Source organism: Notechis scutatus, chromosome 2 (assembly GCF_049901735.1).
Source record: "Notechis scutatus isolate UNSWTSFEM ecotype Mainland chromosome 2, rNotScu1.2, whole genome shotgun sequence".
Lineage (NCBI taxonomy): Eukaryota > Metazoa > Chordata > Lepidosauria > Squamata > Elapidae > Notechis > Notechis scutatus.
Genome location: NC_142010.1, coordinates 6912283 through 7056461, shown reverse-complemented (window position 1 = coordinate 7056461; position 144179 = coordinate 6912283). Strand labels below are relative to the sequence as shown.

At 41.7% G+C, this 144179-nt stretch overlaps 1 protein-coding gene and 1 long non-coding RNA gene across 2 annotated transcripts; one reads left to right on the top strand and one right to left on the bottom strand.

The window, feature by feature from the left end:
* The first annotated feature begins 62067 nt into the window (after positions 1 to 62067).
* LOC113426838 (serine/threonine-protein phosphatase 4 catalytic subunit-like) lies at positions 62068 to 89252 on the top strand. The gene is made up of 9 exons (XM_026689246.1): positions 62068 to 62151; positions 72474 to 72581; positions 72686 to 72737; positions 72839 to 72889; positions 73003 to 73104; positions 73243 to 73416; positions 73783 to 73909; positions 87483 to 87672; positions 87826 to 89252. The coding sequence occupies exons 2-9, from the start codon at positions 72484 to 72486 to the stop codon at positions 87953 to 87955; spliced, it is 924 nt and encodes a 307-aa protein (XP_026545031.1). The 5' UTR covers positions 62068 to 62151; positions 72474 to 72483; the 3' UTR covers positions 87956 to 89252.
* A 29378-nt stretch (positions 89253 to 118630) lies between these two features.
* Positions 118631 to 122688, bottom strand: LOC148131666 (uncharacterized). Its single transcript, XR_015747263.1, has 2 exons — positions 122559 to 122688; positions 118631 to 119120 (listed from the first exon to the last, which is right to left on the bottom strand). It is a non-coding gene; the product is annotated as an uncharacterized LOC148131666 (long non-coding RNA).
* Positions 122689 to 144179: the final 21491 nt, after the last annotated feature.

Sequence of the window (144179 nt, the reverse complement as noted above, 5' to 3'; positions counted from 1 at the left end):
GAAGAGCACCTGCAATAATACTCTCCCATGCTCTTCCCTCTATCTTATCAAATAGCAATGTCCTTGAAAAAAAAGTCTCAGTTCTTTCTTTCTCAGCTTTGTCTGGTCACAGGAGAAATAGAATATTTCCAAGCCTCTAGTTGGCAGTGTTACAAAGTTTCTTTGCTTTCACTTTCCCCCTCCTTTTCCAAGCAAAATATAATAAGAATTAATAAAAAGAAAAAGATATTTAAAAAAAAGAAATAACTAAAAAGGGAGTCTCTAGCCTAAAATGTTACAAAATCAAAAAGGAGAAAAAAAATAGATGGAAAAGAAAAAAACAGTCCAGTTTCAAAATATAAGATCATGTATAGAAAATCCAGCAATGAGAAAAAAACATTACTTTGACATTCCTGTTTAAAATCGCCGCTTAATCACTTCTGTCAAAACTTTTACAGGTTCTTTCTTTTCCTTAGGGTCTCCTTTCAGATCTTAGAATAAAGAAAAAGTTCTCACCAAACCGGCACACTCTCTTTTTCTGTTCTCTTTCGTTTTGGAGCTGTCCCAACTTCAGCAGCTTTAATGGCTGCCTCTTTGCCGCTGGCAAGAAGAGCTTCTCCTGGATCTACCAGGGACTTTGCAGTATCCCTGGGATCGACAGGATGCGCTCTTCACTTTCACCGTCTCTTCGGGACGGTTTAGATCTGATAGGACCGTCTAGGAGCAAAGATATTGGCAGCGATCTCAGACCTCCAAGATCGCATGCCATATCGTCGTGACGCCAGCTCCGCCCCCCAAGTGGCAAAAGAGAAAACATTGAAATATAAAGACAAGGAGGGACTTCCGATTTGAAGGGCTTCGGCGACAGACAGGAATCCACGATCGTGCGTGGTTTCTGCCTGGGCTCGCTGCTGGAGCGCCCTGACCTGGCTAGTTTCGGGTCTAAGCCACCCCGTAGAGGTGGTGAAGAAGGGGGAGCTGCCAGCAGGGTCAAGGAGAGCCGCATCTCTCCTCCTCAGCTGGTCAAACTCCCTTTACCGAAGGCGGTAGGAGTGGTGGTCAGAAATGGCCACCTCAAAGAAGTACTCAACCGGAAAAGAACGTGCAGGAGGAAGATAAGAAGTGAAAGTTTTGGCTGACCGGGCTAAGTTGAAAAAGCAATAACTAAGGTACCCTGGAATTTAAATTTTACAAGAAATAACATCGCTCCCAAAGAAGAGTCGGAAGCAGCGAAAGAAAGTGAAAAGGAAAGGTTTGGCTTTTTTTTTCCTTCTCTCTCCTTCCTTATATTGACAATTAAGAATAAGAAATTGGAAAAATCTGCTTTGGCATCAACAGGCAATTAAGCTGAAAATATAACTGAATGCCAAAGGGACAATAAAGATTTCTGGACATTAAAAACTTTTTCTTCTATAAGCAGGAAGGGAGAGAAAAAGAATAAGGGCAGGATCTGGAAGAGGGAGGAGACTGCCTGGACTTTAAAAGAATCTAAAGTAAAATTTCAATAAGACTTCTAAAAGATACATTTTAACTGAAACTTTGCAACTAAATAGTAACCCCAGGAAGAGAAAGTGAAAAAAAGAAAGAAAGAGCAAAAAGAAACAGTTTGTGTGTATTTGGATTACTTGGTGACTTTTGGATTTTTGGCTATTATATTTGAATGACTAAAATCAATCGGGTGGTTGTTTAAAAATTTTTACAATGGCATTATTTTTCGATGAATTGAAAATGGAACTTAAAAAGTACAAAGAAGAGGCACAAGAAGGGAAGGGTTCCTTTGGCTTCATTTTTCAATTCTTAGAAATGGAGATTTGGAACTATGAGAAACAACAAGAAAAGACTGCAAAACAAGAAGACTGGGACAAAGAAGAAGCCATCTTTAATGAACAAGTAACTCTATGTGGGGAAGAAAAAGGAAAGGGGGGAAAGAGGATGGAGAATTTAAGATTTAAAAAAACAACCAAAGAAAAGAAAAATAATTAAAAAAATAAATATAATACTGGAAAACAACAGAAAAGGGGAATACAGAAGAGGGAAGTAGAGGTAGAGAGAGACAAAGGGGTAAAAAGGGAGGGAGAAGAAGAGAGGGAAGAAGGAAAGGAAAAGAAGTCACAAAGGTCCGGAGCAAGATATAAAGAAACAGGACCTATTTAGAGATAATGGGTAAAAATTTAACTGAAAGGGGACTCTGTAAAGGTACATGAGATTGTGTTGTTATATTTGAAATAGAAATAACTTTAGAAAAATTGGAAACAACATATGATTAGAATGAGGGATAGAATGGTAAGTGTAACTTAGTGAAATGTTTGTGAATAAAGTAAATGAAATAAAATAAATGAGAAAATTGAATTAGGAAGGAATGGGAACACTTTAATTAGTCAATGTTTTATAAAATATAAGTGAAGAGGGGGAATTGATTATGGAAAGCTAATAATTGTTCCCATAGAGGTATGATATTTAATTGAAAAGCAATGTGAAAAATCTTAAGACTTTAATGAATTTTAATATTAATGATAGAATTGAATTGGAATGGAATGTTGTTTTAATTATATACATTTATAATTGTTTCTTTTTTTTAAGAATATTGTGTGTAGTTTAAGAATGTACCAAACAGAATCCGAATGGAAGCTATGTATTATATTGAGTGTTATAACTTTAGGGGAAAGATATAAAGGCGTCATACTCCAATCAGTAACTACAGGAGAAATTTTGTTTAATGAGAAAAGATAATAGACAATTGAAACAGGACAGACAAAAAATATAAATATAATGATTTGAATTGAGATGAAATAAATATAATAAAATTGAGGAAATTAAAAGAGGGGAGAAGTTATGTAGAAAATGTAAAATTGTAATAAGATATGGAATAGAAGATAAAAATGAGCATGAATCTGAAATTGTGTCTGCAACGAAGAAATGTAACCCAGGATTATGCTGCTTTCAAAAAAGATGTTTTAATTGTGTTTCTTTTCTTTTTGTGAAAACTCAAATAAAATTTACACAAAAAAAGAAAGAAATATAAAGACAAGGAGATTGTGGTCTTGAAACAAATGCCCAGAAGAGTGAGAGAGATGAGAAGAGAATACGATTCCTGACTAAAATGCTACTTAAAAAGAGGTGAATTATAGATGGCTGATTCCAGAAGGTTTAATATTCACATGGCAAGAACAGAGACATAGAATTGACTCAATTGAGAAAGCGGAATTATTTTATACAGAATTTTTTGAGGGAAAGAGGAAGAGGCAGAAAAAGAAATCTCACTAACTGAATTCCCAAGAGGACTGCCAAATGGCGATTGAAAAAGAAGAAGGTACAGTAGGTGGAAAGGTGGAAGCCAAAGAACAACGTGAACTAAGATCTACGAGCTGCTAAACTTAACTACAAAATATAACCATGGAAGAGAAAAAACTGATTACAATTAATATAAATGGACTTAACTCACCCGTTAAAAGAAGGAAAACCTTTCATAAATTAGAGAAATTAAAATTTGATATAATTTGTCTACAAGAAGTACATATTAAAAAACAATATGAACAATTGTTGATACAGCCAAAACTAGGAAAATATTTACTTCCTTGACACAATGTAAGAAAAGAGGAGTGGTTTTATATATTAAAGAGACCATATTAAAGAGACCATCCCAGCAAAATTGATTTATACCAATGATGACGGAAGAATACTAATGGTGGAAATAATGGACAATAATCTGAGAACACTCCTGATTGCAATCTATGCTCCGAATGACAAACAAGAAGAATTCTATAAAAAATTACATATCAAAATAATTGAACTGGACTATGCTAATATAGTTATGATGGGAGATTTTAATGGAATTGTAGACAATAAATTGGACTATACAGCACAGAAAACAATAAAGCAAAACAGAAAGACTCTCCCTAAATCTTTTTAAAATGGTAGATGAAATAAACTTAAAAGATACATGGAGAGAAAGAAATGCTAAAACTAAACAATACACCTTCTATTCAAATAGACACTTATCATGCTCCAGAATAGATATGATATGGATGTCAACAGAATTAATAACTAATATTCAAGAAATAAATATTGAAACAAGTACTTGGGCAGATCACAATCCAATGACAATTAAATGGAAAGGACAAAAAAGAAGATCCAGATGGACGTTAAATAATACTATTTTAAAGGAAAAAGACTTCACACAGTGGATGGAGAAAGAATTGGCTTTTTTCTTTAGAGAAAACAAAAAAGAAGATTTTATTTATTTTTATTTTTTTATTTATTTATTTATTTATTTGATTTGCCAATTGTTTACAAGATAATAAGTATAAGTGTATACATAGTTGTGAATACATGAAATGGGTACATATAAGAAAAATAAAAGAAGAATAAGAGAAACAATAGGACAGGGACGGTGGCACGTTGGTGCGCTTATGCACGCCCCCTACAGACCTCTTAGGAAAGGGGTGAGGTCAATAGTAGACAGTCTAAGGTTAAAGTTTTTGGGGTTTGGGGAAGAAACTACAGAGTCGGGTAGAGTATTCCAGACATTGACCACTCTATTGCTGAAGTCGTATTTCCTGCAATCAAGTTTGGTGCGGTTTACTTTGAGTTTGTATCTATTGTGTGCTCTTGTGTTGTTATGGTTGAAGCTGAAGTATTCATTGACAGGTAGGACATTGCAATGTATGATTTTATATACCATGCTTAAATCAGACCGAAGGCGGCGTAATTCAAGGTTTTCTAGTTCTAGAATTTCAAGTCTGGTGGCATAAGGTATTCTACGAGTAGAGGAGTGGAGAACTCTTCTTGTGAAATATTTCTGGACTTTCTCAATTGTGCTAATATCAGATACGTAATGTGGGTTCCAGACTGATGAACTGTATTCGAGTATTGGTCTAGCAAATGTTTTGTATGCTCTGGTTAGTAGTGTGATATTACCAGAGAAAAAGCTACGTAGGATTAGGTTAACAACTCTTAATGCCTTTTGGCTATGTAGTTGCAGTGGGCTCTAGCACTTAGATCATTAGAGGTGAGTATTCCAAGGTCCTTTACAGAGCTTGGGTCATCAACAAGATCTTGACTATTCAGCTTGTATTTTATTTTCTGATTTTTTTGCCAATATGTAAGACAGAGCATTTATTTGTTGAGATTTGAAGTTGCCATTTGTTTGACCATTCTGATACATAGTCAAGATCTTTTTGTAGGGTAGCAGTATTGTCTGTGGTATTGAACAGCTTTACATCATCAGCGAAAAGAACGCAATTGCTCTTAATATGATCACAGAGGTCATTTATGTAGAGTATGAAGAGAGTTGGTCCTAGAACACTGCCTTGGGGACACCACTATTGACAGGTACAGAATTTGATAGGACGCTCCCAATTTTGACCATTTGTTGTCTGTTTGCCAGGAATGCTTCTATCCAGTTATTCAGTTGTCCAGAGATACCATAGGATTTTATTTTTAGGAGTAGTTTGTCGTGTACCACTAAATCAAAGGCTTTACAGAAGTCTATGTAGATTGCGTCTATTGCTTTGCCCTGGTCGAGTTGTGTCGTCCATATGTTTTTGCAGTGTAAGAGTTGCAGATTACAGGATAGTTTTTTCTGAAACCAAATTGTTTATTGGAGAGTAGGTTGTTTGTCTCTAAGTGGAGGATGATGGATTGGTTAATAATTGATTCCATGACTTTACAGGTGGCGCAGCATAAGGAGATTGGTCTGTAATTTTCAACTAGGCTTGGGTCTCCCTTTTTGAAGATGGGGATGACTGTGGCTTGTGACCATAGGTTAGGCAAGGAGCTGGTCCTGAAAGATTTTTCAAAGATTATGCTTAGAGGTTTGGCTATGGCAGTGGATAGCTTTTTAAGAAGTAGGCACATATTCCATCCGGTCAATAGATAGAGATGGTTTTAGATTGCGTAGTGCTTTTTCAACATTGTCTTCTGTAAAATCGATATGTATTAGATCATTGTTGTTATCTGTGAGTACGGCTAGGAAATACTGGGCATGATCCATTGCTGTTTACAAATACTGAGCCGAAGAATGTGTTAAAGATGTTGGCTTTAATGGTGTAAATCGTTGCAGTCTTTACCATCAGGTCCTATCAAGGGTGGGATGGACCTTGAGTCTTTTAGTTTGTTGTTTACAAAATTGTAAAAAGCACGGGTGGAATTGGTGCTTAGAAGGTTTTCCTCTTGTTTAATGTGATAATTGGTGCATTCGGTCTTTATCTGGTGGCATAAATTTTTGTATCGGCTTTTGAAATTGGCAACGTGACCAGATTTGTTTTTCCGCCATTGAGTGATCTCTTTTTGGATTGAAGTTTCCTTATTGTTATGGGTAATCTGCTTTTTGTTTTGTTTTGGGAGTTGTTGGTACATATAGTTTGATGACTCTTTTGACTTCAAGTAAAAATATGTTGTAATGGTCTTCAACAGTATTGCATCCAGTGAATAGAGATTGCCAATCAAGGGATGAGAGATCGTTGTCTATAAGATCATAGTTGCCTTTTTTGAAGTTACAATTGGGGATTACATCATTGTGGTGATTTTTGTGTGGGCGTATGTTGAGACAAAAGTCAATCATATTGTGGTCACTGCTGGAAAAGGGTTCTTTAGTTTGTATTAGTAAGAATACAAACTAAAGTAAGAATCGAATTGTGATATTTAAGGATAGTTCACAGATGATGGTCTCAGAAAGAGCAAGCTCATAGGTAACTTGGATATTTTTTAGATGTAAGGACTTTTTATAGAAGATAGCAACACCACCTCCTCTACGAATTTCACGATCTGATCGGTAAACATGATAGTCTCTTACTGTGGTAATGGAGTCAGGGAGAGATGCATTGAGCCATGTTTCACAGACAAATATAATGTCGAATTTAGCCATATTTAGTAGGAGGAAAAATTCAGGTATTTTATTCACGAGGCTTCTTGCATTGAGTAGTTTGCATTTAAGGCCAGCAGTAGTTGGAATTGAGGTAGTTAGGGCGTGCATGCCTAGTCTTGGGTGATGGTGGATCGGTTGAGGTAGGGTTGTGGTTGAGGGTTAAAGCTGAGTTGCGGGTTGTGTGGCTTACTTTTGATACAGTCAGCATGGTAGTCAATGTACAGGTCCTTCTCTCCATTGTCTAGACATTTTTGAGTTCAGTGCGGAGTACACGGGAGCGGGCACGTTGCTGTATGGTTAGGTCAGGGCGACAACGGAGGTTCTTATGGTTGGTGTTGGTTTTGGCGAGTGAATTTATAGTGTAAATGAATTTACGTTTGCTTGATTCATTTTTGCAAATGACCCTGCACAAGCGTGGGGCCACAGAGCCGTCTCTGTTTTTTGAGCTCTCGGCCAATGCGGGAAATGTCAAGTATTTCATCAGCGGAGATGGTTGATGCTTGATAATCACTGATGATGTTTCGGACAGTTGTGATGTCATCATTGTCATTGATGTCCTCTAGACCAAATAAGATGGCGTTTGGGCGTTTCCGTTCACGCTCAACAGCTTCTCTGATGAGGATTGGGATATCAATATTTGTCTGGGTTGTGTTTTTGTGGATTGGGTTTTGGATTGGGTTGTGGTTGTTGGGTAGAGATGTGGTTTGTAGCTATTGGATGTTCAGGTTTTTGCGTTGTGTCTTTTTTTCAAGGTTGGATATTCTTTCTTTTACGGCGTCCAGGGATGCTACTATGGTGTTAAGGGATGTTTCAATGGTTTCAATGGTATCAACTCTTTCCAACAGATCCAGTTTGGGTTTGCATGATTTGCAATGATATGAAAACTCATTGGATGATTCCAGGTATTGAATAAATTGCTTGGTTAATCCCAAGCAGTCATGATGGCGTATTTTTACACAGAGAACATTTGATGGAGTTTTCAATATCCTTTAGATTTTTGTAGCATTTAAGGCATGTGCAGGAGTCTTGTGGTTCATTGGTGGGATTATCTTCTCTTTAGGTTGTGGTTTGGCATTGGATTTTCTTTTTGGCATGGTAGGTTTGTTAAGATAGTACGTTGATTGAATTAATTAAAGGAACAATTTTGGGTAATCTATATAGCCAATATCACACCAATCAATCAATTGCAGTAATCTCTCTAGTCAGATAATATTCCTGAGCAACAATCAGCCTAATCAATTAATTACTCTAATCACTAATCAATTAATTACACTAATCATTAATCACACTGTTCATTTAAATTCACTAAATCATTGATTTTACTATTCAATTAAATTACATGAATCTTGATCTTTTAAACTAGTCAGTAATCACACTATTTGCACTAAACACTCTAATCACACTAATCAATTAAAACAATAAATCAATTAAACCATTAATAAAATATTTGATAGAAATTGATTATCTAATCGTTGATATAGGTGATGAGGTAGAAAAGTTGTAAGTTTTGAGGTAATGAATTAATCAGTGTTTGATTAAAGTAATGAGGTAGTATTAAGAGTCTGCAAGGAAAGGGTTAATTGTTTTACTAGCAGCTGTAGTTGACTGAATGAGAGGAATTTATTGCTCTTTGTAACAGCAGATTGCTATTACTCTGTAAACAAAAGGTTGTAACCACGATGTTCAAAGGGTTTTTGAAATAGAGTAAGACTTGCTGAATTAAACACTTTGACTACAATCAATATGTCTCTGAATAAGATTGTTTTGCAATAGTTTCTTAAAGCTCTTCAAGTTGAGTAGTAGTAAAAATACAGTCCAGAAGTTTGGGTTAACCAATCCAATCTGTCCTTTACTTTTAACTAAATCTGACAGTAACTCCAGATCGTTAATCACAGCTATTTTCCTCCTTAGAGTCCCACTTTCCAAGGAAAATTCCACTGCAGAAATTGGAGTGATTTTTACCAAGATTAAGCACGCTGTTACAAGATCTTTCCTTTTTTTTTACTTCTGTCACAGCTTTGATTTAGCCATGCTAAGTCTCTTTTTAGTTCGGATGGAGAGGTTTTCTTCGAGTCAGTCTCAAAAGCATTCCTCTGCCGTCCAGGGTGACTTTTGGCTACTAAGAGCCTCAGGGCTTTTTCCTCCCTCATTTTTTTTCTGCCAGCTGACCGATGTGGCGGTGAAAACTGCGTGGGGGATATTAAAGGAAATGCATTGTCTGGCGTGGAAGATAACTTCTATCAGCTGTGTGAGGGATTTAAATGAAGGTAGTTTGTTAGCACTCCGCAGGCAGGCTCCGAGTGAAGGAAAGGGCTTCACTTCTCTGGGGAAGGGGAGGAGGGCTCCGGATCTGTTAGCAGGAATATTTGGGCTCCACAGCTTCAGAATCTAGCGTTTTTGGGCTTGTTTTTTGGACTCAGGTTTACTCACGGTTACTGGTGTAACAGCAGCTTTAAAAGTGGTTTCTGGTGCAGGTGATGGCTTTATAGGGAGATAGTGGTCCAGGAGCGAGAGCTTCACCTTCCTAGTTGGGCGTCGCCATTTTCAGATATATCAATTCAGAATGTATGGGATACAATGAAGATATATCAATTCAGAATATACGGGATACAATGAAGGCATATGTTAGAGGCTTGATAATAGACTATACAAGGAAAAGAAATACTATGAAAAGATTAGCTTCTAAGGCCTTAGAGGATGAGTATAAAAGACTTGAAAAAGAGCTACAGAAAATGCCACAGAAAAAGGACATCAAGCTAAAAATGGATATAGTTAAACATAAAATGGGTCAAATAGAAAAAGAAGAATTAGCACAGAAAATTAGAGGTGCTAAACAGAACTACTTTGAAGACGCAAACAAACCAGGTAGATGGTTAGCATACAAATTGAGAAAGGAGAAAGAATCAAGGAAAATATTGCAATTAATAGATGACCAAGGCCAAGTTTGCTATGGTAGTAAAGAAAAGAAGGAAATCATTCGAGACTTCTATGGGAAACTATATATGCAAGAGAATATTGATGAGGAAAGAGTTAAACAGTACTTACAGAATGCTCAGATACCTAAAGAGATTGAAATAATATTAGAAAGCAATATAACGATGATGGAGTTAACTGAAGCACTCAAGAAGCAAAATAATGGAAAGGCACCAGGCCCAGATGGACTTCTGGCAGAATTTTACAAAACATTACAAGAATCGTTGAATCTTCCATTGCTAGAAGTTATGAATGAAGTTATGTTAAAGAAGAAGATACCTAAATCATGGTCAGAAGCCTATATTACACTTATTCCAAAAGAGGAGGCCGATCCATTACAAATTAAGAACTATAGACCTATTTCTCTACTAAATGCAGATTATAAAATCTTTGCTTCAATATTGGCAGAAAGACTTAAAAAATATCTAAATAATTTTATTCATCCTGATCAAAATGGATTTCTGCCAAAGAGACAAATTAAAGATAATATGAGAGTAATCTTGGACACCTTGGAATACTACGAGGCACATCCTGAAAAACAAATGGCTCTGATATTTCTAGATGCACAGAAGGCATTTGATAATGTGAATTGGCGATTCATGTTATTACTGTTGGAACAGATGGGCTTTGCTAGAAAATTTATTCAAGCAATAGAAGCTATATACTATAAGCAAACGGCAAAGGTAATGATAGAGGAGAACTGACAGACTCTATCAATATAAGAAAAGGAACAAGACAAGGGTGCCCACTATCACCTTTGTTGTTTGTGTTAACTTTGGAAGTGCTAAACAGAAATATTAGAGATGAAAAGAATATAAAAGGAATGAAAATCAAAAAGGAAGAATTTAAGCTGCGAGCATTTGCAGATGATCTGGTTTTCATCTTAGACCCTTTAGAAACAGCACCAAAATTGATAGAAAAGATAGAGACATATGGAAAGGTGTCTGGTTTGAAAATAAATAAAGATAAGACAAAGATCTTGACAAAGAATATGCTATTAAGACAAAAGGAAGAACTGGCAGACCTATTGAAAATTCAGGTCACGAATAAGATCAAGTACTTGGGGATATATTTGACAGCAAGATGTAGTACATTAAAAGAGAACAATCATATCAAACTTAAACAGCACATAGTGCTAGATCTGGCGAAATGGGAAAATTTACAACTGTCACTAATAGGGAGAATTTCAACAATGAAGATGAATATATTACCCAGAATTTTATATTTGTTTCAAACAATTCCAATTAGGCTTGGAAAAGATTACTTTGAAGATTTAAATAAAATTGTGTTGAAATATATATGGCAAGGTAAGAAAGCGAGAATAAAGTTAAAACTTTTGCAAGATGCTAGAATTACAGGAGGATTTGGTTTGCCTAATTGGGAGTTGTATTATCAAGCTACAAATCTGATGTGGGTTAAGGAATGGATAACATTAAGAAATACTAGATTGTTGACATTAGAAGGACATGATTTGTTGTTGGGGTGGCATGCTTTTTATGGTATAAAGGAACTAAAACACAGGGGTATTTTAGAAGACATTATATACGGGAGTCTCTGTGGTTAAACTGGGAGAAGATTAAAAGACAATGTTATTTGAAAATTCCAGTCTGGCTATCGACTATTGAAGCATTTTCTTATCCTATAATATACAAAAAGGAACAAACAGTTAGATATGGTGAAATATTGAATGAAAAGGGTGAACTCAAATCTATACAAAAACTAGGGGAACAAGGTATAAAGATGAATTGGTTTTCATATCGCAAATACATTCAAGGTATGATAAAGATTCTAAAATGGAAGGTTTCTATGATAAATTGACTGATTTAGATAAGATTTTGACAGGTACTGATGAAAAGGTGATTAAAAAATTGTATGGATATTTATTAGAAATTAAACTAGAAGAAGAACAAGTTAAAAAACAATGATTGCTTGGGGGAAGAATTTTGGATATGGGATTGATTTAGAGAAATGGCAAAAATTGTGGTCTCAAAATTATAAAATGACAATGTCAACAGCATATAAAGAAAATTTGTATAAGATGTTTTACAGGTGGCATTTTCCCCGACAAGAAATAGCAAGAATGTTCAAGAATAAATCCGAAAAATGTTGGAAATGTCATCAGACACCTGGCTGATATTACCATATGTGGTGGACTTGTGCGGATGCTAAAAAATACTGGACTAAAATCCACATGTGGTTGGAAAAAATGACAAAAAAACATATAGACTTGAAACCAGAGATATTTTTATTGGGAATTTTACCTGAAATATATAGTAAAGACTTGAAATATCTGATTGTAAATGTATTAACAGCGGCTAGGATTGTATTTGCCAAAAACTGGAAAAATGAGAAAACACCATCACTGGAGGAAATCATTAAGAAAATATTCAAATGTGCTGAAATGAGTAGATTGACATTTGAAATTAGAGAACAAGAGGATAAACAATTTTATAAAATTTGGGATCTATTCTATCAATGGTTAGACAATAAAATACAGTAATGAAATATGTAGACTTTTAGAAAATAATAAATATATAAAGATGTACTTCTTTCTTATTATATGTCAGCCTCAAGATATCTTCTATAATATCTATATTCTGCATTCTAACTATTGCTTCTCTGCTGCTATTCCAATCTATTTCTTTCGGCTGTCATAGCAACGGAGGGAGGGGGGAATTTGGAGGGGAAGAAAGCTGGAGGTGTTTTGCATTCCTTTGCTGGGTTAGCAAAGGGGGGGGAGAATTCCTTTCTTTAACTTTCCATTTCTTCGCTAGTTTCTGTCCCCTTTTGCGCAACTGCGAACTTTTATCAAAATATGTCAAGGTCAACTGATAGAAGCCTCATCACCACCTGGAGATGGCCACATGATCATATTCAGAACTTTTAATTGGAAGAGTCATTTGGACTTTGGGGGGTGGGAGCATTTCCGTTCCTTTGTATATGTGATCTGCCCGCCAATTTCTCAGTTTCGGAATTGAATCTGTAGCTTTCACTTTATTTTCCAGTAAAAGGATAACTTTGCTCTAACCATGGAGTCTGAGTATTTCTTTCTTGGGATTTGAAGGGAGCACAGACTGACATTATATCTACAAAATGATTTTAGGATAGATTTGGGATGATAATATGAACTGTTATAAAACAAACTAAGTAAATTATGATTATCTTGTAAAACATGAATGAATAAAAGTATAGTCAAATGATTAATAATGATACTAAGGTATTTAATTTTTGATTGAAAATACGAGATTATATGCAATGTAATTGTGATTGAAGACTACGAAATGGAAGTGCAAAACAATTTGTAAACCAACCGGCACACTGTATGTATACATATAGAAGATGGCTTGATGTTTTTATGTTTTGTTTGTTTATGTTTGTTTTTAAAAACCAATAAAAACTAAAAAAAAAGACTTCAGTAGCCTAGCCAACCAGAGTGATCCCCAGAGGAGGGAAAGGTGGTGCTCTTCCAACCAGAGGAGGAAAGCACCATCAAAGTCCAAGAGCTTGCTTCCACTGTGGAAAGAGGAGGGACACTGAATGCCTCGTGCCACATCTGGTAAATGCTCCCCCACCTCCAAGCCAGCTGAAAAGGAAGAAACCTGTGGCAAAGCCAAAGGAGAAGACTTATATAGGGCAGCAGGTCATGAAATTTTCTCCCCCACAATCCAATGGAGAGAAGGGAACTCTGACCCCCATCGAGACGGGACCTGTCTTATATGAGAGTGACGGTGAAGAAGATGACCTGATGGTAAGTGGCACCATCGTCCCTCTGACAGCTAGGGTGGAAATTTTGGTGTCCTCTTCAGGAGTAAAAGGGATCCTTACTGCCCTATTGGACTTGGGGTGCACCCACTGCCTGGTTAGCCCCCAAGTGGTAAAGAAGTTAGGGATGAGGCTGAGAAACTTAAGACGGCCTATGGTGTTTTCCCAGTTGGACGGTTTGATAACGGGGTGCCAGTGACCTGCCTGACTGAACCTGTCAAGATCATGGCTGGGTCCCATGTAGAGACTATTAGATTTATTGTAGCCACTGTGATGATGGAAACAATGGTCCTAGGGCTAGTGTGGTTGAAAAAATGGAACCCTTCCATGGACAGACAAAAATAAGCAGCGGGAGGCTTCCAGTTGACGTTGAGACGAGACCAGAAGCAGAGAACAGAAGTCTCCATTCCTGTGCTGGCTTCTCCCTGTTTGTGGGCTCTGGAGGGAGCCAAAAACCGCCCTGGAGGGGTGCTCTGTGAGGTCCGGGGAGAGAATGCAACTCTCCTATGGAAATCCAGAGCCTTTCCCTCTACGCCATGACAGAGAGAAGAGGCTGGTCAAAATGGCCACCACAAAGTTGGGACCACCATCTAAGCACTGAGCAGGAGAGGAGAGTTGTGAACAGTGTGTGGATCAGGCAAAATATCTGGACAATAAAAGGTAACCCTGGAATTAAAGGGAAGAATTTTTATTAAAGATTGTACCAGTGGTGACTTGAGAGAGACAGAAAAATTTGAAGTTTAAGAAACTGCATTTTAGACTTTGAAAAGAATTAAATTGGATGTGGAAAAACTAAGAGAAACATTTGACAATAACAGATTTGGAAATTGAATTGGATAATCATATGGATTTTGGCACCAATTAGGCATTGTTTAAATGCTGCAATTGACTGTGTTAAAAAAGGAATAATAGCTAATAATTGGGAATTAGCAAAATTAATAAAAGCTTACAAAAGGAGAAAAAAGTGGAAAATAAAAGGTGGAAAGTGGAACTGAATTAAGAGCGCCACCTAATGGTAAAGGAAAAATTTCAGTGACTTTTTGAAAAGTGTCTGGTCTATTCAAAACAGGAAAGTGAAATGAAATAAGTGGAATTTTATTGCAGTAAAATAAAAACCCCGAAAAGTGGAATATTAAAACACTACAGTAAAGGGATACATGAAGACATTACCATGGGATTGATTGGTGATTTTGAAAAGGAGTTGAAACAAATTAAATAAAACTTGGAAATAAAGACTCATAGACTTTGACTGTTAAAAATAAAAATAAAAGAGTCTGGTTGAAATAAACTGTTGGACAATCAGATTGGATACAATATTAAAGGAGGGAAAGAAGAAGTGCACAAAATGAGTGGAATATTTATTGAAATAAAATCAGAACTACAAAGCATGAAGGAAATGATAAAAGAAAGCTTGGAACTGTGTAATGTTATGCTAGAAAAATTAGAAATGGCGGTGCAAACCAAAGAAGAACAAAGAAAACCAGAGGGGGAGGAGTTAAACAAAGAAGAAATCAGCTTTAAAGAAAAAGTGGAACAAAGAACATTAAAACAGGACAATAGAAGAGTTAAAATTAAAAAAATTAAGATTTGATTTAATAAATAAAGGGGAAATTGTCTGCAATGTTAAACAAAGGACGAGGAAACAACAGAAGAGATAAAGAAAAGATCAAAGGAGGGAGGAGGATAAAATAAATAATTGGAGTAAGAAATTGAGGGAAATAACAAGAGAAATTAAGAGAAAGGACCAAAAATGATAGAAAATAAAAAAACAAGCTAAAATGAGAAGAAATTATATAATCAGAAGAGTAAGAGACGATGACTAGAAGATTATTAAGAAGGGATTCTACATGGAAATGTATTGTGGCATTTAAGAATAAGAAATATTGTTAAATTAAATATAAACTCAATGGAAATAGATACGAGAATTAGAATTTATTATAAGAATATTAATTAACATTCAACAATGTGATGAATAAAGTAAAAAGGGAGCATGAAAATTGAAATGGAAAGATTATTATTAGTTTTTAAAATTATTTGAATGGATTAAAATCAGAAAAATAATTTTGCTATGTTAATGTTCTTAGCATAAATATAAAACTTAGAATGCAATAGAGAAAAGGGAATACCATGTGGAATCTGATTTTAAACATATATATATGCGTAAATGATATATAGTAGTTAAGGGATTATTGTTATTAATGTAGAATGTGGTAATTAAAAATGACTATATTAACATAAATTTTTGATAATGAATTAAATGGAGTAAAATGGGGAAAACATATAAGATAAAGGGGTGGCTAGCTTGAATTGACAATGAAAGGGGATAACTTTTGGATAATAAGATTTAAGATGAACTCTAAGGAACAATGAATGAAATAATAGTATGTGAAAAAATTTACAAATGTGACAGATATAAGAAAATATATGTAATGAGTATAGAAATTGAATAAGAATTTAGATAATATTGTAAAATAAGGCAAGAGAATACTTAAAGAAAAATGAAATAAGCTACAATATGAAATGAAGTTGGATGAAAGGAATGTAATGAATTTAATAATGTAGGAGAACACTTAAAGAAAAGTGGAACAAGTAATATGATGTGAAACTGAATATGAACATTGAATATGTAATTATGGTCATGTTTGTATTGAAATGTAAAACCTAGAACCACACTGCTCACCAAAAGAGATGCTTTTTAAAAGATAAAAATTAAAAAAAATATTGCAAAAACAAAAAAGCAGTGGATGCAGAGAAAAGTCACTGGCCGGCAAGAGCTAGTGAAAGTGCTGAGAGTCTGCCACACACCTGCAGTTACAGAGGTGAAAGTGGAACTCACTGATACATTGGAGGGAAGTGATGTTTTAGAGCTGCCGACTTAACTGAGGTCTTTTGCAAGAAGGAATCAGACACACTTCCACCCCATTGACCCACAGATTGGGCAATTGAGATTGTGCCAAAAGGTAAATTGCCAAAGCTGAAGATGTACTCGATGACGCCCAGGAAAATGGGGGAACTCCATGAGTTTATAGACAAAAATCTAACTAGGGTTTTCATTCAACCAGCGAAATCGAGGATGAGGGCCCCTGTGCTCTTCAAGGAAAAGAAGGCTGGGTCTCTTAGACTGTGCATGTACTATAGGGAGCTGAACTGTATCTGCGTAGAAAATATGTAACCCCTCCCATTAATGAAGGACATGCTAGGGCACCTTGCCAAAGGGAATATTTTCACCAAGTTGGACTTGAGGGAGGCATATTACCAAGTGAGGATTAGGGAAGGGGATGAATGGAAGACAATGTTTAATTGTCCCCTGGGCTGTTACCAATTCTGTGTGATGCTGTTTGGGATACAAGGAACACCTGTGATGTTCATACAATTGATAAATGAGGCCCTATGTGAGCACCTGTACAAAGGGGTCTTGGTATTAATCTATACCATCTAAACCATGGAAGAGTATGTGAAACTGGTCAGAGCAGTGCTCGAGAAATTGCGGAAGGCTCAACTTTATGCAAAGCTGTCCAAGTATAACTTGCACAAGACCAACCTAGACTACCTAGGGTATCAGATTTTGAAAGAGGGCATGGAGATGGACCCCGGTAAGGTTTGGGCGATATTAGAGTGGGAATCCCCCACAAACAAAGAGGCAATTGCAGAGTTTTCTCAGGTTTGCAAACTTCTCCTGCCAATTCATCCCCACATTTGCACAAATAGCCCTACCAATCACCAACCTGCTGAAAAAGAAGGGAAAAGCTAAGCCCATGCCCAGCCAGCCCTTGAACTGGTCACTCAAGTGCTAAGCCACAGTAGAAAAACTAAAACACCTTTTTGCTGTGGAACTCGTTCAAAAACACACTGACCCGGACGAGCCTTTGGTGATACAAGAGGATGCTAGTGATGTGGCTGTAGCAGCAGTACTACTCCAGAGGAATGCCAAGGGAGAGTTTCAGCCATTCACCTATACATCCTACAAGCTTTCCAAAACTGAGAGGCAATGGGCTATTTGGCAGAAAAAAGCCTATGCGGTTCACTGGGCTCTCCTAACCTGGAAACAATTCTTGGAAGGCAGTAAGATTCCTTTCGAAGTGTGGACAGACCACAAGAACCTAGAAATGTTGAAAGCTCCCCGAAAACTCTCCTAAACAGGTTCGGTGGGCCCACTTCAATTTCACACTTCGCTACCTATGTGTTCTGACCAAGGCTTCCTGAGACCGTAATTAAGCACACGCTTAGTCCAAACAACTCTTGTTTTATTTCAATGCTGGGAATTATGCTCATTCCCAGCCCGTAATGAGTCCCAAACAGTCCCTCAAAATAAGCACCCACCGTTATCTCCTTTGAATTGCTGCCAACAACTAAAGTGCCAAATTAACTGTAAAAAACCAACTGAAGTACAAAGTCCACACAGAGCTTCAAGGTTTAATCCGAACAGAGCAAACAACTTTGCTTCCTGCAAAGGTTTCTCTACCTTTGCACTTCCTTTATACCTTAGGGGAGGGGTAATCACCTCCAAGCCTTACTCCCAAGTTGCCCCTTTTGTCTTAGCTGCTCTTGCCTTCTAGCAGCTCTGCGCACACACGCATTGGGAACAAGCTCCCCTTGTTCCTCTGCCTTGCTGCTGCCAGATTCTGGAGGCTCCGGAGTCAGCACACAACTCCCAGATGGTCCTGGCCCCATCTCTGCATCAGATGCAGGACTCTCATCTGAGTCCCCCCCAGACTCCTGGACTGGTCCCCATTCTTCCACACTGTCTGATTTCACTGCCATCTGCACAGGCTGCCCTGCCGCAAGATTATCATGGCACTGCGACAAGATAAGTCCCTGGAGCGGCCCCACCGGTACATAGAGGCTGTCACAGTACTGCAAGAGTTCCTCAGTGAACGACCATGGAGATTTGGCTCCCACCTCTTGCTTCTGTTGATCCATCCAAGCGTCGTGCCACTGCACCTCCCTTATCTGAGCCCGTAGGTCCACTGGCTCCTGAACTGCAGAGAAAGACTCTACGGGCAGAACCATTGAGAGCGGGAGTTGGTCCTCGGTACACGAGTACTCGGGTTTCTGTGAGAGTGTGTCCTCCCGTTGGTTGCAACTACTCAGGATGTAAGTGACGTGGAAATTAAACCGGGCAAAGAAGAATGACCACTGGATCTGGCGTTGATTCAGTTTCCGGGTGATCTTCAAAAACTCCAAATTTTTGTGATCCGTCCGGACTTCAACTTGATGTTGCGCTCCCTCCAAATGATGCCTCCAGGCCTCAAACACCGCCTTAATGGCCAGTAGCTCATTCTTCCAGATGGTTTAATTGTGCTCAGAAGAATTGAGCTTCTGCGAATAGTATGCACAAGGGAAGAGGATACTGCTGGATGCGTGAACCTGGAGTAACACTGCTCCGACCGCCACATTGTATGCATCTGCTTCCACCACGAATGGACAGTGTGGATCGGCATGTTCCAAGATAGGCTCTTTCATGAAGGCCAATGTCAGCGTTCCAGCAAACCTTCACTCCAACCAATAACTCCGAGACAGACATCTCAAAAGTTCCTTTTATTTTGGATAGTAACTGGCACAACTGGGGAATCATGAATCTGAAAGTTCTGGGCTTCCTTGCAATAAGTAAAAACTATAAATCCATCCCCTGCATCCATCATCACATCACATGCCCCAATCACCATCTGTCCCAACTTAAGACTTCCCCTCACTTATGCGCAAAATAACATGACCTTGAATTAGAAAAAGAATGTTATTATGTCTAACTACATACACTCCAAGAAATTCCCCCCTCCCATTTTCCCAGGCTCAAAATGTGGCAGCGTGGGAGCATCTGGTCTCAATATGGCTTCCAAAGCTGACAGCCTGTTTCAAGGCCTGGAACGCCTGTTGCTCAGGAGCACTCCACCGGAACGGGACTTTTTTCTGGAGGAGCTGAGTGAGAGGCGCGGTCAGGGAAGCAAAGCCGGGGATGAAGGTCCAATAATAGTTGGCAAACCCGAGGAGTTGCTGGACATCCTTCACTCGCCAGGGAGGTTGCCAAATGTGCAGTGACTCAACCTTGCTTGGCTCCATTGAAATGCCATCGGGAGAGATGCAATGCCCCAGGAACTTGATGGTGGACTGGAAGAACTGGCACTTCTCCAGTTTCCTGTACAAGCGGTTCTCCCAGAGCCATTGCAGAATCAAGCAGAGGTGGTGCAGGTGACTCTCCCTCGAGTTGGAATAGATCAAAATGTTGAGGTAAACCAGAGGTCCTGGAAAATGTCATTCATAAAATGTTGGAAGACAGCAGGAGCATTGGTCAACCCAAACGACATGACCGTGTATTCAAAATGCCCGTACCTCATACCGAACGCCGTCTTCCACTCATCTCCGGGCCGGATCCGCACCAAATTATATGCTCCATGCAGGTCCAACTTGGTGAACATGGTAGCCTCTTGGAGCCACTCCATCAGTTCAGGAATCAAGGGCAGAGGATACCGATTGCGCACCGTGATGGTGTTTAATTTGCGGTAATTGCAACAAAGCCTCAAGTCGCCGGTCTACTTTTTAACAAACAGGACTGGGGCAGACAGTGGCGATGACGAGGGCCAGAAGTAGGTTGTGGTCTACTTTGTTGAATGCCTTGCTGAAGTCTAAGTATATTATGTCCACTGTATTTTGCTGGTCTACAGATGCAGATACAGATGCAGAAGTACCCTGACCACAAGCTTTGTTGGAAGGGGTTTCAGTCACCTCTCCTGCTGGCGATGGAGGACAAGACAGTACAGAAAAAAGGTTTAGCTGAGAATGAGCATTTGTTGAGGCTCAAAGAAGACAAATGGAGCAAGTTCCTGGACAAGGTACAGAACCAAAAACTCATGGTGGACTTTCTAGTGAGTAACCACCCATTTCTCCTGGCCTTCTACATCTCTATGGCTGAAGGATTGGCTGTGGAGACAAAGGTAAAATGGGGGGAATATGGTTTAGTATGCAATTACTGTTCTTATTTGAAAATATTTCATTTTTCAGTAACACAGTCCTAGAAGGGTCCAGAACTACAAAAATGAAACTGGAAGACCACAGACTGCACAGCTACAGTATGATGTCAGGATTTTTAGGCTGTTTTTCTCACTCACTCACTCACTCACTCACTGATTTTCATTCCTTCATGCTGAAAGCTTTGCCAGGGGAAAAGGAAAACACCAATAACTTATTATTATGAAATTAGTTTGAACACTGCATTAAATTAAGCTCAATAAACTACCTTGTTATAGTACAGTGTCTTCTTTTATAGGACATTTGCTTGTACTTACTGAGGGCCTGACACCCCAAACTCCAGCCTTGAAAGCACTTCATTAAAAAGGTACATATTCTTTTCAGTCTACTTTTGCTTCACCTTGTCTTGTCCGCATAGAACAGACATGTCAAACTCAAGGCCTGCAGGCCACATCTGGACCGCAATGTGGTTAGATCTGGTCTGTGGGGCCACCCTGAAGACAGCGAGTGGCCAGCCCCCACCATCTCAGCCCACCCCAGCCAAGCACGGGCACAGGAGACGGCAAGCGCACAGGTGTCATGTGATGACCACTGTCTTGCCCCACAGGCAAGTTGTAATAGAGCAGCACATAGAGCCCCAGCAGCAGCACTGTGCCCACCACCAGCACCTTCTGCCGCCTCCATGGCCCACTTGCCAGGAAGGAAGGAAGGAAGGAAGGAAGGAAGGAAGGAAGGAAGGAAGGAAGGAAGGAAGGAAGGAAGGAAGGAAGGAAGGAAGGAAGGAAGGAAGGAAGGAAGGAAGGAAGGAAGGAGAGAGATGGGAATGAGAAGGAGGAAGGGTCTGAGGGAAGTCCTGCCTTGGAACTCGGCCACCAGCAGCCCTGCTGCCCTCTCACCATCCCCTTGCCCCATCCTCCTGGTCTCTCCTGGTGATCTCCCATCCTATTGCTGAGGGTGCTTTGTGCTTACAAAGCCGGGTCTCCTTGCATGGAGAGGGAGTGGGCCTCCCTCTCAACCATGCACTTTGCTTTCTGCTGCTGCATGTCCCTTGGCTCTGCAACTAGCTCCTAAGGCCACGGATGGGCAGGAGGCCAGCATTGGGTCAGCAGCCTCGAGGAGGTAAGCATGGCTGGATGCCCCCTTGGGGAATCGGGGCTGGTCTGGGCTGCAGGGTCCCAGTGCCCTGGGAGCTTGAGGGCCAGGCTGGGCATTTGACCTCTGCTGCCCAGGGGTCCAGGCAGCCTGCGCCACTGTCCGAGGGTCCTCTACATGGCCTGAGGAGCAGTGAGGCTGCTCTGGTGGACAAGGCTTTGGCGCTTGCCCTGGTCTTGCCTTCCTCCACTGGAGACCTCCAGATTCCCCCTCCCAGTCTTGCCTGGGCCCCCACAGGAGGTGGAGGACAACACTGCTGTATGTGGAAGCGCAGAGAACATTTGCAGGATGCAGTTTGTGTATGTTTGTGCATGTGCACAGCACACCAAAGGAGGCAGTTTCCTCTGAGTCCAACTTCTGCCTTGACAGATCTCTGGAGAGGAGGATGGGGTGGTGGTGGCGGGGGGAGGATGCATGAGGGAAGGCTGCCTCAACAAGCCAGCATCCTTACCACACACAATTGGAAACGGGGATTCCCTTTCGAGAAGGGCCAGCCTTCCTCATGCAGGACTGGGGAGCACTGCTCCCCTGCTTCTTCCTCTTGCTCTCCAGAGATTTGTCAAGGCAGAAGTTGGACTCAGAGGAAATTGTCTCCTTTGGTGCGCTGTGCACATGTGCACACACACATGCACCATTCCAAGCTTGGAGACTTATCCACATTTCAGCTTGCAAACTGCCAATCATGTCTGGGCTTGTGGAGAAGGCCTTCTCCTTCCTCCATGGATAAAGGTCCACAAAATCAGAATGTGATGTCTATGTGCATGTGCATGTACTTGGCTGCCAGCAGTTTGGGGAGGCGAGGAGCTTGTGGGGCATTGAATTGTCCCCACGTTGAGTTAGCTGGTGCAATTTGTTCTGTCTCAACCCAGCTGTCCCGAGTCAGCTGCGCCCAGTGAGCGACGTAAGCCAGCCATGCCCAGCCAGCCATGCCCACCTAGTTGGGGCAACCTGGCTGTGACCACCCAGCCATGCCTACCCAGCCACGCCCACCTGGCCACTATGAGTCATCATAGTCTTACATGCTACTGGTCCTTTGAGGGCAACCATAATGCTGATGCAGCCCTCAATGAAATTGAGTTGGACACCCCTGGCATAGAAACTCAGAACAGGAAGCTGATAGCAGCTTCACTAGACCAGAACAAGGTCTACACACTTGATAAGAAATGCTGAAAGCAGACGCTACAGAGAAACTATAGCTAGATGCACAGGATGTGGTTAGGAAAGTACCTAGAATTTTGTTGCAAGATGACCAATTGCTGGAAAAGAAGTGATAGCCAAATCTGACCCTAGGTTCTGCCTTGGTTTACCTTTCCCAATAAGCAACTGAGTCAGAAGATCATTTAAAAGCAAATTATTAGAGTATTCTGATAAGTGGGATCTCCTTATGAAAGGGGAGAACCCCAAGACTCATCTTACATTACCTTTTATAGTTAAGAGCTTAAACAAAAAGAGCTGTGGTGGTGCAATGGTTAAAATGCAGTACTGCAGGCTGCCAGCAGTTCGATTCTCACTGGCTCAAGGTTGACTCAGCCTTCTATCCTTCTGAGGTTGGTAAAATGAGGACCCAGATTGTTGGTGGCAGTATACTTGACTCTGTAAACCACTTAGAGAGGGCTGTAAAGCACTGTGAAGTGGTATATAAGTCTAAGTGCTATTGCTAAGACATCAAACAAAATGCAAGAGAAAATGCAAGATTGAGGACTTCCGGTGGTGACATCGTGGTGGAGCGGAGCAAGGAGAGCAGTCTCTGCTCCTTTGTATCCGAATTTTCGTGTTCGAGAGGCCGTTAGGGCACCATGGATCTTGGAGATAAATGTGAATTAGAGGGGAAGCCCTGAGGGTAGCGAGGAGGAAAGCAACCTCCCTCTAAAACAAAGGGAAACCCCTTGAAACCAGCGTGTTAGAAACCCGGCAATTATGGTGGGTCCGAAGCCGTGACAGCCAGCTGTGATTGGAAAGCAGAAGAGTGAAGATCAACATGAAGGCATCAGAGGAGAAACAGCGGACTTTGACAGCTTGGAGAGGTGAGAGAAGAGAGTCCTGTGAAATGTGACTAGCAGAGAATGTCGCTGGTGAAATAGACTGTGACAGCGGTGAATTGGTGGTGAGAGCGGAGCGGAGATTGACAGAAAGCGGGACATGTGACTTAGCAGTTGGAAAGAGGTGGTGGCTCAGAAGAACAGAAGACGATTGAATTATATGATATTAAAATATTTAACAAACATTAAATATACGCTAAGGAGAAACACCAGATAAGAGTTCTTCTGAGGGGAGGAAATGGACAAGAGGAACCATTTTGGAATAGGACAGTGACTGTGCAAATTGATAGAGAAAGAGACTAAAGAGTTAAACACAGCTGACAAAGCAGAAGAAGTGCGGAGAGCAGTTTGACGACGAGTAAGGAAAGAAGAAGTGAGAACTGACTAAATATTTGCAAATCAATTAAATATTTAAGTAAACCACATAATTATTATATATTCTATGTCTTATATCTGATGAACTGATTAATATATTAACTACATATATTTATATCTATATATTTACTTATTTATATATTTATTCTATTTATATTACATATACTAAAATTATTAATTGCAATTTTTACTATTTATATAAGCTACTCATCCTATCTATATTAGCTATATTTTCCTGATAATTACTTGATAATTACCTACAGTTATATATATGTACCTTAGATTCTTATTTAGCCTATTCTAGAACTATATAACCAAACAAAGATAAGGCAGCATACAGTGCATAGACTGACATATTATTGATACCATTTTGGATAATATTTTATATTACTTATATTTATATAGATACTTTATATATACTTTTAATTAGTTTATATTAGAACTGTAGTGTTACATAGATAATACAACATAGACTGATGTTATTTAGATTGAGATATTTAATATAAATTGACACATTGTGGAGATTGACTGATGTAATTGATGATAGTATTGAAAGACATCTTTAGAAGCTTCAAAATGTCATTCCGGTGGTGACGTCAGGACAAAGAGAGGAGACAAAGAATGGGCTCGTTTCTTCATCCCCTTTCCTTGGTGCTGGAGCAATCCTGTGGGGAACACGAATCCTGGAGAGAATCGTGACGGTGTGGGGATACTCTAGGAGCGAAGTGGCGGAGGGCGACTGCCCTCACGACAAAGAGGAAACCTTTGAGCCCAGCACGCAAGAGACTGTCATCTGTGAATGGTGGTCCTGAGGTCCTGAAGTCCAGACAACCCAGCTGTAAGGGAGACGGAATATAGGAGACAGGCTGTTGCAGAGATCAATTTGGACGGCACAGAGAGGGAATGTGGAGAACTAGAATAGTTTGGAAGGAAGTTCCTAAATTGCAGAGGCTGAAGGAGACAAGAAAAAGGCGAATTGGAGTTCCAGAGGCAGTGAACAAGCAGAGGTGAGAGCGATTGGGGAGAAATGGAGCAACAGACTGTCCAAGAGAGGTATTAAAAAATTGTGACAAACCAAAAAGGGGCAAAGAAAAGGGAAAGTGAAGATCCGAGAAAATTTCTTTAACTTAAAAGAACAAAAGAACGTGATTGTGTTAAGTGTGGACAGTAATCATTGAACTCTGCTAAGGAAATGACGAACATAAAAGAAACGGCTGGAGTAAAAGAGACAGCAGACGTCCATTGAAAAGAATAACTACTAGTCAGCATTTTGACTCTTATCTGGTGAACTGTTGATTAACACGTTTTTTGTCTGCCTATGTTTTTCTTTTTCTCTTTTTCTGTTTTTCTTTCTTCTGATTACAAAAACTAGATTTAACCAGGAGATTTAATGAAATAAGTGTTTATATTTGTTAGGAATCTGTCAACCAATTAGTTGGGTTGGCAATATATAAACCAACAATGTATGTTTGTAGCTTTAAGACAAAAGCACCATATTGATTTATACTATATTCCGATTGGTTGATTATATTGCAAATTACCATAAGAGGGAGCTAGAGATCATAGCTTGCTCTCTCTGACATTCTGTCTCTCTGACATTCTGTTGCTATCTAAGATTCTCTGTTGTATTTATGCTGTACTTATACTTTGATATCTTTGTTTACTGTAAATGACAAAGGCAACTGGTAAGAAGACTTTGTAATTGGATATTTTTTTGACTGTTAAACGTATATGACCTGGACCGTTTATTGGACTATGCTATTTCTTAAAGTAAACTTTAACTCAATTTAGTGTATCAGTGTGTGGCTGGATAATTATTCATAACTATTCTCATAAACGTTTCCATGTGCATATCCATGTTACTGAAGGGTTATTCTGTACATATCATAACAATATTTATACAAATTGCTAGGAGAGTGGTTTTTACAAGTTATCCAAGAGAAATTAAGAGTAGATAAATTTAGTAAGATTTGATTATACTTGTATGTAAAATTCTATATTAATTTAGATTGTATTCATTTAATTGTACTTAATTGTAGCCAATATAGCAAACTTATTAATACTTAGGAGATTGTACTCCTATCTAGTAGAGCTATAATTAATACCTATTGACACATATTATTATATATATTTGAACAGATAAATTAATTTTTTACTTAATTAAAAAGGGGGGATTGTCATATATCTATTTATTATATCTATTATACTTATAGTCAATATATTATTTATGTATATTTTTATATATCTATATACTGATTCATTTAGATAGTTATATATATTTATAGGGACAAGATAAATTGTGTATTTAAGATATTAATACAGGGTTGCTGGTTGTGAAAGAACTGGAAAATCTATAATCACTCGAATAAGCATCCAAGAATTGGGAGAATTATATTGGTAACTATAAATCCTAATAATAATTTTAACAATCCATATTAGTTAATGCCAATTTGGGATAATGTGTATCATATTTTAGGAAAGCAGACTGAAATACTAAAAGAAATGACAAGCATCACTACTACAACTTTGAAGACTGGGAAAAAACCTACACCAGTGGCAACAACTTCAACAACAGTAGCTTCACCCGCGATACAAAAAACAATTAATGGCCAAAAAACAGAATACTGCTTCTAACATCAGCATACAATCCACATTATTTACATTACAGGAAACGATGCTAAAGCTTCAAGAAACAATGATGAACAATCATACAGAAATGAGAGTGGATATAAATGAAGTCAAAGAAGCAATGGGAAAACTAAAAAATGAAATGAAATTGGACATATCTAAACTTGATGAGAAAGTTGGCTCAATCCAACAAGCCCTAGAAAAGAATGAACACACAATAAAAGAAGTCGGAACAAACTGAAAAAGGATTAGAAAGGGTCGATCAACAATTGAAAATAATAAACAAAGAAATGGAAGACTCCTTGATTCATATTGAGATGGACCAGGCAGCATTGTATGTTAGATTCCAAAATGTGGTGGAAACCAAGGAAGAAGATCTGGAAATGGTGATGGCCGAAATTTTAGCAGATACATTAGGAAGAGACAAAAATGAAATACTGAATGAATTGGATTATGTGTATAGGGTAAGCACGAGTTATGCCAGGTGACATAAACTCCCAAAAGAAGTACACATAAGGTTTACAAGAAGAAAGGTACAAGACATTGTTTATAGAATATCGAGAGATGAACCTGCTGTCTATAAGGAAAAGGAGATTCAGATATTGAAACAGGTCCCAAGAAGGGTGAGGGAGCAGAGACGGGACTATAGATTTCTTGCTGCGCAATTGAACAAAAGAAACATTCTCTTTTGGTGGTTGATTCCTGAAGGGATGCTTATTATGTGGGAAGAAAAGAGAATTAAAATTGACACTCTAGAGAAGGCACAGGACTTTTATGACCAGCTAGTCAGCCCAGAAGATCAGAGCAGCAAGGAGGAGTTCGAATCAAATACCCAAGAGGAAGAATATCAGCAACAAGAGAATAAAGAGGAAGAGCAAAGAACGGGAACGACAGTCCATCAACAACAGGAACAAGAAGACCAAAAAACAACAACCAGAACACAAAAAGAGATACGGGAAACCAGAAGACAAGGAATTAGGTACAATTAAGAGAATGGGAGAAGAAATAAATCTACTATCAATGAATATAAATGGCTTAAATTCGGCAATAAAGAGGAAAAGAACATTAGCAAAATTAAGTAAACAAAAAGTAGATATATGCTTACAAGAGACACATATTCAAAAAACGGACGAAAAATATTTAGAATACCCCCAAATTAGGGAAATTATACACTGCTCCAGTAGATAAGGGAAAAAAGAAGGGAATAGCTGTATATATTAAAGAGGAAATAAAAGCGAAATTAATTTTTGAAGATTCCAATGGAAGAATTTTGATGATGGAAGTGTGGATACCTCTCAAATCAGTATTATTAGTTGTAATCTATGAACTCAATGAAAACCAATAAGAAATTTACAAAATGTTACATAAGAAAATTATTGAATTAGAACAAAGAAATATCTGTATCATAGGAGACTACAATGCAATAGTAGACCACAAAAAAGACTATAAAGGTGAAAAGAAAAAAGGAAAGAAAAGAAGAGAACTACCAAAAGCATGTTTTGAAATGTTTACAGAACTTAATTTGATAGATGTTTGGAGAAAACTAAACCAAGAAAACAAACAATTCACTTTTTATTCCAATCCTCACCAATCGTGGTCACACAATGATATGGCCTGGATGGGAGGAGAAATAGGAGAGGAAGTGGAAGACATAGAAATTTTACCAAATTGTTGGGCTGACCATAGCCCACTTAAAATAAGCTGGAGAGGTAGAAATAAAACAAGACATAGGTGTACTCTAAACACACAAATATTAAAAGAGACCGAATTTGTTCAGAAATTGGGAGAAGAACTAACATATTTCTTTAAGGAAAATAATAGACAACACACGTCGACACAGAATTTATGGGATACCATGAAAGCAGTTACTCGGGGGATCATAATATCATTTACAGCAAAAAGAAACAAAGAAAAATTTGCTCAACAAAATAAGTTGCAGGAAACAATTAAGAAATTAGAGACTAAATTACAAAACGCTCCACAAAATTTTAAATTAAAAGAACAATTGATTTTAACTAAACACAAACTTAATCTAGTAGACCAAGAAGAAATGGTGAAAAATCTAAAAATAGCTAGACAAACATTATTTGAACAAGCTAACAAACCGGAAAGGTGGCTCTCTCATAAGCTTAAGAAAGAAAGAGAAAAAAGAATCATCCACCAAGTACAAGATGAAAATGGAAAATATCATCATACAATAGAAAGAAAGAAAAAGATTGTACACCAATATTTTGAGAACTTGTATAAGAGAGAGGAGACAGACAAAGAACAGATAAGGAAATACTTGAGAGAGGAATGAGGCCCATCGATAGCAGAAGACCTGAAGGAAAATTTAACCAAAGATAAAACAATAGCAGAATTAAATCAGGCAATTAGAAACCAGAAAAACAATAAAACACCAGGGCCATTCTATAAAATGATGGAAGACTTACTAGAACTGCTGATGCTAGACCTTTATATTGAGGTTATGATAGATGCTAAGATGCCGTATACATGGAGGAATGCACTCATCTCGTTAATTCCAAAGGAGGGCATGGACACAAGACAAATCCAAAATTATAGACCAATATCGTTATTAAACGTTGTCTATAAAATATTTACAACCATCATAGTGAATAGACTGAAGAGACTTCTGAATGAATACATTCACTCAGACCAAAATGTATTTCTGCCAGGCAGACAAATCAGGAACAATTTGAGGACAGTAATAGATATTTTAGAATATTATGATGCCGACCCAGAGAAACAAGTATCACCTGTCTTTTTGGATGCTTAGAAATAATTTGATAATTTGAAGTGGCAATTCATGATACAGCAAATTTATAGTGTGAATTTAGGAACTACATTCGAGCACATAATAACAACAATATACTCCAATCAGAAGGCAAATATTATAGTGAATGGTGAAATGACCCAGAGCTTAGAAATAAGAAAAGGAGTTAGACAAGGTTGCCCACTCTCTCCTCTGCTTTTTATATTCTTTCTGTCCCTTCCTTCCATCCCCCCTTTCTTTGTCCCTTTTTCTTTCTTTCCCTTTTCTCTTCTTCCTTCTCTCTTTCTCTCTCTCTCTCTTTCCTCTCTCTTTCCCTCTCTCAGGCTCACCCCATTGACTTCGTGCACTGCTCCGTTTGGACTTGCTTGGGCAAGTGCCTCCGGTGCAAGGGGCTCAATGGGGTGGAACACGACGGCGGGAGGATGTTTGAAAAGGAGAGCTCTCCTTTCCCAATGCTGCGTTCGGGGCACCGCCCTGCTGCCCCGAACACGGCAGTGAGATTTTTGAAAAGGAGAGAGTGGCTTTGCTCTTCTTTCCCAACGCTGCGTTCGGGGCGCTGCCCCGCCGCCCTGAACATGGCGGTAGGATGTTTGAAAAGGCTTTCCTCTCCTATTCCCAATGCTGCGTTCAGGGCGCTGCCCCGCCGCCCCAAACACGGTGGCGGGATATTTGAAAAGGAGAGCAAAGCCACTCTGGCTTTGCTCTCCTTTCCCAGCGCTGCATTCGTGGGCGGAGCTCCTTGCACCAGAGCGTGCAAGTCAATGGGATGATCCTGCGGGGCCTTGCCTCAAACGCGGCAAAAGCGGCAGCGGCATTTTTTCTCACCCCTGAATTGTGCCCTGCCACTCACCTCCAGCGCCCCCCTGCCGCCTCTTAGCACCCCCTGCCGGCCCCCTTGCCTCTCAGCGCCCCCCTAAGGCATCTCACTGCCCCCCCCAGGGGGGCTACCACCCACTTTGGGAACCACTGATTTAAATAAATACTGGTGGTTTTTAAGTGAAAAGCATAAGCTTTTTGCAATTTGGTGCTGTTTGGATGGGGATTGTGAATTTTCTTGCATGCTTACAATGCATGCTTACAATGACTATGAAAACAGATTAACTGATGCATACCCAGTGGCATACGTGTTGCAATTACTAAGGCCGATGCTAGTGATTTGTTAACATTTTTATTGTTTGTGGCCCTGAAAAGGACCGTTTTGGTAACCAAACATGGTTACTAATATGAAATTGGCCAGCCCTTATTGCTTATCACCAGGTGGCATCACTTTGGCATAGACTGTATAAGCCTTTGCACGTGATTTTTGGTGACAATGTGGTGCCAGGCTGCAATAATGGATTCAGTCAGCTCCTGCTTGGTCTTCGGATGCTTCTTGCTTATTTTGTAACCAATCTTGGCCCACAAGTTCTCAATTGGGTTCAAATCCGGGCTCTGAGCTGGGCAATCCAGGAGTCAAACACCATGCTTCTTCATCCACTGCTGGATGGACTTGGCTCGATGACAAGGAGCGTTGTCATCCTGGAAGTAAAAGTCCTTCCCTACAAGTTGCTGAGCTGAAGGAAGCATGGTCTTTTCCAGGACTTCAACATACTGCTTGGAATTCATGATTCCCTGCACGATTTGTATCCGACCAATACCAGAAGCAGCGATACAGCCCCAGATCATCATGTGCAATGGATGTTTCACAGATAGATTCAGGCAGCACGGCCTAAATTCTTCAGCTGGAAATCTTCTGACATACTTATTGCACTGATTCTCAGTGAAGTAGAAATTGCTCTCGTCACTGAAGATGACCTTGGCCCCCTGTTCGTTGGTCCACTAGGCATACTTCTTGGCCCACACATGTCGACGAGAATGGTAAGTGTCTGTGAGCAAAGATTTACTTCGAGCCCTGCAGCCTTTGAGCCCTCTGGCAAGCAGTCTGTGACGCACTGTGCTTGTGCACACTTTTACATCACATGTTTCACCTCAAATTCTTGTAATCTGAGGTGAGGTGAGCTTCCTGTCAGCCATTGAAATGCATTGCAGAGCCCAATCTTGCCGTTTTGTCGACTTTCTTGGTCTTCCAGTGTGGAGCCTGTCATCAACTGAACCAGTTATTTGGTATTTTTCAACCACTCTGCTCACTGTGGTGTGATGGCATTTCACTCTCTTGGCTATTTCTGTACAGGAGTAACCCTCTTCATGAAGCACAATGATGTGATGCCGCTTCTCAGTACTGGTGAAAGCAAAGGCCTTCATCCTTGCCCGCAGCCAGAGCTAAATTAAATTTCTCAATGCTTTTCATGCCTATTTATAGTCAGAGAGTATGACACCATTGATTGGCTCATAGATTTATCCTCTGTGCATTTTGATTGGTCAGCCAAAGCTCACTGCTGATTGGCTACTTTCAATCCTAACATTCTCGAAAATGCAAGTTGTGTTTGTTTTAGCACATAAACTCACTCGAAACCTTAAAAAGACTTTGGTTATGTTAATAAAAATTATGCATCTCAATCCGACTACAGAAATTTTCATCAAAGTACTAATTTTGCGTGGTTTCTATGAGTGAAAAGTTGATTAAACATGTAAATACAGCTTAAAACTGAAAGCGTGCGGGACTTTTTCACACAGCTGTAGACTCCTTGCAGTTTTTTGTCTCCTCTCAGCAAGAGAAGGGACTTTACTTCGATAGCTAACCTCAGTTTCTGCTGTGGCTGTCCATGAGCTCAGTTAGGCAAGGAAAGTGAAGCAATGTACTATTCTGCTTTTGACCTGGGACAAGTCTTACTTCTCTCACAATGATTTTTCCTCCCTTACAGGCCAACAGCCTTGCCTGCCAAGGAAAATATGTTTCATCTGGCCAAACGGGAGCATCTGCCAACGAGTCTCTGTTTCCAACCATGCTTATTAAAAATCAGAGGCTTGGTTACATTGTCTGCTCTCTTGTTGCTATATTGTGCCTGGGCTACTGTGATGTCTGCTGACTGTTTTTCACCTGTGCCCCTCCTCCCCTCACCCTCCCCGGTCCCTTTTGCCAGCTTCTCTTGTAAGAGAAGGGTGTAAATCTTTGTCTTTCTGTGAAAAACCTAGAAGTTCTGGCGTATTCCCTTTCTCACACATCCCCAACTTTGCAAGTGAAATCCAGCTGCTTCTGGTGAATGACACTCCCGGTCTGTGGCCAAAACATCAAAATGTCTGTGGAGCAGGGACGTCTGACTCACAGACCTCTTGAAATAAAAATCTATTTAAACATTGCAAGTGCCATTTTCTTGTCCCTCTGCAGAACTTGAGCAAAGTGTCTGCTTTCTCCACTACCCCAGTGAGGAGCTGCCTTTTTCCAGTTAACAAAAAATTAGTCCCATCATCAGGTGGAAGGATGACTTAGAACCATTTGATTAATGGCAATTCAAAATTACAACAGTACTGAAAAAAAGTGAATTGCAACCTGTCCTCACGTTTACAACCATCATGTTATCCCCACAGTCACATGCTCAAAATTTGAGTGCTTGGCAACTGGCATGTATTTACCAGGTTGCAGCATCCTTGGGTCACATGATCGCCATTTGTGACCTTCCCAGCTGTCTTCCAGCACACAAAGTCAATAGGGGAATCTAGATTCGCTTAACAACTGCATGATTCAGTTAACAAGATGCAGTGATTCACATAACAACCATGGCAAAAGTCATAAAAATGGGTGCGACTTCAGGGAAATTCTGGTCCAAATTATAAGTTGAGCACTAGCTGTAGGCTCTGGTTCTCAATTTCTTCATCTCAGCTTCTAAAACAGCCTCTTGTTTAGGTTCCAAGGCACAAGACATTCTGAAGATACCATACTCTATTTCATTACTCCAATGGGGACCCTCATGCCCATGTGAAGTGGCCCTGCCAGAGTGAGTGATGGGAGGTGCTGCAGGCACAGGGTAGCATGGGAATGGTGGATCCTTCTCCTTCAGTGATTAGTCATTTTGACCATCTGCTTATAAGTCAGCTTCAAGCTTAGTAAATTGCGGCATCCTGGATTTAGACTTCTCATAGAATCATAGGGTTGGAAGGGACGTTGGAGATCTTATCCCCCCCAAAATGGCTGTCCAATCTTTTCCTGAAAACCTCCAGCAATGGAGCACCCACAACTCCTGTAGGCAAGCTGTTCATTGATTGTTCTCACTGTCAAGGAAGTCCTCATTTCTCAACCAGCAATGTGGAAATTTATAGTCCTAGCATTAAAATTAGGGGAAGTCTAATCTTAAATTCTGCCAGAGAAGAGCTCCCTTTAATTTTGGTAAATCGGTAGTTCATCTAGCTCCTTATGATCCCAAGATCTAGGTGGTTTTTCTTTTCCCTGTTGTGTGAAAGTTTCCAAGAGATGTTTTGGTATTAACAATTCTAACACTCATGAAGCAGTTCTCAGATGTGATTCAAATAACAGTTATAAGAGAACACCTATTTTGTAGACTAAAGTGGGAGGGACTGACATTTCTTTAAACTTACGATTTTCTTCTGCTCTAGCAAAAAAAACACCCAATTGAACAGAAAGACAAGGCGATTTCTTCACATTTCATTTTTGCTATTTTTTCTTTACAAATGGGAAGGTTGCAGCAAAATCTGCTCTGGTTCTTGTGAGATCATGCCGCTGCTCATGGTGTGCAGTCCTTGTCTCCTTTCATTTTGTCTGGGAAGCAAGAATTCTGACCTCTGTCCCATCGTTTCCTGCTGAGATGGGGCCAGGCAACATTTTGGCAAAAAGGGGTGGGGCAGATAAGAGACCAGAACTTTGGTTTTTAAAACTAATAGACATAGCATGGACATTAAAGAACTTAATGAGTTGTTTTTTAATTGAGAAAGACATCTACATTTCATTCACTGACTAGTTTGAGAATGCTCTGGCTCCTGTGGAAAGGGAACTTCATGAGGACAGTGGTGTCACCCAAGCAGGAAAAGCCCAAAGGGAACATCAGGCCAGCCATAAAACAAACTTGCATAGGAAAAGGAATCAAATAAAAGGTATTAAAGAAGCCCCTTAGACAAAAGCCCAAATAATTAAGAAAACTAGGGAAACAAGAAAAGAAAACCCTTACAAACACAAGACATGCCAAATCAGCAAAACAAACAGACAAAAGACACAAAATATATCACAAAGGAGACAGACAGGAGATTGCTACAAAACAAATATAAGAAACCATTAAGCTAAAAGAGATTAGGACGAAACCGATAATACAATCAAACCACCCCGCAAAGTTTGCCTTCCGCACCCCGCGGAGTTTACCCTTTGGCGGAAATCAAGACAACCCCTGACAGGATTTAAAACATTAAGAAATACAAACACAAGCACTCACACACAAAATGAGAAAAAGGGTATAAAAATCAGGGACTTACCATACGAAGCTAGCTAGCCCAGGAACGCAGCCTCCTCGCTATCTCTCGCCTTCCTGAAAAATAAAAAAGATCCGGCTTTCAAGCAGTTGTCCGTATCCTTGCACCAGAGGTCTCCCAGTGGGAAAATTCGAATCCTCGGAAGAAAGACATTTTGACAGCCTTTCAACAATTGGTGACCACGAAGATTTTCCAGCCAACCCTGCCACCGGACCGGGCCCGCGGATCCAATCCCAGCCGGCGTGGACCTTCTTTTTTTTTTAAAAAAAAAGTTTTATTGATTTTAACAACGAACAAAAGCACATAAAACATAAAACATAAAACATAAAAGCATCATCCTCCTTCATAAATTTACAGACAGTGTATCGGTTGGTTTACCACTTTTTTTTGTGCATCCATTTCATAGTCTCCATTGTAGTTATATTAAATAATAGCTCATATTATCAATCAACAATTATATAGCCTGATATCATTATTAAACAATCATTTGACTATAATTTTATTAATTCATATTTTAACGAGATAACTATAATTTACTTAATTTATTTTATAACAAATCATAAAGTCATACCAAGTCTATCTTAATAAAATTTTATAAAAATAGTATCAAAGAAAGAAAAAAAAAGAAGAAGTATATATTCATTATTTCCTAAGTTTCTAAATATTCTATTATTATATTTTATTATCTAGCCATTGATAGAAAAGGTCCTAAACTTCATAAAATTGTTTATCTTCTTGTTCTCTAATTTCAAATGTCAATCTACTCATTTCAGCACATTCCAATATTTTCTTAATAATTTCTTCCTCTGATGGTATTTTCTCACTCTTCCAATTTTTACCAAATACAATCCTAGCCGCTGTTAATACATTTACAATCAAATACTTCAAATTTTTATTATATGTATCAGGTAAGATTCCCAATACAAAAATCTCTGGTTTCAAATCTATATGTTTCTTTGTCATTTTTTCCAACCATATGCGAATTCTAGTCCAATATTTTCTAGCGTCCTCACAAGTCCACCACGTATGGTAATATGAGCCAGGTATCTGATGACATTTCCAGCACTTTTCAGATTTATTCTTGAACATTCTTGCTATTCTTGTCGGGGAAATGCCACCTGTAAAACATCTTATACAGATTTTCTTTATATGCTGTTGACATTGTCATTTTATAATTTTGAGACCACAATTTTTGCCATTTCTCTAAATCAATCCCATATCCAAAATTCTTCCCCCAAGCAATCATACTTTCTTGAACTTGTTCTTCCTCTAATTTAATTTCCAGCAAATAACTATATAATTTTTTGATCACTTTTTCATCAGTACCTGTCAAAATCCTATCTAGGTTAGTCAATTTATCATAAAATCCCTCTGTTTTAGAATCTTTAAGATACCTTGAGTGTATTTGCGCATATGAAAACCAATTCATCTTTATACCTTGTTCTTTGTCCAGGGACAACATCCACGGACCCAGCCTGGAAGGCATAAGGGTAGTAAAGGGAGTCCTTGGGCTTTTCCGCTCAACAGCTGCTTGAAAGCAGGTGAGTACCGCTTCAAATTTATAACCTTACTAGGGAGGAGAGTGGAAGCGTGAGTGGACCAGGTGTGTGAGTGTGGGTTTTCTCTGCAGAAACAGCGGGACCTCACCTCCTCCTTGATTGCCAGCCGCACCCCAGCCAGCTGCTAGCTCCAAAACGAGCCGTGACCGGCTGGATTTGGGAACGCAAGGCGTGATCACAGAGTGTGAGTCCTTCTGAAGGATGTAAGAAAAACTGAGCGGGCTGAGAAAGGAACTGGTGTTGTGAAATAAATAGAAAGCAGAAAAATAGTCCCGGTGCATCCCGCAAGCAAAGCCCTGTGCATTTAAGAAGGGGCCCGTACCAGCTGCTGGCAAACAAAATTGGAAATAGTTTGCCTAAAAAAAAAAAGCAGCAAAGGTCCTTCCAGATCCCCACCTTTAAGGGAGATCTGAAAACTGATGGCTGAGTGTAGGAAGGGGCCTGTACTGGTGCTGCTAGGGGGCAGACGGTCCTCCAAGTTCCCCATTTTTTAGGGGGGGTCTTAAAACTGACGGCGGAGTTTCCCTAAGAGAAAGGGGCCCGTACTCCGTGTGTAGGGAAACGGAGTCCTTTCCAGACCTTTTTTGTCTGAAAACTGACGGCGGTAGCCCGGCTAAACCAAAGTAATCCCCACATCAGGTAGGGAATATGGGAAGTTGTAGCTCGAGGGCAATGGAAGAGACCTCCTTGGATAAATTATTTGAGGCTTGGGACGAAAGGCAAGTGCCTGTCCTAACTGGAATGAATAAAAAAGAAGCGAAAAGAATTTGCAAAAAGTGGGCTTTATTGCGAGATGACACGGGTAGACAAATTTGGCCTGATAGCGGTACTTTAGATTATAAAACCCTGAAAGCACTTAGAACACGCATTAAGCCCAGCCAAATACCCTATTGGTACTGCTGGGCTGAAATGGCGAGGACCAAAGACCTGACCGAGGGAAAAAATGAGGAAAAGCCTGAAACCCATTTCAGGGGAGGGAATACTGAGGCACAGATTATGGCTCCCCTTTTAAGCAAGCCAGTGCCAGGCAGAAATAGGGGACAACTAGAATATGTTTTTACCCACACCCCCTTCTCTGCGTCTGACCTAGTCATCTGGAAAAAGGATACCCCAGCTTTCAGGGCTGATCCTCAAACAGTTATTAAAACCCTGAAATCTATCATAGACAGCCATAATCCATCTTGCGGTGACATGACTCAGCTGTTACAAGTCTTTCTAACGAAAGACGAACTATTAAAACTGTTTGAAAAAACAGACCAAATAGCCAAACTACCAACTATCCCTGGACAGGCAGCCCCAGCCCGCATCGCATGGCCAGTACATCGCCCTGACTGGGACTATAATGATACCAATCATTGGGACGAATACACGAGAGCAAAAGATAACTTACTAGAAGCTTTAGAGGAAATAGGAAAAAAAACCTTTAAACTGGTCCAAATTTCAAAAAACAACACAAAGGGAAAAGGAAAACCCTGATGCGTTTTGGGTCCGCCTGTCAGAAGCAGCTATTGCATATGCCCACCTAGACCTTAGCTGCCTGAAGGACCAAAGGATTTTAGCTTCAGCCTTCGTGGACCAGTCTACTATGGATATCAAAGAACATTTCCACCGCTTCATCTCTAACTGGCCAACCTTAGACATAGCAGAGTTGCACAGGATCGCTAACTTTGTCTATGATCAAAGAGACAAGCTTAAAGAGGAAGAGAAAGATAGAAAGAGATGAATAGAAAGACAGGAAGACTTTAAAATGTTTGCTGTAATGCAACATGATACCAGAGAAACGCCAGGTAGAACTCCCTATAATTCAAAGAAATGCTGGCATTGCGATAAAGCAGGATGGTCACAAGGCAAATGCCAGCATTGCTATAGATGCGGACAGGAAGGTCATTTCAGCAGGCAATGTAGGCAACACCCTTCCCGCAACCGGTATCACCCACCACCTAGAAACATGAGGCCAGGCAATAATCCAGTCCATTACACTGAGCAACAAAATTTCAGTCACCAGGCACCACCCAGCGCTCCCTTTCCTCCAATAAATAATAACAATAGACATCAATGGGAGCAAAGAAGAGAACATGATTTACCCCTTTCATGACTAGAACATGACAATGAAAGCACTGAATTCATGGCTACCTTTAACGGGCTGGCTATTCCCCTAAAAAACGGCCCAGAAGGGGAACCCATTGTCACCATTCTTATAGGAGGAAAGAAATACAATTGCTTAGTTGATACTGGGGCCACCTCCTCATTAATTACTGAACCACCATATAAAGCTTCAGTGGCTGAAGGGATAGCATAATGGGAGTGGGGGGGAAAGTAATCCCTGTAGAATTTACCCACAACGTAACAGTAGAACTAGGACCTTTCACAGTAGACCATGCATTCACTATTTGCCCCCAGTCGCCACTATCCCTACTAGGAAGGGATCTCCTATGTAAAATGGGAGCTACCACAACATGTGGCAAACAGGGGCTGCAATTGGAAATCCCGGGAAAAGGCACGCACAAAACAATCATGCTGATAACCAGCAACACGGGGCTTCATGAAGATTTAAAAAGCCTGCCACCCTCCTTATGGGGCTGGGACGCATCAGAAGTGAGACTACTTAAAGGAGCAACACCTGTTACTATCCAAGTAAAACATGGAGCATCCCCATGCGTGCCCCAATACAAAATCCCTACAGAGGCAATTCTCCCCATAAAGAAATTAATACAAGCATACCTAGAGCAAGGAGTTCTCATTAAATGTACCTCTCCCTGCAACACCCCCATTTTTCCGGTGAAGAAATCTACAGTAGACAAAGATGGAAACCCCATCTTTAGATTTGTGCACGATTTGAGGCTCATAAATAATCACGTGATACCAAGAGCCCCCATAGTACCTAACCCATCAACTATAATCACCGAGGTGCCAGCCTCAGCCACCTATTTTTCTCTCATAGAATTGTGCTCTGCCTTTTTTAGCATTCCGGTAGACCCAGCATCCCAATATCTATTTGCCTTTACCTGGCAAGACCAACAGTATACTTGGACTCAATGGCCACAAGGCTACACTGAGTCCCCCACCCTATTCTCACAAATATTAAAGGCAGACCTCTCCTCCATTTCCCTACCACAACAGTCCATTTTGATCCAATATGTTGATGATTTATTGCTGGCATCTCAAACCGAGCTAGCATGTAAAACAGACACCCTATATTTGATTGAAGCCCTGGCAGAAAGGGGGCACAAAGCCTCCCCTTCCAAATTGCAATATTTAAAACAAGAAATAACATATCTGGGCTACATTATTGCACCAGGAATTAGAAGACTGGCCCCTAACCGGGTAGAAACCATTTTAGCCATGAAACCACCTCAGACAAAATAACAGGTCAGAGCCTTGCTGGGAGTACTGGGCTTCTGCCGCCCATGGATTCCCTCCTTTGGAGAATTAGCCCGACCTCTCATTCAACTAACAGCCAAAAATATGCCTGACCCCATTGAATGGTCCAAACCTTTGGACAAAACACTTCAGACCATAAAACAAACCCTGGCATCAGCCCCAGCACTCGGGCTACCTGACTATAGGAAACTTTTTACCTTATTCATCCATGAAAAATTAGGTGTTGCTTCTGGCGTTTTGACACAACTTTTTGGACACACACATCGACCAGTCGCTTACTATTCTGTAACCCTAGATCCGGTAGCTCAAGGGGCTGTCCCCTGCTTAAGAGCCGTGGCAGCTACAGTCGAACTGGTAAAACGATCTAAGGATTTGGTACTAGGACATCCACTATTGCTAAAAGTCCCCCATGAAGTTTTTGTGATTCTCTTAAAGAGCCAGACACAAGCTTTCACTCAGCAGCGTTTGGCTCAATATGAAGCTGAACTTTTTACCTCTGATCACATTACATTTGAAAGATGTAATACTCTAAACCCAGCTACCCTGCTCCCCACAGAACAGGAGGAAGGTAATCTCCATGATTGCCTCCATTTAGTGCATGACGCTGAACTACCCCGCTCCGATTTAACAGATACCCAGCTACAAAACCCCGACATTGAACTCTTCACAGATGGTTCCTCCTACATGCATGAGAACAAAAGAGTAACAGGAGCAGCTGTAGTCTCCCTACAAGAAATCATCTGGGCTTCCCCCCTTCCTCCCTCCCACAGTGCCCAAGCAGCTGAGCTTATAGCTTTAACGAAAGCTTGCGAAGCTGCAAGGAACCGATCTACCAACATTTATACAGATTCCAAATACACTTTTGGAGTCTGCCATGTGACAGGAGCTCTATGGAAACAACTGGGTTTTTTAACTTCAGCAGGACAACAAATAGTACATGCATCATTAGTAGCCAAACTGTTAGAAGCCATCCAATTACCACAAATGCTAGCAGTCATCCATTGTAAAGCCCACCAAACAGATGACTCTACAATAATGAAAGGAAACCAATATGCAGATGCAACAGCCAAATGGGTGGCAACCAAACCTCTACCTCACACCATTATAACACCTGCCTTAACAACAAAACCAGAAATACCATATGAGCAGTTTCTAGATAAAGGGGAATCTGACCAATGAAAAAAAAATTTTCAGCAGTTTTTGAGCAAGGATTTTGGAGAGTCCCAGATGGCAGACCTATAGCCCCACGACGTCTCCTTAGGCTAATTTGCCAAAGATTACATAGAAAGGGACATTATGGCACGCAAGCTATGGTGGATGCCATCAGGAGGGTATGGTATGCATCTGGAGCCTATAGTGAGGCTACAAGAATAGCCACCACATGCCAAACCTGCCAAGCAAATAATACCTCCTCCAGGAAAACCATTCATGAAGGAGGAAGACCCTGGGCACAGAAACCATTTGAAAAGATCCAAATGGGTTATATACAATTACCTAAGGCAAATGGGTACCAATATGTTCTTGTCTGCAAGGACCAACTAACCCACTGGGTAGAGGCCTTCCCATGCCGCCATGCTACTGCCCTAGAAACAGCCAGACACCTCCTCAAGGACATAGTGCCTAGGTTTGGGGTCCCCACCATTCTGGACATGGATAGGGGAAAACATTTCATAGCACAAGTCCTCACACATATATTTCAGGCTCTAGGCATTACCCAAAACCTCCATGTGCCCTATTCTCCCACATCATCAGGAGCCGTGGAGAGATCAAACAAAGAGGTGAAGACCCTACTGGGCAAACTCTGTCAAGAGACACACCTCTCCTGGCCACAAGTGCTCCCAATTGCTCTCTTTTATATCAGGACTAGACCAAGACAGGACATAGGTATTTCCCCTTTTGAGATCCTTTTTGGTCGCCCCCCCGATACCCTACAAGGCCTCGATCCTCATTCCCTCTACCAAAATGAATGACTATAGATTTGGAGGTGAAGATGGAGGTACCAAATGCAGTAAGGATTGTACAACAACCCCAGTATGGAAGTATAAGTAAGTAGAAGAGATCCCCCTCTTATATTCAATTGTGTCCCAACTCTCAGAGACTGGACAAGTCCCTGCAGTTTTCTTGGCAAGGTTTTTCAGAAGTGGTTTGCCGTTGCCACAAGACAGGGATGTCCATTGTCCCCTCTACTATTTATATTGACCTAGGAAGTGCTAACTAGAAATATTAGACAAGATGAAGAAATAAAAGGTATGGAAATAAAAAAAGAGACATATAAGTTACAGACGTTTGCAGACAATTTGGTTTTTATATTAGAAGACCCACTAGAAACTGGACTGAAGTTAATTTAAAAAATAGGAAGAATATGGTGAAGTCGCAGGACTGAAAAGACAAAAATACATGTTAAAAATCTTACAGATACACAGAAAAGAGTGCTAATGGAAAAAAATTGATATACAGATAGTCAAGAAAGTAAAGTACTTAGGGATATGTTGTCTCCAAAAGAATGGATTAATCTGAGGCATAAAAGACTATTAATTTTAGAGGGACACGACCTTCAATTAGGTTGGCATGCTTTCTTATGGTATGGGAAGAAAAAGATACATAGCTATTTTCAAAGACACTATATTAGAAATGCACTGTTATCAGTATGGGTAAAAATTAAAGAACAACATTATCTGAAAATACCAGTCTGGCTTTCCACAATGGAAGCATTGATACATCCTAATCTTATCAATATGGAAAAAAATATAAGATATAAAGATATTTTAAATGAAAGGGGGGGATTAAAAACTAAGCAAGAACTGAGTAGTCAAGGGATGGATATAGCATGGTGGCCACAAGTGCAGATACAATCTCGATATGAGAAAGATGCTAAAATGTATGGTTTTAATAAAGAATTAACAGAATTGGACCACACATTAACTGGAATGGATGAAAAATTAATAAAGAAAATATATAGCTATTTATTAAGCATCAAATTGGAAAGTGAGCAGGAGAAGGGAACAGTTAAGGAACAAGGGTCAACTCGGGAGAAAAGGCCCCTCCCATAGGGAATAAATAGGAGCGAAAGGGGAGTGGTGTTTGCAGGAGACAATTAGTTTGTTTAATTAGTGTGAAGATTCGTGTATCTAAGTTCGTGGCTCACAGAGATGCCTTGCCAAGTATTTCCTTGGACAGCGTTGCACTTGGAAGCTATCAGCCTGGCAACTTTCCAAGTCTGATAAGGTCTGTGGTTGCAATTTACCCTTGAAAGACTGTTTGCTGGGACTTTGCTGGATGTGAATGATAGGAATTCACATTAGCCAAATAAAAAGGGGTTTTGTCCGGACAAGGAGTCTGTGTAAGGCATCCAGAAAGTATCCATGATATCAATCACTCCGAGACATCTCTCTCCAAGGTTGAATTTATTAGAAACAGATCTGGCATGTCAAAGGTAATTTCCCAAGTGAAATTATTTTCGCGCCTTACACAGAATCCACCTTCTCTCCTCCCTTCTCTCCTCCCACTTCTACACTTCATAAATCACGAGCACCAATTAACTGCCACTGGAATTACTTAATACGACATACAGAATAACCTTGAACTTTTCAACTCTCTAAAAGGAAAAAAAAATGTGGCAGCTGAATTTTAAAGCTGACAGTCTGTTTTGTGCTTTTGTGAAGCCTAGGTCAGAACAAAAGGACTGTATATTTGATTTTACATGTATTAACTGCAGCCAGAATTGTATTTGCACAACAATGGAAGAACGATGAGATCCCGACAGATGAAAGTGTAATTAAGAAAATATTAGAATGTGCAGAAATGGATAGATTAACGCTTACTACAGGTGAAACTCAAAAAGTTAGAATATCGTGCAAAAGTTCATTTATTTCAGTAATGCAACTTAAAAGGTGAACCTAATATATGAGATAGACTCATTACATGCAAAGCAAGGTAGTTCAAGCCGTGATTTGTCATAATTGCGATGATTATGGCTTACAGCTCATGAAACCCCCGAATCCACAATCTCAGAAAATTAGAATATTGTGAAAAGGTTCAATATTCTAGGCTCAAAGTGTCCCACTCTAATCAGCTAATTAAGCCATAACACCTGCAAAGGGTTCCTGAGCCTTTAAATGGTCTCTCAGTCAGGTTCAGTAGGAATCACAATCATGGGAAAGACTGCTGACCTGGCAGTTGTGCAGAAAACCATTATTGACACCCTCCATAAGGAGGGAAAGCCTCAAAAGGTAATTGCAAAAGAAGTTGGATGTTCCCAAAGTGCTGTATCAAAGCACATTAATAGAAAGTTATGTGGAAGGGAAAAGGGTGGAAGAAAAGGGTGCTAAGCAGCAGGGATGACTGCAGCCTGGAGAATTGTCAGGAAAAGGCCATTCAAAAGTGTTGGGGACTTTCACAAGGAGTGGACTGAGGCTGGAGTCAGTGCATCAAGAGCCACCACACACAGATGGATCCTGGACATGGGCTTCAAATGTCATATTCCTCTTGTCAAGCTGCTCCTGAACAACAAACGTCAGAAGCGTCTTACCTGGGCTAAAGAAACACAGAACTCGTCTGTTGCTCAGTGGTCCAAAGTCCTCTTTTCTGATGAGAGCAACTTTTGCATTTCATTTGGAAACCAAGGACCCAGAGTCTGGAGGAAGAATGGAGAGGCACACACTGTAAGATGCTTGAACTCCAGTGTGAAGTTTCCACAGTCTGTGTTGATTTGGGGAGCCATGTCATCTGCTGGTGTTAGTCCACTGTGCTTCATTAAGTCCAGGGTCAACACAGCCGTCTACCAGGAGATTTTGGAGCACTTCATGCTTCCTTCCCGCAGATGAGCTTTATGGGGATGCTGACTTCATTTTCCAGCAGGACCTGGCACCTGCCCACACTGCCAAAAGCTCCAAAACCTGGTTCAATGACCGTGGGATTACTGTCCTTGATTGGCCAGCAAACACGCCTGACCTGAACCCCATAGAGAATCTATGGGGCATTGCCAAGAGAAAGATGAGAGACATGAGACCGAACAATGCAGAAGAGCTGAAGGCTTCTATTGAAGCATCCTGGTCTTCCATAACACCTCAGCAGTGCCACAGGCTGATAGCTTCCATGCCACGCCGCATTGAGGCAATAATTGCTGCAAAAGGAGCCCAAACCAAGCACTGAGTACATATGCATGCTTATACTTTTCAAAGGTCCGATATTGTTTTATGTACAATCCTTGTTTTATTGAATGCATGTAATATTCTAATTTTCTGAGATTGTGGATTTGGGGTTTTCATGAGCTGTAAGCCATAATCATCACAATTATGACAAATCATAGCTTGAACTATCTTGCTTTGCATGTAATGAGTCTATCTCATATATTAGTTTCACCTTTTAAGTTGCATTACTGAAATAAATAAACTTTTGCACGATATTCTAATTAATTCCTGTATTAAGGAAAAAGAAGAAACTGAATATTTCTTGAAAAGGGACCTATTTTACCAATGGTTAGATAATAAAAACAGAAGTTAGAAATCTGGGGATATAAAAAGGATAAATGTTAAAACAGATATTTGTTAAAGTAGATAAGTTAAGTATTATTGTTATTGTAGTATTAATATTATTGTGATGAATACTACTATAAACATTTTGATTATGATTGCCTAAAAACAATTGTACCCAGACAACACAGTTTGATTGAAATTGAATTTTTATATGTTATATAAATAAAACAAATAAAACATTTTTAAAAAAAGCTTCCTCTCACTGTAACATGCAAGACGAGGCAAGGACTGTCTGGGAGAGGAGGGGCAAGGAGAGGCCAGGAGAGGCACTCCTCAATGTGAGTGGCATCAGGTTGGCCATGCCCACCCATTAGGGGAGAGAACTGGCTGTTAAATTATGTGAATCCCACCGTGTGCACTGTAAATTTGTGTTCCAAAAAAAAAAGGGAACACTTAATTCAGTAATGCAACATACCACTGCTGACCTACGGTTTTTCAATTTTTTTTATTTTACATGCAAATTTGTTTTGCATTTTTCTCCTCTGTAAAGCTAGTTACTGCGTTTCTATGCCCACCCACACCCATAAAAATGAGAACATGAAATAGAAATTATTACAAATCCAGCATATCAAATGCACCAATGAGCGTATTGCCAATTGTTTTGAAGGCTCATTTCTCTTAGCGGATATGGGATTTTTCATCTGCAATTTCCATTGCAGTACAAGCAGTCCTCAACTTACAACCACAATTGAGCCCAACATTTATGTTGTTAAGTGAAACATTTGTTAAGTGAGCTTTGCCCCATTTTATGACTCTTGACATGTGTTAAGTGAATCACTGAAGTTAAATTAACACGGTTAAGTGAATCTGGCTTCCCATTGACTTTGCTTGTCAGAAAGTCGCAAAAGGCGATCACATGACCCCAGGACACTGCAACCGTTATAATTATGAGTCAGTTCCCAAGCATATGAATTTTGATCATGTGCCCATGGGGTTGTGTGAAGAATGGTCATAAGTCACTTTTTTCAGTGCTGTTGTAACTTTGAATCCGGCCCGCAGAAGCTCCATTTCGGCCTGCAACAGGCTGGGGGAAGCCCGCGGAGGCCCGAACAGAGCCTCGGAGAGCCGGATTTGCCCCTCAGAAGCTCCATTTCGGCCGGCAACCCACTGGGCGAGACCTGCGGAGGCCCGAACAGAACTGCAGAGGGGCACACGTGGCTGGAGAGGAGACTGCTTACTAGATCTTCACAAGGTAAGTAACCAGGCGCAGCAGGTTGGGGGGAGGAAGCAATTATGGGGAACATGAGGTATTTCAGTGGGTCAGGGAGGCCTTAGGTGGTTTTAGGCAGGTGGCCTGTTCCATCACTAGGTCCCCCATGGCCTTTCCCACCCTGAAATACCTCATGTGCACTTAACGAGCCTTGTATTTGATTAACGAATGCGTGGGCGAAAGGAGGGAGTGATCCTGTTCAAGGTACAAGATTCACTCCCACGAATCCTCAGGTTACGAATGGAATGGGCAGGCTCCATTCCATTCATAACTCGAGGACTACCTGTACTTAAAAAGAAAATGGAAATATATATATATATATATATATATGAACTTTTTTTTCTTCCTCTCTGTCTTCCATGCAACCACGTAATATGTTTGTTAAGATTTGTGCCTTCCCTAATTTGAATTAACTGAGATTTATGATGGGAATGACCAGAGTGTGAATACCTGAGAGTTCTGTTTTCCTCTCCTTTTCTCTTTTCATTGTCTTTGTGTGTGTGTCTAAGTCTTTGTGTGTTAGGTAAATGTAACTGTTAAATGTCTCTAATCCAAAAGACAAGAATTTTAAATTGTTAGGGAAAAAATGTTAAAGCAATGAAAAGAAAAATACCTTTACACTAGTTTGCCTGGCCAGCAAAACAGGGTGAAGAGAACTGTGCTCCTTTTTTTTCTTCTTTCTTTCTTCCCTGTAACATTAAAACAGCCCAGGTTTGTCAGGAAAGAATGTTGAAGCTCATTCAGAAGAAAAAAATGGTTTGTTTTCATTTACTGTATGTCTTGTAAGGGGATTTTATCTGTCCATCCTTTTCCTGAAGCATGTGAATCCAGGTTCTTTTTTCTCATCTGTGGTGTCCCCATTTTTTTTATAAAAAGTTTATTTTTAACAACAAACATAGACAAACATAAACATAAAACAACAAAAACCTTCTTTCAATTATACAGTGTTTGGGTTGGTACATATTTCTTGTGCACAATATCTATAGTCTTTTCCTCTTAGATTTAAGTTGACATTCATGTTACATTAATCAACTTTCCATGTCACATAATATTATTACATCATCATTAGACTTTAGTTTCAAGTCTGCATTGTCCTTTAGAGCACTGGTCGCCAACCAGTGGTCCGCGGCCCACTGGTGGTTCGCAACAAAATTTTGGTGGTCTGCAGAGAAATGTTACCCCCAGAGCATCCTCCAAAGCAATTAATCCAGGCTGCGCAGGAACACAAGGCTGCGCCACCCACATGGCCCGCGGGAACCCTCCCTGTCCACTCACTCCTTACCTGGCAAACTTGCCTGCTAAGTTGTTATTTTTCCCTTTTTCTTCCCAACCATCAGCTGTTCTGCTGTGCCGGGAGATTTAGATTAGCTAGAAAGCAGGAAATAGTTGGATTTCTTGCTTTCTAGCTAATCTTTAGATCTTCGGCTCTGCTTTTAAGCAGAGCTGAACCTTCCTTAGGACTGAAGCAGTGCAGACTAAGGTAGCCGATGTCAGAAACACAGATCTCTAAGTGAATCTGTGATTCTGTGAGCAACTCAATCTGCCTGCCTGCTTTGCCTGATTTTGGGTAACAGTTGCTCTTTTTTTTTATAAAAAATACAATATTTACATACATGGTGTGTTGTGAGTTAATTTTGTGAGTTTGTTTGCAAGCAAATTTTATGTGACAGACTCAGGTAGCCAATGGCAGAAACACAGATCTCTAAGTGAATCTGTGATTCTGTGAGCAACTCAATCTGCTTGCCTGCTTTGCCTGATTTTGGGTAACAGTTGCTCTTTTTTTTATAAAAAATACAATATTTACATACATGGTGTGTTATGAGTTAATTTTGTGAGTTTGCTTGCAAGCAAATTTTATGTGACAGACTCAGGTAGCCAATGGCAGAAACATAGATCTCTGAATGAATCTGTGATTCTGTGAGCAAATCAATCTGCTTGCCTGCTTTGCCAGATTTTGGGTAAAAGTTGCTCTTTTTTTGTAAAAAAAATCAATATTTACATAAATATTTATAATATTTACATACAAGCCATGCCTAGCCAGTCACATGAGCAAGCCACACCCACAAATTAGGCCACGCCCAAGAACCGGTTGTTTGCCTCTGTGTGTTTGTGTGTGTGTATGAGAGAGAGAGAGAGAGAGAGAGAGAGGTTAGATCAGATCTCTCTCTCTCTCTCCCACCAACGTCAGCAAGCCACCGTCAGTCAAAATTCATATTAGTGGTCCCGGGTTTAAAATTATGAGTTTGGTGATCCCTGAGGTCCAAAAGGTTGGCGACCCCTGCTCTGGAGTTTTGCAGACCAGAAATGTTGGGCCTTCTGCAACCATTCAACATTCTTGACCAAAGTAAGCTATGGAATAGATTGGAATTGTAAGGTCCCAAAATGTACTTGAGTCACCTGAATGCCAAAGAGAGAGACTCAAGAAGAGGCTTGAAATGTAAGAGTTTTTATTTTGCAAAACAAAATCCTGGGTGGACAATTTCCCACCACATACAAGCAGAAAGCATGCAAGGAAAAAAGCCACACCTTGGGGAAGGCATGGCATACTTTTTATAGACATCAGCTTAGTTCCCAGTTCTGCTCCCCTGGTTTCCTTTGGCAGTACAGCAAAGAACAGCGGGGGGTTGAGTGCTTAGCAACAGAGGGGCTAGGTCAGGGGTGAAATTCAAAAATTTTCCCTACCAGCTCTGTGGGCGTGGCTTGGCATCAAATCGTCCCTACCACCTCTCCTGAGGTGGGCCAAGGTGGTTGTATTTCACCCCTGGGCTGGGTGCTTAGCAACACAAGTATCTGTCCTGTGTAAGCCTGCCAAACTATGACAGATTCCGTTCCATGCACCCAGTGATACAAAACAACAAAATAACAGACATTATATCACTGGTAGAAGCAAATAACAGAGGCAATTCCAATTCTTAGCAAAGCAATTCTTGCAGAAGCAAAACAGCAAGTCAAACCAATTCTACTGACTCTACTATTATGTCCCACTAATTCTACCCATTCTACTATTATGTCCCTACAGAATGAAAGAAACATTTCCATACTGCTGTGCCAAGAAAGTACATGAACTTTATCAATCAGAAGACAAACTCAACTGGAAGACTTTTTGACTTTGCTCTGAGCAGTATAATAATTGTATTAGTATTTCAGTGAAGAGAAGGACCAGGGGAGACATGATAGCAATCTTCCAGTACTTGAGGGGTTGTCACAGAGAAGAGGGAGTCAACCTATTTTCCAAAGCACCTGAAGGCCAGACAAGGAATAATGGATGGAAACTGAAGGAGAGATTCAACCTAGAAATTTTCTGACAGAACAATCAACCAAACTTGCCTTCTGAACTTCTGGGAACTTCATCATCATCATTTCAAGAAGAGATTGGACTGCCATTTGTCAGAAATGGTGTAGGGTCTCCTGCTTGGACGGGGAGGGGGTTGTTGGACTAGATGACCTACAAGATCCCTTCCAACACTGTTAATGTTATTTTCAGCTCGAACTGGGTAGTGGAGTATCTCACTAATAAATCACTCTACTCACAATTGGTATGGTGAAGTTTATTACAGCAGTAAAGTCAGCACTGAGACGTCTGCCTCTCAGTGCCTTTTATGCTGTGCTCTAGTCCCTCCCAGTTAACAACCTGACATCCGCTGCTGCATTATCTACTCCCGCGCCTCCTCCCCGTGCCTGTTTGTCATCGCCTAATCTTTATTTACATTCCTTTCTCTCCCCGTGCTATCTATCCCTTCTGTATCCTTACCTACCTCCCATTCCCCCCATCTATCTGAATCAGGATCATAACCCCCCACCAACTGATATCCCCAAGTCCCCACATCGTGGTTTACATCAATGCACGACCCCGAAAAAAGCCTGATGACTGATTAGTGTCCATGTGCCTCTCAGCTGTCTAGCGAGGCTAGCGTCCATGGCAACGAACACAGTTCCGGGTGGCTCCCGTGCCTCTCGTCTCCCGTCTCAACAATTCAGCGTAAACAACAGTCGTCCATACGTCCATCAGTCCCGCAGCCCCAGCGACGTGTCGGGCTCCGAGCAAGTGCCAGACGTGAGTAAATTCCCAGAGCCCAACAGTTATCTCACCGGATGATACGAGGAAGTTGAGGAAAAGGATGAGGAACAGAAAGTGCACAACAGAAGCAGCACCCGGAAGCTTTTTGTATTACACATACAATGTAAAAAATAGTACTTGTTATCTTGTACATGTTTGACAAACAAACTCTCCCCCATGCTCTTTCGTTTCTTCCGTTTCCTCATTTCCGGCACTGTGTCCCCTTTTAAAATCCTTCCTGGAAGGAAGACATCATCTTTTCCATGTTACCTTACAATATTAAGCCACTAGGTATAAATAAATATCTACATAAATAAATAGCCAGCTTAGCCTAGGTATAAATAAAGGTATAAATAAATATCTACATAAATAAATAGCCAGCTTAGCCTAGCGGTGAGCCAGCTTAGCCTAGCGGTTTCTTCGCAATCTGAGTAATTGTCATTCAGCTGCTACTCCTTAGCAGTTCAAGTCCCGCGGGCGCTGCCTGGCTTTTTTTTTGGAGAAGTTTTTGAAGATGGCGACGCCCAACTAGGAAGGTGAAGCTCTCGCTCCTGGACCACTATCTCCCTATAAAGCCATCACCTGCACCAGAAACCACTTTTAAAGCTGCTGTTACACCAGTAACCGTGAGTAAACCTGAGTCCAAAAAACAAGCCCAAAAACGCTAGATTCTGAAGCTGTGGAGCCCAAATATTCCTGCTAACAGATCCGGAGCCCTCCTCTCCTTCCCCAGAGAAGTGAAGCCCTTTCCTTCACTCGGAGCCTGCCTGCGGAGTGCTAACAACCTACCTTCATTTAAATCCCTCACACAGCTGATAGAAGTTATCTTCCACGCCAGACAATGCATTTCCTTTAATATCCCCCACGCAGTTTTCACCGCCACATCGGTCAGCTGGCAGAAAAAAAAAAAAAACGAGGAGGAAAAAGCCCTGAGGCTCTTAGTAGCCAAAAGTCACCCTGGACGGCAGAGGAATGCTTTTGAGACTGACTCGAAGAAAACCTCTCCATCCGAACTAAAAAGAGACTTAGCATGGCTAAATCAAAGCTGTGACAGAAGTAAAAAGAAAGGAAAGATCTTGTAACAGCATGCTTAATCTTGGTAAAAAATCACTCCAATTTCTGCAGTGGAATTTTCCTTGGAAAGTGGGACTCTAAGGAGGAAAATAGCTGCGATTAACGATCTGGAGTTACTGTCAGATTTAGTTAAAAGTAAAGGACAGATTGGATTGGTTAACCCAAACTTCTGGACTGTATTTTTACTACTACTCAACTTGAAGAGCTTTAAGAAACTATTGCAAAACAATCTTATTCAGAGACATATTGATTGTAGTCAAAGTGTTTAATTCAGCAAGTTTTACTCTATTTCAAAAACCCTTTGAACATCGTGTTACAACCTTTTGTTTACAGAGTAATAGCAATCTGCTATTACAAGAGCAATAAATTCCTCTCATTCAGTCAACTACAGCTGCTAGTAAAACAATTAACCCTTTCCTTGCAGACTCTTAATACTACCTCATTACTTTAATCAAACACTGATTAATTCATTACCTCAAAACTTACAACTTTTCTACCTCATCACCTATATCAACGATTAGATAATCAATTTCTATCAAATATTTTATTAATGGTTTAATTGATTTATTGTTTTAATTGATTAGTGTGATTAGAGTGTTTAGTGCAAATAGTGTGATTACTGACTAGTTTAAAAGATCAAGATTCATGTAATTTAATTGAATAGTAAAACCAATGATTTAGTGAATTTAAATGAACAGTGTGATTAATGATTAGTGTAATTAATTGATTAGTGATTAGAGTAATTAATTGATTAGGCTGATTGTTGCTCAGGAATATTATCTGACTAGAGAGATTACTGCAATTGATTGATTGGTGTGATATTGGCTATATAGATTACCCAAAATTGTTCCTTTAATTAATTCAATCAACGTACTATCTTAACAAACCTACCATGCCAAAAAGAAAATCCAATGCCAAACCACAACCTAAAGAGAAGATAATCCCCACCAATGAACCACAAGACTCCTGCACATGCCTTAAATGCTACAAAAATCTAAAGGATAATGAAAACTCCATCAAATGTTCTCTGTGTAAAAAAATACGCTCATCATGACTGCTTGGGATTAACCAAGCAATTTATTCAATACCTGGAATCATCCAATGAGTTTCCATATCTCTGCAAACCATGCAAACCCAAACTGGATCTGTTGGAAAGAGTTGATACCATTGAAACCATTGAAACATCCCTTAACACCATAGTAGCATCCCTGGACGCCGTAAAGAAAGAATATCCAACCTTGAAAAAAAAGACACAACGCAAAAACCTGAACATCCAATAGCTACTAACCACATCTCTACCCAACAACCACAACCCAATCCAAAACCCAATCCACAAATAAACACAACCCAAATATTGATATCCCAATCCTCATCAGAGAAGCTGTTGAGCGTGAACGGAAACGTCCAAACGCCATCTTATTTGGTCTAGAGAACATCAATGACAATGATGACATCACAACTGTCCGAAACATCATCAGTGATTATCAAGCATCAACCATCTCCGCTGATGAAATACTTGACATTTCCGCATTGGCCGAGAGCTCAAAAACAGAGACGGCTCTGTGGCCCCACGCTTGTGCAGGGTCATTTGCAAAAATGAATCAAGCAAACGTAAATTCATTACACTATAAATTCACTCGCCAAAACCAACACCAACCATAAGAACCTCCGTTGTCGCCCTGACCTAACCATACAGCAACATGCCCGCTCCCGTGTACTCCACACCGAACTCAAAAAACGTCTAGACAATGGAGAGAAGGACCTGTACATTGACTACCATGCTGACTGTATCAAAAGTAAGCCACACAACCCGCAACTCATCTTTAACCCTCAACCACAACCCTACCTCAACCGATCCACCATCACCCAAGACTAGGCATGCACGCCCCTAACTACCTCAATTCCAACTACTGCTGGCCTTAAATGCAAACTACTCAATGCAAGAAGCCTCGTGAATAAAATACCTGAATTTTTCCTCCTACTAAATATGGCTAAATTCGACATTATATTTGTCTGTGAAACATGGCTCAATGCATCTCTCCCTGACTCCATTACCACAGTAAGAGACTATCATGTTTACCGATCAGATCGTGAAATTCGTAGAGGAGGTGGTGTTGCTATCTTCTATAAAAAGTCCTTACATCTAAAAATATCCAAGTTACCCAGGAGCTTGCTCTTCCTGAGACCATCATCTGTGAACTATCCTTAAATATCACAATTCGATTCTTACTATGTTACAGAGCACCTGATTATGACATCGAACATGTAAACAAGCTAAATACATTACTAACATGGGCTGCATCCTGCCCATACCCTTTTATCTTTCTTGGCGATTTCAATCTACCTCATATTGACTGGACCCTAAATGATTGTACAACTGAAATCATACACACAACCTTCTACAATGCTATTACAAATCTGGGACTGGAACAACTAGTAACCAACAACACTAGACTAAACAACTGCCTCGATCTCATCTTCTGCAATAGTTTGAATTTAATTTACGGAATACAAACTAAAGAACCCTTTTCAGCAGTGACCACAATATGATTGACTTTTGTCTCAACATACGCCCACACAAAAATCACCACAATGATGTAATCCCCAATTGTAACTTCAAAAAAGGCAACTATGATCTTATAGACAACGATCTCTCATCCCTTGATTGGCAATCTCTATTCACTGGATGCAATACTGTTGAAGACCATTACAACATATTTTTACTTGAAGTCAAAAGAGTCATCAAACTATATGTACCAACAACAACTCCCAAAACAAAACAAAAAAAGCAGATTACCCATAACAATAAGGAAACTTCAATCCAAAAAGAGATCACTCTGGCGGAAAAAACAAATCTGGTCACGTTGCCAATTTCAAAAGCCGATACAAAAATTTATGCCACCAGATAAAGACCGAATGCATCAATTATCACATTAAACAAGAGGAAAACCTTCTAAGCACCAATTCCACCTGTGCTTTTTACAATTTTGTAAACAACAAACTAAAAGACTCAAGGTCTATCCCACCCTTGATAGGACCTGATGGTAAAGACTGCAACGACGACACCATTAAAGCCAACATCTTTAACACATTCTTCGGCTCAGTATTTGTAAACAGCAATGGATCATGCCCAGTATTTCCTAGCCGTACCACAGATAACAACAATGATCTAATACATATCGATTTCACAGAAGACAATGTTGAAAAAGCACTACGCAATCTAAAACCATCTCTATCTATTGGACCGGATGGAATATGTGCCTACTTCTTAAAAAGCTATCCACTGCCATAGCCAAACCTCTAAGCATAATCTTTGAAAAATCTTTCAGGACGAGCTCCTTGCCTAACCTATGGTCACAAGCCACAGTTATCCCCATCTTCAAAAACGGAGACCCAAGCCTAGTTGAAAATTACAGACCAATCTCCTTATGCTGCGTCACCTGTAAAGTCATGGAATCAATTATTAACCAATCCATCATCCTCCACTTAGAGACAAACAACCTACTCTCCAATAAACAATTTGGTTTCAGAAAAAAACTATCCTGTAATCTGCAACTCTTACACTGCAAAAACATATGGACGACACAACTCGACCAGGGCAAAGCAATAGACGCAATCTACATAGACTTCTGTAAAGCCTTTGATTCAGTGGTACACGACAAACTACTCCTAAAAATAAAATCCTATGGTATCTCTGGACAACTGAATAACTGGATAGAAGCATTCCTGGCAAACAGACAACAAATGGTCAAAATTGGGAGCGTACTATCAAATCCAGTACCTGTCAATAGTGGTGTTCCCCAAGGCAGTGTTCTAGGACCAACTCTCTTCATACTCTACATAAACAACCTCTGTGATCATATTAAGAGCAATTGCGTTCTCTTCGCTGATGATGTAAAGCTGTTCAATACCACAGACAATACTGCTACCCTACAAAAAGATCTTGACTGTATCAGAGTGGTCAAACAAATGGCAACTTCAAATCTCAACAAATAAATGCTCTGTCTTACATATTGGCAAAAAAAATCAGAAAATAAAATACAAGCTGAATAGTCAAGATCTTGTTGATGACCCAAGCTCTGTAAAGGACCTTGGAATACTCACCTCTAATGATCAAAGTGCTAGAGCCCACTGCAACTACATAGCCAAAAAGGCATTAAAAGTTGTTAACCTAATCCTACGTAGCTTTTTCTCTGGTAATATCACACTACTAACCAGAGCATACAAAACATTTGCTAGACCAATACTCGAATACAGTTCATCAGTCTGGAACCCACATTACGTATCTGATATTAGCACAATTGAGAAAGTCCAGAAATATTTCACAAGAAGAGTTCTCCACTCCTCTACTCGTAGAATACCTTATGCCACCAGACTTGAAATTCTAGAACTAGAAAACCTTGAATTACACCGTCTTCGGTCTGATTTAAGCATGGTATATAAAATCATACATTGCAATGTCCTACCTGTCAATGAATACTTCAGCTTCAACCATAACAACACAAGAGCACACAATAGATACAAACTCAAAGTTAACCGCACCAAACTTGATTGCAGGAAATACGACTTCAGCAATAGAGTGGTCAATGTCTGGAATACTCTACCCGACTCTGTAGTTTCTTCCCCAAACCCCAAAAACTTTAACCTTAGACTGTCTACTATTGACCTCACCCCTTTCCTAAGAGGTCTGTAGGGGCGTGCATAAAGCGCACCAACGTGCCTACCGTCCCTGTCCTATTGTTTCTCTTATTCTTCTTTTATTTTTCTTATATGTACCCATTTCATGTATTCACAACTATGTATACACTTATACTTATTATCTTGTAAACAATTGGCAAATCAAATAAATAAATAAATAAATAAATAAAAATAAATAAAATCTTCTTTTTTGTTTTCTCTAAAGAAAAAAGCCAATTCTTTCTCCATCCACTGTGTGAAGTCTTTTTCCTTTAAAATAGTATTATTTAACGTCCATCTGGATCTTCTTTTTTGTCCTTTCCATTTAATTGTCATTGGATTGTGATCTGCCCAAGTACTTGTTTCAATATTTATTTCTTGAATATTAGTTATTAATTCTGTTGACATCCATATCATATCTATTCTGGAGCATGATAAGTGTCTATTTGAATAGAAGGTGTATTGTTTAGTTTTAGCATTTCTTTCTCTCCATGTATCTTTTAAGTTTATTTCATCTACCATTTTAAAAAAAGATTTAGGGAGAGTCTTTCTGTTTTGCTTTATTGTTTTCTGTGCTGTATAGTCCAATTTATTGTCTACAATTCCATTAAAATCTCCCATCATAACTATATTAGCATAGTCCAGTTCAATTATTTTGATATGTAATTTTTTATAGAATTCTTCTTGTTTGTCATTCGGAGCATAGATTGCAATCAGGAGTGTTCTCGTATTATTGTCCATTATTTCCACCATTAGTATTCTTCCGTCATCATTGGTATAAATCAATTTTGCTGGGATGGTCTCTTTAATATGGTCTCTTTAATATATAAAACCACTCCTCTTTTCTTACATTGTGTCAAGGAAGTAAATATTTTCCCTAGTTTTGGCTGTATCAACAATTGTTCATATTGTTTTTTAATATGTACTTCTTGTAGACAAATTATATCAAATTTTAATTTCTCTAATTTATGAAAGGTTTTCCTTCTTTTAACGGGTGAGTTAAGTCCATTTATATTAATTGTAATCAGTTTTTTCTCTTCCATGGTTATATTTTGTAGTTAAGTTTAGCAGCTCTCGTAGATCTTAGTTCACGTTGTTCTTTGGCTTCCACCTTTCCACCTACTGTACCTTCTTCTTTTTCAATCGCCATTTGGCAGTCCTCTTGGGAATTCAGTTAGTGAGATTTCTTTTTCTGCCTCTTCCTCTTTCCCTCAAAAAAATTCTGTATAAAATAATTCCGCTTTCTCAATTGAGTCAATTCTATGTCTCTGTTCTTGCCATGTGAATATTAAACCTTCTGGAATCAGCCATCTATAATTCACCTCTTTTTTAAGTAGCATTTTAGTCAGGAATCGGTATTCTCTTCTCATCTCTCTCACTCTTCTGGGCATTTGTTTCAAGACCACAATCTCCTTGTCTTTATATTTCTTTCTTTTTTTTGTGTAAATTTTATTTGAGTTTTCACAAAAAGAAAAGAAACACAATTAAAACATCTTTTTTGAAAGCAGCATAATCCTGGGTTACATTTCTTCGTGCAGACACAATTTCAGATTCATGCTCATTTTTATCTTCTATTCCATATCTTATTACAATTTTACATTTTCTACATAACTTCTCCCCTCTTTTAATTTCCTCAATTTTATTATATTTATTTCATCTCAATTCAAATCATTATATTTATATTTTTTGTCTGTCCTGTTTCAATTGTCTATTATCTTTTCTCATTAAACAAAATTTCTCCTGTAGTTACTGATTGGAGTATGACGCCTTTATATCTTTCCCCTAAAGTTATAACACTCAATATAATACATAGCTTCCATTCGGATTCTGTTTGGTACATTCTTAAACTACACACAATATTCTTAAAAAAAAGAAACAATTATAAATGTATATAATTAAAACAACATTCCATTCCAATTCAATTCTATCATTAATATTAAAATTCATTAAAGTCTTAAGATTTTTCACATTGCTTTTCAATTAAATATCATACCTCTATGGGAACAATTATTAGCTTTCCATAATCAATTCCCCCCCTCTTCACTTATATTTTATAAAACATTGACTAATTAAAGTGTTCCCATTCCTTCCTAATTCAATTTTCTCATTTATTTTATTTCATTTACTTTATTCACAAACATTTCACTAAGTTACACTTACCATTCTATCCCTCATTCTAATCATATGTTGTTTCCAATTTTCTAAAGTTATTTCTATTTCAAATATAACAACACAATCTCATGTACCTTTACAGAGTCCCCCTTTCAGTTAAATTTTTACCCATTATCTCTAAATAGGTCCTGTTTCTTTATCTCTTGCTCCGGACCTTTGTGACTTCTTTTCCTTTCCTTCTTCCCTCTCTTCTTCTCCCTCCCCTTTTTACCCCTTTGTCTCTCTCTACCTCTACTTCCCTCTTCTGTATTCCCCCTTTCTGTTGTTTTCCAGTATTATATTTATTTTTTTAATTATTTTTCTTTTCTTTGGTTGTTTTTTTAAATCTTAAATTCTCCATCCTCTTTCCCCCCCCCTTTCCTTTTTCTTCCCCACATAGAGTTACTTGTTCATTAAAGATGGCTTCTTCTTTGTCCCAGTCTTCTTGTTTTGCAGTCTTTTCTTGTTGTTTCTCATAGTTCCAAATCTCCATTTCTAAGAATTGAAAAATGAAGCCAAAGGAACCCTTCCCTTCTTGTGCCTCTTCTTTGTACTTTTTAAGTTCCATTTTCAATTCATCGAAAAATAATGCCATTGTAAAAATTTTTAAACAACCACCCGATTGATTTTAGTCATTCAAATATAATAGCCAAAAATCCAAAAGTCACCAAGTAATCCAAATACACACAAACTGTTTCTTTTTGCTCTTTCTTTCTTTTTTTTCACTTTCTCTTCCTGGGGTTACTATTTAGTTGCAAAGTTTCAGTTAAAATGTATCTTTTAGAAGTCTTATTGAAATTTTACTTTAGATTCTTTTAAAGTCCAGGCAGTCTCCTCCCTCTTCCAGATCCTGCCCTTATTCTTTTTCTCTCCCTTCCTGCTTATAGAAGAAAAAGTTTTTAATGTCCAGAAATCTTTATTGTCCCTTTGGCATTCAGTTATATTTTCAGCTTAATTGCCTGTTGATGCCAAAGCAGATTTTTCCAATTTCTTATTCTTAATTGTCAATATAAGGAAGGAGAGAGAAGGAAAAAAAAGCCAAACCTTTCCCTTTTCACTTTCTTTCGCTGCTTCCGACTCTTCTTTGGGAGCGGTTATTTCTTGTAAAATTTAGGAATTTTGCTAGGAATTCCCGTTTGTCGGCTTCGCGAGCGGCAGGGATTTACGACTCTGCGCGATCCCTGCCGCGCTAGCGTTTTTGGTGCTCCGATCCGGACGGGTTCGGAGCTAGGCTACCCTGCAGGAGTAGCTGAAGATAGGGGATCCGGGAAGGGGTTTGGGGTGTTGCAGACCCCTCCCGGCCGGCAGAACCCCCTTTTCCCAAGACGGTGCAGCGGCGGTCTGCAATGGCCGCCACAAAGAAGCTGGCAGCCGGGTAAGAATGCGCAGGAGGAAGTGGAGAAAGCTTTTGAAAGAGAAAGTTTTCTTGGTCCCCAGGACTCTAAGATATATTTAACAAAACTCCTGGAAATTATGGCTTTCTGAATGATACCTTCTAGAAGAGAAAATAAGCGGCAGCTTGGTGGTGCTGAAAGGAAAGTTTACTCTCCTTCTCTACGGATTTAACAAGTGGATATTAAGAAACCTATTTTTTTTAGGTAAAAATTGGCTTTAAGTGATAAGTGAGAAGGGAGAGGACTAAAAAAAATATTTGTGTGCTAAGACTGTTGGAGGAGATGCCTTAAGGATTTGAAGACTGAAATATATTGCAATAAGACTTTAAGAAACAGATTTGTACTTTCTTTTCTTCTGATTGATACTACCCCAGGAAGAGAAAGTGAGAACTTTGCCTTGGCTTGGACTGATTGATAACTTTGGGACTGTTTTATTTTATTTTTTTTGAAATATCTTGGTTGTTGTAGGAAGAAAGACGGGGAAAAGAAAAGAGAAGAAAAGATTTATAATGACTTTTTCTGTTGAGGAACTGAGAAAAGAATATGAGCAAACAAAAAAAAAATGGTGGAGATGCTGTGAGGGAAGCCTTCCTTTTCTTAGAAATGGCGCTTGCTAACTATCAACAAACATTAAAGCAGATGAAGACAGCAGAAGAAGAAGGAGAGGAAGAAGCCATCTTTAATGAATTTCAGAATTTAACCAAGAAAGAAGGAAGAGGGAAAGGAAGAGAAATGAAGGACTTAAGATCTAAAAAAACATTTAAGAAGGGGAAAAATAAGGTGCAAAATCAACATAATGATAGTAAACAAAAGGGGAAAGGAACACAACAGAGAAGGGAAGCCAGTAAGGCAGAGGCTAGAAGAAGGGGGTAGAAAGGTTTGGTGGGGGAAGAAAGGAAGGAAAATGGTGGAGAAAAGCTACAAAGTTTTGAAATTAGATGGGAAAAAAGGAATCTTTTTTAGGGATAAAGAGTAAAGTATAAATTCTTTAAAAAAGGTTTTGCAAGGTACATAAGATGATATTGTAGCATTGTATTAGAAATAGAAAATTAAAATGGTTTAAGAGTTGATAAGAGATTAAAATGTTGAAATGTTTAGTAATGATTGATTTTAAATTTAATAATATTAAAGGGAAGGTTTAGAATATTGAGTTTTAATTAAAGAGTTTAATAAGATTATGATATTGATGTTATTATAAAATTTTTATTATAGCATTTGTTTTTGGAAAAGACAATGGGAATGTTATAAGATTCAACATTTAGATTTACTGTTTAACTATGTATTTAATTATTTTGGATTTACTATTTAGATAGAATGTACCAAGCAGAATCGGATTGGGTACTGGGTGTTATTTTAAATGTTAATTTGATTAATTTAGAGGGGAGACAGAAAGGCATCATACTCTGATTAGTGATTTCAGGAGAAATTCTCTTTTTTTTTTATTATAAGGGACAATAAAGAATGGACAAAAGATACAAATGTAATGATTCAAATTAAGATGGATTAATTAAGATAGAATTAAGAAGAGTGAAATGTGTGGAGAAGTTAATATAGAAGACTTAGAATGGTAAATAAAATAAGTAATGATATGCAAGATGAGCATGAATATAATTGAAGTTCATGAAGAGAGAGATATCTGGGGCCAAGTTACTTTCCTAAAAGATTTTTTTTTTTCTTTTATGTTATATGTGTTGTGTGTTTATGTTTTTGGGAGATTTAGTGGAACCTTGCAGAAGTATAGAATGGGAATGATGGTGGTCAAGTCAGAAAGAAATAGATGAAACAATAATAATGAAACTGAGTAAGAGTAGAGAGGAGGAAAACTTTAACCTTAGACTGTCTACTATTGACCTCACCCCTTTCCTAAAAGGTCTGTAAAAGGTCCCTGTCCTATTGTTTCTCTTATTCTTCTTTTATTTTTCTTATATGTACCCATTTCATGTATTCACAACTTTGTATACACTTATACTTATTATCTTGTAAACAATTGGCAAATCAAATCAAATCAAATAAATAAATAAATAAATAAATACATGTATGTACACACACGTGCAATGCCTTCTCAGGCAAGATCCCTCCGCTTTAAAGAGCCAAGGTCGCTCCGCCTCCCCACTTGCGTCTAAGAGGAAGCGGAAGTGACGTCCTGTGCTTTAGTAGTTAGTGGAAAGCCGAAAAGAGGGAGGGTGAAGGCTCAGGTCAGTGAGCCGCAGAGCAGCTGTTACTGTCTCAGCCGTAGCTGCTCGGACCCTCCAGGTACGCGGTGGGGGGTTTTTTATCGCGCGCATGCGCGAGCCCTCCTCCCTTCGCCCCTCGTGACCGGGCCGCCTGGGGAAGTTGGTTGCCACAGAGACGGGAGTTCGGGGGGATCGGGGAGAGCCGGCAGCGCCTGCGGGGAAAGAACGAAGCCGGTGAAGCTATGCCTCGTCGTCAGGGGAGCTGCGAGGCTCCGTGGCTGGCGTTCCAACAGGACTGCATATCGAAGAAGGGCAAGCTCTTCCCCCACGAGTGCGAGGAAGGGCAGAGTTTGTCCCGGCGGGCTGCTTTTACGAAACGCGGGCTCGGGTGAGGAGCGTGGCGGCGACTCGGGGAGGTCCATTTCATTGCACAGAGGCAGGGCGGCGGCGGGGCGGTTTCTCCGATAGGTATCGCCTGGGGAAGTTAGAGATGGGGATAGATATTTGGGGGCGGGGGTTGTGGTAAAGGAAGAAGGGTCCTTCTTTATGCTGCTTCCTCCCCTCATCCTCTTATTTGTTCTGTTAAAATTCGGGTGAAGCAACAGCCTGGCCCACATGCGGTGGGAAGATTGGGTTGAGGGTCCTTCTGACGTATTGATTGATCTGCCAGCTTCACTGGTGGTGGTGGTGGTGGAAGTCTTGGGGATGTCACACCCGCTTTTACTTTCTCTTTCCTTGCCCTCCTTTTGATAAGGCATCTTAAAAGTTCATGTGACTTTTCTCCACCGAGTATGTATGAACTTTGCAGTGATGTTTGCTTCCTCCTCTCTTAATTTCTGTTGCTGTCTTTAAGGATGTTGAATTGCTGTTTTGTTTGCCAGGGTTCGGAATGGATGGCAGTTGTATATTTGTCTTGAAAGCACCAGGTTTAGGTAGGCTGTGAACTGAAGGGAGCTTGGGTACAGCAGTATTGCACAAAGGGCAAAATGAACAGATGGTGCAGTTTGCAGGAACCTGTTGCATATTTTTTTTAAATAAACTTTATTGATTATAAAACTAAAATATCAAACACATACACAACACAGAAGAAGAAAAAGGAATAGGAAAAAAGAAAATGATTAAAAACTAACAATTCTACTATGGACAGTCTATGGTTCCTTGTTTGTTATCAATATTGGTGATATATTTACAAATACATCTTATTGTGAATATATAATTATGATTTACATTTTATGTTGTTTACTAATATGTTGTGACTGGGAGGATTGAGCCTGCTGGGAGTTTTGAATGTGATGCATCTGAAGATGGAAGGTTTGAGCCTGCCGTGAATTTGGAGTCTGAGGCATCAGAGGACACAGATGTGAGCCAGGAGGATGAAGGAGTGTCGGAGACAGGGTCTTCTCCAGAACCTTCCCCTTCATTCATACCTCATGTGTCAGCAGCTGATCCACAGAATGAGCCAGAGGCTTTGAGTGAGGAAGAGACTGACGGATGTTGGCTTGATGCTAGGACTAGAAGAAGATTGAAATGTCAATCACAATCTGAAAGGAGACATCAAGCCAGGGATTAATTAGAGAGACTGACACGCCCCTCCAGGGGATTTAAGGAGGCGTGCTGGCTCTCAATCTTTGCTTGGAGCAAAGTGCATTTTGGGATTCAGAAGAATACGTTTGACCCTCTTGGATGCAGCGTCGTGATTTATAGTCAGCTCGGACTTGCCAGACAGATTCTAGGAAGACTGCCAAGGACTGTGTAAACAGAAACATTTAACTCTGCATTGTCTGTGTTCGTTTGTTTGAGCATTATAACTGTTAGGGATAACATTGTTTTACCCTAACTGTTTTGGGTAAAGATAATAAAATGATGAATCATGGTTTGTCAGATAAAGTGTATGTGACTTTAAGCTAAAGGAATGTAATTAAGGGTGCAGCTGTAAAAGTACTATATAAGCAGCAAGGCACTCTCTGGCTCTTGCTGGCTTATTGAAGACTGCGTTCTTGCTGGATCGGGGAGGAGAAGAAGTGTTGGATTACTTTGAAGATATTTCTCAATGGAGAGAAGATAAGTTTTGGACAGATTTATTATATGTGTACTGACACTGGCTATTCGACACGGACTTTGAAATTAGGGTATCCTCGACAAGACTTGACTGAATTTGGTATTTGACTAATGGACTGTTTATAATGACTATGCTATAATTCTTAAATGGAATAAATTATAATTTTTGATAGCACAAGCGTATCTGTATTTTTACTGCGTGTTAACTAGAAAACTTATCTCACACATTTACCTGTCTTCCTATCTGACTTCGCTGCACATTCTGTTTAGTTTGTTTTCCTTAACACCCGTTGGGGAATCCAGGCTTAACAATAACTTTGGAACTTTGGATTCTCACCTGTGGGTACATGGTTCCTTGTTTGTTATCAATATTGGTGATACATTTACAAATATATCTTATTGCGAATATATAATTATGATTTACATTTTATGTTGTTTTATGTATATTTTCTATTTTTGTTCTATCCAGTCATACCAGCATTCCCAGCTTCTATATTATTCTGATGTTTCTTTTTCCTTAAGTGCAAAGGTTAGCTTATCCATCTCTGCACAGGCTGTTATCTTTTGAATAACCATTTCCTCTGTTGGAATATCTGCTTGTTTCCAACACTGTGCAAAGGTTATTCTGGCTGCAGTAAGAATATGCAGTATTATATATTTGACATTTTTAGAAATTTGTCTATTAAATATCCCCAATAGGAAGAGTTCTGGTTTTAATTCAGTTTGCTCTGCCGTTATTTCCTCTAACCATTTTTTTATTCTATGCCAGTATCTTTGGGCTTCAGTGCAGGACCACCACATGTGAAAGAATGTTCCCTGTTTCTTTTTACATTTCCAGCAATTCAGATTCATGTTAGGAGACATTTTTGCTATTCTCGAGGGTGAGAGATGCCATCTATAAAATGTTTTATAGGCATTTTCTTTATTTGCTGCTGATTTTGTAATTTTATTATTCCTTGTCCAAACCTTTTCCCATTCTAATAATGTAATGCCACGTCCTATGTTTCTGCTCCAAGCTATCATGTTGCCTTTGACTACTTCCTCTTCTAATTCCATCTCTAATAAATAATTACAAAATTTAGTTATTTTTTTTTATCTGGACCTAATAGAATTTTATCTAATTGTTGTGCCTTAGTATAAATTCCAAAAATTTTCTTGTCCTGGCTATATCTATTTTGAATTTGCAAATAAGCCCACCGGTCTACTTGTAGCCCTTGTTCTTGGAGATCTTGCCATGATTTTAAAGTTCCTTGCGCATCAAGAAGGTCTTTGTATTTTATCATTTTATTAAGATCTAGATTATTTGGATGTATCATCGCCTCCATCGTTGAGATCCAGATTGGGGTTTTTGAATAATGTTTTTTTTTATTTTGTTCCAATTAGCCAATAAGGAATCTCTAATTATATGTCTGTGGAAATACTTTTCTTTTTCCAATGTCCCATAAAAATGCGTGCCATCCCCTCTGTAAATCATGGCCTTCTAAAAATAAGATCCTTTTATTCGACAGATTTACCCACTCTTTCAACCAAAGTAAGGAGGCTGCACTATAGTATAATTCCCAATTTGGGAGTGCCATACCTCCCCTGCTCTTCATATCTTGCATTGCCTTTAGGTTTATCCTCGTTTTTTTTCCCTTGCCAGATAAATTTGGTAATTATCTTGTTAAGTTCCACATAGTAATTTTTATGAATTTTTATTGGTATTGTTTGGAATAAGTAAATAAATTTGGGCAGAATATTCATTTTTATAGTGGCAATCCTCCCTAATAAGGAAATTTGCAATTTAACCCATATCTCTAAATCTTTTTTGACTTGCTGTAATAATTTATTATAATTATTTTCCATTAGAGTTTTGCATTGAGCTGTCAACCAAATTCCTAAGTATTTAACTTTTTTTACTATTTGTAATCCCGTTATCCTTTCCAATTTTAGTTTTTGTTTTTCTGTTAAATTTTTAATTATTAATTTCATTTTCCCCCTATTAATTTTAAGTCCTGCAACTTCCCCAAATTGATCTAACTCTTTCAGTAATTCTTGACCTGTTTCAATTGGTTCCTCTATGAAAAATACCATATCATCCGCAAATGACTGGAGTTTATATTCTTCTTTTTTAATTTTTAGTCCTTTTATTCCTGGGTTCTGTCTAATTCGTGTAAGCAATGTTTCCAAAGATAATATGAAGAGCAGGGGGGATAATGCCTGACTCCTTTCTCTATTTTTATTGAGAGCGTGTACTCTCCATTAATTATAATATTCGCCTTTTGTGAATCATAAATTGTAGTCACGATAGTTTCAAATTTAGTGCCTAAATTCATATTGTAAATTTGTTGAATTAGGAATTGCCAATTTAGATTGTCAAAGGCCTTCTGTGCATCCAAGAATACAAGGGTTATTTGTTTTTCCGGATGGGCTTCATAGTATTCCAAAACATTTAATACTATTCTTAAATTGTTCCTAATTTGTCCATTAGGAAGAAATCCGTTTTGATCTTTATGTATATATTCATTCAATATTTTTTTTCAATCTATTTGCTATAATTATGGTAAATATTTTATAATCAGTATTTAACAGGGAAATTGGTCTATAATTTTGTATATGTCGTAAATCTGAATCTTCTTTCGGAATCAACAATATCAGTGTCTCCTTCCATGAATCCGGCATTCTTGCCGCTAATAGGACCTCATTATATACTTCCACCATGAGAGGTCCTATTTGTTCTCCTATTTTCTTATAAAGTTCCCCTGGTATCCCATCGGGTCCTGGGGTTTTATTGTTCTTTTGGTTTTCTATTGCTGCTTTTAACTCGGCCCACATAATATCTCTAATTAACATTTCCTTCATCTCCTCCTTAATTATTTTATCTTTAGTAATACCCAAATAGTTTCTTATCATATCCTCATTTACCTCCTTCTTTTTATAAAGATCTTCAAAAAATTTACATGCAATTTCCTTTTTTCTGTTCTATCCCTTGTTGGGCATCCCCGTTCTCATCTATTAATTGGTAGATCAATCTTTTTTGTTTTTCTTTTTTAAGTTTATAGGCCAACCACCTTCCTGGTTTATTGGCCTGTGCAAAAAATATCTGTCTGGCTGTATTTAACTTTGAGACCATTGCTTCTTGTTCGATTAAATTAAATTTATGTTTAGTTATTATCATCTGTTTTTTCAATTTGCAATCTTTTGGGGGTGTTTTGCAGCTGAATTTCTAATTCTTTGATTCTTTGTTCTAATTTATTTTGTTGGGTGTATTTTTCTTTATTTCTTTTAGCAGTATATGATATCGTTGAGCCTCTTATTATTGTCTTCATTGTATCCCAAATATTCTGTTTCGTAGTTGCCTCATTATTATTTTCTTTTAAAAAATAGTCTAATTCCTCATCAAGTTTATTCATAAATTCTTTCTCTTTAATTAGCTGTGTATTTAAGGTCCACCTTTTCCTTGGTTTCTTCCTGCCTTTCCACACTATCTGAATCGGGTTGTGATCTGCCTATTCGTTTGGTAAAATTTCAATCTCTTTTAATTTAGTAATTCACCATTCATCCACACCATATCGATTCGTGTCCATGATTGGTGAGGGTTGGAGTAAAATGTAAGTTGCTTTTTCTCGGGGTTTAATTTCCTCCACATGTCTATCAAATTTAATTCAATCATCATTTCTTCACATGTTTTTGGTAGTTCTCTTTTTTTTTTCTCCCCCCCCCCCCCACTATGATCTTTCTGGTGGTCCACAATAGCATTGAAATCCCCCAAGATGCAAATATTCCTTTTATCTAATTCCACTAATTTCCCATGTAATTGTTTAAAAAATTCCTTTTGGTTATCGTTAGGGGCATAGATCACCACTAGTAGAATTGGAATTGATTTAATCCAAATTTGTAACACCAGAATTCTTCCATTGGGATCTATCCAAATTGGCTCTGCTTTCATATCGTCTTTCACATATACTGCTATCCCTTTCTTTTTCCTAAAAGCTGCTGGCGACGTATACAAATTCCCTAGCTTGGGGCATTCTAGATATTTTTCTTCTTCCTTCCTTATATGAGTTTCCTGTAAACATATTATATCTGCATTTTGTTTAATTAATTTGGTTAATATTCTTTTCCTTTTTATCCTAGAGTTTAGGCCATTTATGTTAATTGATAGTATTTTCTTTTCTTCATCCATCACCTAATTGACTCTTGCTCTTTGTCTTGTAGTTACTCCTGTCTCTCTTTGTGGCTGATTGTGCGTCTTTGGTTCTTCTCTCTCTTGATGTTGTTTATTTTTCGAATTCCTACAATTCCCATCTCTCTCTCTTTTTTTTTTATTTTGGTAGTCTTGGTCATCTTGCAAATTCATTTCTAACTCGTCTCTACTACTCGATTCTTCATGGCCTGTCAGTCATTCGTAGAATTCTTGTGCTTTTTCCACGGAGTCTACTTTAATTTTTCTTTCTTCCCAAGTGATTAGCATTCCCTCTGGGATTAGCCATCTAAATATGATACCTTTTTGGTTTAATTGGTTCGCCAAGAATTTATAATCTCGCCTCTGCTCTCTCACTCTTCTTGGGATTTGTTTAAGCACCAAGATTTCTTTTCCTTTGTGTGTAATTGTTTCTTCTCTAGAAATTTTGTATATAATATCTCGAACTTTCCTTCTGGCAAATCGCACATGGACCTCTTTTGGATGTTTATGTCGTCTTGCGTAATTTGTGCTCACTCTGTATACTTCATCTAACTCTTTCAGAATATCGTCCTTATCTTTTTCCAATAGGTCTGCTAATATTCCTGCCATCACTTATTCTAAGTCCTCTTCTTTAGTTTCCATTATATTTTGGAATCTCGGATATGCTGCAGCCTTGTCCATTTCCAAATATACCAAGGAGTCGTCCATTTCTTTACTCACATTTCTTAATTGCTGAACAACCATTTCCAGCTTCTTTTCCGTTTGTTCCGTTCTTTTCTCAACCTCCTTTATTGTTGATTCATTCCTTTCTAGTGCTTGCTGTATTGTTTCAGTTTTTTGATCCAACTTTAGGATGTCTAGTTTCATTTCTGCCTTTAAGTTTCCCATCTCTTCTTTTAGTTCATTTGTGTCAGCTCTTGATTCGATATGATTTTTTACCACTATTTCCTGAAGCTTCAGCATGGACTCTTGTAAAGTAAGAAGGGTCTATTGAATATTGGCATTCGTGACGGTAGGTTGTTTTTCTCCAGGTAGAGTTTCTTCAATTGTCTTTTGTGCCATCACTGAGGTTGATGGCATTGAAGTTGTTTGTATTGAAGAGGTCTGTTAGGGATAACATTGTTTACCCTAACTGGTTTGGGTAAAAATAATAAATAAGTTATCATGGTTTGTTGGTTAAAGTGTGTGTAACTTTAACTATAAGAATGTAATTAAGGGTGTGGTTGTAAAAGCACCATAAAAGAAGCAAGTCAATTGCAGCTCTCTCTCTCTCTCTGGCTTAATGATCCCTAATTACTGGATGGATTGATGACTGCGTTTTTCCTTACTGGAACGGAGGAGAAAAAGGAGTGTTGATTTCTCAACGGAGAGAAGAGATAATACGGACTGATTTATTGTAAGTGAACTGACATTGGCTATTCAACACGGACTTTGCAAATTGAGTATCCCCGACTGGACTGACTGAAATGATACATGACTAATGGACCGTTTATTTTGACTATGCTATAATTCCTAATGGAATAAACTATATTTTTGATAGCACAAGCGTATCTGTTTTTTACTGCGTGTTAACTAAAATACAAACTTATCTCACACATTTACCTGTCTGCCTATCTGACTACGCTACACATTCTGTTTAGTTTGTTTTCCTTAACACTCGTTGGGGAATTCAGGCTTAACAAGGTCTTCTTTCCAGTTTTAAACATCGTATTAGTGACAGAGGTCATTTCTTGGAAAAATTGTTATTAATATTAAATTGTATTAAATTATATTAAATATGTTGTCCCAAATTAACATTCACTATTGAGAAGTATCAACTATAAATGGCCACTACGCTAATTAATATGATATGTTACAGGATTAACCTCTCTTATCAATATATATATATATTCCAGAACACTTTTACAGCTAATTTCTAAATCAAATATCTGGATTTGTAAATCTTAATAATATATCAAATTTCTCTATTTAAATTTAAATACTATTGACCTGTATATCTATAAGTGCTATAGAATCCCAAATCTAAAAATAGTGTTATGAAATTATATTTCAAATACTTACAAATCTAAATAAAGATATATTAACCTTACTATACAATAATTAATTAGTTAATCTATAGTAATCACAATCACAATTAATTATTTAATTCAATCTAATCAACGCCTATAATCAAATATCTATACCTAAATAATTATCACCTCCCTTTTTGTGTGTGTTATAACCAAATATAAACTACAATATTTACTAATGTATCAAATATATATAAATTACATGTACCACATTCAAAAATCAGTTAAGTTGATGTCAAGAAATAATTGTTGCAATCCGCAAATTTAAAAGCTTAAAGTGTCTTAATATAATTGTTCAGTTCTTCAAGATTCCTTCACCGAGCGCACCGGAAAAACAGAGTTGCTGAGTAATGTCTCCGATTTCACTATCTCACCACACTTTCTGCTGTAGTCGTTTCTCCTTTCGTTTAAAAGTTTAACAAGTCAATTTTTAGATTCAAATAGTCTCTTTCTTTAATAAAACTTCTCCACTTACTACAGCTCCAGTCCAATAATCCAAAAGGAGACCAGTAAATTATTCAGTTTCATTCGTGGAATATTTAAAGTTGTAATTTAATTCCTTACTTCAAGTCTCCCCCCATCTCAAGTTCGTCCTTCCAATTTTCCCCAAAGTCCACAATTCAAATCCTTCAAAGTTCCCTTAAATTAAATTGTTATTCTTCTTTTTTTCTCTCCCCCAATTATTATCAGTCTCTCAGATCCCTCCGATTCTCTTATCTTTGTCCGATCGCTCGCGTCCTTACCCTCTTCCGTCTCACGAGCCCTTTCGCTTTCGCTGCCGCTCATATCTGCTTTGGCCGCTGTTTTCGGGCTTCGCTCTGACTAAGATACTCCAATATTCAACGCTCAATCAGGATCACAAATTCTTTCACTCGCACTCTTCGTTCACCACAGTCTGTCACTCACTTGCTTCCTCTTGTATGCAACGATCAAGGCTTTAGGACCGCCATTGCTGACAGTCTCTTGTTGTCGGTCTCCACAGGGTTTCTCTATGTCGCGATGAGAATCGCCTTTTCCACACTGCGACTTGAGTCTCCCCACAGTGGCACGCTTCTCTACAAGATACGTGCACCCCTAAGGGTCACTCCAACAGCAAGAGGAGATAACGTGAAACCCAGGACGAGCTTCAGCACCTCCATTCGCCCATATCTCGTCACCGGAAGTCCACCTGTTGCATATTCTATGAGCTGCTTTTCACTTAGTACAATAATTTGTATCCCAGATATTGCTTACCTTGGCTCTACTGCATGGTGTATTTCCACCTCTTTCCCAATAGCGTAGATTTTCAGTAGTCCATTGGGAAGATTTGAAGAAATCATCGTCCTTCCACTTTATCAGTTTATATGGGCTACTTGAATGGTTTGGTTGTAGTGTGAAAGTATCTGCCTAGCTATGCTTCAACACAGATTCATTGTACCTGTCTTGGTGTTTCTTGTTTTGTTAGTTTCCAGTGATGAGTCTGTGAGATGAAAAGATACCCATAATTGAGACTATGCCTATAGTTTAATAGTTGTTTGGGGGGAGGTGATTTCTTTAGCTTCTCCTTTGCTTTCATCAATATTGCAATCTTTATTAAGAATATACAGGTAGTCCTTGACTTACAACCTTTCATTTACTGACCGGTTACACCAGCACTGAAAAAAGTGACTTATGACAGTTTTTCACACTTAAAACTCTTGCAGCATCCCTGTGGTCACATGATCAAAATTCAGAACTTGGCAATTGGTATGTATTCATGGCAGTTGCCATTTTCCGGGGTCATGTGATCACATTTTGCAACCTTCTGACAAGCAAAGTCAATGGGGAAGCCAGATTCACTTAACAATTGTGTTACTAATTTAACAACTGCAATGATTCACTTAACAAATGTGGCAAGAAAGATTGTAAAATGGGGCAAAACTTAATTGTCTTGCTTAGCAGCAGAAATTTTGGGCTCAGTTGTGGTTGTAAGTTGACTACTTGTATTTTTAACATTGCTTGGTTGTAGTTTGCTCTGGTCTGGAATCCTTTTGAAGCACAATCTCTGTGCTCATAGAAAGTCTGTGTGCAAACATATGTATCCATGTGTTTGTGCACACATGTAACAGCCAACATTTCCTATTTTTACAGGGGGGAAGAGATGGCTGAAATCAGTGACCTTGACTGTCAGATTGAACAACTGCGGCGCTGTGAACTCATCAAGGAGAGTGAAGTCAAAGCCCTCTGTGAAAAGGCCAGGCAAGTGTTTGTAAACTTCTGAGCAGTAACTGCTTTTATATGACAGCATGCAGGTGATGTGAAAGGCAATTCCAGATGACACATCTCCCTTTCCCTTCCAACAGAGAGATCTTGGTGGAAGAAAGTAATGTCCAGAGAGTAGATTCCGCAGTAACAGTGAGTAAGGGTTTGGGGGGGATGCTTCATAATACCTTAGACTGGCATGGTAACATCAGCAGTCTGGCAAACTTTTTTATCCTTGATGCATTTTTCCCTAGGTTTGTGGGGATATCCATGGCCAGTTCTATGACCTTAAAGAGCTATTCAGGGTGAGTGCTGAAACCCACTAATTCCATGCTGCCTTCTGCTTTTGGCTTGCTTTCTGTAGATTCCCTAATTTTATGGGTAACTTTTTCATGTGTTTTGTGCCTTTATGCGTCAGGTGGGTGGTGATGTACCTGAGACCAACTATCTTTTCATGGGAGACTTTGTTGACCGAGGCTTCTACAGTGTTGAAACATTCTTGCTGCTGCTGGCACTCAAAGTAAGGAAAGCCTTGATAAGTCAACATTGATTTTTTCTTTCTTATTTAAAAGTCAGTATGTGTTAGCAGTGATGCCAATTTGGCTAATACCTTTTTAAATCTGAAGACTAAGCTAAATGGATCTACTTCTTTTTACAGGTCCGTTACCCGGACAGAATCACCCTTATCCGTGGCAATCATGAAAGCAGGCAAATCACCCAGGTATATGGGTTTTATGATGAGTGCTTGAGAAAATATGGCTCTGTCACTGTGTGGCGCTACTGCACTGAGATTTTTGACTACCTCAGCCTCTCTGCCATTATTGATGGCAAGGTGAGTATGCAAGTATAATTATTGAATCATGATGAAATAAGGATCTGAAGGAGACCAGATTCTAATTTGAAGGACTAACTCTGAAAAATAGTGGAAAAAACAAATCATTATTTTACTTGCCAAGACATGTAATTATGGGATAATCACTGGTGGCATGGGGCTGATTCAAATGGAATGTCTTCCCTTAATTCAAATCTAGCACTCAGTTGTTTTTAATCAAATACATAATACCAGAGACTGTAAAGGAGTAGGAGGGCACATAGAGATTATGTCTCTGGGGTAAGGTGATCAGAGAAAAAGAGTGAGAGTTTAAAGATGGAGGGAGGTCCATGATGTATACTGTATAAGTGTGTTTTTTCTGTTCAGATTTTCTGTGTCCATGGTGGCTTATCCCCGTCCATCCAGACGCTGGACCAGATCCGAACAATAGATCGCAAACAAGAGGTCCCTCATGATGGCCCCATGTGTGATCTTCTTTGGTCTGACCCTGAAGGTACAACTATGAGTCTTTCTTTTTCTGTGTGTGTGAATATTATCTTGATAGTAGATACTGTAATGGCTGACGTGTACAGGTTTGGTGGAATCTGATAGGAATAGGACATGCCAAAAGTAGTGTTGAAGACTATTGTGCCTGTAATTTTGACTCAAAATTATACTACTGTGTTTCCCCAAAAATAAGACTGGTTCTTATATTTTTTGGCCCACCAAAAAAGGCACCAGGTCTTAGTTTCGTGGAGGTCTTATAGTTTCCCCAATTTTTTCCCGTACCGGGAAGGCTGCAAGCTGCCCCTCCCACTTAGCACCTCCATGACCTCACTAAACAGCTGATCTGCACTGCTTCAGAGCCTGAAGTCCTCTGCAAAACAGCTGAGCTGAGTCTGCATGTCTTCACTAAACAGCTCCGCAATATAAAATCAGATGTTTAGCAAAGACATACAGGCTCAGCTCAGCTGTTTTGCAGAGGACTTCAGGCTCCGAAAAGTGCAGCAGCTTTGCTGATCTGAGCCCGCATGTCTTCTCTAAACAGTATTTTCCTGCCGAGCCTTCAGCCTTGCTGGGATACGCTGAAGGCTTGGGGGGAGAGCCTTTTCGATGATCGGCAGGAAAATAGGTAGGGGGATTTTCCTGCCTGTCCTCCTTTTCTCAGTCTGTGCTGAGCTTAAGAAAAGGAGGACAGGCAGGAAATTCCCCTACCCGTTTTCCTGCAGAGCCTTCAGCGTTGCAATCCTGGGATACGCTGAAGGCTTGGGGGGGTAGCCTTACGGTAGAAGCCAGTAGTGGGATTCAAAAATTTTTGCGACCGGTTCTGTGGGCATGGCCATGTGACTGGGTGGGTGTGGCTTTTCTTTTTTTTTGCTTTTTGCTGCCCCCACCCATTTTTGGAGCTTTCTAGCCTCAGAGGAGCCTCTGGGGGCATTTTTGCTCCCCTAAGGCTCCTCTGGGGCTCAGGAAGAAAAAACAGAGCATGGGAGGGCATGCAGCACCTCCAAGCTCCGTTTGGGAGCTTCCTAGCCTCAGAGGAGCCTCTGGGGGGGCATTTTTGCTCTCCTAAGGCTCCTCTGGGGCTCTGGAAGGCAAAAATGGAGGGGGTGAGCTCCCTCCATTTTTTGCCTTCCTGGGCCTCAGCAAGGGGAATCCCGGCACAGCTGATCTATGCACAGCTGATTGTCAGGAGGGAAAAAAAAGAAATACCTTAGGCGAATGTCAGGTGGGCGAGTAAGCGAGCATCAGGCAGGAGGGTGACCGGGTTGGGGGTGTGGCCAGCCAGAACTTTCTACCAGTTCAGCGACCCACGTCACATTCTTGCTACCGGTTTGCCCGATCCAGTGTGAACCGGCTGAATACCACCACTGGTAGAAGCAAAGCACAGCCTGTTCCTTTCAAGCAACCAAATGTCTGTGTGTGTGAGAGAGAAAGAAAGAGAAATGACACGGGAGTAACAAGAATTGCAGGCAACGCTGTTTGAAAGGATTTCCTCTCTGCCCTCTCTCTCTCTCTCTTTCTCTCTCGCATACACACACACACACGTTGAGAAACGGAGGGCAGGCAACCGGGTAAGGGGGTTGACCCCCGCCTCTAGCTCGGCACCTGCTCAGGGTGGTGCCCCGAGGCCCGGCACCTGCGTGGGCCCACCCCCACCTGGCCAATACGACAAATGGGCTCCCTCGTAGTGCCTTCTCTCCCACGTGAAGCAGCGGCCGGTGCAGGCTCCATCTGCACGGCCATGAAGCGGGATCAGCATAGCCGGTTCTTGCCCACAGCATTGGCGGACAGGATTGGGTCAGAGTTGCCGCCAGCCGAGATTAGGCCACACTTGGTGAGCTGGAGGCACCACACACGTGCAACCATCGCCCAGGAGAAGAGTCAGACATGATATTCTTCCGATTAAAATCGAATTCCGATTTTTTGGAAATCGCCCACCCCCTTCCCCCTTCTTCTCCTCCTTCCCCTCCCCTCGGAGGCCCCTGAGTCAGGAGTTGCTACCGCGGCGCGGCTCCAGTCCTGCGTCGCCTCGGAAGGGAAAGGCAAAAGGAAGAGCCACGGCGGCGCTTTGCAACAGCAGCAGCGGCACCGGAGGCTCAGCGCGCAGCAGCTCCCGGTTTTGCCTTTCCCTTCCCAAGGCAACGCGGACTGGAGTCATGCGGAACCGCGCCGGCGGTAGCAACTCCTGACAGCCCCAGCTGGACACCTGAGCGGAGCCTGGGCGGTGCGAGTGGAGGCCGCTGAGCGGCAGGAAAAGGGAGCTGGGCAGCCACGGACCATCAGTCTCTCCGTGCAACACGCCACCGCCCGGCCCTGGCGAGGAAAGCAGCGGCGCTCCCGGGCGGCGGCCTCGGCCCCGCCCCAGGGAAGCGGCTGCCCAGCTCTGGAGCTGATCCACACGTGACCGGCTGGAAAGGAAGGGTGTGTAGCGTTGGTGTTGTGTGTGCGATTTCTTGGCTCGCGGCACGGGGTCTCTTTTGGCCAGCCCCGATTTTTTTTTCAGAGGGGAATATCATGCCTGAGAGTGTGCCAGAGCCCAAATGCTGAGCCTCACCAGCCTCGGAAACCAGGGATCTTGCAGGCATACTGGCCACGTAAAGGCCGCCCAAATCCCTGGGTTGTTTGCAACTCGAGCAAGCTATGCAGCCGTCCACCCCAAACCAAACGGCGGGGAGGCTTCGGGAGTACAGGCAGGAAAAAAGCCCCCATTTTCCTGCCGATCACCCAAAAGGCTCCATCCTGAGCTTTCAGTGTTGCAACCCTGGGATACCCCCAGCTTCCCAGCACTGCTTCAGGGCTTGCACAGCGCCGGAGGTGGGGAGGCCATTGGAGGAGCTCTGCGCGCCCCCGCCTGCTTCCGCTTCGCCTTTGCCAGGGCAGCAGGCGCTAGAAGGGTGCTGTCCTTGGCTGGGCAGTCCCCAGCATTGTCCTGAAGCCTCGCCGCCACTTGGTTTGGGGAAGACGGCTGCACAGCTCGCTCGAGTTGCAAACAATCCAGGGATTTGGGTGGCCTTTACGTGGCCAGTATGCCTGCAAGATCCCTGGTTTCCAAGGCTGGTGAGGCTCAGTGTTTGTGCTCTGGTGCACTCTTCTCCCGGGTGGCGGCTGCACATGTGTGGCGCCTCCAGCTCACCAAGTGTGGCCTGCTGATCTCAGCTGGCGGCAGATCTGACCTGATCCTGTCCGCCAACACTGCAAGCAAGAACCAGCTATGCCGATCCCACTTCATGGCTGAGCAGACAGAGCCCGCATTGGCCGCTGCTTCATGTGGGAGAGGAGGCACTACAAGGGAGCCCATTTGTCGCATTGGCCAGGTGGGGGTGGCCCAGGTGCCAGGCCTCGGGACGCCACCCTGAGCAGGTGCCGAACTGGAGGTGAGGGAGGGTCAACCCCCTTACCCGGTTGCCTGCCTTCTGCCGTTTCTCAACAAATGTCTGTGTGAGAGAGACACACACACACACACAAATGGAGAGGAAGCCCTTTCAACCAGCATTGCCTGCAATTCTTGTTACTCCCTTCTGTCCTTTCTCTGTCTCTCTCATATACAAACAGGCATTTGATTGCTTGAAAGGGAAAGGCTGTGTTTTGCTTCTACCCATGAGCACACACATCCCACAATCTTTCAGAATTGCCTGCCTTTTCGTCCTTTTCTCAAGCAGCAGCAGCCGGATAGAGGCGGCGGAGGGGGGGGACCGATTCCGATGGGCCGCATGGCTTTCTGCCTAATTGCCTGAAACATATCCAGGCACCCGGAGAGACAGAACTCCTGGCCCTCGCTGGATCAGCTGATCCGTGGGCCATGGTTAAGGGGCCGAGGTGACCGGAGAAGGGAAGGGCTGCCTCTTTGGCTGGCCGTGCCCACCCCCTTCACTAGGCCTTAGGCCCACCCCCCAAAATGAGGAGGACTTTCAGGGTAGGTTGTATTTTGGGGGGAAACATGGGTAGGAGCAGAATAGTTGGTGTTACTACATACCCTGATGAGACTGAAATACCTGTTCTTTACAAGAAGTTGAAGAGAGACTGCAGATTATATAGTAGTGGCCAAAATGAGGAAACCTTTTGGGAAAAGTGTATTTTTATGCCATCACTACCAAACAGGGAGATCTTGGTCTCATCACTCCAAATAACACTGTCCCATTGTTCCTCTGTCCAGGTAACATGGGTTTTAGCCCAGTTTAGTCTTTTCAGCCTTTGTTTGAGACATAAAAGTGGCTTTTTTCATGGAATTCTAGATTTTAGGCCAAATTCCTGCAGTCTACGCTAAACAGTCCTTGCACTCAACTTCATATTGCATTGCGCCATTTCATCTTGTATACACCCAGATTTTCTTCTGTCATGTAGGCACAGTCTCTTAATTCTTCTATCATCACTTGCTGTTGTGCACCTTTTCCTGCCTTTACCAGTGTGGTTTTGTAGTGACTGAGCCTCCTTATACCTCTTCAAAAACTTAGAAATGCCACCCTTGGTTAAGTTTCCACCAACTTTTCTTCTAATTTCTTTATAACTGTAGCCTTGTTCACTTAATAATACTATTTTACATCGCTTTCTGGGCAACCAGTCAACTCTTTGCACCATTACACTTATGCTCATTGGCTACAATCAGATGAAGGAAAGCTACCTGATATCAACCTAAGCAAGTTGTGCTTCCTTTTTCTGGTTATTTGGCTATAACTTTTCATAGAGTACAGATAATTGAACAAACTTTCTTGCATTACATTCTTGATTAAATTATCTTTCCATTGATATATAATTTTATGGTACTACTCCCAAAAAGTGGTGTTATTAGCCATCAAACCTCAAAAATACTCTTTTCCCAAAAGATTTCCACAATTTTGGCCACTACTGTATTCCAAGCACATTGTGATAAAGGTAAAGGTTTTCCTTGCCCAAGTCATGTGTAGGGCACGGTGCTCATCTCTGTTTCTTGGCCAAGGAAGCCAATGTTGCTGAAGACAGTTCCATGCTCATGTGGCCAGCATGACTATATGCCGAGGTATATAAAGCAAAGGCTCAGAACAAACGAAGACTTGCAACAAAAGTCAAAGATAATAAAAAGTTTCTTCCAACATATAAATAACAAGAAAAAAATCAAGGAAGCAGTCAGTCCACTAAGGAGTGAAGACGGTAAGGAAGTAACAGGCAACAGAGAGATAGCAGAGCTGCTTAACTCATTCTTTGCATCGGTCTTCACGCAAAAAGAAGCTATAGCTCAACCCACCAAAAACATAACTGTAAAAGACAGACCAGAAATAAAAATTAAAGTAAGCAAAAAAAATTAATAAGAGAACACCTGTCTGATCTTGATGAACACAAATCACCGGGGCCTGATGGATTACATCCCAGAGTTTTAAAGGCAGAGGTCATCTCAGAACCACTGCACCCTATCTTTCAAAAATCCTGGATCACCGGGGAATTACCAGAGGACTGGAAAAGAGCTGATGTGGTTCCCATCTTCAAAAAAGGAAAAAAAACAGACCCAGGAAACTACAGACCAATCAGCCTAACATCAATACCCGGGAAGGTACTGGAAAAGATAAAAAAAAACAGATCTGCCAACATCTAGAAACGAGTGAAGTAATAACTCGCAGTCAGCATGGGTTTGTTAAAAACAGATCAAGCAAAACCAATCTTATTTCATTCTTCAACATAGTGACTAAATTAGTAGACCAGCGAAATACTGTGGACATAATATACCTAGATTTCAGTAAGTCATTCGACAAAGTAGACCACAACCTACTTCTTGGTAAGCTAGAAAAAAGTGGGATAGATAGCATCACCTCCAGATGGATTCGCAACTGGCTGACAAACCATACTCAACGAGTAGTCCTTAATGGGTCTAAGTCTACATGGAGGGAAGTAAGCAGTGGGGTGCCACAAGGTTCCGTCTTAGGCCCAGTACTCTTCAATATCTTTATTAATGACTTAAATGAGGGAATAGAAGGGGAACTTACCAAATTTGCAGATGATACTAAGCTGGCAGGAATAGCTAACACCCAAGAAGATAGGCTCAAGATCCAGATGGATCTTGACAGACTAGAACACTGGGCCGTATCTAACAAAATCAAATTCAGTGTAGAGAAAAGTAAAGTCCTACACTTAGGCAAGAAAAACCAAAAGTACACATATAGACTGGGTGAAACCAGGCTTAATAGCAGTAACTGTGAGAGGGATCTTGGAGTCTTAGTGGACAACCAGCTAAATATGAGCCAGCAGTGTGCAGCCGCTGCCAAAAAAGCTAATGTAATCCTAAATTGCATTAACAGAGGGATACAATCAAGATCAAGGGAAGTACTAATACCACTCTATAAAGCCTTAGCAAGACCACACCTAGAGTACTGCATCCAGTTTTGTTCACCACATTATAAAAAATATGTTGAGACTGTAGAAAAAGTACAGAGAAGAGCAACCAGGATGAATAGGGGACTGGAGACTAAAACATATGAAGAACTGTTACAGAAACTGGGCATGGCTAGTCTAGTGAAGAAAAGGACCAGGGGAGACATGATAGCAGTGTTCCAATATTTGAGGGGCTGCCACAGAGGAAGGGGTCAAGCTATTTTCTAAAGCAGGGGTCTCCAACCTTGGCAACTTCAAGACTTGTGGACTTCAACTCCTAGAGTTCCTCAGCCAGCAAAGCTGCCTGAGGAACTCTGGGAGTTGAAGTCCACAAGTCTTTATAAAGTTGCCAAGGTTGGAGACCCCTGTTCTAAAGCACCTGTAGGCCAGACAAGGAACAATGGATGGAAACTGAACAAGGAGAGGTTTAAACTGGAAATAAAGAGAAACATTCTGACAGAACAATCAACCAATGGAACAGCTTGCCCTCAGAAATTGTGGGAGCGTTATCACTTGAGACTTTCAAGAAGAGACTGGACTGCCATTTGTCAGAAATGGTGTAGGGCAGGGTCCCCAAACTTGGCAACTTTAAGCCTTGTGGACTTCAACTCCCAGAATTCTCCAGCCAGCTGGCTGGTGAATTCTGGGAGTTGAAGTCCACAAGTCCTAAAGTTCCCAAATTTGAAGACTTCTGATGTAGGGTCTCCTGCTTGAGCAGGGGGTTGGACTTGATGACCTACAAGGTCCCTTCCAACTCTGGTTATCTGTGGTGCACAGAACGCTGTTACCTTCCCACCAAAGTAGTACCTATTTATCTACTCGCATTTGCATGCTTTCAAACTGCGAGGTTTGCAAGAGCCGGGGCAGGAACAAGAGCTCACCCCATCATGTGGCGCTCAGGTCTCAAACCCAGGCTGTCAGCTTTCCAGCTGACAAGCTCAGCATCTATAACTGCTGAGCCATAGTGCCCCTACATTGCGGAAGACATATATAATACATCTTGCATGGATTTGCAGTCATCAGCAAATCAAATGAATGGTAAAACTCTTTTCAGTCTTCCACTAAAGATGGTCAGACATTTTGTATCTCTACTTCAATTTCCTTCCCACTCCCAGAATTACTGTTTTAGAAAATTTTTAAAAGGGAGAACAACCTTGTATGGTGGAATATATGGGTGGTGGTGTGAGGTGTTCTACAGTGTCTCCTTGTCAGCTGATTGGCTTTCTTCTCCTCAGAGCTGCTCAGAGCATCCAGAAGTGGGTGGTGCTTCAGTCTCTGCATTCATAGGCTGAGCTTGATTTTGAGGAACGCTCCTCCTCCTCCACGTGTCTCCTCCACAGCGTTCCCCAGTTCTTGCTCAGCCTCGTGCGAGACAGGCAGTGCATAGAATAGCTCCTTGGCCGATTCAAGAGTTCGTTGTCTTCAATCGTTATTTCTTCTGAATTTCAGGTTGGATTTGCTTCTCTTTCAGTTAGCCCTGTGCAAGTGGTCAGTTCGTTTGATATCCACCCAGGGGAAGCACTCCTTTTGTACCCCCAGGGGTGGCAAGGGGGAAAGCTAGTAGTGCCTTTGCACTACCCCCCCAGCCTTCCTCGTTGTGCCGCTTCGCTCCCTTTCGCAGTCTGCGGCTTTATTTTAGTTCGGATTGATTCGTTTCGATTTAATCTCCCCTGCAGAACGCCGTTTATAGCTAGGAAAGGCTAATCCCCCCTTCCCTGCCTCTCTCTCTCCATTTGAGAGCCCAGGCTCATTTTTTGGCAGAGAAATTTGCCGCTGAGTTGCCTGTGACCCTTCGCATCATTGCGGCCGCCATTTTGGAAGCCTCCTCGTGGCCGCCGCCATTTTGTTTGTAATTTTCCTTGCTGTGTGGAATCTCAGCTCGACGTTACAGGACCCGTAGGCCTGTTTCAGAGCGATTTAACCTAACCACTAGCCATTTGAAAATTGAGGTTTGTCTTTTATTCTGGATTAATAGTTGGCTCTTCCCACAGCTTATTGTTAACTGCGCAGTAGCAGCAGCAACCCACACCCAGTGTTGCCTGGGAAGGAAGGTTGCTCAAGGCCCTAGTTTTTCCTTTACCTCACTGGGCCTCAGGCGTTCTCATTTCGGCTGATTGGTTTTTCTTTCCTTTTCGGTCTTGGTTAAATTAAAAATAATAATAATAATAATAAAAATAACAATATAAATAAACAAAATACGAACGGGGGAAAGTGAGACAATTATCAGGGCTCCCGGTCTTGCTACAGATTGGCCCCTGGGCGTGCCAACCGCCTTCAATCCGACTCATATTATATTCTGCAGTACTCATATTTCTCACAGAAATGGCAGAGGGTAACACCTCCAGAGGACCTTCTCTGAAGGCTAAATCTAAGACCCATCACTTGCGCAGACAGGCTAAGGAGACCTCCAAAGCCTCCCAGAGGGATGCCCTGAGGCGCTATAGGGCCCTGGAGAAGGAGATTACCAGGCGCTCCAAAGAGGCCCCTGCTCCAGTTCTACCACCCTCCACTCCCTCTACATCTGCTCCCCCCCCTCCTCCAGATTTTCCCTCTATATCCAGGCGCAGCAAATAGCCAGGCCTGGGCACTACATGGCAGCCTCGGAACACGAGTCTCATTCCGTAAGATCCATACCAAGATCGGAGCCGATCCATGGACAGGTACTCCTGCAGGGGGAGATTCCCCCTGCAGTAAGGGAGGAGGAGGAAGGAGACCTAGATCTAATCAGGGAAGAGGAGGAGTTTGACTTGGGGTCTATGCAATACAGTGAACCCCTTTCAGAGGTGGATCCATTGGAAGGAGAAATGTCCGAGGACGAGGGTCTCACTCCAGATCAACCCACCTTCGTGGGACTATTTAAACCACAATTATTCAAGTCCCTTCTATTCAAGGCCAAGAATATTTCGGGCCTAAATACGCAGTCACCCTCTGATCCCAGTCCCCTTGCTCCGGAGGGCCCAGAGGACTCCATCTTTAAACAACCCGTGGTGGAGGCCGAAGTCATCCCAACTCCTCCCATTTTTTCTGATCTGGTGGTTAAACAGTTGACCTCTGCGGCAGCGCCCCCTGCCCCGTCGGGCCACGATAAAAAATTCTTCAATTTGGACCCAGAATTTTCTCAATTATTGGTTACCCCAGAGGTTGATGAACCCATAGTGGGTCTCGCCTCTTCCTCTACCCTGAGTGACGCTCTGGAGGCCCTTAAGCCGGAGGAGAAGCGAACCGAGCTGGCCTTGTGCCGGGCACACCAGTCGGATGCCTGGGCAATCAGATCGGCCACGGCTGCCTCTTTTTTCACTCGTTCATCCATTCACTGGCTCCGCCAGCTCAAACAACACGTTCCACTGTCCAATGTCAGAGCGCATCAGGACATCGCCAAGATCACAGCCGCAGCTGAGTTCTCGGCTGATGCCACCTATCACTCTGTTAAATTCTCCACCAGAGCAATCACATCACATGTCACAGCCCGCCGTCTGCTCTGGCTGAAGCATTAGCAGGCAGATCTTAAGAATAAGGTAAAATTGGCTTCTGCTCCCATTGCGGGAAACAAATTATTCGGACCGTCCTTGGACCCCCTATTGGTAGAGGGTCGCAATAAGAAGAAATTTCTCCCCTCCCTCACCCGGAGGTCAGAATCTAGAACCTCGCAGCCCTTTCGGAGAGGTCCCTTTCGGCCCTTTTACCAGGCCCCCTTCTCCCCTAGGTACCAAAGGCCCCCACCCTTCGGGTCGGGTCAACCCCACGACCATGCCGACTCAGCTGACAGAAACAGAAGGGGCAGTAACTACAAAAGGCCCTTTCGGGGATCAGGTAGCCGGCCCTTCCGGCGCTCCAAATAAGCCATACGACTCCATCCCCATTGGCGGGTGTCTTAAAGCCTTTGCCAACGAGTGGGACTCCTCTACTTCCGACGCCTGGGTCAGGGACACCATCAGGTTCGGCCTTGCCCTTGAGTTCCAGTCCGCCCCGATTTTTTTATGCCATGCCCTCTTTCCAGGGACCGGACTAAGCATAACCTCATGGATGCCGCTATCCAACATCTAATTGACATAAAAGCCATCCAACCGGTCCCTCAGGCACAACGGGGGCGGGGTTTTTACTCCCATTTGTTCGTAGTCCCAAAGCATTCGGGGGGATGGAGAGCGATACTGGATCTAAAGCGACTCAACCGCTATCTGGTATATCGCAAGTTCAAGATGCACACATTGCAATCCATCCTATTGGGAACTAGACAAGGGGACTGGCTGACCTCTATAGACCTGTCAGAGGCATACCTGCACATCGCCATTCGGCCTTCCCATCACAAATTTCTTCGTTTTTGCTATAATAATCACTTCCAATACGTGGCACTCCCATTTGGTCTAGCCTCAGCCCCCAGAACCTTTACCAAGGTTCTAGCTGCGCCAGCGGCCCACCTCAGGACCCTCCCTGTGCGCCTTCATTGTTACCTTGATGACATTCTCATTCTATCACACTCTAAATATCAAGCAGTGAGGGACACTCAGGTTACCCTAGCCGCTCTCCAGGAGCATGGGTTTCTTATCAACTGGAAGAAGAGCCAATTGTCCCCTTCCACCAGAATAACTCATCTGGGGACGGTGATTGACACCCTGAAAGGGAAAGTGTTTCTATCTTTAGATAGACTCCTCAGTATCCAGAAATCCGTTAAAACCATCAGGCGTCTGAGGAGGGCTAACCTGCTGGAATTATCACAATTACTGGGAAAAATGATTTCATGTATTTCCATTATTCCCTGGGCCCGTCTACACACCAGATCCCTCCAGTGGTTCCTGCTTCCATACCAGAGATCCGGCAGAAGCAACTCAAAACTCAAGGTCAGGGTACCGCCAAGGGTCCTCACGTCCCTCCTTTGGTGGAGCAAATCGTCCATCAACAGAGGCTGCCTCTTCAAGGAGCCCCAAAGACTTATGGTCACCAGAGACGCCAGTCTATTCGGATGGGGCGCTCATGTTCAGTCCCTCACATCACAGGGCAGATGGTCAGTGACAGAGCGAGCATGCAACATAAACTGGCTGGAACTTCACGCCGTGCACCTGGCCCTTCGCAGCTTCCTCCCTCAGGTACGCGGCCACCACATCCTCATCCTCACAGACAATGTGACAGCCAAAGCCCACATCAACAAGCAGGGGGCCACACAATCATTACGATTGATGAGGGAGGCCGAGCGCCTCTGCCGCTGGGCGGAGTCCAACCTCCTCTCCATCAGGGCAGAACACATCTCAGGGTTATCAAACATCCAAGCAGACTGGTTGAGCAGGGCTACCATAGACCAGTCGGAGTGGCGCCTCCATCCATCCCTGTTCAAAGAGGCGGCATCCATTTTCGGGCAACCGGTAGTGGACCTGTTTGCCTCCCCCCTCAATGCCCAGCTCCTGAGGTTCTTTTCAAGGTTCCCATCCCAAGGGGCGGAAAATCACAATGCGTTACGTTGCCCTTGGCCCACGGGGCTACTGTACGCATTCCCTCCCCTAGCACTAGTGTCCAGGGTCATCCAGAAGTTGCTTCACGAGAAAGCAGAACTACTTCTCGTAACACCTTACTGGCCCAGATGTCCTTGGTTTGCGGACCTCCGCAGTCTCTCAGTGGCTCCGCCCTGGAGGATCCCATCAGACAGGATCTCGCTGTCTCAAGGACCCCTTCTCCACCCGGACCCTCAATGGCTCCAATTAACCGTCTGGAGGTTGAGCGGGACCGTCTGAAGAGGGAAAACCTATCTAGCAGGATCATTGACACTATACTAGCAGCCAGACGGCCCTCAACTATACGAATTTACAATGCCACATGGTCCATCTTTTGCAAATGGTGTGACAAGCTCCAAATTAACCCTGTCTCCCCCTCCGTTGCTCAAATTTTAGACTTCCTGCAGGAGGGACTCAGTAAGGGGCTGTCTCCTAACACATTAAAACGACAGGTAGCAGCCTTATCAACGGTTATCTCCTGTAAGGGAGTTGATTCCCTTTCTCATCACCCCCATATTCGGGCGTTTCTTAGAGGAGCCACCAATTTACACCCTCCTACTCTGCACCGGTACCCAACCTGGGACCTTAACAGAGTCCTTATCTCACTCACAAAACCCCCGTTCGAGCCCTTAAGGGAATCATCTCTACAGTTTCTAACATGCAAGGTAGTCTTTCTTGTAGCCATCACATCAGCCCGTAGAATTTCGGAAATTGCAGCCCTATCCATTAGAAGAGATCTCTGTGTATTTCACACTGATCGAGTGGTTCTCCGGCCTGATCCTACCTTTTTGCCCAAAGTCAATTCAGCTTTCCACAGAGCGCAGGAACTTATCCTTCCAAATTTCTGTCCCAAGCCATCACAGGAAAGAGAAAGACAATGGCACACACTGGATGTGAGACGCGCTCTGCAAATTTACATCAAACGCACAGAGTCTTTCCGAAAATCAGAGGCCTTGTTTCTCTCTTTTCAACCCAAGACGCAAGGGCACAAGATATCACCGTCCATCATAGGCCGCTGGATAAGGGCGGCAATTGCTAGATCATACCAGTCGCAGGCCTTGCAGGTACCCAGAGGTATCACTGCTCATTTCACCAGGAGTGCGGCGACTTCGGCAGCTTGGGCCACTCAGGCCCCAATAACTGAAATCTGCCGGGCAGCGATGTGGGCATCCCCGTCACCCTTTATCAGGCACTATAAGATTGATGTGTTTGCCTCAGCTGAGGCTTCCTTTGGTAGAAGGGTTCTACAGAAGGTTTTTAGAGACCCTGAGGTGGTTCCAGACCAGACGGAGCCCCTCCCGTAGGACAGGCCCAGCTTTGGTATGTCCCACTTCTGGATGCTCTGAGCAGCTCTGAGGAGAAAGGGCGTTGGTACTTACCTGATACGCCCGTTCTCTTTGAGCTGCGAAGAGCATCCAGCCCCACCCAAATTTCACCGTCTGGTGGGGTCTTGTTTCGGCCAATGAACCAGTAGTAGTTACGATGAGAGCACAAATCTTTCCTCTCGTCTTCGCAAAACTGGGGAACGCTGTGGAGGAGACACATGGAGGAGGAGGAGCGTTCCTCAAAATCAAGCTCAGCCTATGAATGCAGAGACTGAAGCACCACCCACTTCTGGATGCTCTTCACAGCTCAAAGAGAACGGGCGTATCAGGTAAGTACCAACGCCCTTTCTATTAGCTTGCAAGCCCAGATGTTTCCTTTTCCTAGCATTTGCCTGCCATTTGGTTTCCCTTGTGTCAACATTCTCTTCCTTTGCTACTTTAGACACTACAGGCTGGGGGGTTAGTCCTCGAGGTGCTGGCTATTTATTTGGCAGCGACGTGGTGGCGCAGTTCAATGCAGCAAATGATATCAACATGATTTGCCGGGCACATCAGCTGGTCATGGAGGGATACAAATGGCATTTCAATGGGACAGTTCTTACAGTGTGGTCAGCCCCCAACTATTGCTACCGGTAAGAAACTGCAAGGGTATGCCTGTGAATAGGAAGAACTATGGGATGGGGAGAGGGAGATTGAAATCAGCTGAATGTGTTGTCCAGGGATGTGTGTCATTGATGAAATCTGAAACACACCAATTTGACCCCTTTTCTCTCTTCCAACCACAGCTGTGGGAATGTTGCAGCCATCTTGGAGCTGGATGAACACCTTCAGAAGGAATTTATCATCTTTGAAGCAGCCCCTCAAGAAACTCGAGGCATCCCATCTAAGAAGCCTGTTGCGGACTACTTCCTGTGATTGCTGCTCCTCCCTCTTTCTCCTTGTGCGGCTTCTGTTTCCTATTCTGGATGGAATGGACAGCTTTTCTTTCAACCTTTGGCAGGGGTTCACCTCTCTATTTTCCTTCTCTCCCTTACCCTGGCCCTTGCCCAATAAATTCCCAGTTCTGGACCCCTTAGACTGAATTAGGCTTCTTTTCCCAACATTGCTGATAATTGGTATATCCCCCCCACCCCCCACCATTTTTTAGGATTTCTGCCTGTGGAAAACCCTGGAACTTTGTCAGCTGTTTCCATAAAAAGAAGTATCAGCCCAGGAACAAAGAAAAGTAGTTCTTTAAAAATCTGTAGATAAGTCACTGACTGATTTCTTGAGCAACTCTTGGTGGGGTTTTTCTATTCATGAAGCAGCATTGTCCAAGCAGGTGCCCTCCAAATGTATTGGCCTAAGGCTCCTATCATCCTAACCAACTTGGCCATTCTGAATTAGATGATGGGAACTGTAGCATAATCAAATCTGGAGGACACTAAGTTAGAGAAGGCTGCTCTAGAACAACTGGAAGTTATTGCTTAGAGAATATATACATGTCAGTTGATCTTGCAACGCCATGGTTTTGGTGCCACTCTGAAAGATTTAAGCAAAGAACAGGAAGTGCTTCAAACTTTTGCTATTTTAGGTTGCTGGAAGACCTACAGTGCTGTGGGTTTTTGACACTTCAGTCCGTAATTTGCTTCAGTTATATGGAATAGATTGAGCTAATATAGGAAGTCCTTCCTTTGGGTGCCATCACTCCTGATTCCCACTCTGCTCCATAAAAACTATATGGCCAGTGGAAGACTAGACTGTCTCCAGCATACTATACCAAAAAATCCTGATCTTGCAAAAATATTTTTTGTGGTCACTGGGGATCCAAATGCCCTTTGGAATCCATTCAGCTTTGGTGAATGGATTTATAAAATCTTGTATTGGCAGATCTGGTTCTTATACTTCTTCTCCCCAACTATGGAGATTGGGATCACATCATGCTAATGAATTTGACCAATGGGACATGTTTTCTCTTTTCTCCCTCTGATCTTCTGCCCCTGTGGGGATGAGGTAGCCACACATGTAATTCCCCAGGATGATGTCTTCCCCTTCCCTTCTTTACTTTTATTCCTGTGAAGGAATGTGCAATCCAGGTATCTATTTAGAGTTAGAAGCGGGAATTTCTTGCCATCTCCCATGATCTGTCTCTTGCTCTAATTTTATTTTGTTTTCATTTTGTTTTTCCTATTTACAGCTTTTAGATAAAAAATTATAATAAAATTAAGAAAAAGTGAGTATCTTGTGTATTTGTATTGCCACAAGTAATACGTAGTACATACCAAATTTTAGAGGGGCTTTAGCCCCACCCCTTTTTGTGACGTATTTTGTTTATAGCCCTGCCCATTTTGTGGCATTTTTGTTTACATTGTAGCTCCTCCCATTTTGTGACATCATAGAACCACCCCCTAATTACCATGGAGGGATGATGTCATAAGCCCACCCTCTTTACCCACAAACCCAAGTTTCCCGGAAGAACTGTAACTTTGTGGGGCGCAACCCATTGTCCCATAAACTCTCTCAGCCTGTAGGGCTGTGTCATCACCACACGATGACCCCTCTCTGCCCCCCGGGACCTTTCACCCAGAAGCTCTGTAACAGCAAACGCCCCACTTCTCCCTGTCTCACAATCCCTTTCGTCTTGATGTGTTGCAACATTAATTATTCATCTCAAGGCTTTCCCATTGGCCCGTAGACGTGGAGCCAGAGAGTGCAGGAAGTAAAAAGCAATAATGAGCAAAGTATGACTCCCCACCCCACCCCTTGTCCTTGTCCTTTGTTTGCAGGGGCAATGCAAGGAATGTTAGTGGTCACTTCTCTGTTCTTGGAATTTGATTTTTTTTTACTTTGCAGAGATGTAAAAAATAAAGTACTTTTTTTTGCAAAGAAATATTTTTGTAGGCCCTTTTTGTATTTTTTCAGGAACTGAGGGGCAAATGGTAGAGCTGTAAGGGATGATAAATAATAGTAAGACTTAAAAACTGATAATAAAAAGCTGGATGGTATGTGCATGCTTACATGTGACAAGTGGCTGCAGGACAGGTTGGGGTATGTCCTGGGCGGTGGGGGTGATGTGTGGGCGGTTGGCTGCAGTTTGATAGAGGGCATGCATACTATGCTCGTGGTGTCACGTGTGACAAGCCTGTTTAGGGCATGCTCGGGCCTGCCCCAGGCATGCTCTTGGACTGTTAAAAGAGAGCGGTGACAATTCAGTCGTTTAAAGTGTAGCTTGTGTTTAACAACGACATGGCACCTTGCGATGGAAATAATAAAAGGATTGTAGACCCTTCTACATCATGGCCCGAGTCAAGGCCTATTTTGAATGATTGCCATAAAATATGTTGTACTATGTTTGATGAAGACTTACAAGCTTCAGACCTATTTTGTTTGGATGCCATCTGCCGTTTTGTACGGGATGCAGTACTACATGAAGAGGTGGCCAACCATATCGGTTCTTACCGGGAGGGCTGGGAAATGACTAAAAGATGTTCTTTATCGCCGGTCCAAGGAACAGGCATGAGTAAGTAAAACCCTGTTATATATTCAAAGGTGTAAATACTGATAACTCAGTTATCGGTGTGATAGATAATGAATATATTTTCTAGGTTCCGTTCCAGGTTACACCGTCAGTTCATCCTTAATAACAAACCTCTCAACCAGTGAAGAGACTGCAGAGGGCTGTTTAGGTAAATGGAACTAAATTGCCTTTTTACTAAATCTGATAATAATTGTATATAATACAAGGTGAAAGAGCTGGTGATAGCTATAGTAATGTCCTATTTTTTTGTATATTGAAACAGAAACGGCACCTGGATATAAACATGACAGCCGTCCGGATTTTTTAAGAAGTGAGTCGGAATCTAGAGAGTCCGGGGGAGTTTGTAGGCGTCCTACGACATCTATTACCAACATGTTTACAGCGTCTGTTAATGACGATATTAATGATGATGCTCTGAAGAGTTATGATTATCCCTGTTGTTTACTGGGGGGGCATTAAAAGATAAATTTCTAATGAAGATAATGCTGCTGAAGGATGCTCATGCGGTGTTGCTGATTGTATATGTTTGATGACTACAGAGGTTGAAGATAGTGATGACCGTGTTTTTTGTACTGATGATGGATATTATTATTGTTGCTGAATAAGGGTGGGTGAACTTTCTGTAAATTACAAATGAAAGGCCAGTGCTAAAATGCAAAGCATGTTTATTGTACGTATCGTATGATGCAGAATGAAGTATGAAAATATTCTAAAGGACCTGTATTATACACCCAAATGCACAGGTAGCTATGGTGGTGTAAAAGCACTACTTAAGGCAGGGAAGAAGCACTTTAAAAACCTTACCTTGAAGCATGTCAAGACATGGCTTTCTGGACAAGATGCTTATACCCTTCATAAACTGGCAAGAATAAATTTTCCTAGGAACACCACAATATTTTCTTGCATAGACTGTCAATGGCAAGCAGACTTCGTGGATTTATCAGGATTTGCCTCTGAAAACAACGGCACAAAATTCATTTTTAACAGTGATCGATGTACTATCCAAATTTGCCTGGTCTGTCTGTTTATCTGATAAGTCTGGACGTGGGGTTGCCGATGCTTTTGAGACTATCTTCCAATCAGGAAGGGCCCCCAGAAAGCTACAGACAGATGCCGGAAAAGAATTCTTAAACAAGCCTCTGAAGAATCTTTTGGAACGTTATGGCATACATCACTTTGTCACACATAGTGAAACTAAAGCAGCGATTATAGAGCAGTTTAATCAAACTCTGAAAAATAAAATCTGGAGGTATTTTGCAGCTAAAAATATGCACCGATATGTAGAGGTATTACCAGCTCTCATGCAGGGATACGGAAAATGTTTAAAATCGGTCAGAAAGTTAAAAACCTTTAAGGTGGGGGAGCACGTTAGGATATCCAGACTAAAGGGAAAATATGAAAAGGATTATCATCAAAGTTTTACAGACGAAATATTTATTGTGAAAGAAAGGGTGTGGCGGGGAGAAAGGGCTGTATATAGATTAATGGATTATGCAAAAGACCCCGTACAGGGGACTTTTTACACAGAAGAGTTTCAAAAGGTTCCTAGCGACCAAGAACGTGTCTACAGAATTGAAAAAATACTTCGGAAAAGAGGGAGCAGAAAACAAAGAGAATTCTTAGTTAAATGGTCTGGCTGGCCGGAGAAGTTCAACAGTTGGGTTAAGGATACTGAAGTACAACATCTTTGATATGGTGGAGTTTTACATCACCGTTCCCAGCAATGCATCAGCAGCAAGTTTCCCCCAAAACAAAAATTCTAATTTTACTATTCAATTAGCAAGATCATTGGACCTTCTGGGATCATGGGAGGTCGGTCTGGCAGAGATTCAATATCCACATAGTTGGGGCACATTAACTTCTCCTGGCTATTTTGAAATTGCTAACGAGAGAAAGATGGTATTTTTCTTTGAGAAGTGGGGACTATAGCAGCATCTAGCAACTGTTAGAAAATATGAACAAGCTTATATCAAATGTCAAGGACAGACCTAAGACAACCCTACATTACAATACAGTGGTTTGAAAAATTAATCTTAAAGGAGATGAACTTCATGCCATTCTAGTTAGCGGAGAACTTGGACACCTGTTAGGTATCTTCCCTGGATTCAGTACCTTGTATGTTTACACTGACATTGTAGAGCTCCAGATAGTGGGTGACTTCTATGTGCCATTACTATGCTGTGTGCCTGTGCGGGGGCAAGACAATGATCTTACCACAAGGACCTATGACCGTCCACATTATGTCCAGGTCAGTAAACATCACATCAATACCATTACTATAGAAATCAAAACCAACCAGGACAAAAACGTGCATTTTTATCATGGGAAGGTGATTGTCAAGCTTCATTTTAGGCCTCGGAAAAGTGAAGGATGGTCGTGATAAAGAACAGCGGGAGTCCTCAAGCCTATGTGGACTACTACAGGACTCAGGCAGGAAACGGCCTACCAGGTTTCCGAGGAGCGCCTGTTATGTATGGTACGGGTATAGGGGGCCTGTTCTGGGGACTTTTTGGAAAAGCAATGCCATTACTGAGGAGGGGTTTAGAAATCATTAAACCGCACATGAAAGTGGCTAATAACATTGTCAGAGATGTGAAAATGGTCAGATATGAAGAACTATTAGATAATCAGGGGAAGTTAAAAATGATTGATAAATTAAAAGAACAAGACATAATTATAGATTGGTGGTCATACTTACAAATTCAGACAAAATTTACGAAAGACTTAGAAGAACAAGGGATAGAAAAGGACTTACAACAATTGGACCAAATTTTGACAGGCAAGGAGATAAAATTTATAACAAGAATGTATAACTTTGTTGGAAGTGGAATTAGAAGAGGAAATAGTAAAGGGATCAATGATTGCCTGGGCAAAAAATGTAGGGCATAATATAAATTTAGAGGATTGGGAAAAAATGTGGATTGACAACTGTAAATTGACATTGTCAACAGCATTTAAAGAAAATCAATATAAAATGTTTTGTAGGTGGCACCTAGCCCCAGCAAGACTGGCCAACATGTATCCAAACACAAAAGCAGAATGTTGGAAGTGTAAACACAAAGAAGGAACATTCTTCCATATGTGGTGGCAGTGTCCAGAGGTTAAAAAATATTGGATGAGGGTACAAAGATTGTTGTTAGAAATCACAGCACAAATTAGAACTCGAACCGGAAGTATTCTTATTAAGAATAATTAAGGGAAAATTGAGCAAGGTCATCCGATACATCATTATACATATAACTGCAGCGAGAATAGCCTTCGCACAGGGATGGAAGAAGGAAAAGATACCATCTGAACATGACACAAAAAATAATGGATTGTGCGGAACTGGATAAATTCACAATGGAATTAAGAGGCAAAGATGAGTCGGACTATTATGTGGTTTGGGATAGGTGGTACAAATGGGTGGCGGATAGAAATAAGAGCTGATGTTTATGTATAAAAGGAGAGGAATGTATTAATAATGACACGAACACAATGTGAATAGAGATTTGTATTTTTGTTTAAAAAAATAAAAATATTAAAAAAAATTGTCAGAGATGTGTCAGGGCAGCTTGTATCACGCGTTTTTGGGGGTGGGCAGGAGGGGGCTGGTATGGCAGTTATCAGGAAGAGGCCTTCTGTTGGCCCTCCTATGCCCCCTAAAAAGAGGAGGTTTGTTAAAAAAACTACGCCATGCAGAGGAAACGCACACAAGGAAGGAAGTGCTGTGACAAACAGAACATCTTCTAAGATAAAATGGCTTTTATCCACAAGGCTTCAGAGGAATGTGTCAAATCGGAGCTAGATCTTTTTCCATTGGCCCCTATGCAAACCAGCACTGAAAACTGCATGTACATCGAGATACCACCTTTATTGGCGCTTACCCCCAATGCCCCCTTGGAATTTTTTATAACGGGGCACAGTGAGCATTACACAGATTTAAACAATACCCTGCTGTATGTAACCTGCAAGGTCATGAAGGCAGACAGCACGGATATCGATGATGGTGCAAGAGTGAGCCTTGTCAACTACCCAATAGCGTCGTTCAGTCAGGTGGAAGTTACATTAGGCGACTGGGTGATAACACAGAGTCACCACTGCTATGCATACAGAGCTCTTATTGAGCTTATTTTGAACTGTGGCGGAGACGTCTTGGGGGTACCCAGTTTTCAGCTGGTGGTTTTTACAAGGATGACGCAGTTCTCATGGAGAATACCCTGCTGACAATCGCTGGTAACTCCGGGTTCATAGCGAGAGCCAGACATACAGCGAGAAGCCATAAATGGGATCTGCTAGGTCCATTGCATAGCGATCTCTTTTTTCAAGACAAACTATTGATTAATGGTGTGGATGTGAAAATTAAACTCTCAAGAAGTAAAAATGAGTTCTGCCTGATGAGTGACGGTAACGAGAATTACAAAGTACAGATCCTGTTTGCATCTCTCTTTGTAAAACGTGTTAAAGTGTTTCCCAGGGTGCAGTTAGGGCATGCGGAGGCTCTGCTTACCTCCAATGCCAAATATCCCATTGACCGTGTTGGTATGAAGGTTTACAGCATCCCAGCAGGCAGTCTTGTTTGTAATCAGGAAAACCTATTTCTAGGCCAGTTACCTAAGCAGCTAGTGATTGGTTTCATGAATAACGCTGTCTTTAGTGGTAATTATGAAAGAAACCCTTTCAATTTTCAACACTATAATGTCATTCCACCCCAAAATGTCTTGATGCTGTTTCATTTTGTTCAACAACAGTTCAGCATTTTTCCTATATCGAGTGCTCATCCCCTCTAATAATATCTTTTGTGTAGTCGAACCCTTCTGAGGGGACTGTGGCCCCTTCTCTGATACAGCAGGTGTGGGCTTAAGGTCTTCTGGCACATGGATAAGATTCAGAATGTCTTTCTCAGAGTCATTTTGCCTGGTCAACCTTAGAAACCTCTGCGGAACCGAGTTGTCCCATTTTCTCTTGTCATCCTCAGTTAGATCCGTTCTCTAAAGAATGGCCCTCGTGTCATTGTCCAGCCGGCGAACAGCCGTAGTACCTATTGTAGGCGGGCATCCATGTATCTGTTCCATCTGATGACGTGACACCAAATACATTTTCTCTGTGTGCTCCATGTTTACTGGGCTAATAGATTAGCCAGTAATGGTATAGCAGCACCTAGTAACAGCCCGATAAAATCTCCTGACTGGAGAATAACCTGTTTCTTCTTTTTCAGGGAAAGCTTTCTATCACTCAGCTTTTTAATACAGTCTTTCTTTCTCTTTAAATTCTGGTATTGTGATTGGTTCAGAGGAAGGTTACCTTTTAATGTGTTCAGAGCTATTTCTGCTATTGCCCCCACCAGGTCATTATTAGCATTGCATAAGATGGCCTTTCTCTGTTTTGGACCGGCATTTAACAGTATTTTTTTAAAAACCCAATTTCTGCACCCCCTCTCGGACATCCTGTATGAACTGAGAACACCCTCTATGAAGTGGTTACTTTTTATCCTTCTTTTTTATAGTGTAAACTACAGGCCAATCAGGTGGAAAGATACTGCTTAGTTGAAAGGTTTCTGGAGTAGCAGCAGCCAGATCAACTAAAAGAGTGGCATCTTGGAATACTTCTAAAAAGTACCTAGTGTTCGTTGGGTACATTTGTCATGCCAGTGTGACTACTTGTTTTGAGCACCCCTTTATTATAGACAACTTTTAGAGTCTTTCTGAGTACCCTGGTTTTCAGAGCCCACCGTTTCTTAATCCTAACAATCCCCTGCTGCTGTACCCTGATCTCTTTCTTTTCAACATCCTCTGTTAGGCAATACTCATCAATCAGATCCTTCAGGCTTTCAAAGTTAACCTTAACACTGTTGGCACTGTTTAACGTTATCCCCTTCACCTTTAATACCGTTGACCCATTTGACAATGCATACCCATAGGTCTTGGGACCTGCAGCAGCAAACTCGGTGATTGAAGTGTTTGGAGGAATCTCGCTTGTCAGCTGTCCTAAATAATCGCCTAATGCCACTGACCATGCCCCCATGCTAATAAAAATGACAGAGTCTATATCATGATAGAGGCATCTGTCCCCCAAACGATCCAATCCTGAAAGAAAAGGAATATGCTGAACTGATGAAAAAGGAATTAGAGATCTGTTTAAGAGAAAATAGGAAACAACAAACGTCAGTCCAAAATCTATGGGATACTACAAAGGCATATATAAGAGGCTTAACAATTTCATACACAGCACGAAGAAATAAAGAAAAGAAAGAAAAACAAATTAGATTGCAAAATACACTTACAGATTTGGAAATAGCATCACAAAAAGAACCACATAGTAAGATAACAAATGAAGAAAGAGCTATTGGTTAGACATAAATTGAACATGCTGATGCAGGAATGTTGGAAATAACTCAAATCCAACAAAAAAAAACTTGGATCATTGAAAACAAAGAGGATTTATTAAAAAGAAATATTAGATGGTTTTCAAAGTGCCGGTGGTCTTTAGAACCTCAAGAAACAGGTTCAAATCAAAAGCCACACCTTTAGAACCTCAAAACATACTTTATATAGTTTCATCTCGTCACCCAAGTTCCCTCCTTCTTGAGACTCATTCCCTCCCAAGTTCAAGCTCATTGGATTTGCCCTCAGGTGTTGCAGCTATTCCCAGAATGTCTCTAGGGAGAATTGTCTCCTTCCGTTATGTTCTCATCTGTACCCCTCCGTACCTCTCACTTTGGCTGCCCACGTGGCATCTTTCCCTAGCATTAAGGAATGTAGCATCCCCTCATCAGGGCCTCTTTCTAAGCTCATCATATACTACCACTTTTCCAAAGAGATTATAACAACACCCCACCGAACATCATAATAATATAAAAGGCATATACATAAGATAAAAATATCAAAAGGCTTAACAATGGAGCATGTCAAAGGCTTAACAATGGAGCATGTCAAAGGCAAAGCATGTGTATACAGGGAGATATATTTCATTTGATAACAGATTAACAGAATTGGAAGGGACCCCGCTAGGTCATCCAGTCCAACCCCCATTTGTGAAACCTTTAAGCATCTTATATACCATTTTATTTTTGAATTTACTTATTTCTAACAACTCCACCCTTTCTATTTTTCATACATTCCATAAAATAAAACATTACTTCTTGAATTCTCTTAAGCTTTCTCTAATTTCTTCAACATTTTCAAATTTAATAAGAACAGTGTGTTCATTTACATCATCATCATGATATGTTTATCTTTATCTTTTGGGACAGTTATCATACCTTCAATAGTGCTTTGTACTACGTTTCTTATAAGGGTTATAAAACATGGTAAACAGATTAAATCCAATATAACCATACCTGCCATAAATAAGGCTTGCTTCCAATTATTAAAAATCCCCCCAATCCTTCATTATCCAATAACCCTGTCCATTCCTGTACCGGAACGTGAGCTATTTTTCTCATTCTGTCTGTGATTGCCTAATCATGAATTTCTAATCAACAATTGGTTAAATTAAATTTACCACATACACCTCTCTCCGTAGCTAGAAAATAATGAAAATTATTAAAGGTTCTTATTCCCCTCCCATCTTCCATTCTACACAACTCCACCATTTACACCAAAAATTATCAAAAATTACAAAGAAAGAGGATCCCAAATCATGTTTCTGCCCGAACCATTTTTTGATTTCTTCTTCCCCCACTTCTTATTTGCAAAGCCCATTGTATACCTTTTATGATTTTACCTGTTGTGCTGGTAATAGTTATGCATTCTTCACATTCTTGTTGTAAACCCTCCAAAACTCCAATAGTTCCCCAGAACATTAATATCTGAGTCATTTTGCGATGCACACTCACACTGACATATGCAATCACAGAACCAACACATCGGGGAGGGGTATTCTCTGGCTCTTCTCTCTGATCTTTTTGGACACATTATAGGAATCCACTCTTTCCTGGCCCAATAAGCCACTCAGGCCCACAATATTCCCAATTCCAATCCACTCACCAGTATCATGCATCAGTCTCTGTGAACTGGTAAATTCTCTCCTTTCAAAATATCCGTTACCAGTTTCTCAAAGTCCCCACTACACATATAACAAATATCAGCATGAAAATTTCTTAAAAGAGGAGTTGATTTAAAAAGGTCTTTTTCCCATTCTCTATTTTTAGTTAATATGATTAAACCTTATTTTTAATTTTTAACACCATGTATCTGGGTTTCCACTCCTGGTCCCAGCTCCGGGTTTTACTTCTCCACTGGATTTGGACTCGCCACCTCTTTTCAGCTCCTTCCACTCGAATTCGGAACTTATGGGGGTAAATCTCATCAGTTATTAATTGATTGTTTCTGCAAGGTTAACTTCAGTGGGTCCCATACCAAATGCTGGTCCAGGTGGTCAGTATAGACACAGGGCCTTTTATGTGAGTTGTGCGTCAAACCCTTCTCGGCCATCCGGGTTGAGGTTTTGGAGGTGAGTAGTACTTGGAATGGTCCTTCCCATTTCAGGGTTAACTTCTCCTCCTTCCTACTCCGGATCAGCACCCAATCACCATGGTGGAATTTATGGACTGGAAACTCCAAAGGTGGTGTTTGAGCCAAAAGTCCTTGTTTCCTGAGGAAATTGAAATATCTGAACAGTTTATGTACATATTGCTTCCAATGTCTTTTCTAGGTTGGGTCCGTATTCTCAGTAGGGCTTAAAGGAAGACATTTAGTCCATGGCATATGTGTTTCCAATATTAATTTGATCTAACAATACTCTTGACCCCACTGTTGTTGTAGCATTACTGCAGGGAAAAGCTTCCACCCATCCTGTAAGGCGGTCCACTATGACCAATAAATATTTTACTCCCCCCATCTTTGGCAATTCCATAAGATCTACTTGAATACACTTAAAGGGTCTTAAAGCTGGTGGCCTTCCACCCATCTGTTGTTTCCTGATGGCTTGTTTGTTTACCTTTTTACAAATTAAACATTTATCTATTACTGATTTTGCTACAGGGTATATTCCAATACAACCATAACATTTCAAAAGTTCATCTACAATGGCTTGAATTCCCAAATGACTTCCTTCGTGTAATTTTTCCAACAACTCTTCCATCTGGGAGAAACCACTTTCCCTTCTCCCCCTCCTGTCCTCCTATTTGTTGTAACTCTTTTTCTGTTCTTTCTCAGTGAACACATTAATTTCTTCTGCTGATTCTCCTTTTTGGTGTGCATTCACATGTGTCACTGCTATTTTTCTAGGTTTTTGTAAGGAACTCATTATTTCCTTTATCAGGGTTTCGTGTACTAGTTCCTTTCCCTTGCTGTTTATCATTCCTCTTTCCACCCAAACTTGCCAAAAGTATGCACCATTCCAAACACATATCTGGAATCTGTGTCCTTCCAAAATACATAGAGCTTGATTTAGTGCATACAATCCACGAGCCTGAACAGATCAGCTTCATGGCAGACACCCCCCCCGCTTTCAGGATCTCTTTGGTATGTTTTTCCGTGCTCCCCCCTCCCCCCTAGAAGAACCATCTATAAAAATTGCCTCTCTTTTCTCAAGGGGATGTTCCCCCAAATGAAATCTTATTTTAGTTTGTAAGTCTATTACTTCAGAACAATAATGTTCTAATCCATATTGATCCACCGATCTAGTGTTGTCTAAGAAATGTGCTGGATTCAAATTATGGTCTGTGGTTAAAACCAAATATGTTTGCTTCATCAAAATTGCCTCATATCTCAGAATTCAGGAATCAGTCAGCCATCTTCCTGCTTTTCGCTGAAGAATGGTTCTGACTTGATGTGGGGTGCTCACAATGAGGGCTCCCCCAAAGGTCAATTTTCCATTATTTTTGACAGGAATGCCACAGGCTTCTGTTGTCCTGCCCAGTCCTGAGCCAACACACCTTGTGCAATTCAATTCTCTGTGGAGATGGAATGGCTTTTCCAAATTTTGCAAACTTAACACAGGAGCCTTGGTTAAGGCTTATTTCAAATTTTCAAAGCTTCCTCTTTCATTTCCCTCCCACTTCAAATTCCAAGGTTCAAATTAAATTAACTTTGCATACAGGGGTTTGGTAAGATCAGCACACCCATCATTTCATAGTCTGCAGTATCCCACCAAGCCTAAGAATTTTCTGAGTTCTTGCTTGTTTTTAGGTAAGGGTTGGGATGCCACCCCTTCTATTCTTCTATAGAAATTGAGTATTGCTTTTGCCTAACTACTTTGTTTGGATTCTTGAGTGTTATTTTAAGTGGGATTCAAAACCCTCATAGGAATCGTCTCTACTGGCCCAAATTCAAATTTCAATTGAAGATCTGCCAGGGAAACCCTTACCTAAAAACAAGCAAGAACTCAGGAAATGTTTCTGATATATACATATACATATACATATACATATACATATACATATACATATACATATACATATACATATATGTTTTCTGAGGTTTTCGCGGGTATTTGTATGTGGATCTTTGGTTATTCGGGTTTTCTCCCACGTAAAATTGGAAGTATCTAGGCGACGTTTCGATGAAGTCTCATTCAATATGATCACAAACCCAAACTCTGGCTCAGATACGTAGATGACACCTTCATAATCTGGCTACACGGGAACGAAAAACTGAACAACTTCCCCACACACCTCAACAGCCTACACCCCAAAATACAATTCACCATGGAAACAGAAGCTAACAATCAACTTCCCTTCCTAGATGTCTTAGTATACAAAAAATCCAATGGCTCCCTAGGACACACCATCTACCAGAAGAAAACACATACAAACCGCTATCTACACGCACTCTCACACCACCACCCAGCACAGATCAATTCCGTAGCCGAGACACTCATCTCCAGAACAAAATGCTTAGCCGACGAACAACACCTAAAAACCGAACTACACACTCTCACTAATGTACTAACAGCCACTGGATTCCAAAGAAAGAAGATCACCCACCTAATCCAAAAAAGAAACCCCAACCAAAATCCAAGACAGAGAACAAGAGAACGGCAAAGCCCTCCCTCCCATATATAAAAGGCACTACAGACAAAATCAGCAAGATCCTCCAAAAACACAACATTAAAACAGCATTCTGCACAAACAGAAAAATATCCATCATCCTAAGAAACCCTAAAGACAGAATCGAGTTAGAAAACCAAGGAGTATACGAAATCCCATGCACCGCCTGTCCCACCACATACATCGGACAAACCAACAGAAGAATAAGTGCACGCATTGAAGAACACAAGAACTCAATCAAAAAAGAAGAACCGACCTCTTCCCTGGTCCAACACCTCAAAGCCACAGGACATGAGATTGACTTTAAAAAATACCAGAACTATCGCCAAAACTGAACACTTCAACAACAGAATAATCAGAGAAGCCATAGAGATAGAAAAACGCCCACACAGCATGAATAAACGAGATGATACCTCCCGCCTACCAGCCATTTGGAAACCCGCCCTCATGAACAAACGAGTACCTAACATGAAGAATGACACCAGACCCACACGCACGAGGGCCACACAAGATGCTACCACCACACTTCCACGTAGAAAGCAGACTCACACCCACACAGAAGGTGAGACACGACCACGGACCAGAAGCCGCACCGCAGCTGCATCACTACCCGCTTCAAACCCCTCCGACCCATACATGAAGTTCTGATTGGCTGGGGGTGTGTTCTGTTCAGGTGGGGGCTTGGTTGTGCTCAGGTTAGTCTTAGTTGCCGGGGGATTTGAGCTGGTGAGCTGTGATCCTGTTGTTTGGCTTCGCATTTGTGGTTGTGCCACATCTTCATGGTGGGCGTCCGTTCACTTCATGTATGGGTCGGAGGGGTTTGAAGCGGGTAGTGATGCAGCTGCAGTAAGGCTTCTGGTCTGTGGTCGTGTCTCATCATCTGTGTGGGTGTGAGTCTGCTTTCTACGTGGAAGTGTGGTGGTAGCATCTTGTGTGGCCCTCGTGGGTGTGGGTCTGGTGACATTCTTCATGTTAGGTACACGTTTGTTCATGAGGGCGGGTTTCCAAATGGCTGGTAGGCGGGAGGTAGATGGTGTGTCCTAGGGAGCCATTGGATTTTTTGTATACTAAGACATCTAGGAAGGGAAGTTGATTGTTAGCTTCTGTTTCTATGGTGAATTGTATTTTGGGGTGTAGGCTGTTGAGGTGTGTGAGGAAGTTGTTCAGTTTTTCTTTCCCGTGTGGCCAGATTATGAAGGTGTCATCTACGTATCTGAGCCAGAGTTTGGGTTTGTGATCATATTTTTCTAGAGCTTGTGTTTCAAAGTGTTCCATGTAGAGGTTTGCGATGACAGGTGAGAGGGTGATCCCATGGGTGCTCCTTCTATTTGTTTGTATTTTTGTCTGTTATAGGTGAAGTATGTATTGGATAGGCAGTGGTTGGTGAGATCTAGGATGTGCTTGGGGGGGTTGTATTTGTTTTGGATGGCTGTCAAGGCTTCTTTTATTGGCACTTGGGTGAAGAGGGATATGACATCAAAGCTCACTAGTAGGTCGCTCGACTGTAAGTTTTGTTTCTTTATGATCTCAATGAACTGGAATGAGTTTCTTACGTGTGAGTTGATGGAGTCTGCATAGGGCTGTAGTTTGGTGAGAAATTTGGCTAGGTTTTGTAGAGGTGAGCCTATGGAGCTGACTATTGGTCTAAGTGGGGTTCCTTCTTTGTGTATCTTGGGGAGACCATAAAGCTTAGGGCATCTGGATGATTTCTCTCTTGGTATGATTCTTTGCTGGATTTCTTTGCTGATGGGGGAGGCTTTTATTTTGGATCTGGTGGTTTTTTTCTAGGTAGGTGGTGGGGTCTGAGTTTAGGGGTTTGTATGTGGGGTCTTGGAGTAGGTTGGTTAACTTGGTTTGGTAGTCAGATGTGTTCATAACCACTGTCACGTTGCCCTTGTCTGCTGGTAGGATTATTATGCTGGTGTCTTCTTTCAGGTTAAGTAGTGCAGTTTGTTCTTTGGATAAGTTGCTTTTGGGTGGTTTGCTGGTGCAGAGGATGTTGGTGATTTCGAGTCTGATCACACAGATGATGAGACACGACCACGGACCAGAAGCCGTACTGCAGCTGCAGCTGCATCACTACCCGCTTCAAACCCCTCCGACCCATACATGAAGCGAACGGACGCCCACCATGAAGATGTAGCACGACCACGAACGCGAAGCCAAACAACAGGATCACAGCTCACCAGCTCAAATCCCCCAGCAACTAAGACTAACCTGAGCACAACCAAGCCCCCACCTGAACAGAACACACCTCCAGCCAATCAGAACACAGCCAACCCCCCAACCAATCATAACACAGCCAAACACCCAACCAATGAGAACACACCCCCACCCAATCAGAACACAGCCAAGCCCCCACCCAATCAAGTCACACCCCCACTAACAGTTAAAAGGAAGAAGCAGCTGCAAGCTCACATTACTCTGAGAAGCACAAAGCTGAAGACACAAGCCTGAAGATGACGAATGAGACTTCGTCGAAACGTCGCCAAGACACTTCCAATTTTACGTGGGAGAAAACCCGAATAACCAAAGATCCATATATATATATTCTTAAGTTTTCGTGGGTACTTACATGTATGGCCTTCAGCTTTGTTCGGTATTTTCACGTCATTATAGTTGTGCTTTAAAAGCACAACTATAATGACGGGAATATACCCAACAAAGCTGAAGGCTATATATATATATATATATATATATATATATATATATATATATATGTATGTATGTATGTATGTATGTATGTATGTTTTCTGAGGTTCTTGCAGGTATTGAGTATTGAGTAATGAGAAGCACAGAGAAGCACAGAGAAGCACACTACTCTGAGAAGCACAGAGCCGAAGACACAAGCCTGAAGATGATGAATGAGACTTCATCGAAACGTTGCCTAGATACTTCCAATTTTACGCGGGAGAAAACCCGAATAACCAAAGATCCATATATATATATATATATATATATATATATATATATATATATATATATATATATATATATATATATATATATATATGTTGTGATTCCGGCATCTGCTACAGGTTTTTTGAATGACAGCTCCAGCGAGGAGGACTTATATGAATCAGCAAGTTCTAACGATGAGGAGGAGATGAATGCATTTGATTTGCAAGATCGGCTTGAACCTTCAAACTCCTCCACCCTTCAATTAGGTGGTCAGCCGGGAACGGGTGATAATGAGGAACCAATGATATCTTCAGGTGAAGAAGATGATAATTTGGATGATTGCTGGGTAGATGTCAGGACAAGACGTCTCCTGACAAGGAGGAACCAACGAGGATACAGTAGGAGAGCAGACCAGCAATTAGACTAATTAGTTACTCTATAAAGGGAGAGATATGACTTTGCACTTTGTCCGGAACAAAGTGTCTATTTGCAAGGAGAACTGAAGAGCACAGTTTGGAGGATTTTGATCTGAAATATCTTGTTGGGATTTGGATTTAATTCGTTGGAACTTCTACTTATTGGAATTATTTTGTGAAGGATTTTGATCTGAAGAATCTTGTTGAGTCTTGGATTTAGTTCGTTGGAACTTTTACTTATTGGAGCTATCTGTGAAAATTCCTGTTTGCTGCCTTTCTTTACAAGGACTGTTGCTTTCAGCCTTATCTGTTTACTTTAAAAGGTGGGACATAACATTTTCCTGTTTGCTGCCTTTCTTTACAAGGACTGCTGCTTTCAGCCTTAACTGTTTATTTTAGAAGGTGGGACATAACATTTTTGTTCCGGACCCAACAGACCATCTTTGCAACGATGGATTCAACTCAAATGCAACAATTGGTGGAGCAGCAACAGATGCAAATAAATCAATTACTTCAGAGCAACGTATCCCTTCAAAATCAGGTAACACAATTATTATCGTTCGTTGCCAATTCTCAAACTGTTTCAGCTGCAGCTGGAGTTCCCCTGCACCCCTGTGAGAAAAATTCGATAGCTATGCCAGATAAATTTTCTGGGCAAACGGACATGTTTTCAACATTTTTGGGTCAGTGCCAATTGTATTTTCTGTGAGGCCGGAGGATTTTCCAACCGATCGAGTTAAAATTGGCTTTATTATTAGTTTGTTAACCGGGCAGGCTGCCAAATGGGCTACTCCCTTATTAGTACAAGATAGTCCATTACTGGACGATTTCAGGGGTTTATTCAACAGATGAACGTTATGTTTGAGAATCCAATTAAATCTCAAACTGTGGACAGAAAATTGAGGGATATTATTCAAGGTAAACACTCATTGCAAGAATACGTTGCAGAATTTCGCTTGTTGTGTATGGACTCCACCTGGAATGAACCAGCTCACATGGCAGCATTCCAAGAGGGTTTGTCCGACATTATCAAGGATGAACTAATTCATGCAGAGCGTGCTTCAACTTTGGACACATTGATTACTCAATGCTTACGTATTGAAGCTCGCCTACAACATCGTGGGTGTAAACGGACCGTTGCAGAGCCACCTGTGTTTCCTCGTTCACGCACCCGTCTATGAGGGTTTTCCAATCCAGAATTCCAGCAGAGGAGCCGATGGAGATAGGCGCACTCCGCCCTCGTTTAACAGTTCAGGAACGATCGAGAAGATTTCAGGAAGGTTTGTGCCTTTATTGCGGGGTTCGGGACATTTTGCAAATTCCTGCACTCGGAAGGGGACTCGTGGACCTGTATCAAAACCCATTGCTGGTCCGTCGGAAGCAGGGTAGGCCCGACCTCAGGGAAACCCTAGGTCGGGCACAGTATTCATTTCATCTCAAATTGCTGAAGTTAATTCTGGCCCTCCTCGACATTTACTTTTGGACACTCGCATATTCTTGCAATCTCGGAAGGAGGGAATCCCTGCCGTGGCACTGGTGGATTCAGGGGCTACGACTAGCTTTATGGATTATGATTTTGTAAAACATTTCAAAGTTCCTTTAGTGCCTGTGAATCCCCCATGCAGGTGGAAACCGTAGATGGCGCGAACTCAAGTCGGGACCTATTCGCTTTGCCACCCAACCACTGCGTATGCGTATTGGGGATCACGAGGAGGCGATAAGTTTTTATATCACTTCGAACCTCCATCTTCCTTTGGTGCTCGGAGTATCCTGGCTGCGTCTACACGATCCGTTGGTGGCTTGGGCGCAGAACGCTGTTTCTTTTCCAAGCCTGCAATGTGTGGACCACCTGAGACATGTCTGCGCAGGCCAACATATTGTCGCTTCTGCTGCCTCGATTCCTTCAGAGCTGTCGGATTTCCCCAATGTTTTCAGTGAACAGGAGGCAGATCAATTACCACCACATCGTGTTTACGACTGTCCCGTGGATTTGATACCGGACGCTCCATTACCAAAGGGGAGGTTGTATTCTTTGTCTGAGCCTGAACTAGTTGCACTTCGAGAATTTTTGAATAAAAATCTAGCTCGGGGATTTATTCGACCTTCGTCATCCCCTCTTTCAGCACCCGTTCTCCAAATCACGAATGTGTCATCGATGTATCTTAACCATAGTTTGGGTTTGAGGGTGGCATTGGCCAGGGCTCTGGATTCGAATTCTTCCATGAACAGGTTTGCAATGACAGGTGACAGTGGTGATCCCATGGGAGCTCCTTCTATTTGTTTGTATCTTTGTCCTTTGTATATGAAATATGTGTTGGTTAAGCAGTGTTCTGTTAGTTCCATGAGGTGTTTAGCTGGTTGGTATTTATTTTTGATGATTTCAAGGGTCTCTTTTATCGGGACTTGAGTGAATAGTGAAACCACGTCAAAACTTACAAGCAGATCTTCTTGCTCCACGTGTAGATCTTTGATCATTTCCAAGAAGTGGTATGAGTTTTTACATGAGAAGCTGCTGTTTCAGCATGGGGCTGTAGCTCTTTTGCTAGGTGTTTAGCTAGGTTTTGTAGTGGTGCTCCTCTGGAGCTGACTATGGGTCTGAGAGGTATGCCTTCTTTGTGTATTTTTGGGAGGCCGTATAGTTTGGGGCATCTGGAAGATTTCTCTCTGGGTATGATCATGTGTTGGATCTCTTTGCTTATGTGGCTGGTTATAATTTTCTTCTTGGTTAATTTTTCCAGATATGTGGTTGGGTCAGTGTTTATGGGTTTGTATGTGGAGTCTTGGAGTAGGTCTGTCAATTTTGTTTCGTAGTCTTTTCTGTCCATTACTACAGTGGCATTCCCTTTGTCTGCTGGGAGGATGATTATGCTGCTATCTCTTTTCAGGGTTTGTAGTGCTTTGATTTCATTTTTCTGTAAGTTGCTTTTTGGTGGTTTGCTTGTGCATAAGATGTTGGTAACTTGGTGTCTTATTTTATCAGCTTCATCTGTATTTAATTTAGTTAGGCTGGATTCTACTGCACATATGATGGATTCTGTGGGGATTTTTTGGGGTGCTATAGCATAATTGAATCCTTTGGTTAGGACATCTGTTTCTGTTTTGGTGAGTTCTCTGTTGGAAACGTTGTGCACTAATTGTTTCAGGTGTTGTTGTGAGTTGTTGGGGTTTTCTTGTCATGTTCTAATTTCTTTAATTTTTTCAATAATTTTTCCTGTTTGTAAATACCTTCAGAATCAGCTCTCCAAGTTGTAAGTTGTTTTATCTTGTCCCAAAGTAGAGGGTGGATTTTGCTGCTCAGTTCCAGGTGTAGTGCTAGCAAATCTTTGTTTAACTGATCTAATCGGAATCTCTTACTGTGGAGCTCGTTCCGTAGTAAAGCCATTTCAGTTCTTTTCAGGATACGTTTAGTGGCTGCTGTGCTTTGATGAAATGTTAATTTGAAGCAGGTTGGTGTAGTATTGTTGTCTCTGCAGCTGCGTAGGAATTGGAGGTCACATAGTATTCCTGCTCTTTTAATTTCCAGTTCTCGTAGGTTTTGATCTGGCTGTTTATTTCCTCCCGTAGAGGTTTGATATTTGTTTTCTTAAGTTTTCGCGGGTACTTACATGTATGGTGTTCGGCTTGGTTCGGGTATTTTCCCACGTCATTGTAGTTCTTTTAAAGTTGTAGCAACTTTCATATACAAAGGACAAAGATACAAACAAATAGAAGGAGCTCCCATGGGATCACCACTGTCACCTGTCATTGCAAACCTGTTCATGGAAGAATTCGAATCCAGAGCCCTGGCCAATGCCACCCTCAAACCCAAACTATGGTTAAGATACATCGATGACACATTCGTGATTTGGCCCCATGGACAAGAAAACCTAAACAATTTCCTAACACACCTAAACAGCGCACACCCCAAAATCAAGTTCACCATGGAAACAGAAACAAACAAACAACTACCATTCCTAGATGTACTAATCTACAAAAAAACAGATGGCACACTAGGACACACCATATACCAGAAGAAAACCCACACCAACCGCTACCTCAATGCCCAATCCCACCACCACCCAGCACAGATAAACTCCGTGGCTAAAACACTAATTACCAGAACCAAACGCCTGGCAGACAAGACACACATTAAGACTGAACTATGCACCCTGACTAAAGTACTGACAGCCAACGGCTTCCACAAAAGCAAAATCACCAGCTTGATCCACAAAAACACACTGAAACATAATAGAGACCCAGAAGATGAACAGACCTATGGAACAGCTGTCCTGCCCTACATAAGAGGTACTACAGACAAAATTAGTAAGGTACTACACAGACATCACATCAGGACTGCCTTCAAAACAGACAGAAAAATAGCAGCCATCCTTAGCAACCCCAAAGATAAAATTGACCTGGAAAACCAAGGCATATACGAAGTCCCCTGTGCATCATGCCCGGCCACATACATTGGACAGACCAATAGAAGAATAAGCACCCGCCTGGATGAACACAAAAATGCAGTCAAAAAGCTGGAACACACTTCCTCACTAGTCCAACACATGGAAGCCACAGGTCATAGCATCAACTTCAATGGCACCAAAACCCTGGCCACTATAGAAAACCCTAATCACAGAATCATCAGAGAAGCCATAGAGATTGAAAAAAGACCAGAAAGCATGAACAGAAGAGATGATTCCACCAGGCTGTCAATCATTTGGAAGCCTGCACTCACAAACAAAAAAATCTCCACACCACAAGCCAGGCAAACACCTGGGCACAAACAGATCCCCCTGATACCTCCAGCTCAAACACACCCCAACCAGGCACCCAGATGAAACCCAGCTTCCTAACTAATGATAGCCGTCCATTTACCCGAAGCCAAGCTGCACTAAAGGCCTCCATTAAAGCAACACAATGCTGCCAGCCAATCAAGATACAAAAAGAGCCAAAAACAGACAGAAGATATTAGAGACACCAATCAAGCAGAACACAGCAAACTCCGAGACCAATAAACACAGACCAAGACTCCCAACCAATCAGGATGAAGAAAAACCATTCTGGCACAGCAATAGGCTGCCCCAAATTCAAATCTGAAACTACTGTAAAAGTCTGACTCACAGACGGACACAATACAGAAGCCTGATGATGGCAGATGAGATTCTGCTGAAACGTTGCTACAACTTTAAAAGAACTACAATGACGTGGGAAAATACCCGAACCAAGCCGAACACCATACATATATATATATATATATATATGGTATTCAACTTTGTTCGGGTCGAAGCTCACCTACTCGTGAGCTTCGATGTCATATCCCTCTTCACCCAAGTACCCATCAAAGAAGCCTTGACAGCCATCCAAAACAAATACAACCCCCCAAACACATCCTAGATCTGACCAACCACTGCCTAACCAACACATACTTCATCCACAATGGACAAAGATACAAACAGATAGAAGGAGCACCCATGGGATCACCCCTCTCACCCATCATCACTAACCTATACATGGAACACTTTGAAACCAACGCTCTAGACAAATCTGAACACAAACCCAAACTCTGGCTCAGATATGTAGATGACACTTTCGTAATTTGGCCACACAGGAAAGAAAAACTGGACAACTTCCTCACACATCTTAACAACCTACACCCCAAAATACAATTCACCATGGCAACAGAAGCTAACAATCAACTTCCCTTCCTAGATGTCTTAGTATACAAAAAACCCAATGGCTCCCTAGGACACACCATCTACTGGAAAAAAACACACACCAACCGCTACCTAAATGCACAATCCCATCACCACCCTGCACAGATCAACTCCGTAGCCAAGACCCTCATCTCCAGAACCAAATGCCTAGCTGACAAAGACCACCTGAGAACAGAACCACACACCCTTACTAACGTATTAATTTCCAACGGATTCCAAAGAAACACTATCACCAATCTGATCCAAAAAGAGATACCGCAAAAAAACCAAGACACAGAACAAGACAACGGTATCACACTCCTCCCCTACATCAAAGGCACCACAGATAAAATCAGCAAAATTCTCCACAAACGCAATATCAGGACAGCCTTCGGCACTGACCAAAAATAGCCAACATCCTAAGAAACCCCAAAGACAAGATCCAGCTAGAAAACCAAGGAGTTTATGAAATACCATGCAACAATTGCCCAGCCACATACATTGGACAAACCAACAGGAGAATAAATGCACGCATCGCAGAACACAAAAACTCAGTCAGAAGAGAAGAAAATACTTCCTCCCCCTTCCAGCACCTTAAAGCCACAGGACATGAAATTAATTTCGAAGGAACCAAATTAAAATCCAACACTGAACACTCCAGCAAGAGAATAATCAGGGAAGCCATCGAGATAGAGAAACACCCCCATAAGTTGAATAGACGGGACGATACCTCCTGCCTACCAGACATCTGGAAGCTAGCCCTCACCAACAAATGAGTCCCAGCCACGAAAACCAACACCAGACCCGAAACAACACGGGACACCACTGCCAATCCCCCTCATCAGACCCAGGCCCAAGCCCATCCTATAAACGAAGGACAACCACCATCCAGAAAACAGACAACGGCTGCTTCGCCAGCTGTCGCACCCCCCGACCCCAAAACCAAACAAGCTGACACACGCCAAGAACACAGACCCAGACCCCAAACTCGGAGCCAGACTGAAACCCAGAATGCTACATCACAGCCACCCGCTCAGGATATCACATCAGAAAACTCAGAAAATTACACCACAAGAACTCAAGAAGTTGCAACACAGCAAATGACCCAGGATATCACAGCACAAGACCAAGGATACCACAGCAATAAGTCTCACAAGGTCATCACACAACCCATTACCCAAGCTGTTACTACACAGGAGGCTAATGGAAAAGAGATCAAAACACAAACGACGCAGGAGATTACAACGCAGGACCCAGGGTACCACAACAAAAGAACTCGCAAGCCCATCACACAACCCATTACCCAAGCCGTTAAAACACGAGAGGCTAATGGAAAAAAGATCACTACAAAACAAACGACCCAGGAGATTACAGCACAAGATCCAGGATATCTCCACAACAAAACTCACAAGGCCATCACACAGCCCATTATACCAACATCAACTCCATCAACCAATCAAGAAGCAGCAGCGCAGCCAACCAGCCCAGCACACCAGCCCCCACCACCAGTATTTATAGAGAGACGGCAGCTCCGATCACACACTGCTTGCACTGGCATGAAGCCGAAAGCACCAGCCTGAGGATGGCGAGTGGGACCTCGCCGAAACGTTGCCAAGATACTCTTATTAGTTAGGAAGCTGGGTTTCATCTGGGTGCCTGGTTGGGGTGTGTTTGAGCTGGAGGTATCAGGGGGGATCTGTTTGTGCCCAGGTGTTTGCCTGGCTTGTGGTGTGGAGATTTTTTTGTTTGTGAGTGCAGGCTTCCAAATGATTGACAGTCTGGTGGAATCATCTCTTCTGTTCATGCTTTCTGGTCTTTTTTCAATCTCTGTGGCTTCTCTGATGATTCTGTGGCTGGGGTTTTCTATAGTGGCTAGGGTTTTGGTGCCATTGAAGTTGATGCTATGACCTGTGGCTTCCATGTGTTGGACTAGTGAGGAAGTGTGTTCCAGCTTTTTGACTGCATTTTTGTGTTCATCCAGGCGGGTACTTATTCTTCTATTGGTCTGTCCAATGTATGTAGCCGGGCATGATGCACAGGGGACTTCGTATATGCCTTGGTTTTCCAGGTCAATTTTATCTTTGGGGTTTCTTAGGATGGCTGCTATTTTTCTGTCTGTTTTGAAGGCAGTCTTGATGTGGTGTCTGTATAGTATCTTACTAATTTTGTCTGTAGTGCCTCTTATGTAGGGCAGGACAGCTGTTCCATAGGTCTGTTCATCTTCTGGGTCTCTATTATGTCTCAGTGTGTTTTTGTGGATCAAGCCGGTGATTTTGCTTTTGTGGAAGCCGTTGGCTGTCAGTACTTTGGTCAGGGTGCATAGTTCAGTCTTAATGTGTGTCTTGTCTGCCAGGCGTTTGGTTCTAGTAATTAGTGTTTTAGCCACGGAGTTTATCTGTGCTCAATAACTAAACATAAAATGGAATTATTAGAGAAAGAAGAATTGGCACAGAAAATTAGAAATGCTAAACAGAATTATTTTGAAGATGCAAATAAACCAGGTAGATGGCTAGCATATAAATTGAGAAAGGAGAAAGAATCAAGAAAAATATTGAAGTTAATAGATTACCAAGGCCAGGTTTGTTATGGTAATAAGGAGAAAAGGGAAATTATTCGAGACTTCTATGAGCAACTATATAAACAAGAGAATATTGATGAGGAAAAAGTCAAACAGTATCTACAGAATGCTAACCTACCGAAGATATCTAAAGAGACTGAAGAAATGCTAGAAAGCAACATAACAATGATGGAACTAACTGAAGCACTTAAGAAACAAAATAATGGGAAAGCACCAGGTCCTGATGGGCTTTCGGCAGAATTCTATAAAACATTACAAGAATCATTGAGCATTCCATTGCTAGAAGTTATGAATGAAGCTATGTCAAAGAAGATGATACCCAAAACATGGTCAGAGGCTTATATTACACTTATTCCAAAAGAAGAGGCTGATCCACTGCAAATTAAGAACTGTAGACCTATTTCTTTATTAAATGCAGACTATAAAATCTTTGCTTCAATTTTAGCAGAAAGACTTAAAAAAATACTTAAATAATTTCATTCATCCAGATCAAAATGGATTTCTGCCAAAGAGACAAATTAGAGATAATATGAGAGTAATTCTGGATACTTTGGAATACTATGAGGCACACCCTGAAAAGCAAATGGCTTTGATATTCCTAGATGCTCAAAAGGCATTTGACAATGTGAACTGGAGATTTATGTTATTACTATTGGAACAGATAGGTTTTGCCAGAAAATTTATCCAAGCAATAGAAGCCATATACAATAAACAGACAGCAAAGGTAATGATGGAGGGAGAACTTACAGACTTTATCAATATAAGAAAAGGCACAAGACAAGGATGTCCCCTATCTCCTTTGCTATTTGTATTGACTTTGGAAGTGTTGAGTAGAAATATTAGAGATGATAGAAGCATAAAAGGAATGAAAATTAAAAAGGAAGAATTTAAACTGCAAGCCTTTGCTGATGACTTAGCCTTTATTTTGGAAGATCCGTTAGAAACAGCTCCAAAGTTATTGGAAAAGATATGGTGAGGTGGCTGGTTTGAAAATAAATAAAGACAAAACAAAGATTTTGACAAAGAACATGCTACTGAGACAAAGAGAAGAACTGGCAGACCTGTTGAAAATCCAAGTTACGAATAAGGTCAAGTATCTGGGGATATACTTGACAGCAAGATGTAGCACATTAAAAGAGAATAATTATATTAAACTTAAACAACAGATAGCTTCAGATTTGAAGAAATGGGAAAATTTACAGTTGTCATTAATAGGGAGAATTTCAACAATCAAGATGAATATTTTACCCAGAATCCTATTTTTGTTTCAAACAATACCAATTAGGCTCGGAAAAGACTATTTTGAAGATTTTAATAAGATTATGCTGAAGTATATATGGCAAGGTAAGAAAGCGAGAATAAAGCTAAAGTTTTTGCAAGATGCTAGAATTAGAGGAGGTTTTGGCCTGCCCAATTGGAAATTGTACTATCAAGCTGCAAATTTGATGTGGGTTAAGGAATGGATAACATTAAGAAAGACTAGATTGTTGACACTAGAAGGTCATGATTTGCTGTTGGGTTGGCATGCTTTTTTATGGTATAAGGGAACTAAAACACAGGGTTATTTTAGAAGACATTATATACGGGAGTCTTTGTGGTTAAACTGGGAGAAGATAAAAAGACAATGTTATTTGAAAATTCCAGTTTGGTTATCGACTATTGAAGCATTTTCCTATCCTATAATTTATAAGAAGGAACAAACAGTTAGATATGGGGAACTATTGGATGAAAAGGGTGAACTTAAATCGATACAAAATTTAGAGGAACAAGGTATAAAGATGAATTGGTTTTCATATGTGCAAATACATTCAAGGTATGATGAAGATTCTAAAACAGAGGGATTTTATGATAAACAGACTGATCTAGATAAGATCTTGACGGGTACTGATGAGAAGGTGATTAAAAAATTATATGGATATTTATTAGAAATTAAACTAGAAGAAGAACAAGTCAAAGAAACTATGATTGCTTGGGGGAAGAATTTTGGATATGGGATTGATCTAGAGAAATGGCAAAAATTGTGGTCTCAAAATTATAAAATGACGACAATCTCTTCCGGTTTGTCGGCTTCGCGAGCGGCAGGGATTTGCGATTCTGCGCGATCCCTGCTGCGCTAGCCGTTTTTGGTGCTCCGATCCGGACGGGTTCGGAGCTAGGCTACCCTGCAGGAGTAGCTGAAGATAGGGGGATCCGGAGAGGGGTTTGGGGTGTTGCAGACCCCTCCCGGCCGGCAGAACCCCCTTTTCCCAAGACGGTGCAGCGGCGGTCCGCAATGGCCGCCACAAAGAAGCCGGCAGCTGGGTAAGAATGCGCAGGAGGAAGAGGAGAAAGCCTTTGAGAGTGAAAGTTTTCTTGGTTGACCCAGGACTCTAAGATACATTTAATACAATTCCTGGAAATTATGGCTTTTTGAATGATTCTTTCCACAAGAGAAAATAAGCGGCAATTTTGAGGTGCTGAAAGGAAAGTTTATTCTCCCTCCCGACGGAATTAATAAGTGGACATTGAGAAACCTGTTTTTTTCAGGTAAAACTAGCTTTATGTGATAAGTCGGAAGGGAGAGGACAAAAAATATATTCAAATGTTATGATTTTGTTGGAGGAGATGCCTTAAGGATTTGAAGACAGAAATATAATTCAAATAAGGCTTTAAAATACAGATTTGGATTTTCTTTTTTATTGATTGATATTACCCCAGGAAGAGAAAGGGAGAACTTTGTCTTGGCTTGGATTGATTGAGGACTTTGGGATTGTTCTATTTTCTTTGAAATATCTTGGTTGGTGTAAGAAGAAAGAGGGGAAAAAGAAAAGAAAAGAAAAGATTTATAATGGCTTTTTTTGCTGAGGAACTGAGGGAAGAATATGAGCAAACAAAAACAGACTGTAAAGATGGTATGAAAGAAGCCTTCCTTTTTTTAGAAATGGCACTGGTTAACTATCAACAAACAATACAACAGATGGAGGCAGAAGAACAACAAGAAGAAGAAGACGAAGAAGCCATCTTTAATGAATTTCAAAATTTAACTAAGAAAGAAGGAAGGAAGAAAGGAAGGAAAATGAAGGACTTAAGATTTAAAAAAACATTCAAGAAAGAGAAAAATAAGGTGCAAAATAAATATAATGATAGTAAACAAAAGAAAAAGGGAACACAACAGAGAAGGGATGCCAGCAAGGCAGAGGCTAGAAGAAGGGGGGGTAGGAAGGTCTGGTGGGGGAAGAAAGAAAGGGAAAAGGCGGAGAAAAGCCACAAAGTTTTGAAACTAGATGGGAAAAGAGGAATTTTTTTAGGGACAAAGGGTAAAGTACAATTTCTTTAAAAAGATTTTGCAAGGTACATAAGATGGTATTGTAGCATCTGTATTAGAAATAGAAAATTAGAATGGTTTAAGAGTTAATAAGAGATTAAAATGTTGAAATGTTTAATAATGATTGATTTTAAAATTTAATAAAATATTAAAGGGAATGTTTAGAATATTGAGTTTTAATTAAAGAGTTTAATATGACTATGGTATTGATGTTATTATAAAACTATTATAGTAGCATTTGTTTTTGGAAAAGGCAATGGGAATGCTATAAGATTTAATATTTAGATTTATTATTTAACTATGTATTTAATCATTTTGGATTTATTATTTTGTTTTTATTATTATTAAAAAAAATTAGTAGATAGAATGTACCAAGCAGAATCAGATTGGGTATTAGGTGTTATTTTAAATGTTAATCTAATTAATTTAGGGGGAGGATAGAAAGGCATCATACTCTGATTAGTGATTTCAGGAGAAATTCTTTTTTTTTTTTATTATAAGGAATGAGATAGAGGGATAATAAAGAATGGGCAAAAGATACAAATACAATGATTTAAATTAAGATGGATTAAATAAGATAGAATTAAGAGTGAAATGTGTGGAGAAGTTTATATAGAAGATATAGAATGGTAAATAAAATAGGTAATGATATGTAAGATGAGCATGAATATAATTGAAGTCCATGTAGAGAGAGGTACCTGGAGCCAAGTTACTTTTCTAAAAGATTTTTTATATGTTTGTGTGTTGTGTGTTTATGTTTTTGGTAGAATTAATAAAACCTTGTAGAAATACAGAATGAGAATAATGGAAAGCAAGTCAGAAAGAAATACATGAAATAATAATAGTGAAATTGAATAAGAGTAAAGAGAAGTAAAGAGAAATTGGATAAGAGGTATTTGTATGCTCATATGGAAATGGTTTAAAATAGAATTATATTGTATAAAATAAGGTTTTATTTGACTTGTAAAATTTATAATGGAAAAAGGTTCAAGTATGTAATGGTTGATGATGATTTGTTTGTCTTTGAAATTAATAAAACTTGTTTTTTTTAAAAAAAAAAAAATGTTCTCCACAATCTGAACAATCAAAAAAAAAAAAATTATAAAATGACAATGTCAACAGCATATAAAGAAAATTTGTATAAGATGTTTTACAGGTGGCATTTTCCCCTGACAAGAATAGCAAGAATGTTCAAGAATAAATCTGAAAAATGCTGGAAATGTCATCAGATACCTGGCTCATATTACCATATGTGGTGGACTTGTGAGGATGCTAGAAAATATTGGACTAAAATTCGCATGTGGTTGGAAAAAATGACAAAGAAACGTATAGATTTGAAACCGGAGTTCTTTTTATTGGGAATCTTACCAGATACATATAGTAAAGACTTGAAATATCTGATTGTAAATGTATTAACAGCGGCTAGGATTGTATTTGCTAAAAATTGGAAGAATGAGAAAATACCATCGCAGGAAGAAATTATGAAGAAAATATTGGAATGTGCTGAGATGAGTAGATTGACATTTGAAATTAGAGAGCAAGAGGATAAACAATTTTATGAAATTTGGGATCTTTTCTATCAATGGTTGGATGACAAAATACAATAATAGAATATTTAGAATGTTAGACAGCAAGGAATATCTTCGTTTTTTCTTTCTCTTTTGTTATTCGACATCATATCTATAGTGTTTTTAGGATAGATCTGGTATGATTATATGATTTGTTATAGAATAAACTGTTTAAAGTATTGTTATCTCATAAAGTATGAATGATTAAAAGTATAGTCAAATGATTTTCTAATAGCGATATTAGGATATATAAGTTTGGATTGACAATATGAGCTATTATGTAATATAACTGTAATTGAGACTACGAAATGAATGCACAAAACTGATGAACCAACCGACACACTGTATGTATATAAGAGAGTTGATGTTTTTTATGTTTTGTTTGTTTTGTTTGTTTGTAGAAAATCAATAAAATTGTTTTAAAAAAAAAAGTCCATAGAGATCGCCCCCCAGGGTCGGTTCGGAGTCGGAAGTGGTTGCAGAAGTCCAGGAGGCGCACCTGACGCAGCCTTCGCTTGTCGACACGTAATACAAGAGGCAACATAAGAAACTATGTCATGTCGGACTCGAGGCCACCAAAAAGTCCGTGTAACCAAGTGAAGAGTTTTGTCAGTCTGTGCTCCCTCTAAATCCCAAGAAAGAAATACTCAGACTCCATGGTGTAGAGCAAAGTTATCCTTTTACTGGAAAATAAAGTGGAAACGACAGAGCCAATTCCGAAACTAAGAAATTGGCAGGTAGAACACATATACAAAGGAATAGAATTGCTCCCACCCCCCAAAGTTCAAATGATTCTTCCAATTAAAACTTTTGAATATGATCATGTGGTCATCTCCAGGTGGTGATGAGGCTACTGTCAGTTGACCTTGACATATTTTGATAAAAGTTCGCAGTTGCGCAAAAAGGGACAGAGGCTAGCGAAGAAATGGAAAGTTAAAGAAAGGAATCCCCCTCCCTTGCTAACCCAGCAAAGGAATGCAAAACACCTCCTGCCTTCTTCCCCTCCAAGATTCCCCCTCCACCGTTTCATGACAGCCGAAAGAAGTAAATTGGCATAGCAGCAGAGAAGCAATAGTTAGAAGACAGAATATACTTATTAGGAAGATATCTTGAGGCTGACATTCGGACCCCCTAGAAGAAGGACATTAGTCCCTGTAAGAAAAATAATCATATGTTAACATTGGCATACATCTCTATGGTTTATCAGGGTATTTGGCATAAAAATTCTTAAGCAGTTCAGGAGCCCTAATGTCTTTCTCATTAACCCACTCAGCATAGGACGGAGGAAAATGTTTCCAAGCTACAAGATATTGGATACGACCCTCCATTTCCTAGAGTCTAGAATTTCTTTAATCTCGAAATGTTGTTCACCCTCAATCAACAGTGGTACGGGGGATCAGATTGGGTCGGTCTCAGGGTACAGGTATGTTCGGGTTTCAACAAACTGACGTGGAAAACCGGATGAATACGACGAAGAGTCTTTGGTAAAGTCAGTTGAACAGTCACCGGATTTACAATCCTCTCAATGGGAAAAGGCCCTACATACTTAGGACCCAACTTCTTCGATTTCTGGGTAGTCTGCAAATATTTGGTTGAGAGGAATACTTTATCGCCCACCTTATACAACATCTGCGGGGCTCGCTTTCTGTCAGCAAATTTTTTATGAGACTGATGCGCTTCGTCTAAAGCTTTACGTGCAACCGGCCAATTAAGTTGAAGTTGAGATATCCAGTCGCTCAACGATTGAACACTGGGTTTTTGCCAGGCAGTTCAGGTATGGGCACAAAATCTTGCCCTGTTGCTATTTTGAAAGGAGTAAACCCGTACTGCTGTGAACAGAGTTATTGTATGCCACCTCCGCAAAGGCAGTAACTCCACCCAGTTGTCTTGCTGATAATTTATGTAACATCTGAGGTATTGCCCTAGCACCCCGTTAGTCCTCTCGCAAGCCCCATTAGTTTGAGGATGGTGGGCGGAGCTTAAACTCTGGGTGGAGCCTATTAACTTCAAAAATTCCTCCAGAAGTTCGAGATAAATTGGACTCCTCGGTCAGAAACTACACGCTCAGGTACACCATGCAACCTGTAGACATGAATAATGAACAGTCTGGCGAATGTCTTCGCGAAGGGATTTTGGAGCAAGGGATGAAGTGGGCTTGTTTGGAGAACAAGTCAGTCACTACCCAAATGACTGTGTGTCCACTGCTCTCGGTAGGTCTACTATAAAGTCCATGGAAATTTCCTTCCAAGGAGCAGTTGGCCGAGCCACATTTTGCAGCAAACCTGGTGGTTTACCAGTAGGTCTTTTTGCTGAAGCGGAAACTGGACAACTCGCCACATAGGTCTCGATGTCCTTTTTCAACGAAGGCCACCAGAACTGCAATTTGACCAAATGTAGAGTCTTTACAAACCCAAAATGACCAGCCACTTTGGAATCATGAGTTTGTTGTAACACTTGGCTTCTCAGGTTTTGAGGTACATACAATTTCGCACCTATCCAGGCTAGACCATCTCGAACGGTGCAGTTATTCGCAATTGCCAGGAACCACTCATCCATTTTCAAAACCTCCTTAAATCGCTCCATCAGGTCAGTGGACAAATCTCTCTCCTGTTTTCTCTTTTGCGTGCGGGTAACTGACGGGGCAGCCAACTGTGTAGTGGACACGATTGGCCTTATCACTTCTTTACGAATACTGTTGTATTGAGGCATTCTAGACAAAGCATCTGCCATAAAAAAATTTTCCCCTGGAATATATTTCAAGGAGAAATTGAATCGCTTGAAAAACTGAGCCCACCTAACTTGCTTAGGAGATAGCTTCCGAGGAGTTTTTAAAGCTTCCAGATTTTTATGGTCAGTCCATACCTCAAATGGGTGCTTCGCTCCTTCCAGAAAATGCCTCCACGCTAGTAAAGCCCAGCGGACTGCAAACGCTTCCTTCTCCCAAACAGCCCATCTCCTTTCAGTGTCAGTCAATTTATGAGAGGTGTAAGCGCACGGTTGTAGTGTCCCCTTCTCGTTTAACTGAAGTAAGACCTCCCCCACCGCCACATCGCTCGCATCAGCTTGGATCACGAACGGGCGTCCATGTCTGGGTGTTTCAGTACTGGTTCTGCAGCAAAAAGTCTTTTAAGCTTTTCAAATGCAGCTTGGCACTCCATGGTCCAATTCAACGGTTGGCTGGGCTTTGGTTTTAATTCCCCCTTTGTTTTCAGGAGGTTGGTGATGGGCATGGCTATTTTAGCAAAAGACGGGATGAATTGCTGATAGAAGTTGGCAAATCCAAGAAAACTTTGAAGTTGTTTACGGGTTCTCGGTGGGGCCCAGTCCAATACAGCTCGACTTTCTCTGGGTCCATCTCAATGCCCTCGGGGGAGATACGATATCCCAAATAGTCGATTTTTTCTTGATGGAACTCACACTTGGACAGTTTGGCGTACAATTTGGCTGCCCTCAGCTTGTGCAACACAGAGCGTACCAATTTCACATGTTCGTCTCTAGTCTCCGTGTAGATGAGAATATCATCAAGGTAGACCAGAACCCCTTGTATAAATGTTCGTGAAGCACTTGATTGATCATTTGCATGAAAACAGCAGGCGCCCTGTAGGCCGTAAAGGAAGAACATTGAACTGGAAACAACCCATCGGGCAGTTGAACGCAGTCTTCCACTCGTCCCCCTCTTTAATCCGGATTCGGTAGTACGCCTCCCTCAAGTCCAACTTTGTGAAAATCTTCCCCTTTGCCAAGTGGGCTAACATGTCCTTCATCAGAGGGAGGGGGTACACGTTCTCCACAGACACTGCGTTCAGGTTTCTATAGTCCACCACCAGACATTTGGAGCCATCTTTCTTCTCGCTGAACATCACAGGGGCCGCCACTCGAGGTCTGGCAGGTGTGATGAAACCACGTTTCAGGTTCTTGTCGATAAACGCTCTCAGTTCTTCCAGCTCCCCGGTGTCATCGATTACAGCTTCGGTTTCGGGAGCGTCACCCCGGTAGAAATTCAATACTGCAATCGGTTGACCGATGGGGAGGAGCTCGTCGGAAGCCTCTTCACTAAACACCTCTCTTAAGTCCCAGTACTCCTTCGGGATTTTCTCCTCCCCTCCACGTGTTCAACACCTGCGGAAGCTGCCTCGGCCGGAACTTGCGGCTTCAGATGGGATTTCTCCTCCCCTTCCGGATAGTGTTGCTCCTCCCTTCCGGTGGCCGATCGGTACGGATGCGTATCCACCCCTCTCTTCAGTTCACCTGGGATTCCACTTCCAAGCCAGGGTAATCCCAATATTAGAGGCTGTTCCATCCCAGGGGCTACAATAAAACATAGGATCTCGCGGTGAGTTCCCATGGTCATCTCTAAGGGTTTCGTTATAAAACGTGCTGGGCAACCTCCCGCCACAGATCCAACCAGTTGACAGAAAGCTATGGGCGTTCTTAAAGTTCTCAGTCCAATGCCCATACCCTTAACTACTTTCATGTTAATTACGCACCTCGTGCACCCCGAGTCCAATAAGGCCAACATCTCTCCCTCGGTCCCAGAGGTAGGCTCCTTAACTTTATTGGGATGGTCATGGGCCCTTGGTTAGGACTTACCGGGACGCCATCTTCCGAGTCGGTCTCGCTCTCGTCGAGTGGGGTTGGAGGTCCCAGCTCCTCTCCCGCCAGAAGGGCGACCTCTACAACCTCTCTCGTCTTCAGCCCGGTTTCGCGAGGCTTGGCTGAGGGTTTTCGGGCTTCCTCCCTGGGCCCCGCCGGTGGGTCCGACTTGACCCAGCAATCCGCCATCCGGTGGCCCTCCTTCCCACAACGGAAACAGGCTGTGGTCTTGGCTCTTGCCGCCATCCCTCCCCTTTGGGGGTGGAGGTCTCTCGGAGACGGGGGGAGTGGTTTTCTCCAGACAGGACCTCCTCTGCGTCTGCTTCGAGTTAGATCAATATCCACCTCTTCCGCCAGCAAGTACCAGACTGCAAATCACGGGTCCTTCGGGAGATGCACGTGTGGTATACATCTTCATTTAAGCCATCTTTGTAGGCTTCTACCAGGGCCCCTTGGGACCAACCTCGGATGTGGTATGCCAGCTGCCTGAACTCTTGGGTGTAGTCTGCAACCGATCTTCCCCCTTGGGTTAGAGTCTTCATTCTGATCCTAGCCCTTCTCTCTGCCAGGGGGTCCTCAAACCTTCTCCTCAATGCAGTCATGAAAACATCGAGGCTCCGCAGTTGGGGGAGTTATCATTGAACAAAGTCACCACCCAGTCTGCTGCCATCCCTTCCAGGGTTCTGGTAACACATCTCACTTTGGCTGCTTCAGAAATGAACTCCCTTTCAAATTCTGCCATATAACTCCCAACTTGTACCAGGAAAAACCCCAAGTCTCTGGGATTTCCTCCAAATTTCACATCTAAGGGAGGCAGGTGGCGTCTTCCAGGAACCACACCTATTGCTGGGGCTCCCGGGCGGCGGCGGAGGCGGCGGGAGGCTGCGCCGGGCGTAGGCTGGGCTAGGGGGTGGGGGTAGCTCGACTTCCCCGGGCTGACCTCGCTCCTTCTTCCCCTCATACCTTGGAGCCATGCCGGGCTTCTCAGAAACGTCCATAAGGAATTTCCGGCTTGATCCAGCCTGTATTCCATCTCCTCCCCTCTTGCCACAGCCGTTCCTCGCACCTCTTCGTCTTACAGTGATCCTGGGAGGAGGGGGTCTTCAAGGTCTCTCCAACCAACCCCAACGACCATCTGGGCATCTCAGCTGGGGTTTCTTCTAGAGCAGGGTGGGCAAACTTTTTGGTTCGGGGGCCGCATTGACTTTTAAAATTTGACAGACGGGCCGGGTCAGCTACAAGATTTTTTGGGAATCGCCCCCACCCTTTCCCCCCTCTTCTCCTCCTTCCTCCCCTCGGAGGCCCCTGAGTCAGGAGTTTCTACCGCCCGGCACGGCTCGCGCGGCTCCAGTCCCCGCTGCCTTGGGAAGGAAAGGCAAAAGGAAGAGCCGCGGCGGTGCTTTGCAACGGCAGCAGCGGCACCGGAGGCTCAGGCTCAGTGGCTCCTGGTTTTGCCTTTTCCTTCCCAAAGCAACGCGGGACTGGAGCGCGCGGAGCTGCGCCGTGGTAGCAACTCCTGACAGCCCCAGCCGGACACCTGAGCGGAGCCCGGGCGGAACTGCCTGTTGCTGCTGCCGGAGCACCGCCAGGTCGCTCCTCCAAGCAGCCCGCCCGCCCGCTGGGCTTCCCCTCCGCCGCGCGCTCAGGGCCAGGTGCGAGCGCCCGCGAGTTAAAAGGAAGCCGAAAGTTGCTGGGAAGTTGCTCGGGTTTCCGGGGCTTCAGGCTTAAACTTTGCACAGGCAAAGTTTGCAGGCGGGAGCGTCTTCCCGCCAAGGAGCGGGAAGGTTCCGCCGGCGGGCGGGCGGGCTGCTTGGAGGAGGCGACCGGCGGTGCTCCGGGTTTCCCCTCCGCCGTGCGGCTCAGGCCAGGCGCGAGCGCCCGCGAGGAAAAAGGAAGCCGCAAGTTGCTGGGAAGTTGCTCGGGTGCTGGGAGCAGGCTTTTAAAGTGCCGCCCGAGCAGGACCGCCGAGCCCGGAACGGGGCACCAAGGCAGGGCAAGGCTCCACCAGCAGCGGCCTAGCTTAGATGGCTCCAAGCAGCCCGGCTCCAAGCAGCCCGCCTGCCGGGCGGAACCCTTCCCGCTCCTCGGCCGGAAGACGCTCCCGCCTGCAGACTTTGCCTTTGCAAAGTTTAAGCCTGGAAGCCCCGGAAAAAAAAAGTGGGATCGGCGGGACTCACCTTCGGGAGAGGTCGCACTCGAAGGTGATTTGAACTCCCAGACGAGGCCTTGCAAAGTTCTTCTTTCTTTCCTACTCCCGAGAGAGTGCTCCGCACTGTTTTGCAGCTTTGGGGGCCACGCGGCGCAGGGCAATACGCCACGCCCAGCTATTTTTTTTTCAGGGGCGGGCCGGATTGGACAGACCAACAGGCCGGATGTGGCCCAGGGCCGGGTTTGCCCACCCTGTTCTAGAGTCAGGTCAGCCAGTAGGTCAGCAGCCGGCATCTCTGGTAGCAGCATCGGCTGCCCCCGCATCTCCCTGGTCATCTTCATCACTGGCTGGAGACGACATGAGATGAAACCCCCTCGGAATAAAAGTTGCTGTTTTCTCCGGGTGGGTTGATGGGAGTTCCGAATAATGTCAGTCTGTGCTCCTCTAAATCCCAAGAAAGAAATACTCAGACTCCATGGTGTAGAGCAAAGTTATCCTTTACTGGAAAATAAAGTGGAAACGACAGAGCCTATTCGAAACTAAGAAATTGGCAGGTAGAACACATATACAAAGGAATAGAATTGCTCCCACCCCCAAAGTTCAAATGATTCTTCCAATTAAAACTTTTGAATATGATCATGTGGTCATCTCCAGGTGGTGATGAGGCTACTGTCAGTTGACCTTGACATATTTTTGATAAAAGTTCGCAGTTGCGCAAAAAGGGACAGAGGCTAGCGAAGAAATGGAAAGTTAAAGAAAGGAATCCCCCTCCCTTGCTAACCCAGCAAAGGAATGCAAAACACCTCCTGCCTTCTTCCCCTCCAAGATTCCCCCTCCCACCGTTTCATGACAGCCGAAAGAAGTAAATTGGCATAGCAGCAGAGAAGCAATAGTTAGAAGACAGAATATACTTATTAGGAAGATATCTTGAGGCTGACAAGTTTTAAAGAAGCCAAAGTGGCCAGCAGCAGGATTGTCATGACATTGAGTCATTATGAGGGCTCTAAGTGTCCTGGTGGGTACGTATAATAGTCCTCGATGATGTAGCAAGCCCTCCTCTAGAGTCCATGGGGAGTCAGGTTCAATTTCCTTATTCTTTGCTGTGACCAAGCTGCCTAAGCGCTGTGCCCTTTACTCGAGCCCTTAAATCCACCGGATCCTGAATAACGGCCAAAGATTCCGTGGCAACACTGTACGTGGAGGAAGAGTGTCCTCAGGGGCCAATGTACCGGGTTTACGAGACAGGGCGTCCGCTCTCCGATTTTGTCCACTGGGAACGTATGTGACTGAAAAATTGAACCTAGCGAAAAACAACGACCACCGGATCTGTCGTTGGTTCAACTTCTTGGCAGTGGACAAATGTTCCAGATTACGGTGATCCATCCGAACCTCCACCTTGTGCCGAGCCCCCTCCAGATGATGTCGCCATGTCTCAAACGTAGCCTTGATGGCCAGCAACTCCTTCTCCCAAATGGTATAGTTGCGCCAGAAGTTGTGAGCTTCCTTGAATAATATGCGCATGGGAAAAGAGGTGCGCCATCCATTGGGGCTGTAACAACACCGCCCCAATAGCTATGTTAGAGGCATCTGTCTCGACCACAAATGGACGATTCGGATCAGGATGCCTCAATATAGGTTCAGCAACGAAGGCTTTCTTTAGAGCCTCAAAAGCCTGTTGCTGCGGGGGCCCCACTGGAACGGGACCTTCTTGCGAAGGAGCTGGGTGATGGGATCTGTCAGCTTGGCAAAGTCCGGGATGAAGGTCCTGTAGTAATTAGCGAACCCCAGGAGACGTTGCACGTCCTTTACCTCGACGAGGGGTTCCCAACTACACAAGGCCTCTACTTTCCTCGGGTCCATAGCAATGCCCTCGGGAGAGATGATATGCCCCAAGGACTCTATGGAAGTCTGGAAAAAGAGGCATTTCTCCAGTTTTGCATAGAGTTTATACTCCCGAAGACGTTGTAATACCTGACGGACTTGACGAAGGTGACTCTCCCTGGACCGAGAGTAGATCAAAATGTCGTTCAGGTACACCACCACGAACCGATCAAGCATGTCCTGTAAAATGTCATTCATTAAATGCTGAAAAATCGCGGGGGCGTTGGTCAAACCAAACGGCATTACGGTGTATTCAAAATGTCCGTATCGGGTGCCAAACGCCGTCTTCCACTCGCTCCTTGCGCATCCGCACCAGGTTGTAGGCCCTCAAGATCGAGCTTGGTGAAAATAGTGGCCTCCCGCAACCGCTCCATCAACTCTGGAATAAGCGGCAAGGGATAACTATTCCTCACCGTGATGGCGTTCAACCGGCGGTAGTCACAGCACAAACGTAACTCCCCCGTGTTCTTTTTCACAAAAAGGACGGGAGCAGAAAGAGGAGACGACGATGGTCTGATAAATCCCCAGGCCAAGTTCTTATCCAGAAAATCCCGAAGAGCAGCCAATTCGGGCTCAGACATGGAATATAGGCGACCCTTGGGCAGTGGGGCATCAGGTAGAAGGTCCACGGGACAGTCATATGCGCGATGCAGTGGTAACTGATCTGCCTCCTTCTCGCTGAAAATGTCAGAGAAGTCCGATAGCTCCGGTGGTATGGAAACAGCAGGGGTGGCAATGTCCTGACCAGTGCAGATATGTCTCAGATGATCCACACACTGGAGACTTGGGAACAAAATGGCGTTCTGCGCCCAAGCCACCAGAGGATCATGCAACCGTAGCCAGGCCATGCCCAGAACCAAGGGGAGATGAAGGTCCGAAGTGATATAGAAGCTAATCGCCTCCTCGTGGTCTCCGATAACCAAACGCAACAGCTGGGTGGCAAAACAAATGGGCCCAGACCTAAGCTCACTCCCATCAACGGTTTCCACCCTGATGGGTGGTTCCACGGCAACCAATGGGACATCAAAGTGCATTGCGAAGGCCCGGTCCATAAAGCTAGTAGTAGCCCCTTGAGTCCACCAACGCAACCGCAGGAATCCCTCCTTCCGGGACTGTAGGAAAACCTGCGTGTCCAAAGGTAAATGCCGGGGATGACCAGAGTTCACCTCAGCTACTTGGGGTGGTGGTGTGATACGTCCCGAGGTTGGGCCTACCCCATTTCCTCGACGGCCCAGGATTAGATTCTGGCACTGGTCTTCGTGTTCCCCTCCTTTTACAAGAATTGGCAAATGTCCCTGTCCCCCACAATAAAGGCACAAGCCTCCCTGGAACCTTCGCAAGCGTTCTTGCGCCCGTCAACCGAGGGCGGAGTGCACCCAACTCCATCGGCTCGGTCCTGGTCGTGGTATTATAGGATACCAATAGCGCGGGTTGTACTGGAGGCTGCGACCGTGAGTGGGAGCGGTTCCATAACTGAGCATTTGATCCTGCGCTGTTGTAACCGGGCTTCAATGCGCAAGCATTGTACCACTAGCAGCATCCAGGGTTAAAGCCCGCCCGCATGCACCAACTCATCTTGGATTTCATCTGCTAAGCCCTCCTGAAATGCATCCATTTGGGCTGACTCATTCCAAGTAGAGTCCATGCAGAGCAGACGAAACTCTGCAATATATTCTTGCAAAGGACGTTTCCCCTGACGAATGTCCCTCAAACGTCTAGCCACAGTTTGGCTCTTTATAGGATTTTCATACATAACACGTAATTGTTGCTGGAAACCCTGGTAGTCATTTAATAAAGGGCTATCTTGTGTCAGCAGAGGAGTAGCCCATTTAGCAGCCGGTCCTCATAAGAGGCTAATAATAAACTCCACCTTAGCCCGGTCATTAGGAAAATCTTCAGGCCGTAAGGACATGAATAGTTGGCATTGTCCCATAAACGCCGGGAACAAATCAGTCTGTCCCGAGAATTTATCCGGCACAGATACCGGGCTTTTCCTAAGGGGAGGAGCTGGGCGAGCAACCGGAGCCTGTAATTGCATTACATGATTAACCAATTGAGTTACCTGATGTTGGAGGACTTGGTTAATCTGTAAAAGTTGGTCTATTTGTTGTTGCTGCTGCTCTACCAGTTGCTTTAGTTGTGTTGGGTCCATCTTGGTTATAAGATGGAGTCGTGGCTTGGAGCAAAAATGTTATGTCTCACCTGTATCCACAGGTGAGAATCTAAAGTTCCAGAGTTCAAATATTCAAGCAAACAAAACCAGACCCAAAAGAGTTAACTGCTTCTGTTTTCACAGTCCTTGCAAGTCTTCCTGGAATCTGTCTGGCAAGTCTGAACTGTCCATAAATCACGACGCCGCTTCAAACGTATTCTTCCGAATCCAAAAAGCACTTTGCTCCAAGCAAAGATTGAGAGCCAGCACGCCTCCTTAAATCCCCTGGATGGGCGTGTCAGTCTCTCTAATTAATGCCTGGCTTGACGCCTCCCTTCAGATTGACGTTTCAATCGTCTCCTAGTTCTAGCGTCAAGCCAACATCCGTCAGTCTCTTCCTCACTCGAAGCCTCTGGCTCATTCTGTGGATCAGTTGCTGGCATGAGCGAAGTCGAAGGTTCTGGAGAGGACTGTCTCTCCGACACTCTCTCATCCTCCTGGCTCACATCTGTGTCCTCTGATACCTCAGACTCCACATTCACAGCAGACTCAAACCTTCCTTCTTCAGAGGCATCAGAATCGAAACTCCCAGCAGGGTCAATCCTTCCAGTCACAACATATATATATATATATATATGGCATTCAGCTTTGTTCGGGTATTTTCCCACGTCATTGTAGTTGTGCTTTTAAAGTTATAGCAACGTTTCGGCAGAATCTCATCTGCCATCATCAGGCTTCTGTATAGTGTTCATCTGTGAGTCAGACTTTTACAGATGAGATTCTGCCGAAAAGTTGCTACAACTTTAAAAGCACAACTTCAATGACGTGGGAAATACCCGAACAAAGCTGAATGCCATACATGTAAGTACCGCAAAAACTTAAGAATATATATATATATATATATATATATATATATATATATATATATATATATATATGTATATGTATATGTATATGTATATGTATATGTATATGTATATGTATATGTATATGTTTTCTTAAGTTTTCGCGGGTACTTACATGTATGGTGTTCGGCTTGGTTCGGGTATTTTCCCACGTCATTGTAGTTCTTTTAAAGTTGTAGCAACGTTTCAGCAGAATCTCATCTGCCATCATCAGGCTTCTGTATTGTGTCCGTCTGTGGGTCAGACTTTTACAGTGGTTTCAGATTTAAATTTGGGGCAGCCTATTGCTGTGCCAGAATGGTTTTTTCTTCATCCTGATTGGTTGGGAGTCTTGGTCTGTGTTTATTGGTCTCGGAGTTTGCTGTGTTCTGCTTGATGGGTGTCTCTGATATCTTCTGTCTGTTTTTTTGGCTCTTTTTGTATCTTGATTGGCTGGCAGCATTGTGTTACTTTAATGGAGGCCTTTAGTGCAGCTTGGCTTCGGGTAAATGGACGGCTATCATTAGTTAGGAAGCTGGGTTTCATCTGGGTGCCTGGTTGGGGTGTGTTTGAGCTGGAGGTATCAGGGGGATCTGTTTGTGCCCAGGTGTTTGCCTGGCTTGTGGTGTGGAGATTTTTTTGTTTGTGAGTGCAGGCTTCCAAATGATTGACAGCCTGGTGGAATCATCTCTTCTGTTCATGCTTTCTGGTCTTTTTTCAATCTCTATGGCTTCTCTGATGACTCTGTGGCTAGGGTTTTCCATAGTGGCCAGGGTTTTGGTGCCATTGAAGTTGATGCTATGACCTGTAGCTTCCATGTGTTGGACTAGTGAGGAAGTGTGTTCCAGCTTTTTGACTGCATTTTTGTGTTCATCCAGGCGGGTACTTATTCTTCTATTGGTCTGTCCAATGTATGTGGCGGGCATGATGCACAGGGGACTTCGTATATGCCTTGGTTTTCCAGGTCAATTTTATCTTTGGGGTTGCTAAGGATGGCTGCTATTTTTCTGTCTGTTTTGAAGGCAGTCCTGATGTGATGTCTGTGTAGTACCTTACTAATTTTGTCTGTAGTACCTCTTATGTAGGGCAGGACAGCTGTTCCATAGGTCTGTTCATCTTCTGGGTCTCTATTATGTTTCAGTGTGTTTTTGTGGATCAAGCTGGTGATTTTGCTTTTGTGGAAGCCGTTGGCTGTCAGTACTTTAGTCAGGGTGCATAGTTCAGCCTTAATGTGTGTCTTGTCTGCCAGGCGTTTGGTTCTGGTAATTAGTGTTTTAGCCACGGAGTTTATCTGTGCTGGGTGGTGGTGGGATTGGGCGTTGAGGTAGCGGTTGGTGTGTGTTTTCTTCTGGTATATGGTGTGTCCTAGTGTGCCATCTGTTTTTTTGTAGATTAGTACATCTAGGAATGGTAGTTGTTTGTTTGTTTCTGTTTCCATGGTGAACTTGATTTTGGGGTGTGTGCTGTTTAGGTGTGTTAGGAAATTGTTTAGGTTTTCTTGTCCATGGGGCCAAATCACGAATGTGTCATCGATGTATCTTAACCATAGTTTGGGTTTGAGGATGGCATTGGCCAGGGCTCTGGATTCGAATTCTTCCATGAACAGGTTAGCAATGACAGGTGACAGTGGTGATCCCATGGGGCTCCTTCTATTTGTTTGTATCTTTGTCCTTTGTATATGAAATATGTGTTGGTTAAGCAGTGTTCTGTTAGTTCCATGAGGTGTTTGGCTGGTTGGTATTTATTTTTGATGATTTCAAGGGTCTCTTTTATCGGGACTTGAGTGAATAGGAAACCACGTCAAAACTTACAAGCAGATCTTCTTGCTCCACGTGTAGATCTTTGATCATTTCAAGAAGTGGTATGAGTTTTGTACATGTGAAGCTGCTGTTTCAGCATGGGGCTGTAGCTGCTTTGCTAGGTATTTGGCTAGGTTTTGTAGTGGTGCTCCTCTGGAGCTGACTATGGGTCTGAGAGGTATGCCTTCTTTGTGTATTTTTGGGAGGCCGTATAGTTTGGGGCATCTGGAAGATTTCTCTCTGGGTATAATCGTGTGTTGGATCTCTTTGCTTATGTGGCTGGTTATAATTTTCTTCTTGGTTAATTTTTCCAGATATGTGGTTGGGTCTGTGTTTATGGGTTTGTATGTGGAGTCTTGGAGTAGGTCTGTCAATTTTGTTTCGTAGTCTTTTCTGTCCATTACTACAGTGGCATTTCCTTTGTCTGCTGGGAGGATGATTATGCTGCTATCTCTTTTCAGGGTTTGTAGTGCTTTAATTTCATTTTTCTGTAAGTTGCTTTTGGGTGGCTTGCTTGTGCATAGGAGGGGAGGAGGGGAGGAAATAAACAGCCAGATCAAAACCTACGAGAAACTGGAAATTAAAAGAGCAGGAATACTATGTGACCTCCAATTCCTACGCAGCTGCAGAGACAACAATACTACACCAACCTGCTTCAAATTAACATTTCATCAAAGCACAGCAGCCACTAAACGTATCCTGAAAAGAACTGAAATGGCTCTACTACGGAACGAGCTCCACAGTAAGAGATTCCGATTAGATCAGTTAAACAAAGATTTGCTAGCACTACACCTGGAACTGAGCAGCAAAATCCACCCTCTACTTTGGGACAAGATAAAACAACTTACAACTTGGAGAGCTGATTCTGAAGGCATTTACAAACAGGAAAAATTATTGAAAAAATTAAAGAAATTAGAACATGACAAGAAAACCCCCAACAACTCACAACAACACCTGAAACAATTAGTGCACAACGTTTCCAACAGAGAACTCACCAAAACAGAAACAGATGTTCTAACCAAAGGATTCAATTATGCTATAGCAAGCCACCCAAAAGCAACTTACAGAAAAATGAAATTAAAGCACTACAAACCCTGAAAAGAGATAGCAGCATAATCATCCTCCCAGCAGACAAAGGAAATGCCACTGTAGTAATGGACAGAAAAGACTACGAAACAAAATTGACAGACCTACTCCAAGACTCCACATACAAACCCATAAACACAGACCCAACCACATATCTGGAAAAATTAACCAAGAAGAAAATTATAACCAGCCACATAAGCAAAGAGATCCAACACACGATTATACCCAGAGAGAAATCTTCCAGATGCCCCAAACTATACGGCCTCCCAAAAATACACAAAGAAGGCATACCTCTCAGACCCATAGTCAGCTCCAGAGGAGCACCACTACAAAACCTAGCCAAATACCTAGCAAAGCAGCTACAGCCCCATGCTGAAACAGCAGCTTCACATGTACAAAACTCATACCACTTCTTGGAAATGATCAAAGATCTACACGTGGAGCAAGAAGATCTGCTTGTAAGTTTTGACGTGGTTTCCCTATTCACTCAAGTCCCGATAAAAGAGACCCTTGAAATCATCAAAAATAAATACCAACCAGCCAAACACCTCATGGAACTAACAGAACACTGCTTAACCAACACATATTTCATATACAAAGGACAAAGATACAAACAAATAGAAGGAGCCCCCATGGGATCACCACTGTCACCTGTCATTGCTAACCTGTTCATGGAAGAATTCGAATCCAGAGCCCTGGCCAATGCCATCCTCAAACCCAAACTATGGTTAAGATACATCGATGACACATTCGTGATTTGGCCCCATGGACAAGAAAACCTAAACAATTTCCTAACACACCTAAACAGCACACACCCCAAAATCAAGTTCACCATGGAAACAGAAACAAACAAACAACTACCATTCCTAGATGTACTAATCTACAAAAACAGATGGCACACTAGGACACACCATATACCAGAAGAAAACACACACCAACCGCTACCTCAACGCCCAATCCCACCACCACCCAGCACAGATAAACTCCGTGGCTAAAACACTAATTACCAGAACCAAACGCCTGGCAGACAAGACACACATTAAGGCTGAACTATGCACCCTGACTAAAGTACTGACAGCCAACGGCTTCCACAAAAGCAAAATCACCAGCTTGATCCACAAAAACACACTGAAACATAATAGAGACCCAGAAGATGAACAGACCTATGGAACAGCTGTCCTGCCCTACATAAGAGGTACTACAGACAAAATTAGTAAGGTACTACACAGACATCACATCAGGACTGCCTTCAAAACAGACAGAAAAATAGCAGCCATCCTTAGCAACCCCAAAGATAAAATTGACCTGGAAAACCAAGGCATATACGAAGTCCCCTGTGCATCATGCCCGGCCACATACATTGGACAGACCAATAGAAGAATAAGTACCCGCCTGGATGAACACAAAAATGCAGTCAAAAAGCTGGAACACACTTCCTCACTAGTCCAACACATGGAAGCTACAGGTCATAGCATCAACTTCAATGGCACCAAAACCCTGGCCACTATGGAAAACCCTAGCCACAGAGTCATCAGAGAAGCCATAGAGATTGAAAAAGACCAGAAAGCATGAACAGAAGAGATGATTCCACCAGGCTGTCAATCATTTGGAAGCCTGCACTCACAAACAAAAAAATCTCCACACCACAAGCCAGGCAAACACCTGGGCACAAACAGATCCCCCTGATACCTCCAGCTCAAACACACCCCAACCAGGCACCCAGATGAAACCCAGCTTCCTAACTAATGATAGCCGTCCATTTACCCGAAGCCAAGCTGCACTAAAGGCCTCCATTAAAGTAACACAATGCTGCCAGCCAATCAAGATACAAAAGAGCCAAAAACAGACAGAAGATATCAGAGACACCCATCAAGCAGAACACAGCAAACTCCGAGACCAATAAACACAGACCAAGACTCCCAACCAATCAGGATGAAGAAAAAACCATTCTGGCACAGCAATAGGCTGCCCCAAATTTAAATCTGAAACCACTGTAAAAGTCTGACCCACAGACGGACACAATACAGAAGCCTGATGATGGCAGATGAGATTCTGCTGAAACGTTGCTACAACTTTAAAAGAACTACAATGACATGGGAAAATACCCGAACCAAGCCGAACACCATACATATATGTATATATATATATGTGTGTGTGTGTGTGTGTGTGTGTGTTGTGACTGGAAGGATCGATCCTGCTGGGAGTTTTGACTCTGATGATTCTGAAGATGAAAGGTTGGAGCCTGCTGTGAATGTGGAGTCTGAATTATCAGAGGACACAGATGTGAGCCAGGAGGATGAGAGATTGTCGGAGAGACAGTCCTCTCCAGAACCTTCGACTTCGCTCATGCCAGCAACTGATCCACAGAATGAGTCACAGGCTTCTAGTGGGGAAACTGACAGATCTTGGCTTGACGCTAGAACTAGGAGACGATTGAAACGTCAATCTGAAGGGAGGCGTCAAGCCAGACATTGATTAGAGAGACTGACACGCCCATCCAGGTGATTTAAGGAGGCGTGCTGACTCTCAAACTTTGCTTGGAAGCAAAGTGTTTGATGAGTCGAAAAGATACGTGTGGAGCGGCCTTTGTGATTTATGGACAATTCTGAATTATCAGACAGATTCCGGGAAGTCTGCCAAGGACTGGAAAACAGTACTGTTAACCCTTTTTAGTCTGGTTTTGTTCTTGTTTGAATATTTTGAACTCTGGAACTCTGTATTCTCACTTGTGAATATAGGTGAGACATAACATTTTTGCTTCCAAGCCCAACAAACCATCTTCAAACCAAGATGGACCAAACCCAACTGCAGCGTTTGGTGGAGCAGCAACAGCAACAGATAAACCAACTGATACAGAGTAACCAGGTACTCCAAAACCAGGTAACACAATTGGTAAACCATGTTTCAAGTTTGCAAATTCCTGCTGCTCCTTCAGCCCCTCCCTTGAGGAAAAGCCCGGTATCTATGCCGGAGAAATTATCAGGACAAACGGACATGTTCCCGGCATTTATGGGGCAGTGCCAATTATTTATAACCTTGAGGCCTGAAGACTTTCCAAATGACCGGGCTAAGGTGGGGTTTATCATTAGCCTCTTATCTGGGCAGGCTACCAAATGGGCTACTCCTTTGTTGACTCAAGATAGCCCTTTGTTGAATGATTTTCAAGGCTTTCAGCAGCAGTTGCGGGTAATGTTTGAAAACCCAATTAAAACTCAAACCGTGGCTAGACGTTTGCTGGACATTTGCCAAGGGAAACGTCCTCTGCAGGAATACATTGCAGAGTTTCGTCTGCTCTGCATGGACTCTACTTGGAATGAGTCAGCCCACATGGACGCTTTCCAGGAGGGTTTGGCAGATAACATCAAAGACGAGTTAGTGCATGCGGAGTGGGCCTTAACCTTGGATGCGCTTGTGGTTCAGTGCTTGCGTATTGAAGCCCGTTTACAACAGCGCACGAGCAAACGGCCAGTTGGGGAACTACCTTCTCATTCGCGTTCACAAACCATGCCACCGAAAGATTTTCAAACCACGGTTAAGACTGAGGAGCTGATGGAGTTGGGTGCACTCCGCCCTCACTTAACGGCGCGAGAACGTTTGAGAAGGTTTCAGGAAGGCTTGTGCCTTTATTGCAGGGGTCCGGGACATTTTGCATATCCTGCAAACGGAGAGGGACTCGCAAACCCGTGCCTGAAACCACTCCTGGCCCGTCGGGAAACGGGGTAGGCCCGATCTCGGGGAAACCCTAGGTCGGGCACGTTCCACACTCCCACCCCAAATTGCTGAAGTGAATCCTGGCCCTCCTCGGCATTTACTTTTGGACACTCAAATCTTTTTACAGTCCCAGAAGGAGGGAATCCATGCAGTTGCATTGGTGGACTCAGGGGCTACAACCAGTTTTATTGACCGGGCTTTTGCTACACATTTTGAGATCCCATTGGTTGCTGTGGATCCACCCATTAAGGTGGAAACAGTGGATGGGCGTGAGCTCAGGTCTGGGCCCATTCGTTTCGCCACCCAGCCAGTGCGTATGATTATTGGGGATCACGAGGAGGCGATAAGTTTCTATATCACCTCGAACCTTCATCTCCCTTTGTTTCTCGGCGTGTCCTGGCTGCATTTGCACGATACGTTGGTGGCTTGGGCGCAGAACGCCATTTCCTTTCCAAGTCTCCAATGTGTGGATCATTTGAGACATATCTGCGCTGGCCAGGATATCGCCGCTCCTGCTGTTTCCATACCTTCGGAGCTATTGGACTTCTCCGACGTTTTCAGCGAGAAGGAGGCGGATCTATTACCACCGCATCGTGCTTATGATTGTCCTGTGGACCTGATACCGGATGCTCCACTGCCCAAGGGTCGGTTATACTCCATGTCGGAGCCCGAGTTGGCTGCGCTTAGAGTTTTTAGATAAAAACTTGGCTCGGGATTTATTCGACCATCGTCGTCCCCTCTTTCGGCTCCCGTTCTTTTTGTTAAAAAGAAGTCGGGAGAGCTACCTTTATGCTGTGATTACCGCCGGTTGAACGCCATCACAGTGAGGAATAGTTATCCTTTGCCGCTCATTCCGGAATTGATGGAGCGGTTGCGGGAGGCTATTATCTTCACTAAACTCGATCTGCGTGGGGCCTACAACCTGGTTCGGATGCGCAAGGGGGACGAGTGGAAGATGGCGTTTGGCACTTGTTACGGCCATTTCGAGTACACCGTCATGCCATTTGGTCTGACCAATGCTCCCGCGGTATTCCAGCATTTGATGAACGACATTTTTCGGGACATGCTGGATAGGTTTGTGGTGGTGTATCTGGATGACATTTTAATCTACTCTCGGTCCAGGGATCACCACCTTCATCAGGTCCGTCAAGTGCTTCAGCGTCTTCGGGAGCATAAACTCTATGCGAAACTGGAGAAGTGTTTCTTTTTCAGTCTTCAATAGAGTTTTTAGGGCATATCATCTCTCCCGAGGGCATTGCTATGGACCCTAAAAAAGTCGAGGCCTTGTGTAGTTGGGAAGCCCCTCGTCGAGTAAAGGACGTGCAACATCTCCTGGGGTTCGCCAATTACTATAGGACCTTCATTCCGGATTTTGCTAAGCTAATGGATCCCATCACTCAGCTCCTTCGTAAGAAGGTCCCGTTCCGGTGGGGGTCCCCGCAACAACAGGCTTTTGAAACTCTAAAGAAAGCTTTTGTGGCCGAGCCGATATTGAGGCATCCTGATCCGAATCGTCCATTTGTGGTCGAGACAGATGCCTCTAATGTTGCTATCGGGGCGGTATTGTTGCAAGCTTCGAAGGATGGAGCACCTCTTTTCCCCTGCGCATATTATTCTAGGAAGCTCACAGCTTCTGAACGCAATTATACTATCTGGGAAAAGGAGTTGTTGGCTATCAAGGCTGCATTTGAGACCTGGTGACATCACCTAGAGGGGGCTCGGCACAAGGTGGAGGTTCGGACGGATCACCGAAACTTGGAACATTTGTCTACCGCCAAGAAGTTGAACCAACGCCAGATCCGGTGGTCGTTGTTTTTTGCAAGGTTCAATTTTTCCGTCACTTATGTTCCAAGTGGACAGAATCGGAGAGCAGACGCATTGTCTAGAAAACCCGAATATATTGGTCCCGAGGATCCTCTTCCTCCACGAACGGTGTTGCCACCAGAATCTTTGGCAGTGATTCAGGATCCGATGGATTTGAGGGCTCGAATAAGGGAAGCGCAGCGATTGGACGCCTGGTCGCAACAAAGAAGGGGTGAAGTTGGACCTGATTCCCCATGGACTTTGGAGGAGGGCTTGCTAAGACATCGGGGTTTATTGTATGTACCCACCAGGACACTTAGAGCCCTCATCATGATGCAATGTCATGACAACCCCGCTGCTGGTCATTTTGGTTTTTACAAAACACTGCACTTGGTCACCCGGACTTTTTGGTGGCCTCGGGTTCGACACGATGTGTTTTCCTACGTCGCTTCTTGCGTACAATGTCAACAGGCGAAAGCAGCATCAGGTGCGCCTCCTGGACTTCTTCAACCACTGCCGACTCCGGGCAGACCATGGGGAGCAATCTCCATGGACTTTCTAACGCAATTGCCCCCCTCGTCGGGTTATACGACGGTGCTCGTGGTGGTTGACATGCTCACTAAGATGGCCCATTTCATCCCGTGTAGGAGATTACCCTCGGCTCGTGTTACTGCCCGGCTTTTCATACAACACGTATTCCGTTTACATGGCTTACCGGACAGAATTGTTTCAGATCGCGGTGTTCAGTTCACTGCTCAATTCTGGAAAAGTCTAATGAACGCACTACGAGTACAAGTATGTTTAGCGTCGGCGCACCATCCGGAAACCGATGGCGGGACTGAGAAGGTAATTGGCATCCTCGCCCAATACCTCAGATGTTTTGTAAATCAACGACAAAACGACTGGGTGACCTATCTTCCATTGGCAGAGTTTGCCTTTAATAATTCTCGGCACACCTCCACCCACATGACGCCTTTTTATGCAAATGTGGGTTACCATCCGAGGTTTTTCCCCCTGTCGATCGCAGATTCTCCAGTTCCAGAGGCACGAGATTTTTTGTCGGAGTTATATGCCATGCATCAATTAATTTCCAGACAATTGGAACGAGCGAAAGCAGATTATAAGCATTTCGCAGATCGTTCGCATCGAGCGACGCCTCTGTTGGCTGTGGGTGACAAGGTGTGGTTGTCAACGAAACATCTTCAGGTCGATCGTCTGATTAGGAAGTTGGATCATTGCTTTATTGGTCCCTTCCCTATCGAGGCGGTTATTAATCCTGTGGTTTATCGACTCACTCTACCGCGCTCCATGCCCATTCACCCTGTTTTTCACCGCTCCCTATTAGTACCTGACACCCCATCGTGTACTCTCCGTTCTCTGGAAGATACAGGTTCTCCATCTAGGCCCAGCACTGAACCTGTTACGGATACTACAGTGGTCGGAATTTATTATTCACGATGGCTGATGGGACGATTCCAGTACTTCGTGGGGAGACTGGAAAATGAAACGGAGATTCGCTCTTGGCAGGATGTGTCCAAGGTGCATGCCCCAGACCTTATTCGAATATATCATGCACAATTCCCTTCAAAACCACATCCTGATCGTCAGACTCGGGGGAAGGGCCCTGCGGTGAGGGATAGTGTTGTGACTGGAAGGATCGATCCTGCTGGGAGTTTTGACTCTGATGACTCTGAAGATGGAAGGTTGGAGCCTGCTGTGAATGTGGAGTCTGAATTATCAGAGGACACAGATGTGAGCCAGGAGGATGAGAGATTGTCGGAGAGACAGTCCTCCCCAGAACCTTCGACTTCGCTCATGCCAGCAACTGATCCACAAAATGAGTCAGAGGCTTCTATTTGGGAAACTGACAGATCTTGGCTTGACGCTAGAACTAGGAGATGATTGAAACGTCAATCTGAAGGGAGGCATCAAGCCAGACATTGATTAGAGAGACTGACACGCCCATCCAGGTGATTTAAGGAGGCGTGCTGACTCTCAAAATTTGCTTGGAAGCAATGTGTTTGATGAGTCAAAAGGATACGTGTGGAGCGGCCTTTGTGATTTATGGACAATTCTGAATTATCAGACAGATTCCGGGAAGTCTGCCAAGGACTGGAAAACAGTACTGTTAACCCTTTTTAGTCTGGTTTTGTTCTTGTTTGAATATTTTGAACTCTGGAACTCTGTATTCTCACTTGTGAATATAGGTGAGACATAACATATACATACATACATACATACATACATACATACATACATACATATATATTCTTAAGTTTTCGCGGGTATGGTATGTATGGTATTCAGCTTTGTTCGGGTATTTTCCCACATCATTATAGTTGTGCTTTTAAAGTTGTAGCAACCTTTCGGCAGAATCTCATCTGCCATCATCAGGCTTCTGTATAGTGTTCGTCTGTGAGTCAGACTTTCACAGCCGTTTCTGTTTTAAATTTGGTGCTAGCCTACGCTGTGCCAGAATGGTTTTTTCTTCATCCTGATTGGTTGGGAGTCTTGGTCTGTATTTATTGGTCTTGGAGTTTGCTGTGTTCTGCTTGATTGGTGTTTCTAATATCTTCTGTCTGTTTTGTAGCTTTTTTTGTCTTGATTGGCTGGCAACATTGTGTTTCCTGTATTGGAGGCTTTTAGTGTGGCTTGGCTCCGAGTAAACAGATGGCTATCATTTATTGGGAAGCTATGTTTCATCTGGGTGCCTGGTTGGGGTGTGTTTGAGCTGGAGGTATCAGGGGGAGTCTGTTTGTGCCCAGGTGTTTGCCTGGCTTGTTTACCCAGCAAAGGAATGCAAAACACCTCCTGCCTTCTTCCCTTCGAAGATTCCCCCCTCCCACCGTTTCATGACAGCCGAAAGAGAAGTAAAAAGCATAGCAACAAATGAGCCATAATTAGGAGCGGAGATATCTTGATAGGTAGGGATGGATATCTCTTGAGGCTGACAATAATGTTCAAGATCCAATCCTCCCTATAAATCTACTTCTTTTATCCTTGACAGATGGGGTTTAGCATTTTAGACAAAAATGCCACTGGCTGTTTAAAAGCCATTCCCTTATCCGTGTAACACGAGGCCTTTAGTTTTGCATACAAGTCTTTATTCAACCTACAATATCCAGGCAATCCTAGACATTTTATCTCTCTTTCTTTTTTTTTTTAAAAAAAAGTTTTAAAAACAATTTTATTTACAAATTTAAAAACGTACAATTTCAAAAATACAGAAACAATAATATGTGAATAACACATAATTCTTTACATTTGTTATCAAATTTGGTAAGTCCTAAAAATCATTATTGGCTAGTACTAGTCACATCTTCACTCATTATCACATCCTAAGCGCTAAGTAATTCACAAAATACTCTATTTTCACGTTGGTTTATAACTACTCTTTTATTATGAATACATTCATGTTTTTTAACTAGTAAACAAAAAATATTATAAATGGCCAATAATAATAGTAGTAACAGAGAAAAGAAGCTTTAAAACCTTTAATTGTTTTTATATATTTAATATAATATAAACTGCTGAATATAATTTGTATCTTAGGTTCATTTACATGTTTCTCCTTTTATTGTCTACCCACTTATACCATTTATCCCATATCCAGTAGTAATCTGTATCCTCCTTGCCATTAATTTTAAGCGTTAGCCTCTCCAATTGGGCACACTCATATGTTTTCTGAATAGCAACCTGTATTGGTGGTACATTTGGGTTTTTCCAATATTGTGCTAGTGAAATACGTGCCTCAGTTAATAAATGGATGGTCAGATATTTTACTTTAGCGGGGTAGTCCCCTTTGATCATTCCCAACAAAAATAATTCCGGTTTCCACTCCAGCCCACACTCTATAATTTCTTCTATCCACATTTTTATTTTTAACCAATATTTCTTTATCTCAGGACAAGTCCACCATGAATGAAAATATGTACCCAATTTCCCTTTACATTTCCAACAGCAAAGATTGGCTGTCGGAAATATTTTGGCCAATCTACAGGGTGCCAGATGCCATCTGTACATCATTTTGTATGGATTCTCCTTGTGTGCTACTGATTTGGTTAGTGTCAGGTTTTTCTGCCAGATTTCTTCCCAGGCATCCAGATCAATACTATAACCAAAGTTTTTTTCCCGAGCTAACATGGGACCTTTCACAATTTTCTCGGCCATTTCATATTCTAGTAAATAATTATATAATTTGGAAATCAAACTTTTCTCAGAGTTTAAAAGTATTTTATCTAAATATGTGTCTTTTACCTCAATTCCATATTCCTTTACGTCTTTGTTATATCTCAGTTTTATTTGAAAATATGACCAATTATCAATAACTATCTCTTGTGATTCTAGTTCCTGTTTCATTTTAATTCTTCCCTCGCTATCTAATATTTGGTAATATTTAAGTTTTTTACTGATGTCCATCGTATTTAAGTGAAACATTGCCTCCATCGTTGAAAACCACCTCGGGATTTTAGTATAATGATTCTTATATCAATCCAAATGTTAATTAAAGACTTTTGGAATACATGTCTAGTAAAATATAGATTATTTTTACTATTCGGGTTCCATAAAAATGCATGCCAACCTAGCTGTAAATCATGTCCCTCCAATTGTAAAATCCTATTATTCCTTAAATCAGTCCAATCTTTTATCCACACTAATGCCGCTGCTCTATAATATGTCTCCCAGACAGGTAGTTGAAATCCACCCCTGCTTTTATTATCTTGTAAATAAGTTTTTTTTAATCCTTGTTTTTTTCTTTGCCCAGATAAATTTCATCACAATTTTATCTAAATCTTTAAAAAAAAATTTGTCCAGTAATATCGGAATTGTTTGAAGCAAATATAGTATTTTAGGTAGAAAATTCATTTTGATTGTTGCTATTCTACCTAACAATGAAATTTGCATCTTATTCCAATTTTCCAAGTCCTTTTCAATCTGTTTCAGTAATTTAGTATAATTATCCTCTCGCAGATTTAATGTTCTAGCTCTTAACCAAATTCCTAAACATTTAATTTTATTTACAATTTGTAATCCTGTCTTTTCTTCCAATTTTTTTTTGTTTACTATTTGTTATGTTTTTAACTAGCATTTTGGTTTTTTCCTTATTGATTTTTAATCCTGCTAATTTACTGAATTTATCTATTTCATTTAGTAGAGCTGGTCCTGAGTCTACTGGATCTTCTATGACAAAAACCATATCATCTGCAAAGGCTTGTCATTTATATTCTTGATTTTTTATTTTAATTCCTTTAATTTCTTTATTTAATCTAATTCTGTCCAGCAAAGTTTCCAAAATTGTTATAAAAAGCAGAGGTGAAAGTGGACATCCCTGTCTGTCCCCCTTCCTTATCTTCAATGATTTGGTAATTTCTCCATTTAATAATACATTGGCCTTTTGTGTGGCATAGATTGCATTCAACATTTTTACAAAATTATCTCCAAAATCCATCAGATTAATCTGCTTTTTCATAAAGTCCCAGTTTAAGTTATCAAAGGCCTTTTGTGCATCCAGGAAGACCAAGGCCACTTGGCTTCCTGGATGCTGTTAAGCCTGAATTCCCCAACGAGTGTTAAGGAAAACAAACAAAACAGAATGTGTAGCGTAGTCAGATAGGCAGACAGGTAAATGTGTGAGATAAGTTTGTATTTTAGTTAACACGCAGTAAAATACAGATACACTTGTGCTATCAAAAATATAGTTTATTCCATTAGGAATTATAGCATAGTCAGAATAAACGGTCCATTAGTCATGTATCATTTCAGTCAGTCCAGTCGGGAATACTCAATTTGCAAAGTCCGTGTTGAATAGCCAATGTCAGTTCACTTACAATAAATCAGTCCGTATTATATCTTCTCTCCGTTGAGAAATCAACACTCCTTTCTCTCCTCCGTTCCAGTAAGGAAAAATGCAGTCATCAATCCATCCAGTAATTAGGGATCATTAAGCCAGAGAGAGAGCTGCAATTGACTTGCTTCTTTTATGGTGCTTTTACAACCACACCCTTAATTACATTCTTGTAGTTAAAGTTACACACACTTTAACCAACAAACCATGATAACTTATTTATTATTTTTACCCAAACCAGTTAGGGTAAACAATGTTATCCCTAACATTCTCCCCTTTTGGGTAATAATAATAATATAATAATAATA

Excerpts from the sequence above, each read along its gene's own strand:
- LOC113426838 (XM_026689246.1), top strand. The coding sequence starts at position 72,484 with ATGGCTGAAATCAGTGACCTTGACTGTCAGATTGAACAACTGCGGCGC. Across the intron at positions 72,582-72,685 it reads GCCCTCTGTGAAAAGGCCAG|AGAGATCTTGGTGGAAGAAA; the intron begins GCAAGTGTTTGT and ends CCCTTCCAACAG. Across the intron at positions 73,910-87,482 it reads TCTTTGGTCTGACCCTGAAG|ACACTACAGGCTGGGGGGTT; the intron begins GTACAACTATGA and ends TTGCTACTTTAG.